This window comes from Plectrocnemia conspersa, unplaced genomic scaffold (genome assembly GCF_051122295.1).
Source record: "Plectrocnemia conspersa isolate PC_06_02 unplaced genomic scaffold, ASM5112229v1 ptg000003l, whole genome shotgun sequence".
NCBI classification, from domain to species: Eukaryota; Metazoa; Arthropoda; class Insecta; order Trichoptera; family Polycentropodidae; genus Plectrocnemia; species Plectrocnemia conspersa.
Window position 1 is genome coordinate 12876515 of NW_028277167.1, and position 144179 is coordinate 13020693.

General features: G+C 33.6%; 1 protein-coding gene and 2 long non-coding RNA genes across 6 annotated transcripts; 1 reads left to right on the forward strand and 2 right to left on the reverse strand.

The window, feature by feature from the left end:
* Positions 1 to 724: 724 nt before the first annotated feature.
* Positions 725 to 96998, forward strand: Smg6 (Smg6 nonsense mediated mRNA decay factor). 4 transcript variants are annotated; one of them, XM_088183697.1, is made up of 22 exons: positions 725 to 813; positions 6339 to 7397; positions 7468 to 7712; positions 7774 to 8069; positions 8206 to 8241; positions 8361 to 8624; positions 8687 to 8864; positions 8929 to 9110; positions 10501 to 11452; positions 11524 to 11634; positions 14545 to 14742; positions 14809 to 14870; positions 19425 to 19573; positions 40616 to 40806; positions 43615 to 43685; positions 52319 to 52416; positions 59297 to 59583; positions 60111 to 60299; positions 84436 to 84592; positions 92172 to 92414; positions 92501 to 92685; positions 95752 to 96998. In XM_088183697.1, the coding sequence occupies exons 2-21, from the start codon at positions 6353 to 6355 to the stop codon at positions 92665 to 92667; spliced, it is 5121 nt and encodes a 1706-aa protein (XP_088039823.1). In that variant the 5' UTR covers positions 725 to 813; positions 6339 to 6352; the 3' UTR covers positions 92668 to 92685; positions 95752 to 96998. The 4 variants fall into 4 exon arrangements, 2 of the variants coding, with proteins under 2 accessions (XP_088039823.1, XP_088039824.1); XM_088183698.1 differs by lacking the exon at positions 8206 to 8241; XR_015809215.1 differs by lacking the exons at positions 8206 to 8241; positions 52319 to 52416; positions 59297 to 59583; ... (3 more) ...; positions 92501 to 92685; positions 95752 to 96998 and adding an exon at positions 43901 to 44901 and having other exon boundaries at positions 43615 to 43772.
* On the reverse strand, positions 47651 to 48082 carry LOC148236636 (uncharacterized). Its single transcript, XR_015809219.1, has 2 exons — positions 48006 to 48082; positions 47651 to 47872 (listed from the first exon to the last, which is right to left on the reverse strand). It is a non-coding gene; the product is annotated as an uncharacterized LOC148236636 (long non-coding RNA).
* On the reverse strand, positions 62438 to 68824 carry LOC148236637 (uncharacterized). The gene is made up of 3 exons (XR_015809217.1): positions 63525 to 68824; positions 62974 to 63489; positions 62438 to 62913 (listed from the first exon to the last, which is right to left on the reverse strand). It is a non-coding gene; the product is annotated as an uncharacterized LOC148236637 (long non-coding RNA).
* Positions 96999 to 144179: the final 47181 nt, after the last annotated feature.

The window sequence follows — 144179 nt, forward strand, 5'->3', positions numbered from 1 at the left end:
AAACAATTAAATGGTTTCTGTTATTTAAGGTTTTCCCAATACATTGAAATCACCTATATTATTAACTATCCAATTCATACATTTTTAGTTAAATCATAATCAAGTTAAACTTAGTCTTAATAAAATATACTGGTTGGAAAACATTGATATATTTGTTTACTAAAATATTTTATAATTTAAACCAAAAGGGTCGCCAACCACCGCTTTAACTTTCATGCGCCCATGCTATACAGCTTTGTCAGAGAATTTCGCAAAAAAGAGAGAGAGAAAGAGATTCGTAGATATCATTTATTTTTTAATATTATTATTTGTAAAGAACAAATGTAAAACATATGTATTGTGTTTTAATGCGAACGTTTGAGAAGCCGCACGTGCTTGACGTCATCGGGACTGAGTAAGAAATGCGTTTGTGTGCGTACATAAACAATGACAAAATGGCAAAGGCATGAGGACTCGTTCTACGCTCAATTAAAAGTGTTTTGGTCTCCCGACAGCTAAATATTGTCTATGTCTCATATAGTCACGTAGCCAAATTGTCCCTGCAAAAAACAAATAAGCTGTGTTTACAATGTTACTATTGACGTTTATTTCCTTTGATTAAAACACTAATCTTATTAGAATACTGGCAATAATATAATATTTATAACATTTTTTTAAATTTAATTAAAACGAGTCGGTAAATTTTGTTATCGCGGCGAATGGTCGAACTTATTGTTGTTATGACACAATTGAGAAAAAAGCGTAGGCCAGAGTTTGGTAGACCTAGTGTTGTGGAAATACGGCGAACGAGTTAAGATATGCCAGGAATTGAAGGTATTTCTCAACTCTCGCAAAAACGGAAGTCCACACCGCGGAGCCCCGGGGCCGCAATCCATTTTTCAAAACATAACCTCAACGCGTTTGTTGCGTTCTTTTTGAATTTAACAAGTTTATTTTGACGCAACGCCAAATTTATATTCGTCCTCCGCGTATAGACGTATTTCTGCGTGAATTCAATCGTATTGCATTATCGTTTCGCCTCTTACGTGTTGCGATGTTTTTCACCAACGAGCGCAATTTTGCGATTTGTTTATTTATCGCGAAATCGAAATCATGCACTTACATCTCGAGTTTGTATTGTGACTCACGTATATTTAATCATCGTTCGACATGTACGTATTAAAACACGAGGAATCTTGAATCTGACACGTTTTTAAAACAAAGAAAACAACGCTCTTATCTGCGTTCCATTGTATAAGCTGTATTATACGCCATCAATTTTATTAAACGCAGACACATATTATATACTTAGTGGTAAATCTCATTACAACTCTCATTAATGGGATGAAAACATTCTTATCAGTTTCGACACTCATCGAGTCCAATAATCCAATTTATGAGAAATCAACAAATAGTAGCTTATAATTAAATACCGATTTTACACGATAGTTGTGTTTGCGGTTAGTATTAAAACCATCTTTTGCCTTTTGGGAGATGTAATAATTTTAATGTCAATTATTTAAATTTTATTAAACTAGTTCATTTTTTGTAATAATAGCTTCAATTACTAAAAGCTCAAATTCCATATTCGCCATGACTTATTTTTTTAGCTAAAATTATATTGTATATATTATATATTATAAGCTAGCAAAAGTATTTTTTTATGTATATTTTTCAACTTATTTTGTTGAGCAGTCTGCAATAATTTTTTTTCTAAAAGACTTATTTGAAATCGTTACGTGAAATCAATTAGAATATCATAAAAATTTTACTTATTTAATTTACAATTTTTCAATGATTCAAACTCACTTGATCAAAAAAATATCAAATATTATAATAGAAACAAAATAACATCGTTTATTCTTTAAAGTTATATTTTTTCTGTTTTTTTGGAAGTAAATTCAATTATTTAATTAAAGTCAATCTGCTTTGTAAAATAACTCAATCGATAAAATTTCCATATTCGATATTTTTTCTAGAACAAGTGACAATCTTAAATAAGTTTTTCGAAATACAGTAGAGGCTACAGTGATCGGTAACATTAAAATTATTCTTAACGTAATATCCAAATTCGAATATGACTATACTAGATTGTATTCATGGATTATTCTAAATATATCTGAACTAGAATTAATGCCATTGCTTGATTTTTTAAACTAATTATTTGTGATAATACTTCATTCAATTTAATATCATTACGATATTTGAAAGCAAAATCCTAAACTGCTTTATGTAAATTTTCTGCATTCATCGACATAAATTTATATCGCCATATAAACTGTGTTATTAAAATATCTATCACTCCTAAAATTATTCTGTAAATTTTATTTTTCATCATAAACAGATTGTTGAGATTGATCATCTGATTTTAAAATTTGTTTTATAATACTGTGGCCAATTCCATTTCTAAACCCACTTTCTCACTTTTAAAAGAAATGTTTTTCCATTTGTAATAAACGTAAAGCTTTAATTATAGTCATCATTTTTGACTGCAAAGTATTGTTTACTCTGTCAAATTCTATAAAGATAGTGTACACAAAACTAAAAAAATTATCTGTTTCAATAGGCTTTTAATTTCCACACGTGTAAGGATTGTTCATGTTCTAAATCCATTAACACGTTATATACTAATGGTATTTGCTGATAAAATTCCTTGATGGCATTTGCTCTTGAGGTTCACCGTGTGTCTGTATGACCTTTCAAAGTTGTTTTTAATACAGACATTAGATTATCCCATCTAGTCATTGAATTCACAAAAAAATATATAGATTCTCAACAATTCTGAAAAGTGTAATCATACTAGCATATTTGCAAACCAATTTAGAGCTGAGAGCCACACGCATATTTTTATTAATTACAGTTTGTACACCATTACAAACATCTTGGCCTCCGATGTTTGATATATCTAGTCTATCTTTTAATAAATTATCGATAATTTCATTGGCTTAACCACTACCTGTTTTTTCTTTAGTCGCTATGAAATCTATAATGATTCTTCAATCGTAATAGACGTCATTGATAACTAAATATCGGATAATTTGGAACATTTATAATTGTTCTAGAAATAATTTCCTTTCGAACATGATTTTCTAAGAGTATGAGACGGAATCCTTCTTATGATTAGTGATGTGTTCCGCAATCGTTGTATTGTACCGGCTTATTAATTCTGACCGGCTTATTAATTAACCAATTTTTTTTGTGTAGCTGTAAGAGGTAAATTATTTTTCGCACAAAATAAAATCACATCTAACAACACAACTAATTTTCTTTTTCCATCTACATTGCTTTTTGCAACGAATCGTCTTTAAAACCAAAGGTTTTCATCTTCTTTTTAAAACATTTCCATTAAAGATATGTGTCACAATGAGATGCAGAATTCTCATGATCAGAAGTTCTGTTTGACACTAGGTTTACGGACATAATCCTGTCAATTTGATGGGTGTCATTAAAAATAGATATATAGTGAACAGATTTTCAAAAATAATAAGTTTCTGAAAATAAAAAAAGAGTTAATATATTTGTATTGTTCAATTTTAAAAAGTCGTAAAAAAACTAAATACTGTCTTGATACAAATCAAATCAGAAACCCGTCAATTAGACGGGTACCGTAAATATACTGTTAAATTCTTCCAACATTTAAATCCTTGATTTTGTATTACATACAGAGAATATGATTTTCCTCCTTTAACAAAAATAAAACACGGAAAACAAGAACGATATAGTTTTTTTTTAAATGAGCCAATTGGGATGAATTCGTTCTCCGTTTGAACATTTTTTCGAAAATTATTCATTCGAAAATTTTCTTCCATCCTTTGATGCAAGTTTATTTAAATCTGCGTCTTCTTGTTCTTCTGGTTAATATTAAATTATAATGTATTTTATATTATCGGTGATCGGTGGCCAGGAAAGAAGATCGTGAAATTAATAGATATCCCGGTTTATTTTGAATTTTCTTGCATTTCCATTTTTTCTTCAACCACCCCTTCTCATTTCGATCTTTAATAGCAGTTGTTTCTCAAATTCTATGTTTTCTCGAGCCTCAATTGATAAAGTGTTTGTATCATGTATAATATTTGAAATACAGTAATACCTCGACTTACGCAAACTCGGAGTTACGAAGTTCTTGATTTTTTTCATTGGCAACACTACCACACACTATTTCAAAGTTTTTCTTGTTGTGATACTTATTGGGCGCGTTTCGTGTGAACTCTACGTGCACGATTACATTTACGATTATTTCAGTCCAGTTCAACCAGAAAAGCACATGACAATTGCAAGCTTGACAGAAGGTCTCAGCTCAATTGAAAATTGCCAAAAAGTTCTAGAAAACATAGACTCCAACGAAAGACGCGTTACAGCTACAAAGCAAGGAATAGAAAAATTATTGGCTTGCTACTAAGAAATTCTTAGTGAAAAAAGAAGACATTGTGCCGTCAGACGAGTTTGTTAGATTTTATGAAGCCATCGAAATATATTTTTTATTAACTCTTTTATTTTAACTAAAATTTTATCAAATATTTTTCTTCTAAACCAGTGTTTTTATTAATCCTTGGGCCCAATTAATCAAAATTTATATGTATTTATATACAAAGTTGTACTCCGACTTACACGACTCTTCGTCAGTCCCACCTATCACATAACTTCGGGGTATTACTGTACTCGTTAGTAAATGTTGTAATTGTACTGTTTTGAGTCATTTCATTCCGCAGTTTTCTTTTTCTTATATATTAAGTACCACTGGATTTTCTCAATACCATTTGTTCCTCTAAAAAAAGAAAATTATATAAATGAATTATATAATTTCATTAAATAATTTTCTTAAAAATTACCTTTTATAGAAACATCAGAAGACAAAACGAAACACGAAAAAATCACTTTAGGTTACTTAATATATGAAGAAATATCGATACTCTTATTATGCGAACATCCATCATTGAGGGTGTAAGAAGAAAGTAAATCAATTAATTCCCTCAAAAATAATATTAATTTCATATAACAATTTTCTAAAAACTTACTTTTTGAGATCGTTATTATGATAATAAATAAATTATTTCGCTCGAAAAAAAATTAATTAATGTTATTTAATAATATTCTGAAAATGAACTTTTATATAAAATTCTGAAATAAAAACGAAACATGAAAAATAGTCTCATATATTTTTCAAGTATATTGTTTACTTAGGTTTAAATAATTCAAGGTGAATGAAAATATTACTTTGTAATATAACGAGTAGGTGAATTTGGAGCTTTTAAGTTTTCTTTTATAATTAACTTGTAGAGGGTTTTACCATTGCGGTGTTAATTAAAATCTCCTGCGTGTTGCGTATTTATTAAGTCAGTGTAGGTCTTCGATTGATTACCTTAGAAAAAATTGCCTGTGTAACAATTCAGCCACTTCCCAATCGCAAGAATGACTTTTTCGGATTTTTGATGCCAAGTTGTTTGACCTCTTCAGTCAGTTTAGACAACCAAGACAAGCAATTATTAATTATATAAATACCAATACAGATAAAATTCTGGTGTCGGTATCGAGCGACGGTGTCGAATGAGGAAGAGCCCAGGTGAATCTGAAAGAATTATAACAGGCGGTCAGGATCAATGTAAAATAGTCCTTAACAAAGCTTAGACGAATGAGAAAAAAGGTTTCTTTAGACCGATAGATATATTATTAAATTTCGCACATAACATACACTCCCTCTAACGAAGCAAGATTATGTCTCATATAAGGCTTTCTATAAGCAAAACTATAGTTGCTTTCTGATGATTGAAAGGATACATATAACATTAATATTTGTCATGCAAGACAAGCATATTGTTTTTTTAGTATAATTGTGTCTAAGCTCGTAATATTTTTTAATTATTCTATAAACTTTTAGTTTTGGTTACTGTAATTAACGCAGAATTAACTTAGAATGATTGATAAATATAGTAATGACTTTAATTTGTTCAAAATATAGATAGGAGTAATGATAAGTATGGATATCCGTATCGTGTGCTTTAAACCCAAACTTGCCATATCTTTCTCAATTATGAATAATAATGAAATGAACAGCTCTCGAACTGACTGTGTTAATGCAAATATAGTATAGGACTTGAAACCTGGAAATGTAGGTGTATGTATAGTTAAATTGAAAAGTATATCTTAGTATGCGATAAGTAAAGTTACTTTTCTCATTATATCTTTCGCACCAGAAAGTCCATTGGTTAAGAGCATTGTAATTTGCTACCTTCCTAAATGCTCTCTGAACTGTAATTAGTACTTTAAAAGTTAAAAAAATGACTTGATATGTGTATGTCTTATTAAAAATAATTGTGAAATAGTTAAAATATTTATTTAATATATCAAATTATTTATTCCAGATACATAATTAATCATGGATGATGATAGCAAAGGAATGAGAAGAGGGAAACCGCAGCAACAGTTCTATCGTCCTGGATGTGGACTATTAAAGAAGAACCAAGAGGAATTGGAACAAGCAAAGACTGAATTTCAAAAGAACAATGGACCGAAGAGAAATCACGGTCGTAATCACGGTAGAGGGAATTACAACAATAAAGAAATCAACCGCGTAGAAGAATTGTCTTTAGATTATACGTCAAACGATGACGATAGCAAAAAGTCTTACAAATCGAGAAAACCTGAACAAAAAATATACATACCTAAAAGAAGCATAAACGATAAAGATGAAAACAGCAGTTCGTCATTATCAGACGTCCATCAGCCCGAGCATGTTCATTTAGATTTGCACAATAACCACGAGAGCAGGACTAGACGGTATTCTGGCCATAGGAAAAATGCTCACGATACGAACAATGATTCGAGACAATGTTCTGAACCGAGAAACATGTCACCTGCTAAAAAAGGATTGGATCATAATTCGGCACCGCGGAATAGAGACACAAGAAGCATGGAATCGTCCGGTCCGAGGCACTCGCAACATTCCAACGTAGGAAAGCCTCCGAGCGGTAGAAGAAATTCGACGACGAATTCGGTAAATGAAAACAAAGGATGTTGGCACAACCTTTATAATATGCCGCCGAGAATGAGGAAGAAGTACTTGGAGGAAAACGCCAGTATACAGCAATCGTGGGATGGTAATTCGGTGGTGTTTCAAGGACACGCTAACTATCATCAGCACGCCTCTCATCCGCCTGAGCATTGGTCGCAAACGTTGCCGGCTAGAGGTAGAGGTCGACTCATTGACGATGAATTTGATAGAGAAAAATTAAAACAACCGATCAATTCCTTAATGCACAATTTCGAATCTGGAAGCGATTCGAGATCCTCGACTCCTCATAATATTTCGCACGCTCCTCAACACGCAAGTAAATCGTCTAACATCACAATAGAAAATGTAGAAAATATTCTCTTGGAAAAACTTACTGAGCACTCGATAAATAAAAATTATAAAGAAGACAGTCAGTACTTATCTTATTACGTTATACATTGAACGATTCAGCTCATTTATGATGGATTATTTATTTTTAGCTCTTACGAAACAAACTAATCAAAATGTTAAGTCACATGATGCCATTAAATTTGACAAAACTGATGGAATACAAATTAAGAAGATCAGTAACGATATAAAAAATACAAATAATCACAAAAACGATAGATCTAATTCTCCAATTGTAAAAGCACCAATTAAAAATACGACTGATGTGATTGAAAATTATAAGGAAGTTATGACTCCTGACCAATTACTTAATTCTAAAATAAATCTTTTAAAAGAGGTTAGTTATCGTTATTTTATGCTGTACATGTTAAAGATTATTTATGTTTAAATGATTTTAGGATTGGACTTTGGAAGATGATAAACCTTTTATAGAAAATGTTCAAAGCGATTTGAGTAAGAGGGTGTCACAGAATAATACAGCGTCTAGCGGTAAAGCTAAACAAGAAAAGTCTGGAGAGCGAAGAGGCAAAGGTGGCAGACAAGGCGGTGGTGGTGGACAAGGCGGCGGGGGTGGACAAGGCGGCGGGGGTGGACAAGGCGGTGGTGGACAAGGCGGTGGTGGTGGCATTGGCGGCGGCGCTGGCTCAGAACCTAAAGTCAGAGAAGGCCGATCAAAGAGCAACAAGAAAAAACGGTAAAACATGCTTAGATTGCTTGTTTTATATATAACTAAAAACCTTAATTGAAATATAATATTACTCGTTTTCTGTTTTTGATATTAATTTTTATCATTTTATTAACATAACTAAAATAATTTATTTTTTATGTAGAAATGCACGTGCCAAAAAAAGTAACGGGGGAAATCGGTAAGATTTTGCTTTACTTATATTACACTAACTGCTTTTTGGTTTTTGTTTTAAGTTATATATTTTTCTGTTCATATTCTTAAGTGATTGAATTGATAAAATGATTTGATGATCAACAGGAGTTCGAGTAGGAGTAGTCAAAAGCGAGAACGTAGCTCTGATCATAATCGGCCACATACTGAAAAATCTCCCCATAATCACGGACAAAATAAAGACTCGAAGGATCATTGCAGAGATAACAAAGAAAATGTCAGAGATCATAGAGATAATAGAGAACATAGAGATCATAGGAATTCAAAGGAACACGATAGAGGGCATCAAAGAGCAGAACCGAACGATAAATGGCCAAAGAGCTCATTTAGTAGAGAAAACAGCCACGATAGGTATGTACTATATTATAAAATGACTTAAAAGGATTTAGATACATTTGAAATTTAAATTGTAGGAGGTGCTATTCTCGCAATAATAGTAAAGATCGCAATGGAAGTCGGAATAATAGTCGAGATAGGATACATCATAATCAACCGATGAGTCATAGAAATGATCCTCCTCGTGTACAATTGGATCCGGAAAAAATCAAACTTCCACCACCACCTCCGCCTAATAGGACATCTAGGAATCAGGTTTGTAGTATTTTTATTCGCTTGATAGAATTGTTTGTGCTTATTAAAAATATATGTCTTACAGAATCGAAGAGATAGTTGGTCAGCAAGAGGCTCCAGACACGCAAGTACTGAAAGCGGCGGTGATTTAGCTTATTCTCCGCCTCGTGGTGGTGGTCGTCGCCGACGTAGAGATTCTGATCAGAGACATTCGACGTCGTCTAATTCAAATAATTGGAGGGAAGAGATGCCAATGACTTCGAGCCGGTAAATATAAGATATTAAAAATAAATAAAAAAAAGATCGTAACTCGCAAACTCAACTTGGCTGGTTTGCGAGTTACGATCCTCGTCCAAAATCTGCGAACACCAACGAATCGACAATTACGAGTATTCGCCACACTTTCACTTACATCAGCAATATTCTTAGCTGAACGGTCGCCACGATGATGCATAGGGCTTACTCTATCTACAACGCTTCCAGTCTTCGAATTTGTTCACTATGTTGCGAATTTTTCGCTCAGTAGAACGATGAAATTGACCATAATCATCCCGTAAATTTCGATACATAGTTATTACAGAATTCTTATTTTTGTAGAAAAATTGAACAACTTTAACAATGTTAAGCGATCCATTTCGTAAATGTATTGTTGCAAACTAACATTTGACACTTTGAACAAATGTGATTATTGACAGTTGTCTGATTTACAATATTTTTATTTTATATGTTTTTACCAGGGCTGTGGAGTCGGAGTCGGAGTCGGAGTTGGAGTCGTGGAGTCGTGGTGTTTTGGCCGGAGTTGGAGTCGGAGTCGGAGTCGTGAAAAATGAGCGACTCCGAGCATTTATTAAATTATGAAATTTATGAATTTTTAATTGCGTAATAATGAATGTGTATAGCGTATGAATATTAAACGTGTAGAAAAACACCAAAAATACCTGATAAAATTAAACTTTTTTGAGTCAGAGTCGAAGTCGGAGTCGGAGTCGGAGTGGAGTCGTGTTGTTGGTAAATATCGGAATCGGAGTCGGAGTCGGAGTCGTGTTTTTTTAACGACTCCACAGCCCTGGTTTTTACTCTATTTTATTTTTTCGATCTTTGGTTGGAGAGTTGACGATTGTATCAACTGCGCGTACGGTGGCTAGATTTTCAATTGCAAATATTTTTACAATATGTATTGCTATCATTACATGGTATTCTTAGTCACTTTGTTTGATCATATATTTGTTTAGAGATTTACTGTATTAGAACGAATGTTCATAAATATACTGTTTTTATTTCATTGCTTTCAAAACACAAATACACACTTTTCTTTTTTAGGTTATGCGATGTCTCAAAAATATTATGAATAAGGATTTTCTTAATTTTAATTTGGGAAAAAATGTTAAATGAAACAAGTACAATAATCTGGCCACCCTATTTGCATATAATATGCACATAAAACCAGATCATCAAAGTTTTCTTAATTGTGCTAGTATCGTTTTGCATACAGTATCAGTTTTATTTAGTGAAATCTAAACCAATTGTATTGTTGTCTATGTCATTAAATTGTCTATAGATTTGCTACAGAAGTAATACATTAAAATGGGTTCTCACATTACATGAGTTTTAGCAGATAGTATAATCAATCTTATATATATTTTTATTTCAATTTTAGAAGAAACACTAAGTCTGAGTGTGTGGGAAATCCTGCATCCGAAAGAAGAACTGATACTATAGGAAGAAATGCACCAGGAATTTTAGTACTGCCCCAGGAAAATAACGATAAAAGAAGTAAAAATTTATCAATATCGTCAAATCAAAACCGAGGAAGCTCAAATAATATTTCCGGTACTAGTCCTCAAGGATCTACAATCAACAAAACACTCTACGACTGGAGAAATCCGAATAAACCGATCGTTGTTACACAGACTGCTTTGTCCTTCAATCGCCTGCATGAATCTGCACCTACCCAATCTGAAACAAACGGCCGACCATCATATTACAATACAGAATCAGACATTTATGTATCATCGCACAATAAAGATTTATTGAAAGAAATTGAACGAGCAGACGCACAGTTACAAGAAATCTTCAGATCATGCATGATAATGGAAAACTGGGATAAGATTAAACTCATCAGACCGTTTCTTCAAAGATCGTTGCAAATATTGTTAACTACGGACATAGAAATATGCGAAGAGGGAAATATAGAGCATCATTTTTGGAAGCTATTGTATTATAACATTATAGAAAATCTGCGCAAGTCCATGTTACACGATGAGACTTTCAAGACAAAGTACGTCGAAATCATCAATGTTATCATAAAAGACGGCAACGTATTCTTTGAAAATTTGTTATATATGCTTGAGACTACGTATAAATTCAAATTGGACGACTACATAAACGCCTATTACATATCACCGCCGAAAGGACTAGGTTTTATCAGCTTGGCTTTAAAATCCGCACAAAAGATTTTTATTTTCCTCGGTGATTTGGCGCGGTACAAAGAGCTAGTGAACGATAGTACAAATTATGCTAAGAGTAAAAACTGGTACACAAAAGCCAATCAGATAAATCCAAAGAACGGCCGGCCTTACAATCAGTTGGCAATATTGGCCATGTACGGGGTATGTTTGAACAAATATCGTTATAATAGTACGTGTAGTTTTTATATTAATCTTTTGGATGATTCTTTCAGAAACGTAAATTTGACGCTGTTTATTTCTATATGCGTAGTTTGATGTCATCTAACGCATTTCCCTCTGCAAAAGAGAGTCTGAATCTGTTCTTTGATGAAAATAGAAAGAAGGTTGGTATTCATGGATTTAATCTGTAAATGTTATATTTTGACTTTGTGTTTATTTTTATGTTGTAGAATTGTCTTTATTGCGCTGAATTGTTTTTTTTTTAAATGTTTTATAGAATAACTTTTGAGAGTTCTACAAAGTAAATATATGATAGGCATTTCTACCTTTTGATTTTGTTTTATATGAATCTGTGGTTGAATATTTATCATGTGTTTTATAATTGTCATGTTTTGTATTTGTATGCTGCAGAACCAGAATTACGACTGTGTAAGTATTTTTATTTTAATATGATAATTAAATGTGTTTCATATTTTTTGATTCCTTATATAGAGATTTTTTACATATATTTTTATATTTAATAAAACATTTCAGCATTTCTAATTAATCGTATAATAAGAAGGTATATGTTTATATTTAATATAAGAAACATTCGCGTAAGTGTAGAATGATCTGAAGTTAGTTGCGAGTGAAACGATATTTTATTACTAATTTTAAAGGTTTTATTTTATTTAATATTTTTTTGTTCCTACGAGGGTAGTCTGAAAAGTTTCAAGCCTCAACATGAAGATGGCGTTATTTGTCAAAAATATTCTGGTAATATAATTGTGCATTTGTTGAACGATACTTTTGAAAATTTCAGCAATGTTGGACACTCAGTTGTTGTTTAACAGTTGTTTGCGTCAGTAAATGTTAGTGTTTCTGTAAAAATATAAAAAATCGAATATCGAACCGTCGTTAAATTCTTGAATTTGAAAGACAATATGTCTATGCAAATTAAAGCCGAGAGGCTGTTTACAGGGACTCTGCACCATCATTTGCCACAGTTAAATTTTGGACAGCTGAATTTAAGCACGGTTGTACCAGATTGGTTGACGATGAATTTTCAGGACGGCCAAAACCTGCAACCACTACCGATAACATCGGAAAAGTTCACTAAATGGTACTAGATGACCGTCGAATCAAGATTAGAAAGGTAGTAGAGGCTGTGGGTATCTCAAAAAACGTGTTTGTCATATATTGACTGAAGATTTGGGCATGGAAAGCTAACCGCGCTTTGGGTGCCGCGTTTGCTCACTCAGGACCAAAAACGCATCCAAATAAACATTTCAAAGCCCTGTTAAAGCAGTTTACGCAAATAAGTGAAATAGTGGACTGCGAAGGGTGAATCAAGGGTGAACAAGGCGAAGATTGTTCTATCGACCGGGAAAGTGATGGCGACTGTTTTTTGGGGTTGTCATTGTGTTAATCGACCAGCTTGAAAAAGAAAAAAAATAATGGGAGCATACTACGCATTATTATTTGACAAGCTGAATGCATAAATTGCGGAAAAACGGCTGCATTTGAAGAAAAATATAGTTTTGTTGCACCAAGACAACGCACCATCTTACACTTCAATGGTCGCCATTAGAAAAATTCACGAATTGGGGTTCGAATTGATTGACCACCCACTGTATTCACCAGATCTGACTCCCAGCGACTTTTTTGTGTTTCCTAGGCTCAAAGTTGTGCTCGGAGGACAAAGATTTTATTAAATGAGGCAGCCATCACATTTTTAAACGGCTATTTTGCAGAACAAGAGTGGCGACTACTATTTAGATGGATTAAAGCACTGTTTCCCACGGTGGGGCATCACGCCTCAGAGGTGGGGCGCCACGCTTCGGAGATGGGACACGTCGGCAATTATCAACTACTGTTTAATTAAAAAAGAGGCCGGTTGGGCATATGACTTTTGAAAAGACTACGGTGGGGCATGGCACAAAAAAGGTTGGGAAACACTGGATTAAAGAGATGGGAGCATAGTGCTGGGAAAAGTGCATAGACTCACAAGGAGACCATGTTGAATAATAAAATTTAATTTGACAAAACAAATACTTGTTTCTGTGTTAGGTTGGAAATTTTTCAGACTGCCCTTGTATATAGAAGTGTATAAAATGTGAGGGTACATAAAATAAATTGGAATTTAGGTTTTTAAAATTTCACCTTCAATGTACTCCCCAGGATTAGATGTATTATTGTACTCTTGTCCTAACATTTTTTATAAAAAGTTACATGGACTAAATCTCATCGGTAATGATATTATAATGAAATTAGTAGTCTTTCAAATCCTAACACATGTTAAGCAGTCTCTGGTTAACTGTGCAAGGAAGGCAAGAATTTTGATGGATCACGTTTCATGTTCAAATTTTGGGTCAAAATTCAAATAGTCTGAAGACGAATGTTGTGGATCCCTTGATCAACACATGCCATGCTCATTTTCGTCTATTCGGTGAGTTGAATCGGCCTGAATGTTGTTGATTTTTAACATCTCACCTCTAATGCAGTTTTTTCCAACATGAAATAGAATTTCACTCACTTTTCATGATCCTTTTTATCCGCTATTATAAAACATTTAAGAGGAAAAAATTGTTACAGGAAAAAACAACCGTTTCACGACAACAGCGCTCCATAAATCGATACATAAAGATATAATAGCTTAGAGTCTGAAGCTGGTACTACAATTGGCCCGCTATTCATAAATATGAATTCCCGTTTTTTTTTATCACTTGTATAACATAGTCTGATTTTATAAAATACAGTATAATTCTCAGTATTATAATCAATTGGGCAAGTTTTATAAGATACAATATTTTGGTGTTGTTTTAGGATTATGTATTGTGAATAAATTTATTATTTTTTGTGTTTATATAATCTATTTATTTTTCTCACCTGTGGAATAATAAATGCTTTTGACCGTCCACATTTTTTGGATAATTTATACCCATTTTACACCATTTATACCAAATCATCCATTTATATTTGTTACTAAAGCATACATATTTATATTTATTTTGTAGAACTCTTGATATTTTTGTCTATTAAAATTAGGTGAGACATTTTTACCAAATATAATTAAATTTGTCATTGTTCTTTAGTACGAAGCAAGTGAACGTAAACGATTGGCTGAACGTCAAAAGGCTGTTGAAGTCGTTGGCGGTACACGGGGACTTAGAAGAGAAGTTTGGATCAAAGCGGGCGGAGGACGTACCACGACTCTATTACAAGCTGATAAACTAGCAGCTCGCGCCGCTTTGAGTGATGATGAAGAATTGGCAAATATGACAAGTATAGAGGTACGTAAGAATTATAAAGCCATTAATTAAATAAAGGCCAGTGTATTAATCTTTTATTTTATTTAGCTCAACAAGAGGTTCATCATGAGTTATCTTCACGTTCATGGCAAACTAATCACTAAAATTGGGTGAGATATTTTTTATAATACGGTATTTAATTAAATCGTTATTTTAAAATATATCTTGAGAGAAATTTTAACCAATTTATTCTCGAAAAGAAAGAAAGATTAAAAGTACTCGAGAGAGGTTGTACAAATGTTGAAATTGCCTTAATTTCCTTTACAATTGTTGTGCGTTTCGAGCTGGGATGATATTATGTAAATGCCACTTTTTAACAGTGTTCGAAATGATCTAAAGATTGCATGCAGTTAAAAAGTGTAATTATAACATAAATATTGAGGCGTATGCAAATTGGATCCTTGTTGCTTATACATATAAAGTGCATGCACGCCAAATTGCCTGAGGAAATTGCCCAAGAAGTGTTTGCCGCGTTCCACAAAAATTGCTCATAAAGTTTAGTGTTTTTCCTCTTCCTGATTCGACGAGGAAAAATTGACAGAATCTGCGACTCTCAAATATTTTAGAGACTAATTAGAATTGCGAATCATAACTTTAGGCGCCCTATTTAAAAAATACATCTTCCTAAGAGGTATAAAAAATTGGAAATAACCTGAATTAAAATAATGATTGACTTGAAAACAACCAAACTCAATAAAGTAATTACCAATAATATCAAACTTTGGAATATTGTGTTTGATTTAATTATTCTTGGGACACGTCTGTATTAAAGTAATGATTTTACAAAAAGAAATTACGAAATATTTCTGATTTATTTGCTCATTTGCTATAGATTTATGCATATGTAGAATAGAACTTTCGAGATCTTATGGGTGATTCGCCGAAAGAGGCATAATTTAGCCTTTTAAATTTCACAAAAATCATTTATTTAGTCAAGTTAGATATACATATGTATATGTATATAAAAAATATAAAACACTGGTTTATATGCTACTGAGGACTCGGTATTCGAGGACATGGTATCTGGGGGTGCAGACCCCCTAGCGACCTGCAGTCAACGAGGCATGCTCTAACGCCGATCAGTGGCAGATCATCCGTAGAATAAAATAAGTGCGTACTTGGGGTCTCGCGAAGGGCCCTGAAAAAAATATGAAAAAATTATATAGCTAGGATATTTGCATTTCTGATAAAGCTATTTGTGCATTTACATTAAAACTCCACTATCATCAATGACTTGATGTAACAATTTTCCCCTCATTTCAACACATAGTTAATTTTAGACATTTTCAATAAATTTTCTGGTGCTTAACTTTAATACAATCTTAAAAATTCGTTTTTCAGATATAATTACATTACAATTTAAGAATAAATGAAACAGATCACAGAATTATAAATTCCGTTACTTGTTTGGCGGACGGATGGTGATGGTGACGGGCTGCTGCCCTAGTATTTTATTGAGAGTATATAGTTGACATGTTATTTAAATATTTATGAATGAATAGTGAACGAAGCAACACCAGCTGTTGTCTTCCGTGAAGGTCCATCAAAAGAACGTCCTGTCCTCTGCTGCCGTCACAACAGTGTCACCCGAGTGCCGCAAAGTTTTGGACATAATAAAATAAATACATATATAAATAGGCTACAAAGGGTAGGGGGTTCTCAGAACCAAATCGTCAAAGATTTTAATGACTTACAGAAATTTCAATCCATGAACCATCCTTATCTCATTTTCTGAGAACCAGTTTTTTTATCTCATTCTGAGAAGCGGTCTGGTGTTACAAAATAGTCGCCAAAAAACTAAAAATATGTATGTCTGATTTTGATTTTAGACATCACGATCACTGCCACTAAAAATCAGATAAATACTATTTGTTTCGTAAGTCATAAAACAATAATATACTTCGTTCATTATAAACCATTACTCTGCTGTTTTATATAATGCTTATTTGCGACGATGGAGTTGACCGTGAGATTGCCATTAGCTAGTAAAATGTTAAAACGCAAAAAGTCTTTATTAGTAATGACCAAATTTTCTGTTTGTTTTCTCTGACTATAAATATATCATTGTTTAAAAGAAAAAAAATCAAGAAATTAAACCATCATACTGGTATATGGATGTATGTCCTTTAGGAAGTCTCTAAACATCGCCCATATTTACAAACATAATTAAACCATCAACTAAATTTAATTAATTTCGCGAAGGAGTATGTTACAGCAGACGGTTCATGTTTCTCAATATATTGTTTAAAGCACTATTCCGGTACATACTCGTAAACAGTGTGACTAAAATAATATCGTTATTCTCGTGTGTTTTGTTTCTGAGAATGAAGTACACAGTATCGGATATTGAAATACATACACATGTATATACTATTGTGTTTATTTATTGAAGTTTGAAGGGAAGTTTATTATTACTTTCAACACTATTATTTTACAACAGCAGCTCAAATAACACCCGAGGAGGTCTGCTTTAAATAATTAAATAGTTGGTGATAGAAAATTATTTATAGTCTAGTCACTTTCAGAGTTAATGGACATATACAAATCGTGAACAATAACAAATCAATGACCAAAAATATATTTTTAGTTGTTATAACAAACTAATACTACCGAGGGAACTGTATGTCTTCCACGTCAATGACGCCGCCAGACCACAATGTGCACCAAACAGTCACTTTTTGTGTCTCGCGTGAAGCACATGAGAATTTTCCTCGCCCCATGTGCGGCAATTTTGCTTATTAACATATCCAGAGAGGTGGATATGTGCTTTATCAGAGAAAAAGATTTTCTTTGAAAAATCAGCATCAACACTTTGCACACAATTTGCGTAAATTCTTCACTGTCCACGATCTCTGGGCTTCAGTTCTTGTGTTATCTGATTTTTATACGGGGGGTAGGTGCAAGTTCAGATACAAAACGCACCAAATGGAGCCATAAGAAAAGCTACGAACGTCGACGAATCGACAATTCCGGGTCTTCGGCCACACTTTCACTTATAACAGAAATATTCTCAGCTCAACGGTCGCCACGATGATGAACAGGCCTTACCCTATCTCCATCGTTTCCACTCTCCTTATTTTTTTTACTACGTTGCGAATTGTTCGCTCAGTAGTACAATTATATTGACCATAATCTTCAGGTAAATTTAGATACACAGTTCATACAGAATTTTTTATTTCTGTAGAACAATTTTTAAGGTTCTTAGGCCCCTAGGGGTGCCAGAAATAGCCGCCGGAAAGTTGGTAACAATTTATTTAGTATTACATATATAGAAACAAACTATTGTAGAAGTTTATGTGCTTTTCTCCGAGCATTAGTGGAGAAGTTGGCGGAGAAATAATGTCTCGGGATGAAGAAATTACCGTTCTTTGAGGTCTCTTGTTGCTCGTCGCCCTTTGTCTTCCGCCGTCTGCAGTGTGTGGTCTTTTATTCGGTGATCGGTCGTCAGCGGCATCTCTCGTCTGCCGCTCTGCAGTCTGTCCCGATCGTCTCCCTGTCAGACCTTATGTACCGTAGGTTGGGGAGGTCTGCAGCGAATCACAAACATACAGAGATATTCAACTAATTGTTGCGCGCACTTGCGATTTGTAATCGCGCGATTGTTTAGTCGTTAAAATGGAACCCATTATTTTGAATTGAAATGCACGTATATGCGACTAAAAATCACGGCGATTTAAAAAACGCAACCAAACCTATATTCATGGTGACGCGATTGTCACTCTTCTTGAATGTGTTACACTGACAAGACATAGACCTGCACGCACTAGCGGCTATTCGATCGCACTTTAGATCTTGTCAGTGTGATTTTGACAATCTATTTGTGTTGTGTCTTCCTTAGCGTTTCTTTTTGATACCGTAAATTACAATGTCTGACAATCCAACTGACGATTCTTGTGACGATGGTGTCATAGACAGTGCAATTGATACGGACAAACTAATTATAGAAATTGAAAAAAGGGCCAGCTATATATTATATAAAGAATTGAAGGAGTATAGTGACCGCCTTTTTACCATTTGCCGTATTTTTCTGATAGCGATTATTAACAGCTGTCTGATTTACAGTAGTGCCAATATAGGAAACTCGAATTGGATCATCATGCGAGAGCTAAATAATACTAATAATTATTTTGCGTACATAAATAGATTCACATTCTTGATTTTATTTGTTTTAATAAAAATGTAATGTATTCATTTAATATTTACGTCCAATATTACTCTCCAGGGTTTAGTAAATGTGATACGTTAGTGAATGTTTATCGTTCGTAATTATTTCATCCACATCGTAAATTTTACACTCGATTGCCCGAAGCGAATACGCTGAACCAAATTAGTGTTTTAATAATTCATCGCGCACCAAAAATAAATTTATACACAATAATACGTAAAGAAGCGTTGCACATCTCGCGTGCGCAGCGTTTTTGTTGTTGTTGAGAATTGATTAATTGCACATCCTCAAGGTTCGAAACGCACCGCAATTACTTTTTGAGATGTTTACGCGCCGTTCGGTTTAACCCTTTCGGCACGGAACGCTCCTTTTGCGCAATTGCTGTGTAATGACGTAATTGGCGCGGTTATGTAATTTTTCGACAACCATCACTTTTGGGGAACTTCCTGGAACGATAACCGTCACGCTGTCTGCGATTAAAGAACCTCGACTGTTTCAGAATGGAGACGCTTTCGGAGAGCGCCAGCATGATGCTGAGGCAGTTCAGAGCTTTGTTGAGGCACTCGCCTCTTCCCATCAACAGCAACAGGCTGCTGCAGCTCACCGCTTTGAACATGTTCGCCATCGAATCTGCACAGCTGAAAGAAGGTAAGAACACTTTTTATTGTATTCGCATCGCTGAGATGCATCTCGGCAATTATCTCAGACTCGAATTTGTATTTGATATACGACGTCGTATATAATGGTGAGGGGCGTTAACATATATAGGGAGGTGTGCGGTCGATGTACGCCAAAAAATTTGCGCTGATAGTATATATTTATTGAATTGAACGTAAAAATAAATAAACTGGATGATTTTTTTAATTATTTGTAGTTTTTCTCATAAGTAAAAGTCGTGATCAAACCTATTTAATATGAGGCTGACAACAGTTTTCCCACCTCTTCTGGTACTTTGCCACAGTATAGTTAAACCAGTTGCTGATTTGATTCGGTCAGTTGATCTGGTCGGGGATATTTCCTCTTCCTCTGTTTGACCACAACTTGACGATATAAATTGTTGTCCTTCTGGCTAGGTTAATAAGTGTCAACTTCAAGTATATTTTATAAAATTTGTTCTCGATATAGAGCTCCTATATTATTGACAAATTGGTACTGTACCCTTATTAAATAGCGTAATTTAAATTTTACGTTTTAGGAGTTATTAATATAAAAAATAATTTTAAGATTATTTTGGTCCCATTGTGAAAATTCCGTGTTATCAATGAAAATATTTATTCGCATAATTTGATTTCTGGATGCCCCTCGCGCGATTCTAATTTTGGCCCTGTCCCTCTTTTTATTTCATTTTTTGAAGGCAATCAACGACGCTCGCCTTCGGTTATTTTTTCGAGTCTCGCGAGCTTTTTACTTCTCGTTTTTCTTATCACCCCTCTCCGTTCGTCGTCGCATCGCTTGAAGCTTTTCACGTTGCGTTCTTCGTCGCGTCGGAGAGCTTTCGTAAACAATTTGTATGGTGCGCAAGTCGTTGAACTGGGAAGCTCATTTCTAAACGCAAACACCGGTTTATATCCATTTATGCTCGCTATGCAAATTGTACATTGTATTGGTGAAAGTGTACAGTCAGTAGGTTGATTGCGGGAGAACTATAATGATACACCAGTTTAGACTAATTATAAAATCGCAGTGAACGAATATTTAAACAAAAGTCAAGTCAATTTGGCTGCGCCTTTTCTTATAAAAGTAACCACTATATGCAAGTATGTTTGAACAGAAGGATTCCAAAAACATGGAATACGTTTCTTTGTAGCTTGTACGAATAGGAGAAAAGTATTATTTAGACTGTTGACCGCATTGTTAAACCATATGCATGCACAGTCGCTATGATGAAGCAAGAGTATGTCTTCCGTGTGGTCCTTTATAGGCGAAAACATTGTGGTCGCTTACTGAACGTTGACAAAATATACGATTAATAGTGCTATTTGTGTTGTTATGAGTATTGTTCGACGCGTGTCTTGAAGGTTATAAATTAATAAGCTACATATTTATATATTCTTCATATATGTTGCAAGATTCGGAGATGCAACCCTGCCGTATCTTGATATAATTAATAAACCTTGATTATGTGATTATGAATAACTCGCACAGCAATCAAATAATGGAGAGCTTTAATCATCGCAGCATTTACGATTACAGCTACGACTGTCAAATTTATTTAAGATCTTAAAAATAATCGTTTTCTCTAGAAGGCCGTCTGTTTTCTACTAAAAAAAAATTTATTTTATTTAAACAGTTTCTTATCTTTCTTGCGAGTTATGTAAGTGTATGTAAATAATGCAAATTCTTAAGCTTTCGCACACCAGCGTAAAGCTCTGCCCAATTTGAATTCGGCAATAACGCGTTATTGCGCGGTGTTACGACCCTCGTCTTGACCCCCATGGGAACGCTTTGCTTTTTGGCTTTCCTCGCGCGTCGCCTTCCTCGCACGCCGAAAAGCGGTCACGTCCACCTTTTCGGCACTGGATACACTTACGTGGCTCCATTAGAGGGGGTCCATTTCCGAAGTTACATAATTGAACACACACGCTGCCTCAAATCGCTTTTGAACTTTCGCAACGCGATATTTTTCGCTTTACGTCGTATTTACAACCACGTGCGACACTTTTCGTTCGCGCATACCTATAGCTGTGAGAACTTGTGTTTGCGTGTGTACCTCTAAAGAAAATCTCTGGAGCAGGATTTCATGCGCTGAAGTATTTATTGTCGAGAGCTATCCTTTTCACTTTGACGGCGCGATGAATCCCGGCGTCGGTTTATTGCGATGGCCATATAAAGAGACGCGGCGCATGAAATAAATATGAAATGGTATTTATAAACAATATGATTTATTCGCAGGGGTTCGTGTCGATAAAAAGATGAACTCGTCGATTGAATGCTGAATGGTATCATTATTCTTGTGCTTATGCGCGTTGAGCCTTATGAAATATGCAAATGTAGTGAATAAAGCTAAAACTCGATGGTCCACTACCTTATTTTAGTTGAATATGTTTTGGTTTGAGTTCTGGTCTTATTATAAAAAACCCTTTAACAATACATAAAAAAATAATTTATACTATAACATAATTCACGATTTAATGTTGTATTCTAAAAATCTAGGTAAACTAATATTATGTAGGTTAATACTTATTTCAATATAAGAATTCGTATAGATTCAGTAACACGTATATTTACGCCAGACAAAGAAAAAGTCTACATTAATTGGAGGTTGAGTGTCAAATACATCTAGAGTCTAAATGTATTTGACGCTCGATTTTAGATTCTTGATTTGAAGCTTGCTGGCATTGTGGCCCTAAGGCCAATATTTAATAGAAGAAGGGATTTATCAGAAATTTTATTTATTATAAATAACTAATTAGACTGATATTAACATACGCTTTTCCCGTGTGGAAAAACACCAGTTATAGACGTCATTTAAAATAATTAACAATATGTATTTCATTTTTTTAATATAGTATATGTATTAATTATTATTACACCTTTCTATAACAACCTTTAGAACTTCATAATATATATTCAATACCATAAAATAAAGGACACTAAGCCAAGAATGCTGTCACACAGCCAATTTTGTTCAAGCAGATTTTGATGATTATCTCCTCTTTATTCAAGAAAGTATTTTTATTTGGCTTTTGTTTATAATGTTTTCGGGTAGCAAATTCGTGAATTCAATTTAGGTTTCTTTAACAAATTCGCTCCCAAAAAATTTGATAACTCGCTAAAGAAGCAATTGTTGCAGCCTTAGATTGCTCTATTGCATAATTCATTTAGATTTTAGTTATTGCAACTACTTTACCCTTATTTTAAAATCAACAGGAAACTCAGATTGAAATTTACCATATAACATGTTGAAATGGCGCTTCAAATTCCTTTTCTAAAGTATAGCGACGAAAACGCTACATATCAAACATCGAAATTATACGGTTGTAAAAGGACGCGCGCTAGACCATACAGTCCACCATGCACATAATAATATTGTTATTCTACCCTATGGTTATCGATCGCTGTGTGATTATCTGAACCGTTTCTCTTTTAAGGCATGAACATATTTTGTGTGTGTCCAAAAAGAGATGCAATTGGCTCACAAACATCTTCATCTGCGATTCCCAAAAGATGTCTAGCCACTAAATATTAAGTTCCTGATTTACCAAATTGCAATGTATTCTTTGTTGTTGTTTATCGTCGATTTATTTTGACCGATATAGCAATCTAGAACAATCTCTTACGATTTGCGCGCTTTGCGATTGAAATTATTAACGTCCGAGCTGCAGTATAAAGTAATGACCGTTTCTGGTCACATTACACGTCCATAGATTGCGACATTACAGTCAGACGCAATCAGATTCAGCTACGTTTGCGCGCTTTATGGCTCTCGGTAGTAGGTATATTCTATTCCCGCTAATTACGCGGTCGCGGTCGGCGGTTCGACTCCCGTCGATAGCTCGCTGCTAACGTAAATATTGTGTGTCGGCCCGAATTTACATAATAGCTGTGTAAATTGTTTACGCGACTTGCGACGCGGGGGCGTGTCATTAAAAGCTACACGTCTGGTGTAGTATGGATGTTTTTATTTTGTGACTTTACAGGTTATCCATGCCGCTTGATGGCTTCATTCGAATCGGACGCATTTGCAGTCTATACTAATATGCTAATATTGGATAGAAGCGGCAATGGTTTAACCATTTGAGCGGTATCGCCGTACATGTACGGTGGTTAATCTTTCACTATTTTGTGGTACTCCAGATAGTTATATATTTATATATGTATGTATATATAACTAAAGAAATAATTATTTTGTTTATTTAATATTTTTTGAATTTGATTTATTGTGAATGATTTTTATAGAAAATAATTTGGTGACGGGAGGGTGATTAGACACAGATTGAGCCGCTGTAGTAGTAATTTATTGCGATATGCAGTTAATATGCCTGCACTACACTCCCTGGAAGTTGGCCAAGGTTGGCCAAGGACGGAGAATATAGTGGGTTACTTCGGTTGAGTTCGGTCTAAATCTCTCGGAAGTTGTCCGAGGTTACCGAGAACGGGAGGTAAAGTGGTGGTAATTCAGTCGACTTGGCCAGCTTCGAGCGCTTCCGAACATTGTCGGCATTATTTCCGAGTCAAAGAGACCGAAGTCGGAGCTGCTCTTTCGAGCGCGAGCGGTGAGATACTTCCCCTTTCGCTCTCTCGCGTGTTAAGTGACGAGAATGAGAGAGATAATGATATGGTGCTTCGCAAACTGAGATAGAACGAGTAACTCGGTTCAATTTCAGTATGCGCGTAGGCGTCCTATGGTTAACACGCATGTCGAGCGCTGCATCGTGGTCACGTGGTCAAGTTATAATACCACATGCTTATCGGGGACTTAAACAGACTCTTACTGACATTTTGAATATTATTTTAGAGCACCAGAAGGGATTAATTATATTTTTGATAGTATATTCTTCTAACAGATATCGTTATTATATTTTTTTTCATATAAAATTACATAATTAAAAAATAATTAATGGTACTTGATTTTGTTAAAAAAAATCGTTTCGAATATCTTTATGTATTTTCCTAGATCGGTTTATATAAATGTCACACCATAACGAATTCTTATTTAGAATCGATGGCGACAAATTCTAGGATACTCACAGATGTGGTGTTCGTATTCTGAAGTATCATTTTTATGCCTTATGACATTTTGCAAAAGCCGACAAAGATTTTGCGTAAATTGAATATTTACGACCGAAATGTTTTCACTGATATTGTATTGGTGAGTGGCCACACAAACTTTTATACTTATCAGTAGCGTAATTTTAATAATATGACAATTTAAAAATTGCGATTATTTGGCACGTTTTTCGATCGCGCGTAAATATGCCGGCTGTACGTGACAGAAGCCGCCGTCCGGACGGCATATGAAATTTGCGACAGTGTGGTCGCTTACTCGAAGTCGTAGGTCTCGGCCGACTACAGTTGTAACTTCGGTTCGGACAACTTCCAGAGAGTGTAGGCATAACATGTTAGTATATTTAGCTTAAGTTTTATGGATGTAATAGTAATTAGACGGTTAAGTGCACCAATAAAAAAAAATTAAGCATTTACTTGCATAATTTTGAAGTGTCTAAATTAAATAAAAAAGCAGTGCTATATGTATCCAATATGATTTATTTAATTATATAAAAAGTATTGCTAATGTCCATGATATTAAAGCGATAAAGGATACGTACAATTAAAAAGGAACAGCTGATGACTCGCAATGAATAAAAATATATAAAAGCAACGTTTCGCTTCATAAATCATAATGGCGCGATTTACCGACCGAGCCGCGTTTATTTTTACGTTTCCAACCTTATATACAACTGGTACACTGGTACTCTCAGATTATCTCGCGTAATTTGAGATTCACAAAGATCAGCAGTTGCTAACGCACGAGGTTCTCTGAAAACGGATGCTGGGCGTATCATCATTTCGGTTCATGGGGATGGATGTTGGGATGCATTTATTACGTTCACACGGGCAGGTGTGTTTTGCGTTTCCACCGTTGGACTGGTTTCGTTGCGTCAAACGATCGTTTCACGATCTAGTGCCCTCGGTTAAGTCATATAATGCTCTTCTCCGAGATCTTTTTATAACTTCTATATCCGCCGCATCCTGTTTTGTGCGTAATGAGAGGTAGGTCTAGAGACACCTTCGCGCGTCCGAGAATGTGTCGCGAAGTTAATACGCGTAGATCGCGGGGGTGGATTGGGTGTTTAAAACAATCAGGTAGATATTTATAGAATCTTTATTTTTTTTGTCTTGTTACGGTGGCAGTATGTGCGTTGGAAGGCCCTGATAAATTTAGCAGAGCTTTCTTAATTAATTTTTCAAAAATATAATACACACAGGACTTTGTTAACTAGTTTTCATTTATTTTTATGTCCAGTATGCAGTATGTTACTTGACTTGAAAATTTGTGTCATTTCGCACCATCTTGAATGTGACTCAAATTCTTGAACATATGAGTTTTCTCGAGTAGAGAAATTAGATGTGATGCCTTTATTTGTATTATGGCGGTTGAATTTCCCCAAAAGTGTCCGGACCATTGCACTTGTAAAGTTGGTCAGCTTTTGAATTTGAAAATAGTTACTGGGGGCCATATTGGTACTTTACGGTGGATAATGAGTTTAAATGAATTGTGGCGTTCTTCAGCACTAATCGTTGGAATTATTTTAGAATAATAAAAATGACTGCGGCAATAATTTTATTTATTGATATCGAGACCTTTGCCTTTATTAAGGGTACTTATCCACTATAAAGACTTGCATGTTTATCTCACTCCACTCTTTTCTCATTCGCAAAGAAATACATAAAAACTATTAAGGTGTTTTGTATCATGCAAGAATATAGTACATAGTCTGTATACTATATTTTTTCTGCTTTCGGATTTTCAGAACGAGGTGTGTCGAATTATATTTGTCGGCTTAGTGGTTGTTGAGTAGCTGGGATTGTCGTCGTGATATTTTCTGGGCGATCCGCTGACGTCTCTCGTGTCTATCAGCCTCTGCTTGTCTGTGCAAGTATCCCTGAGTTTGTCTCGAATGCCGCCTGGTGATCAAGTGTCATATTTTACAATGATCGTTTAAGACAGCTCTGACGAATCGTATACGAGGAATACGTATCGCTTCTTAAACACCCCCCAAAATGTGTTCAAGCAATAAGAGAAAACAAGGCCTAGATGGCTACTTCAGTGATCGTTTGAATCAAGAAGTTCGAAACAAATACGCGGGATTAAATGTATTGTCAAGCACGCGTTCTCTCATAAAAAATATAGTTTTTCGATGGTGATAATGAGTAGTTAACTTCTCTGGATGGATTGCTATTAGGTGGTCCGTGTAATAGTTCTAATTGTTGATGCTCTTCTTTTAAGGTAACTATATCTCTTTCCCGTTGGGTGATGCTATCTTTCGAAACGGATTGATGTAGTGTAGGAGATCTCTATTTTCGTTATTCAAGTGGTCGTTATGATAACTTCTTAATAATAACGCAGGTGGTTGAAAACCTCCCAAACTGTAATTCATTTTATCTTTAAACAACGGTCATTCAGGCGTTATTTTAAAGGCTTGCAGTCCATATCTTATATATTTTAGGCGACCCTTAAATTTCAAGTCCTCTTCGTAGACGACCTTTACAATGTAATTGTACATTAGCCAAGATTAATTTCAATTTCCTTTACAAGTCCAACCAGCAGTACACATATACACACACTGACTTTGGAATTTTGTTTCCGCTGAAGACATGAGCGCGGATGCGGATTATTTTTATTAATCCCGCCAGCATCCGGTGGACCGGTCCGACGGGAAATATCTTTTTGCGCCACTATTAAAATATGTCAATGATAAAGCTCATATTCGATTAATTGATCGATGACGGTCGTAGCGGTGCATAACGAGATGCTGTAATATGTGCATGTAATATTGTTATTATTATAACATTAACATATGAGCGAGCATCTAGGGGAGATGGAGTCGCCAGGACGCATAATGCGATCCTCCGAGTCGCGCACGCAGGCGCCACAGATACATCTTCTCGGTAAAGTCCTGTCACACGCCGCTGCCTGCGCTGCTGCTTCGAGGGGAACAAAAATAAACCCGTATAAGATAATAAGCGAGTCATTAAATCTCCAGCGGTATGAAGCTATGAAGATATCGGCGCAACGGGTCCTCCCGCTCGACTCTTCTCTTCTCTCACCAGCATCAGCCGGCGCAAAGTTTAAAGACCCCGATCGGTGGAGAACTTGAAATGGGTCGCGAGCGGACGAGATAAAAGATCGTGATTTTAGAGCGCCGTGATCGACAAGCGAGCGACGAAAAAATCGCGAGTCTATCTGCCATGTCGGTGGAAAGATGGGAAAGAGGGGTAGCGCTGTGTTCTTCACGACTAAACCGAGTGCCTGTATGTATGAAAACTGAGCAAAAAACCTTGGATGGATTTTTTACTCGTGCTTACCTCGAGAATGGCGATGAACATGGCAATTTGTACTTTGAAAACGGCAGCTCTAAATCAAACAAAACTGCAATCAATTGCATTCGATATAACTTATCTCGTTACACTTGTCTTAATACCTCCTCCTAATAATTTTGCCCAATAATCCATCTATGTGAAACTTTGAAGTTTTCTGTACATTCATACTTCAAATACTATAAACTAGCGAAATCCAAAGTCATTCGGCGGTGCAGCGATACAGTTTCGTTTATTTTAATTGAACGCGTTGAACAGACAAATATGAACACTTGTGTACCGTACCTGATCGGCATAAAATACATTTTTTGATTTATTAAATTATTTTTCAAATTAGCCCGAATCGAAAGCGAAGTGGCAGGTCCGTTGGCATGTTACTTGTGGATTAAGTCAAATATGGCAGTGTTTTGGCTTATATTATATATCATTGACGAATTCAACGATTCAGTGCAAAATCAGAATCTCTGTGTTAGTCTAATTATTAGATGTAGATTTAAAATGCTTCACTATAGAATGTTCAATTTGGGGTTGATATTAGAAACTAACCTTTTATGTTAAATTCCTATCCAACGGTTTTAACGCAAATCGCTTCTACTATTGATAATTCTCAGCGTAGTTTGTAAACCGCAAATATTCCTAGTGAATTATTTAACCCAAAATATGTCATTTATAATTATTGTTCTTTCAACATCTTCAAATGAAAAAAACGCAGTCAATTTTGTGGAGCACCGATGGTATTTTGATTGAACAAAAATCATGATTAGTAAAAGGATGTCGAGGTTAATTTGTTTAGCAGGATATTTTTTAAACTCATTTAAAAAATAATGACAATTTAAATTTTTGTCAAAAAGCATTTATTTAATTCAAATTTATATTATCTACTTCAAAATATTATATATAATACACTTATGATAGCGTTTTTTTTTTACTATCTGTAAAACATTTGTGGAGTGCAGTATTTGGTATATAGTTTTCAGTTCACTCAACGATTTTATCTTTGAATATTCTATGATCGCAAAACGTTGACATTTAAATATCCACTGTATCTGCAAGGATAGGAAACAATTACAGAAGCCATATCTGGAGAATATGGTTGCTGTTGGCATCACGACGGTATTAGCTGGTGCGTTATCGTGGTACAAAATTCATTAGTTTTTTTGTACTCATTTCTAACAATTTTCTTTAGTTTGCCTTACGTAATTGAAACCTCGTGGACAATAAAGTTATAATAAAAAAATAACAGTAATGAGATCGTTGACATTCAATCGAACTTAACGTGCTTTTTTGAGTATTAGGTATTAGTATTATTATTATTATTATTATTATTACTCTTCAGCGTGCTTCCATTAAGACGATTGGACATTTGTTTCGATGTAAGAATCATACATACATCTATGATTCGTCACCTGTTATGAAGCATTAGAGTAATTCTGGGTCGGTCCTTTTTTTGAAAATCAACAATTTTGGAACTAATTTGTCTGTCGTGTCCAAAATCTTAAATCAAAATTATTTCGTATGAATCTTACGAGATATTGACATTTGAAAAATCTCGGTGAATACTTACTTATGTTAGGCATGTGAGACATAAAATAAATATGCGAATAAGTAATACGACGGAAGGTGAGAAATATTATATTATATCAATTATAAGTCAACGGTTAAAGATTTAGGCGATAATGTTGAGATTAAGATAAATGTTAAAATATCTAATACTCACTTATTTGCCAGTTTTTGTATGTTTCTATTTACATATGCTTAAGCTTTTATTATATATGTACATATGTATGTTATAAAATCCTAGACTCATTACTGGATAATGCTATTTAATATAATAAACAAGCAGCTCTTTGTAATATTGGTAAATATTATATTAATTTTCAATTTTGATGATGAATTTGTAAAAATAATAAAATTATTTAATTTTTATTGTCTTTTTTGATAAACTACTTGTTTACGATGATTCAATTAATGAACTTATTAACCTTTCAAATCAAATTTTATAAATAGAATATTTTGCACGATTAATATTATATTATACTATATGTTTGTACAATACATAGGCCATCATGCCGCATTGGAAATATTTCATCAATTTCATGCCATCATGACGCAGATTTGTAATAAATAAATAAATATACGGCTCGATACCCCTATTATTCGATATGACTGCAAAGTGGTTAACTAATTTGTGTTGAGCTTTGAAGAACTACATATAGTACTTGAACATTGATTGGTGCGAAAGGTTTACGATTCCGTAAGTCGAGACATACGTACGTAGTGCCTATAAACATTGATATATTAATCAATAATCGTAAAACAGCTCAAGTTATCGTTGTGTATGGGCTCACTAATAAATTAAATTATAGAAGGCACGTTAATTGAAATGAGAATTTTCGATTGCCGTTAAGACTCTTGGCCCCCGGGCTCCGTTCTTATGAGGGGCGTTATATATTGATCGGGATGTTTTTTTTTGTTTCTGCCTGTTTTATTAATACCTGCAATACTTATTCGTGTACTGTATATATTACGCTCGGGATTAACGAGTCGTTAACGCGTTTTTCGGCGCGGATTTACGACCGCGCAGTGTTTCACGCGTATCGCGCGTGCCACTTTTGTTTTTCGCTGTTGTGGCGCGCCATAAGTTATAAGGGTAGCCATGTGCGCTAAATTTTATTTTGATGACTTTCAAAAGTTCGTCAGTGGAATATGTGTTCACCCCACACTCTTATTCTTACGTGTGCATTTTAAGCTCTGGATTCCCGATAAATTTCGATCTTTATTACTTCCTGTACTTTTTATAATATAGAACTGGCATTAATTAGTGGATAAAAATTTAATCGTTATGGAATGTCGTAATTTGAGATAATTTTTATACAGCGTAGTTTGAGATAATTTTTATGACGATAAAATAAATTATACAGTTAACTAAAGATAATTTGTTTTTTTTTGAAGTACTATTATTTACAATAAACATTGATAACCCATTTTGTTTTGTTATATTGTGATTGAGAATATGATGGATGTATAAGTTTGTTTGAATTCCTTTCTAAGTTGCTCCAAGAGCAAATGGTATCTAATAGTGTATTATATTGGGACCAGTGGCGTAGCTATGGTGGGGCGGAGGGGGCGGGCCGCCCCGGGCGGCACTTGCTTGGGGGCGGCATGTTCGCGATGGAATCGTCTAGTGTGTTTCTTAACCCTCAATAAACTAAAATTTATGTAAATCTACGAATAGCAAGAGCTTAACAATAATCAATTTATTATTATAAGAAATGTTGATTTTATGACCCTGCAAAAAATGTATGGGGGGGGGGCAGCAATTTTAAGGATTGCCCCGGGCGGCATATACCCTAGCTACGTCACTGATTGGGACTTTTTGTTGTAAAGGATTATATATGAGTTTTTACAATAGAATCTCCTGTAATGAAGTATATGTAATGAACGAATCTCTAGAATCTTTTGTAACCAAGTTTCATTTAAATACTGTTTTATTGTATTATTACAGTGTAAGTTATTTTAAAAATTGTTTAAAATGGACACTTCAATTGTCACATATTGATGTACGCTCTCCTTTCTAACCATTTAATATTGTAGTTGTAATTGATAAGTGTGCTTCCTTTTCCATTTACTACAATAAATTGGAAACAATTGTCGTTTTTAGTCGGTTGAGTTCTCAATCTATGTTTTCCATTTTTTTCGCGTTCGGATATTTGTACATATTGTATTTAAATTGTACTTTTAAATTATGACAACCTGTTTTAAGCGGATAGCTTAAAGCAGATTGAGCGGTAGTAGGCAGCATGTTCATGTGCAGAGGTCGCACGAATAGCACTATCTTAAATTCAACTTTAATCTTTCTAAAAAGGTCCATGCGAACGTCTTTTTCTTATGTATTGCTCTTTGCCATACTTCGCGAGAAATCAGGGATTGGTATGCTTTGTAAAGAGTAGAACTTAAATTGACCCGCACAGTCAACACATCTGAATTTAATAAAGCATTTGTGGAATATTTTAAATAATAACTTTGCTCTCAAGTAAAGCTGCTGGAAAAAAAATATTTGCCTTGCTTCGCCATCGCTGTTAGATTTGTCGTTTTTTGCATTTTCTGCACAATTGTTTGATAATTTTCATCTTATCCGTTGTAACCTTTAATAAAATGGAATTAGAACATTGCGCTTGCTTTCTGTGTCGGAACTGGTTCTGCGGAAGTCAGCGCTGCCGACCGATGGGTAAGAGCATCGTTATGCGAGCGTCTCCTGGACCGCAGGAGTTCATGTCGTCGGCATTGTCGCTCGATTACCGTTCGCCACGAGGTATTCCTGCAATGTTGCGTCTTCTGCGCCACCATCACCACCACCACCACCATCATGATTGCAATTATGCGTGCGGGTTTTACATTAATTTTAAACGGCGCCGGCGGGCGGCGGCGGGCGCCGCGCCCTATCCATCTCTTCGGTGTATATATAGCCGGTCAGCTTAACTGTGGAGGATCTTGATTCGCAGCCGCCGCTGATTAATCCGTTTATGTCCGCATAAATCCGAGATCGATCGATCTGAGGCCGACGGACGCGTCATGAATACGGCATTAAGGGTGTTTAGGCGATGGATTGATATTGTCCGGCGGATCTTATGTAGTTTGCATGTTGATGTGAAGGTGCAGCTGGAATGTCCCTGGACCAAGTTCTGTCAATGCAATGATCTGTATAACTATATCTATAACAATACTCACGTGCATGAAAAAAGACACTGCTTCGTCGTCAGTTGCCGCTCCACTACCGAGAAACTGCTGTATGTTTTACCGCGTTCTATATCAGTGTCAACACTTTTAAGGTTGATCCAACTACAGTTTCGGACTTTTTTAATAATCGAACATTCGATGTTTTTATATTAAATATGAAAAATAATATCGATTAAATGGTCGCCTCAGGATCTTTTGCAGCAGCCGATCCTTTAAGCAATCTATTTCGTAAATGTGTTGCTGCGAACTAACAGTTGACACTTTGAACGCGCGTGATTATTGACAGCTGTCTGATTTACAGTGCTGCCAACATAGGAAACTCGATTTGTTTTAAAATATAGTGGGTAAATTAATATTGAGTCTCTTAAGGCGCTGTGGATTACATTGTATTGGTTTTCCATTTGCCTTGTATGAGTATAAAACTAGAATAATTTTGCACGTATTACGTGTCTTGATTTTTATATGAAAAATATTTTTCTTATTGCGAAATAATGTTGATTATATTTACCACATAAAGTTAATTCGCACGTTACTTGGAGTGTTTTTATATAATCTTGCAGCTAATGAATCTATCGATTTATATGACGAATAATTTTAGTGCTTAAGTATTTAATATGAGTTTGGAAATGTTTTCGTATAAAACCCAATTTTCAGGAAGATAATAGGCATATTCGATCTTTATCGTCGATCTCGATAAACGCATGAAATACTTTTTTGAATATAATTTATCAGCCGTCTTTCATCTGGACTTATCTCATTTTTAACATACGTCAATCATCGTTTGAGTATAATCTTGCAATCGTGAATGTTGGGGCGGCACCAGCCCGAGGATACTGCGTTTCTCGACAATTCTCGACACATTACAAAAAAAAACTAAATCGGAATCAATGTATCAAATCTATAATATGTGAATATTGCTTTTAAAGGTCCCTTACACTCGCGCCTTTTTGTTTATGATTCACAAACGTAAAAGGATGCACACCTTCGAGGGTTTCGATTTAAGCGGCCCTCTATATTTATACACCTTCATTAATAACATGTATCCAAAATTAAATCTGCTATTTTTTTTATATTTTTTGTGTAGCGATTTATTTTTATACGTTCATGAACTTTGCGTTTCTTTGGGCGGGCAAACATAAATTATTTACAATTGCACATTTTAAGTTTATTTAGCGATTAGTTCAATGCTTTTTGACACATTATGCAAAAAAAAAAATGTTTGTGTCTCATATTTATCTGAGCTGAGTTTCCTTTCGGAAAGAATAAGAAATGACATTGTTCTAATATTAAATATTAAATTTAATTCTAATATTATAATATTAAATTTAATCATGTTCAGATATATTATTAGTTTTTATTAAAAATATTTTTATAAATTTATGGTTGCACTTTTTAAGGTTTTTCTCCATGAATCTTATTATTCTTCATTTGAGCTTTGTTAAATAACAAAATGGAACTCGATATTATTGCAGCAGGATTTTCTATAACGTAACTAAGAAAGTGTTACTGAAACATAAATATTTTTTTCTCAAATACATTTTTGTGTATAATACAAGTTTCATTTTTAATAATCTATTTCAAATTATTTATCAATATGAGAAACTGGCACAAATAAATCGATAGATTATAAAGATTTTATATTATGTAACCTAGCTTGATCTAGCTTTATTTTAATTAATTTTCTCAATATTCACCCATGAGATTAGGAAAAATTGGAAAATGTGATCGATCAGAGTTATAATTAATAATAGTCATAAACATTTCTCCTTCCAGACATGGCAAATTAAAAATTGTGAGAATTTAACTGGCGACCTTCAATTTACGAGCAACGGCTCTCATCACTGCTTCATCGCGCTGGTCTTTCTTAATGTTCGACTTGAATTTATTACCAATCAATATTTTTTCAACCCAACTCATTAAAATGGCGAGCCGATCAGAAGACGATACTTAATTATCTCTTAGCAATATATTTTTTATTCAGTAGCAATCGAACAGCGGGAGTCCGCGTCGACGCGTTGGACTCGAGAGGCAAAGTATCGCAATTAACGGCGTTTTAGCGTGCAAACGGCGCCGTTAACAACAACGAATCGAACACCCCTAATTCGCGACTAAATTAATTTCAACGTAATGACGCGCGTGCGCATTCGCTATTATTTATCGGCGTTTAATGGAGCGCGCTTGCGCGAGCGACGCTGCCCTCGCGCCAGCATGCGTGCGCGCACGTACGACCACGATTTATGGATGTTTATAAATAGCAGCTTCGGAAGAATGGAGGGCGCTTGTCTATTATAACGACGCGGGATGCCCTCTTGTATTTTTATTAATAGTATTTTTACTTTACAGTGGTATCGGTATGGCTTGGGGGGTACTTAGCGGTGGTAATTGCGCCATTATTCCCCGGGGCAGATGCGTGAGTACGGTCCGCGAAAACGACGGCAATCTTGCATTGTTTGCGTTTATTACGGCGCCATTCCTTCGCGTGCCGCAAATACGTGAAATTCGCACCAGACCTTACTCTCGTAAGAATTCGCTTAAATAGTTTCAGCGCTGAAACGAAGGACGACGCGTCAAAGTTGAACAAACGTGCGTATCACGGGAGAGTGGGGGAAGTGGCTTCTAAACATTAAAAACAATAATCTAAAATAAATCATAATATCTTGATTATCTATTCCAAAGTATGCTCTTGGAAAATCTAGATTGTTTCATTTGATTACACTCTAATTCTGACCAACAGGCTGTAATTCAATCTCTAGTGTGCTTATTGTTTCGAGTGAGTCTTCTACTATATATAAAAAAAATAAAATAAATAAATTCGATTATCTTAGATCACTCTTTGCGTGGCGTGTGATCCTGATTTTTCGTTTATTTTATAATAGAATAATATTTTTAAACTATTCCTATCTATTTTTAGTAGCCTGTACAGTTTAGCTATATGCATTAATTCGCTGTCAATTATTTGATCATAATATATAATAGTAATTGATAAATATAATAATTCCATTATTTGTCTTCATTTAACATTGCAGTTTCTCGTTAGCAGTAATTTCATATTACTAAACATAAGCGGTAAATAGCGTTTTAAAATAGGCGTATAGTTTCACATGTATATAAATCAGGTTATTGGATCACAGGCAATTTTTAATCATAGTAAAATAATGCATAACAAATTACAGCAATAAATATTAATATAAAAAAATTTAGGTAAAATCTCATCATATATATATTGTTGTATAATAAATCACTTAAATTTAATTTAAAACATTTTTGAGTTCTTAATTTTTTTTATATATGTATATAAAAATATACTAATCTGACCTTATTGGAAATAATAGTGAGTACAGTAGAATTATTTAAATCAACGTTTAATTTTACATATGATACATAGGGCTGTTTTATTTCTGTGATAGTGTTGTCATTTTTCAGCTCTATTACTCCATTCATAATTTTTTTCTGAATGTTTTCTTATTCATATATATCTAATTCAAAAGCAAATACGGGGACGACAGATCAACGATCGCATTATGTAATAATATAATATATCGATCAATTATCGAACACAACGAGCAGAGCAATCGGGCTTCCGATCGCACACAACAAACGCGCTCATATATTATGCGGAGCGCAGTTTTGTCAGATAGATCGGTCCACCACTACCACTAGTGCCAATCTGCATCTCTCGCCGCTTCCTACGTAGTTCGTGTCCGTGTCGCCGTTTGCGGTCGAGGGTGGGTGGGTTGTGTGTTCGGCGGGGGGCTAGCGGAGGCTCTCCGGTCTGGGCGCGGGGGGGTCGACGAACCGAAGCCGGCAAGGCTGCCCCAAGGTCGCCAGCGTCCTTCGCCCCCTTCCACTACTATGCCATCTATCGCCGGATGTTGTCGAAGCCACTGGCTGGTTGCTCTGGGTTGTTGTCTAGGCAGGAATTTTTCGCGAATCTGTTCTGACTGCGGTACTGCTTGGTCTATTCCACGTCTTTCAGTGGTGTAGTGGGGCCGGAACGTCGTTCCGGTATATTTTCCATGACCGGCACGCGTTCCGGTACAATTTGTTAGAATATATAGTAAAATTAATATGAGCTTAATTGAATAGTCACTGAAAACCCATTTTTTAACAGCACGCTGAACAGCTCAACTACAAATAAAATAATCAAGATATTGGTTTCTGGGTTCACATAAACTGAACTTCATAGGTTTTAATAGTAAAATGAAGTAGCGTTCCGGTACTTTTTTTAAAACTACTTCACTGGCGCTCCTGCTTCGGCGTGACTCAAAAAGGCACATTGAACCGGCTCGTATTAGTAAATTTGTACATTAGTTTGAAGCGGTGCTTTTTTAGTATTTGCTTCGACGCGACTCTTGAGATTCGTATCCAAGCATAATTTGCATGAATTAAAAAAAAAGAACTTTTTAAATAATTAAAATAATAAATTAATTGTCAGTTTTACGTACTGACTAATGCGACCTGCTCACTCAGTATGCGTCCTTACAAAAAGGCACACTGAACCGGTACGTGTTAATATAATATTTTATTTATCATAAAATCAATTGATCCTAAAATATTGGGACATTTACAATTTTTGGTATTTCAAAAATCATATATAATATATATGCTTAATGAAGAGGGGGAGGGGAGTCAGGTTAAAATTAGCGTTCCGGCACTAAATATTTAATTTAACAATACACCTCTTCAAATTATCGTAGCAATGGTGCGCTTGTAGTATTTTTAGTTCCATACTTTTGTTATATGTAATGCAATTAGGTGAAAAAAAATATGGTGCTTATTTATATTATTTAAATTACATTTGTCATAAAAGCTTCATATATATTACTCCCGCGAGCCCCGCTCTGGACTTCCGGAGCCATTCAATTCATTTTCAATTTCCATCAATTTCCATTTTTCTTATCGCATGTTCGTGACATTGTAAGCTCAATTGATCTCTTGCGAGTTAATGATTCAGGATCTGGAGCACAGAAGCTTTAACCTTAACCTGTTCCTTGGTTTTCATCGACCTTGGCCGTCTTGTGGGCTTCTGATTAAGGATGGAATCTGTAGCCTCCAATTTTCTGATTCATGACTTAATTGCACAATCTCTGGGACACAGATTGAAGTCGTGCAATCCGAACTCAGCTCAAAATAAACGTCTAACAAATGTGCATGAATCGCAATTTTTGTAAAATTGTTTTACACATATCGTTCGTTGTGCTCCCGTGAAACGATCCATCGTGACTGATATTCCGATGACCCACCTATTATCCCCACAATGCGCGTTCCCCTCTCTGCATACCATATATTTCACGTTTTTGACATAATTCAACACAGCACTTTGCTTTTGGAGGGCTTGCGTATCGCGCTTTTCACCTATCATCTCTCTATCCGACGTTTCAACCTCCGATGTTGGGGTCATTCTCCTATTTCGTATCAAATTTATAAGGTCAACGATGACACATTGGTGTAACCTGTTATATTTTTAATAAATCACTGCTCCTGTGGCTGGCGTAGAAAATAAAAATGAATACGCTTATCGTTTTTGCATAAATTACTTAACCCTCAGGTTGTTTATAAATTAAGCAAACAACGTTGTTTTTATTTATTTAAATATTTATGCTTTCCTGATGTTAATCCTAGCTCTTGTTTATATTTTCACGGTTTTGTTGAGGGTATGCGTGAACTTTTCATATTTAAGAAAAGAGTCAATGCTATGCTACTTTTTATTTTTTAAACTTATTTATTTATTATTACTAATCTGATCATCCTGATGCGTTATTATTGACACTATACGAACAATAATTATACAAATAAACAAAAAACACAAAATATATGAGCACCATTCCATCGCCAAAAACATACTTGTGTTTGGCAAACTCGTTAAAAAGCTGGATGGCTCATGCAATAGGAGCGTTCTCAAGCGCTGATGTCATGGCCGCTACGTTCAAGTAGAAGGGACGCGATCGCGGCTCTAGAGCACTAGAGAGCTGAAAGTTGCTTAGCATTGCCGAGTTGTCAACACCGCAACTTTAAAAGTGCTTAATTGAGTAGACACTACGTAGAGAATGCAATGAATTATATTCCGACGCTCCAAGCAAAAAAATACAATTTGAATACGTATTCGACCCGCACTTCATCTTGTAGAGATATCTCAGAAATTTTCTTTGAATTCTCTCCAACAATAAGAGTATTTCGTTTCAGTTGGATTCCAGACAAATGAGCCACATTTAAGGACTATACTTGATTGGTTAATAAAACAACACAGCGAAAGCTTATCTGATTAAAATGGTGATATAGATTGTTCTCTGAATTTCTCCAAACAATTTTCATTCCATCTCCCTACCAAAGTTTGCTATTATAATTGTTCAGTCACTAATTTTGTGGTATTTCTAATCAAGCACAAATATTTAGATGTCTATGTTTTATTGGAATATTAAATCAAATATAATACCAAATAATAGCTGTGCTAAATAAACCATGTTATTATACGCCATTATTCTCCGAACAACTTGATTTAATAGAGACGATAAACTCATCATAACTAGTAAATAATATAGGCTCCTGTTTATATAATAAACAAAATTTATGTCTAAAATTTGATCCTACATTTAATACAATAGTAATGTATGCACGCGATTATAAATTTGTCGACCGCTCGGTTGATATTAATATTATTAATGCTAAAGTAAACATAGTATCATATTATTCAATGTATTTAAATATACAATTTTATGTGAAGCTTACTTTTATATACATATTATTTTAAAATAAGGTAAAGCAAACAAACTTAATTAATCTGAAATATTCACTTTATTTATTCATTAGAATATTTTTATACATTACAATAAATATCAGCTACATTTTATTATGGCTTAACAAATAGTTGAAATGTTAAAAGTTTTGGGGATTAAATGCACCTCGCTTAGGGATGGAAAAAATAGTTAATTGATATTTTAATATTTTATTAGTTAATTTGTACAGAAATTGTATATGTTCATCAATCTTACTTATGTTGATATCAATATCTGTCACTCTTTTTGCATGGATAATCTGCAAACCGGATAATCACGCACGGGATAATCGAGAGTACACTTCAAGCACTGCGAATGAGTTGCATCTCATTTAAAATGCTCATGGGAACTGTTTAATTCTATCGTTCGATCTTAAGCCCTGTCAATTTATAGAGGTATCGTAATCATTTCAACATTAACTTTTGTTTTAATTTCATCCCGTCGCCGGAGGACAAAGTATCCTCGCGGCTCTAAATGGCCGACCCACGCTCCTTGTTTCAATGTTTATTTGAAGTCTTTCATTATATGTCTACGGTCACGACAGTCTCGACGCGAAATGTTTGCCCTGCGAATATTGCCATGAAGACGTAACAACTATCAAGGGCCACGAAAAACAAACACGGCTTAATTGAAAGCGTCTCCACATGAAGAGCTAGAGTGACATCCCGCGAGCTTTAAACACTAATATGTCGATGTAGAATTTCTGAATAGCCTTTAAGACTTCCGTGCCCTTTAGATGTTAAAATATGATATCGCCTGGTTAATTGCATTGAATAAGTATCACAATCATCATCGTTTGAAGTTGCGAGTTTTCGTCTTGTTAAGGGAAGCTTTAGATTTATGAAACGGAAAGTAACCGAAGAACTGATATTTTTGATATGTCTTCGAAATTTATATCGTAGTGAAACTGTGTGTACGTTATACCGGTCGTTTAGCTTATGTGTGTAATAATAACTCGTCTGGTTTGATTTCTGCGCGCAAAAAAATGAAATGCTCGCATAATGTATAGAGACGTCAGCCGTTCGACGGTAATTGTTAGACTAGGCACTGAAAAGGCGCCTAATGAAGATTTATCGTGCTTTATAGCGAGTGCTATTATTATTGTGCGTTTGTTACATATCGCGAATTGTTGTTGCAGAATCCGACAGCACCGCGCTGAGATGTGGATACCGAAGCGAGGTTCAAGAGCGCGCCCTTGCAGTGTCTCTGAGAATGTTCGGCGCTCTTTTGGAAAGATGCTGCACCCTGTTGTCTACGACTACTGAAGAGAACTTGAATTCAGGATTTCCGGTGCACGACGAAGTGATCGAGATACTTCCAGCAATAAAGGTACTTTAGTATACTATAACATAGAGCTATATTGTCGAGTCAGAATCTTAAACTTTATGATAATCTCAACTGTAGCTTCTTCTTTGCACGTGAAAAGCGCTTTCTGTGTCTTAATGTGTTTATTTTTAATTACAAAATCATAATCGTTTAACTTTTTGAATTATATAAATATGCATAACGCAATACTGTGCGAATTACTGATCAGTAAGGGCGGCAGCATTTTTGATCAGAAACGTAATTTCAGTTTTTTTCTAATCTGCGATTGAATTAATTCAGCAAAATTGATGAAACATTTTAAATACACGATTTTATCGAATTTATTGTATTTACTATAGCTAATAATTTATTGAAACGAATTTGATATACATAAAGATCGGATCTGTATCGGCGTTTGTTTAGTATGGATTTGCATATAAATAAAATTAACCGCGATCGAATTATTGAAATGATTGAAATAAAATCTTTGCGCCTTGAAACAACGAATACAAAAACGTAACATGAAATTCACAAAAATTTGCGACGCACACCTGTTTTTGAGATAAGCGTTAAACGACAATAAAGTGTGGCTCTTTCCAACATTTTTTTTGTTCAACGAACGAATTCTACAAATTTCAGTCATAGTAGATACAGCAGATAAAAATTCTATTCACAAATGATTTTCGAAAAGCGTAAAAGAATATTTTTGTTGAGAAAAAGCGTCGCATAAAGGACTATGGATTTTGAAGCAGCACTAGTCACTCGGGTATATTGAAAGAAAGAACGACTATATGTTACTTAAGTATACAAATTGTTTTATTTTACGATTTTTTAATATAAATTTTGAATATTCATATAGTCGAAAATCTGTCAAATAATTTGAATAATCGATTATTCAACTGAGAACCCTATTGCTGATCCATGAAGTAGAGTAATGGAGTGGTGTTGGTAGGGATAATCTTAATGAACTTGGATTCCTCTAGTCGTTCTCAAAGTTTGGAGAATGAGCAGAAGCGTTATCAATAATCAACAAGATTTAGAGTAGCAAAATATTTTTTAAAAGGTATGTCTTCACTGCAAAAAAAATCGAGAAGAATAACTGACTCCGTTAAGGAAAACGTGTCGCAATAGTTACTGCTCGTATTGCAAGACCATCGCTCGTTTATCAAATCAAAGTTGATGAAATATTTTCGCTCGTATTTCTAAATATTTGTAAACCAAGTTACTCGCAATCTGAGGTTTCACTGTTTATTGCAATTTAGGAGAACTGTGCTTGTAATCTGTTAAGGTTTTAGTGGTTGACCATTTTTTGTTAAGGTACGATTTAATAGTTTTGAGAAAATATTTCTTAGTTATTCTGCACTATTGCTTTCATTAATCGTTATATTTGAAAGCCGATAACCGCAATGATTCTTAGAAAATTTAAAGGACACATCTATTAGTTTTGCATAACTATTATGGCTAGTCACGATAGATCTTTGCACTATTTTCCTATTTTTTTTTGCAAAAAAGCTGATTTTACTACTGATAAAAATTATGTATTAAGTTAGGAATATGTATACTTTTGATAAATTCGTGTGGTTGGCTTTTGATAGATTTGGGATTATCAAAACATCTTGAAAAGAATTTGCTGTTTTTTTTTCTATTTTAGTATAGGCAATCCAAATTGCAAGAATTCAAAATATTACACATATAAAGCAAAAATTATGTTAATTCATGATATCAATGCTACTCGCTCAAAACGATTAATTTATCTAACCGTACTCCACCACTAGCAAATTAATAGTGTTGCTAATTAATCGCTGAAGAAAATAATTATATATACTACGCACTTCAATGACATGCAGTTTTTGCTCTTAGTATTTACAGTTACGTAGATTTTAGAGCCGCCATTGCTATCAGCAATACAAATTTCTGCGTATAAAAAATAAAAAAAAATATTAAATACATGAAAAATGGGAACTGAAATCTCGATAAAAATGATTCTGCTCTCATCTATTTATGCATCGAAATAGTACAAAACTCAAAGTGTCAAGACCGAATACTCGTAAATTAAATTGCTAATTTAGTGGTTTTGAGTGGTTTCTACTATTTGCTGAGAAAGTATTGAAGTAAATACGTGCATCATTCAGTTTAAATTTCATTCATAGTAATTGAATGTTGTGTGGCTTATGCAGCTTAGGGACTTATTATATAAACTTACGCAATGATTTCCGTCACGCTCAATAAACACAAAGAGGGTAAAATAACTTGTAGTGCAAATAATGAATTGTAAATAAACTCACGCAGTGAAGAAGTTTATGTATGTGGAAGTATATTCAGTTAAATCATCTTATAGGAATCTGTAAGGGTAAGTGATCTCGACACAAATTTGCTTCATACGTATCTGACGTCGTTTGAGTTATCGCACTATTTAGAAAATGTTAATCCCTGCAAGTATGTTAAGCGTCCGAAACGCAACGTCGAGTTTGACGACCGTAAATGGATTAAGAAAAAACTGAAAAAACGTCTGCGAAGGTTGAGATGGGTTTCGTGATCGCGATTTTCAACGCCTCGGATCAACCTTCACCCCGGCCATCCCTGACACTAAGTTTTCGATATTCGGCAAATCTGGCGTTTAATGGCGTTCGACGTGTTGAAAAAGTGGTTTTCGTTTTTCTGTTGTTGGTGGAGCGGCGAAAAAAATAAACGAACATAGTGAAGAGTCTGCGTTAAACTATATGATGATTGAGTAAAAAATTCCGCGGGTCGCGATCTCGAGATCAATTACGTCGGTTAAAAAATCGAATTCCGAATATATTTTGAACGTGTTTTTTCTTATTTTCGTTCTAGGTGTGGTGTGAATGGATGCTGTGCCACAGTGGGATATGGAATCCGCCACCGAGTGATGATTTTGACGTGGCGTAAGTTTAATTTTATTTAATTGTTTTTATTTTACACTTATTACAATAATTCAACTGTGATGATTATGTTTTATCAACCCTTTGATTGCCGAAATTTGATATATTAGCTTTTGCTACTTTAGTGAAAATTGCTAGATACAACGCCATTATTAAATAAAATATTTGCTAAAAGAAAGAATAACATTTTTTCCGAACATATTTTTTTGTAACCAAAGGGTTGAATGGTTATGTCAATCAGCAAGTCAAATTTTGTGTAGTAACACTGATAATCAAAACATATTGCGTCAAAGCTAATCTATTCGCTGTAGTTTTTGTTAACTAGTGTTAGTATTATTTATTTAAACAAGTTATATGGCGATGACTTAAATCTATAAATTCTAGTGAGCTTGTCTGTTCTTTATATAATACATTTCTAAATACAAACTTAATAAAATTTTGCGTAGTAACTCTTTAGGACCCTATTCAAAACGTGTTTATATTTCAAAATTAAAGATATTTTTTACACAATATATAATATAAAGCTTTTGCTTAAAAATCAACATCCAATCTATATACATTTTAATCACGAACCTACTAGTGCGTTATAGTTATATCCGATTAAGCTATAAATATAACATTTATCCGTCTGCCGTTCTCAGAATCACTATTTGTATTTACTGCTACTGTGTGTGTTTGTGTGAATGGCAAAATTGTCAGTTAGATATCCATCGTAATTGACAAACAAATTACAGAATCCCAGAATAACATCAAAAGGCCGCTTATATTGTATAGATCGCATTATACACAACTTCGATCCAATCACAAAGCTCAGAGTCATCATTTCGCATGTACCACTGTTTATTGTTGAATCGGTTCAAGTACGATTCGAGTATTATTTTATCAAACACAGTTGACACACATACGCTTCGTGTTTACACAAACGTAATAGTTTCGATTGCACAAAATGAAAGGGTTCTGCGTAAACGTGCACATGATGTTTTTTTTTCAATTATAAGCGAGATGACAGAGGAGTAAAAAAATACGTAACGTAATGTAATGGATTCCTTGGTACATCAATCTTCATTACTCGTCAATATCCTCTCGTTGCTTCGTAATTCAATATTTTTTTCACGGTTCGTAAGCGGAAAATTTATAACGAGCAGCGTTGTGCTCCTGATCGGCTTTGATCCTATTGTTGAAGATTTTGGAGCTAACGAATTTGTGTGTCGAGAAAAAATGTGTTAACAGTCGAATTTTGGTTTAGGAGACTTGCAATGGCGTTGATATGACGACAGGTGCCGGTGTCTATTTATAAATTAAAAACGAACAATTAAGGATGTACTCTTGTTAAAAGATCAGCATATTATTTATTTATTTAGCTAATATAGCTAGTTTTTACACTAAACAATTTTTTAACTAAACTTACATAATACATAAACAAAAAATAAAAAAACTTAATAATATAATTTATTTCTTACTGCACGAATGTGTTTCTTTATTCCATTTAGGAAGCCCGTTACATTTTTATTTTTGAGGATTGTCTTAAGAATAATATTCAAATTCATACCTCCGTACTTAATTCCCCTGGCCGTACTCGTTTTCTTATACCTAACTATCCTTAAATTGTCTCTATTTTTAGTATTACATCTATGTACATCTATATTTCTTATTAAATACTCATCAAAATATTCTGGTAACATTATTTTCTAACCTATATATAAATGCCAAAACGTTCATCTTCAATATTTCTTGAACATTTAACCATTCCAATCTATCAATCATACTTCTACAACTAGTAAATCTATTTTTATTTAAAACTACTCTTATTGCTATATTTTGTAATTTTTGCAATCTAATTTATTAAACATATCTAATATTGTTGCATTACAATTAAAATGTGGCAATATAATACCATTATAAATTATTTTTTTGTTTTATATGTAATTACTCCTAAAGATTTTATATTATTATTTAACAAATCTTTATAATTAATAAACATACATTTAGTTTTATTTTCATTTAGTTTAAGTAGATTATTTTTTAACCATATTTCTATTATACTTAATTCATTATTTAAATTATCTACAACTTCCTCAACATTTTTTTATTTTATTAATTGTATCATTAATATATAATATAAACAGCAATGGTCCCAAATTAGACCCCTGTGGTACACCGTGAGATATTATTTTGTCGTTGGAATACGCAAAATTTATTTTAACTTTTTGCTTTATTTTTTTTAATGATTATTAAACCATCTTAAAACTTTTTCACTTACACCGATATTCTCTAATTTCTTTTCTTCTATCTATTGTTTCGCAAGCTCTCTTGAAATCCAAGAAAATGAAGTGGAGCTTTGTTGGTTATACTTAAGAAGGGTACTGATTTATTTTTAGTATTTTAAAACTCAAATAATTTCAATGAAACCATAACTTTTTACGTGAATTTAAAAAAAATGTGAATTACTACAACTTCCAAAGTAAACAACTGAATCATTTTTAAACGTCAAGCGGGTAAGCAAAAAACCTAAGCTTTTAATAGTATTTTCGAATGTAACCACATTTGTTGGATTCACAGTGAAGTGATGTACTCCTTGTTCTTTGAGAAGATTCTGATATTATTTCTCAGATATCCATGGAGAGTGTACGGATAATATCTTAGGGTTTAAAATGGTTGGGAATTGAATCGCAATCGCTTCCTTAATTCTTGACCGTCGCGGGCAGGTGGTCAACGTTCGAAATCGCGTCTCATATAACAAGCTATCTAGCCTTTTAATCAATTTCCAGACTGAATGATCTTTTTAGGATAACCATGTAGGATAGTGCACATATATTTTAGGCGTGTGTTACTATAATGAACTATTTTGTTTAACGCATTGAGGAAAGCTGTAGTCAAAATGGTCAGATTTTTGTAATATTATAAATAAAACTGTTATATTTTTGTGAGAGTAAATCACAAGATTATGAGCGCAAAAGGCGAAAAAGTCAGTAGGCATATATTAATTCATAATACATTTATACATACATATAATTATATAATAATTAACGTCGATAAAATTAAATACGTTGTTATTTTTTTTGCGAGATTTTATTAAAAAATACTTATTTTATGAAAAATCAATATTACTAACTTCTACATGTAGATGTCTCTAGTTTTCTATGTTTTTAGATAAACTTAACTAAAAATATTTATTTAGTCATTTTATATTTTTTTAGTCATTTTATCGATTTTATGGATAAAACTAAAAAATATACGTATACTTTTTATATTTTTAATGTTTAAATTGATTATAAAATAATTTAATTTAATAATAATTCATATCGAAATCATTGCTGTCTATCACTTTGAATTTTTTTGTGGAACCTTAATTAGGAACACATCTACTTTTGCCTCCTTTTGATGATTTAGCGAAAAATGTGACATTGCATTGTCATTGAATAGATTCATGGCTCGTACTGCTACATACAGCCTTTCTCGGGTGGTGCTTTTCTGATGAACTTGAATTCCTCAAAGTCTAGAGGATGAACAGAATCATTATCAATAAACCATCAAGACTGAGTGGAAAAATCTTTTCTAAAATGTATGGCTTCACTGTAAGAAGAATAATTGGCTCAGTTGCGGAGAAAGTGTCGCAATACTTACTGCTCCTATTGCAAGACATTGCTCGTTTATCAAGTCAATTTTGATAAAAGATTTTCTCTCGTATTGCGAAATACTCTTAATTCAAGTTACTCACAATCCGAGGTTCCACTGTATATCGAATGAAATAATCAATTTAAAGTTGAAAAACAAAAATTATCAGAATTATTTGAAATTTTAATTTAAAAATATTTATCCAAAAAAATTACAATAATCTCAGGCAACGTCAAATCTTTAAGACGAAAAAGACAGCCAAGATTCATCTCTTGTGTATTATTTTTTCATCCGTATCGCGCGATTTTCGGACTGGCACCGGCGATCGAGATAAGTCGTCGACCAGCTATCTCGGAGATCTTGACGAGGAGGCGACTCGGAAGTGCGATGACCTTGACTTGAGGAGTAGTAGTGTATATAGGAAACCCCGAGACGCATTCGGAAAAAGGCGAGCGCGTTAATTCGATGGCTGGTCGGTGGTGTGATAGGAAGGAGAAAAAACGCAGAAATTCCATTGACACGATATCAGAGTCGCATCACGAACTCCAAAGCCAGTGGTGGTGACTCGGCGCAATCTATTGTGTCAAAAAATCAATTGATACAATCGTGAGAATTCATTTAACGGCGCGACTTCTGCGCTATAATGCCCTGGAACCGAGACGCTTCCGATCGCTTCATATATACACATAATTTGTATGTAGTACGTACGAGCGTGTCAGTCCGTTGACACATCTAAATTTTATATCCAGAAGACTGAATTGAAAAAATTCGCACTTAGGTTCTAATAATACCACAACTCATTTTTTTCAATATGAGCAAAAAACGAAAAATATAACGTAAAAACTTGAGACATCCCATTGACAATTAAACGGAAAGTTCCTTAATAAAAAGCCTGACTAATAAACGAATGATGTTTGATTTCTTTGTGCACTGTTACTTTTAATATTTGTTTCTATTTACAGTAAAAATTTGATTTAAGGTCGCAATAAACAAAGCCCGACATTGGTCGGTTATTTATTATAATGACTTCTTGTGATATTGTTGGTAAAGCATAATCTAGATTATCTAGTGACTAAATTAATTTGATAGAAAAAAAAACACTAAGGTCCATATAAGATTCGAACCCAAGTCTTTATTTATAGTCAATAGTTAGCAACGTACCACTCGTCTATTGAGCTGGTCTATATGCATTGCACTAAAACGGTTAAACTTCTCTAAAACTAGTGGAAAATTAATCTATATTCCATTGTGACTTTACTTATCGTAATTCAAACAACTTTTCCTTGCGACAGTTATCTAATAACAGCGTGAAATAGCAAAGATGTACGTATGTATTTCACTACCTGTAACACAACATGTAATTTTGAAGTCTTATTTTCTTAAAAATTTTTTTACTGCTTTGACTTATATGTACTTGAAAAATAAGATAATTTTTCGAGAAACAATTATTTGTCTTTAAAACATATATTGCCTACTAGTACATGCTTAGGCGTTATTTTACAGGTCCTTTCGTTTGTTAACTTTGCTCCATAGTTACACATACTCCACTGACACTTTGTCCCGAACTTATTTCAAAATTGTCGATATATTTATCGGTTATACTCTCGAAATTCAGGTGACTGCTCTTTATCAAAGCGATTGCTTTTCTCGGTATTCGAAGGGTCGTTTAGGTCAATACAGATTCACTAGAAGCGAGTTCGGCTGAACTCTATTCCAAATGTAAAGCGAGATGTATCTAGATGAAGTTATTAAGTGTCTTAAGGAAGTCATTCAGTACGGCAGTATTTGGCTTATGAGGTATAATAAAAAAGTATGGTGAATAATTTTATTACGAACAAAGTAATTAGCTTACATCAAATTTGAATTAATCTCCTTCAAAATATTCTCCTTGGCTAGCGATGCACTTATTCCAACGTTGATTCCATTATTGGAAGTATTTCTGGAAGGCTTCTTTCGGAAGGGGCTTTAGTTGCTTCGTCGTGGCCCTCTCAATGTCGGGAATAGTGACAAAATGTTTTCTTTTTAGCACGGTTTATATTTTTGGGAAGAGCCAGAAGTCGCATGATTCTAAATCCGCAGAGAAAGGTGGATATGGACAGACAAGAACCTTTTTTTTGCCAAAAATTCGCACATCAGAAGCGATGTGTGGCAAGGCGCGTTGTCGTGATGAAGGAAGAAGCTATTGGTCCATTTTTCTGGTCTCCTGCGTACATCGTTTCGCAAACGTTACAGAACGATCTTGTATTATTCGGAGTTTACAATCGTTTCCCTTTGATCGCACTCTGCTCTCACTATAAAAAAATCAATTAATATGATTCGACTTTGAGTGACGTGCCTTCTTAGGGCGGGGAGAGTCACTCGTTTAACATTGGGAACCCTGCATTTTCGTCTCAGGATCATAGCCATACATCCAACTTTCATCTCCAGTTATAATTTTGACCATGAAGTCCGGATCTGCATCAAGACGATCCTTCAATTCCGTGCAAACTGACACACGATTTTCCTTCTGTTAGTCAAAAATCTGGGAATAAATTTTGCACTCACTCGTCTCATTTGCAAATTATCGGTTCAAATGCTTTGTACGAACCCGTACGAGATGTTCAGTTCTTCGGTGAGCTCTCGAATAGTCAATTGCCTGTTTGAACGAACCATTTTTGACGACCATTTATCGACCTAACTCTTCCGGCACTGGAAGCCGGCTGACAAGTCACAACTTGTTCAAACTCGACACTGACTATCTCAACGGATCAAGCTATCTTATTACTTCAAATGGATGTAGCGTCAGCAGTTGCTGCTATAAAAATTAATTCACCGTATTTTTTGATCACACCTCGTGTATACATTAAATCATATGACCAATATCGATGATTCGGGGCGGAACCAGACTTTTTATTGTCTAATACAGATCTTATTAGAGTGTAATTTAAAATATGTTGGCGAGGTTTCTCGTCGAACACACAGTGAGCTAACATATTTGTTACTTGGTATTTTAAGGGTTCAAAAAGAGTATTTACTTATTAATTTAAAATATTTAGCTTTACAAATACTAAGAAAAATATATTAATTTGATATCGATCTCATCAATAATACAAATTCTTATTTTTAAAATATAATTATAATTAAACGCACATCTCTTGAAATTTGTGACTAGTGGCTTGCACCATTGGACACAATCGCTATTTTGTTCCGTGTCATTGGTAATTAAATTAATCAATACACCGAATTCGTCACGTGTAAGCCTTATACATATTTCGATTTTTAATGCTCTGCGAGTATATGTATACGTATTATAAAACGATTATAGAATATTCTAACGTTGTTAAATCGTGTGAAAAGTTGAGTAAAAAAACCGACGATAAATTGTACCGTGGACAGAGGTCACGGTCGCCCTGGGTCCATTTCTGTCAGTTAGTTCCGCAGGGTCTTCTTGTTGTTCTTCCTCCGCAATTCCACCGGGTCATTCGATATTTCGTGAAGGTACTACAAGTAGTATTTCGGGACCGTTAGGTGTTTTTATTTTATACCTATAACCGGTGGTTTTCTTTACGAGTGTTTTTTTTTGCGTTTCGTCGACGGTAACGTAATAATGGTAAATTCGAGACGTTCCAGGAAATGACCGCCCGCGAGATGCACCATAGTTTTTACGTTATTTATGTTCTCATTAAACCTTTTTTTCTTCGCCTTGTACTCCGCCGTTGTTGTGCGTATGTATAAAATATCTTTACGCATTCCGCGGCATTGACGATTGCAACACTTTTACCGCTGCCGACATTAGAGTTAACCGATTGGCCAGTTTATTGCATGTGTATGTAAAAAAAACAACAACACAAATGCGTGCACATTTGCACTTCATATGCTGTATTTGTGGTAAAAACTTTGACGAGTTTACATTAACTCTCAGTCATTGCTTGGTGTCATGCAATTTGATTATAATATATAATTTGAAATAGCATTCATTATCATTAACTAATATCATCCACGTTTAACTATTATCATCAATAGTATTCTATATTTATTTAATGAAATATATTTAAAAAATACAAAAGTAAATAAAAATGTTTGACGCATGAAAATAATATTGTTATATATTATTAAATCAAACAGTATGCTATCTTATATGCATATACATTCTATGAATATAATATAAAAATATTTTATCGTTTTCACGTATATTTATGTATGTGGACATAGTAGGACAAAGTAATACTAAATAAATTCAACCAACTTTAAAACCATTAATAAAAAAATTCAGATCATTCTATATTAATATGATTGAATAAAAATAGTCTTGTTCCTATTATCTATTTATTTGATTTTAAATTATAATATTTATATAAACATGGAAATTTTATATTCTAAAGCGAAAGATAGAAGGCAGAAAATATTAAAATTAATTTGCAAGTGAATCAAAATATTTACGATGTACTAAAATTTGAAAATAAATATACTTAATCTAATGTCGACGGTTTGAACTTTATGGTACTGATACTGACCTACTGATAAATAACGACATCACCATTAAATATTTTCTATCGTGTTAAGGTAATAATACCTGTGCACTCCTTACCACTACTATATCAATAATTTGTTGTAGAACTTCAATATTAATTCTTATATTAATAATAATTAATATTGAGCTGCAACATATTAATTCTTTCTTTAAAAAACCACCAGTTTAATAAACATTTTAATCACAGTTATTATTAAGAACATAGGGAAAATTCTCTGAATTTTCATGGAGGAATATCTTTGAAAGTGGAAAAAATTACTGCTTACTTTTACTTACCATCTTTGATAAATGAGTTTAAAATCGTTTTTAAAATACACGTATTCGTATCACAAATTGTACGCTCGGCGTTGCCGATCTTGACATTGATATATTTTTGCATAACACTTACCTTGCGAGATATTATCTCTCGACCGTTATGAGAGTGGTTCACGGCCCGCTGTTGTTGTCGATGTGTACAAAACAACTTTTTTATATAACGCATTTTCATATACTTTTGTTTTATTATTTTCAGCACCGAGACTGACCCCTGGCCGAAATTGGCGAGACTGATGAATCTGCTGGAGCCCCTGGACCTTCAGCGCGACCTTTTGAAATCTGAACCCACCGAAGGTATGCGACGTCCATTATACCCGCGGCTGATCTATCATAGTTAAATCCATCGGCGGAATGTGCACGCATGCGTTTGTGTGAGCATCTCCCTAGGTTTGTTCTTGTCCTGTCGGTCGTCGAATCGCGAAGGCGGCCATTCTCCCGGTGGTCTTTCATCTCTCGCCATATCCGTTGCTTGTTTGTTCCTATGGCAGCACGTGGGCCGCTCCTACCACGTTGGGTGTTTGCCTGTTTGCTCTTCTGGCCTAGGGTTAAGGAAGGCGTGTTATGTGCATTCTATAAATGTTTTGAAGTTTGTATGTAAAAAGTGAAATTTCGATCTTAAGCCAAACAAAAACATGAGTGAAATTGTAATTTTAGGAACACACAAGAACTAAGAAAAAAAATTAAACTTTTAATGCCCACGCAGAATCAAACTACCGTTTTCTAAATATTTATGCTTTACATTAAACCATTAACTCTTGCTTAATTTAGCCGGCGAACGAATCCTTGTCAAATATTTAAAGCTCATTCTCAGGTCTTTCAGGTTTTCTAACCATAAGGGGTGTGACTTCTTAGCCATAAAAGACGTCGTTGTAAGCTGATAATAATTTATTAGTTAAAATTACATATATTGCGAGTTACTATGATGGGCGAGATCGTTTTTTTTCCGAGTGGCGGTAGAGAAGCTGGTGGAGGGTTGATGTCAGTGGAAGACCCTCAGAGGTCTTGTAGTTGTGGCAGCGACAGTGTAGTGGAGGTTAGTTCCTCTGCTGCAGTTATAGTCTGGTGAAATCATGTCTGAGTGCGTCTGAGCGTATCTAATCTCGGGTCGTGTCTCTGCCTTCTCCTTATTGGAGACCAGCATTAAGTATTAAGGGTTGCAAAGCTAATTGATGAACCACAACCATGCAGCGACCATCCAGTCAATTGTTGTACTCGTTTCTTCGAACAAAGAAATATGTATACGCCTCTAAAAAGTGACATTAGCTTGATGGACATCTTCCCGAGGTCGAATTGTGCAACGGGAATATTGTTGTCTTACGGTGCTTTTTGTCTTCCGATGATATATTGTTTCCCGTGACCGTTTCGCAACAAAGTAATATCCTTTCAATACATCGGAGAATAATTGCGTGTTATTTATGTGAAACAATTTTTTTCTAGCTGTAACGAGGGCTTTTGTGTGGCTCTATCCTTTACATTCTATTGTCTAATAATAATAATATTCTCACTGCGTGAGATTTAAGAATACGAACCATTCATTTATGCATTTTTAATATGTCAAAGTCGAGACGAAATGCTTGTTAATCGTAATTCCAGGAGTGGGTCATCAAATTTATATTGTCAAACGATGCTTTCGGAGTGTTATTCGGAAATCCCTGTCCTTATATTTACTACATGATTTGAATGCAGCTGTTAATTTAACGGATTAAAACAGCTGTTTTTTAATTGCAGCAGTTGTAAACCATATAAAAATATTAGTATAAATTATTTTGTATTTTTCTCGAGAAGAAACACTAGTCTTAATTAATATTTCGGGTTTTGAGGCCCAATGGGTGTTACATTGCAGCCAGAAATAGACGCCCAAAAGCTTGTTACAATTTATTTAGTTATGGTACATATACCGCAGCGAAATTTGTATATTCTTGTTTCGAGCGCTGGTGGAGAAGCTGGCGGAGAAATGATGTCCTCGGGATGATGCTCTGAGGTATATTGTTGCTCGTCTTAACCCGCAGTGCTGTCTATGGAGCATCTCTTCGTGGGAGTGTCGTTTCACTAATTCGTCTGTCTTGCCGTCTAGGCTGTCTCTTATGGAGACAAACCTTTTGTACGTCTCCGCGAATCACAACAATGACAGAGTGAAATTAGCATTATGAACTCATTCCGAAGGTTAAATAATGCAAAGGGGTAATATCAATGGTGTATTGTTTGCACAGAAGGGTATGGATTTTTTGGTCATTACGAGGAATAATGACGCGATAAATAAGCGTGCATTGACACATTGTCTATGCATTCTATTATGTTTTTTCTCTAGATATTACGAGGGTTTAACTGTCTGTGATGTTTTTATGTCCCATAAATATTTTTATATTTTATCTGGACTTCTTCTAGAGAGTTACGATATTTATCCATACTTTAGTTTTATTATCTAGTAATTCTAAATGCGATTTCTGTGCTTTTATTTAGTGTTTTCTGCCTTGTATTTATGATTTGTTAGACAATCAAAAACAAAAGTTGTCATATACTTTACACGAATTACATAAAATGTTAAAATAAATATTGTTTTGAAGTTTTTTTAAAATTACATTTACACACTTAACTCAATTTTGCTAAAGTTGGCAGATGACCACATTTTTGAACGACTTGATTAGTGTTACTTTCGTCGTTTTGGTTTTAAACATCCTTTCCAGAATCCTATTCATGGCATATGTAGCTTATTGGTTTAGTAAAGTGTAGGATTACGTTTGGCAAAGCAACCAAAAAATCGGTAGTTGTAGGAAATTGCCAATCCTTTTTTCACCACACATGCTATCCTAACGCTAATAGACGCTCGCTCGCGCCCGTACGTGTCCGATGGTTCGATTTCCCTCTAGTCGCAAATTGGTAACACCTGTTGATCCTAGACGTCGCCACTATCCTGCTTGTAGAGCACGCGGCTCGTGTACCATATTGCATTCTTATCTCGAATAATGCTTTCTCACGTGACGGATCCATTGATTGCGCGCGCCCGTGATCGGAAAGCCAGCCAACTACGAACTAGCTACTGCGAAAGTGTCAACTACCGCTAGCAGCCAGGCCGTCTACGAAACGCACCCTGTAACACTGCGGGCCATTGTAGAGAATTTAAATATCGAAGTCTACGTTAGGTCTCTTTGTTGCGAGAAAATTCACAGGGGAAATGTGCTGCTATAACATATGTATGTTCACAAAATACCTAATCATAATTTAATTTAAAAATTCAACAATGTAAAAACATGACAATGACGTTTAGTGGGATATAATAATTTGCCATTACATGTAAGTAAGTGCTTTAGGTACAACGTGTATAAGCTCACGAGTTTCTTGGGCGTATCGGACAACTCTATCAGTATAACATTTATATTCCAAAATCAAACGTTTATCAATGTTCTCATAATTTTTTAAACATTTAAGTATATATTAATGTTTAGGGTCCTTTGTAAAAATCGAAGTATATGGTGATATAAAATGATAGACTATTATTAGCTATTATTTTTTTAATTCATATTATTTCAATATTTTTATTGAAATTTAATAACCCCTGCACGAATATAGATAATTACTAGATATATTCGGAGCGTTTTCCGATATTACCCTAATCGTCTCTATGAGATAAACGTGTAGTTAAATAGCCTAAGCTGCCGGTAGTTTAATCTTCTGTGCTGTGATTAACCGTGACTTGGGTTTATGTACGGACATACATAATACATACGTACATACACACGTTTTGAGGCATTCGCATCGGTTAGACATAGAGAGAGTGGCGCTGATTAACCGTTGAACTCTCGGTCCAGTCTCCTGGGAAGTGGGTGAAGCAATCCCTGACCTGGCTCTCGGCCAGAGGATGATCAATGGCGTCAATTGTACCTATGATGTGTTGTTGCTGCCCGCTGTTGTTCTCCGTTCACCGTTATATGGCGAAAATGCCATGCGCGGGCTTCAGTTTTCATTTTTTCCTGCCCCATTGTTGCATGTACGTAGTGGATATTGCAGGGAGGCGTTTCGCGGATTCTGCGAAGCTGTTGCCGTTCGAATTTTCAAATCATCTGGGGCATGATCGTAAAAGCATGCGGTCAAGTGCGCGGTGAGTCTCTTCGGCGTTATTAGAGAGCGACGTTTGAACCTGGACGCTATTATCTCGGTAGATGGTTTCAAATGAGGGTAAAAATAGAAGGCGAACGTTTGCCCGCATCCATTGTGTATTCGCTATGCAGGGCAGATGGAAAGTTCAGTACAAGTTTTATAAAAATTGACCTAGTTGCCCGGACTTTTATACAAGTATTCGTCCTAGTCTCTTCAACTGATTTTTCAATATTATAACAAACAATATCGGTAACCATCTCAACACCTGAGTCGCGTTCCAATGCAGCATAGCAGTGAACAACGATATTGAAAATATTTATTGCCAGCGGCGTATTATGAGACAAAAACAGCAAACGGCGCAAAATGCTCATCCTTACGATTCAACCGCATCCATGATGCTTTCTGTATTGGTGTGTATGCACACATAAAGAAGATGCGTGTGCATATCCATAAGACCGCCATGAGAAAACACATTAAGGACGATACTCACCGCATCCTTCGAATTGAAAAAAATATATAGCATATTTATGTATCGAGTATGAGAGTGCTTACAATAATATACGACGAGAGCTTATTATTATGTACACTCTGTTTCTATGAATATATTGTTTGACATCGTTGACACGCGCTAACAATCTAACAGACACAATGCCACGTAACAACTGAACGACGAGCTGTGTGCTTGCTATACTTAGAAAATTTATCATAGGTTATTCGTGAGAGGTGCTGGTTATCGGACGTCTAGTCTAGGTGGACGCGTGATGCTGCTCACCTCACAGTGTCGGCCAAGGGTCACTGGGTATACAATAGCACTATGTGAAAATAATGGCCAGTCACACAGCAATCACTGATCGGGGATAACAACATAAATCAAAATGGAGCTTTAAAATGCGCTATAAAATCAGTAGTATTAATAATTTGAGAAACATTTCGACAAACGCTCATGTTTTTAAACGCTGTATTTAAAGTAAGCTCTAATTACAACTGCAGCTATTTTTAGTATACCATATGTTTTCCAGAGCTCAATTTGAGTCTGATTACTGCAGGTCAAATCAAAATCGCAACCTTTGATTTGTGGCAATTCTTTAGAATGGATTCCGATTAGAGCTATTCATGCGACCTTCGCACACAGACATGATTCCTACTCCTGCTGTCATACGACCCCATGAAAATCAGGACCTTACTTGAATAAAGACACTATTGGTGGCAAATACAAATAAATGCTGTGAATATCTTCGCTGAATAAGCATCATTCTATAAACTGGCGACGTTGATATTTTTTTCGATCTCGAATCTATTGGTCAGAGAACTGAGGATTGAGAGGCACGTTGGAATCGAATCGATCAATATGGATATTAAAAGCACGAGAAAGCAGCCGCTTCCCACTTCGACTCTTCGAATAGGACACGATACGACTCGGAGTTTACGTGACGTAGTACTACGACGATAACAGACAAACGTGCTTATATGCATTATTGCGTAAACTTTAGTTGTGATTCACAAATAATTTGACTCGCACAATGTTCAAGTGTCCAGTCTCGATTCGCCGACCTATAGTCCTATAAGTTACGGACTTGTATTATATTTCGATATAACTACTATACATATTGCAGAGCGTCCCATGTCGTAACAATTCAATGCAGTTTCTTTGACTATCACTTGGAGACATTGAAGACTTCAAAACTACCAACTCCATACCGTTGTTTTAATTAAAATTTCATCTCTTTTCAAAAATTGCCCTCGTGGATTTCTCGGATAACCTGATTCGCCATTTTGTTTCAAAATGGCGGCTATTAAAAAAATAAAGGATCGTAACCCTGTACAAATCATTTCTAGAATAAAAACGAGAATTAGGTTACGATGTTTGAAGTTTTTATAAGGCTATGTTAAATAAAAACACATTTTTTTATTTTTATTATATTTAAATTTTTATTGATAAACGTTTTACACCTTTTTACTTTTTCATTTTTTTAACAGAGCTAAAATTTTCTTATTAGCCACACTTTTTAACCACGATGACGAATCTTAGTCAAAATATTTACATGATAACCCATAGAACAAGTTTCTTGTCGATATGATTGAGGACGGAATAACACATTCCGTAACGTCTCAGATTAGTAACTTTAAGATTGCGGGTTCAAGCCCCGGCAGTAGCACTCGAATTTTTATTTATAAATAAAAAATTCGCTATTATTAAAAATCGGCCCCATCTGCAGTGACATCTATTGATTATAAATTATATTACACCTAATAATTTATAACAGTCATTAGGTTTGATCGAGACTTACCCAGTTGGTACAGATTTAATTGGACCTATCAGTTTACAACGGAGGATTTAAAAAATATATAATAGAGGATTTAAAGCACGGCAGTTATTTTTATATCAGCAATTTATAAACAGTATATTTACGAGATCTATTTTTATGATTAAAACTACGGCATTTATCGTGTTCTCAAAAATGACAAAAAAATAATTTAATTTCTATTTTTTAACGTTTTTTTACCTATTTAAGATTTTTTTACGGATTTACGATTTTCTCTGAAATATGTATGTTTATTTTGAAATCTGCCTAATTGAGTTTAATAATGTTTTATAGCAGTTTTAAAAAGAAAAATATCAATACGCGTCTTGCTATTTTTCTTAATGATGCTGCTTTTTAATCTTTGCATTTTTATAAGTAAGTAAAAAAAAAATATATCTATTAATGGCAAATGCCGATCAATTGAGCAAACAGAACCATCGTTTTATTTTAAGTAAAGAATATGTTATTCTTTTTAGTTAATAAATAAATTAAAAGGACAAATTAGTGAGTGATAAAAATATTATGATTGGATAAAATTTAAAATGTGTCCCATTATAATTTAAAATACTATTTTAAAAAGCTTAAATGTAACATTAAATGAACACTTACATTTTATTATTTGGGTTTGCTGTGCGCTCACCCGTTGACGTCTCTCGCATTTCTTTATTCGATATTCGCTGAAGCAAATTGGATACTATTTATAGTATTTCAATTTATTTATGGCACTCATATTTATAAAAAAATTATATTCACAAAGTATTTTTTAAATTTTTTAGACGATGACGTCGTCAGACTACCTGAAGAATCGCAGTTTGCCGGATTTACTCCGCTGATGCTGTGCGCCCCTGAGACCGTCTACGCTCCTAGGACGATGGACCCCGAATCCGCTAAGCTGGCCGTTCGCACGAGACGTTTGCTCTTCTTCGGCACGGAGTACTTGTGCGGCTTGGATCCTCCTGCTTTAGAGCGTCGTTTGGCTGCTCCAGACGTTGCGGAATACGTTTCGGTTGTTGGGAGACGTCAACCAGATTACGAACGAGGCATACGCAGAGATCGACGTGATGTAAGTGTTTATTCTATTGTGAATTCCTCTTAAACAACATTTTACTTCAACGATTAATACGCCTTCAATATCGTCTTTGCCTTACAGGTTGATTCATTGCCTCTATTTAATGGTTCATAAATAAATATTAAAAAAAATGTTTTCGTTGCGTGAATGTGAAATATGGTTAAACATATTTTTATGGCTCATTATAATAACAAAACTCAAGTTCAAGGGTCTTTGAAGTTTATAACCATTGGGAGCACTACATCACAGACCTTATTGCACGTCATTCTGTGCTTAACAATCTCCTCAATTTTATATACACTATTAATTCGATTTTCAACATGAATAACTGTAGTCTTTCTCACCCAAGAGGGCAACGAACGAGCGTGTCGCATTTTCGCGAAATGAATTTGCGCCTTTTATGTCGCGCTGGATGCATTGAGATTACACAGTGTACCGCTTTTCCTTATCGACGTCCGCTCTTTTATCGTATCTCGCTTCTCCATCTAAAGATTACTTTTTAAATATACGGTTTTTTGCAGTCGAGCGACTCGGACATAATGGAGGCGAGTATGAGCGAGGACGAAGATAACGCGCCGAAAGCTCAAGAGACCAAAGTGAACTGGGCGTCGGAGGACAGCGGAGATGAGGCCACCAAGAAGCTGCTGCGCCGCAGAGACCAACTGGAGCACAGGAGGAGAGACTTGGAGAAGCGCAGGCTCAGAATGCAGGTGAATAATTTTGTCGTACAAAAAATAGCGTTAACCGTTTGAATGATCGAATTCGTTTGGTATGAATCGATGCGTTTCGCTCAGTTCCGCCGATCGGACATGGTCGAAAGCTACGATTTTTGGGCGTGGGCGGTCAGTGGTGCGACTGTCTGTCGGGAGCCTTACTAATAATTCGAACGTCGCCTTTACAGTTACGATAATCACTTTGTAAATCAAATTCCTTACGCGGAACTCGAGTCATGATTGAGTATTGTGACTGCACGAATTGTGGAAACGAGTCGCAATTAACAATGCCGCACCGTGTGTTAGGATAGTGGGTCAAAGTTGTTGTCGGGCGGTTTAATTGTTGACGGTTCAATCAGTTGTGCAATGTATGAAAATATACGCACTTGTCAAAAACATATTAATTGGTTATGCTATCATAAAACTAAGTATATTATTATTGCGGTCATTACAGCGTTTATAGTAGATTTAAATAAATACATATACATTAGGGTGTCCCTTAAAAATAAATAAAGGCCAAAAATATTTTTTTTACTTAATTCGATACGCATACGATTTAAATTTATTATATTTGACACTACACACTCATTAGTTAAATATTAGCTCCCTAGGATAACGTTAACCCGTGCCAAATTGACGACAAAGAAAAAAAATTGGCGCTTCACACTTCTCTGTGAACCTCCGCCTTCTTGGACTTCTGGGTGACATTCATTTACTTAGTGACGTATGAAACTGAGGAACATAAAACAAGCTTTTACAAATTTCCGATTGATAAATCACGTGTTTGTAATAAATCAGATACTTATTCCATATGTTTTTTAGTGTCGCTTTTTCCTGGCGGATTTTCGTGTCGTTTCTAATGTGGTAGGTGAAAACAAAAGTATGTACCATGTTTCAAAAAATTAAAATTAGTACTGAGTTGATAAGGTAAAATTTCAAATTTCTCTATTTGTGTTCTCGTACACAATAAAGCAAATATTGTTTTTGTTCCTCTTCTACTGTAATCAGAGCATGAAAGTCTTGCATCAAATTTATAGCTCTTTCAGCCGTATCGCTCACTGCTTTAATCAAGGATTTTTGGCTTCCAAAAACGTAGCGTTGGTTTCCCATGAAGATGGAAATAATATATTTATAAATACTTACTCTTGATGAATATTAAATCATCGTCTTAATATATTTTTTTTAAAATCAATAGAAATTTGGTAAATAATAAGGATGAGTAAATATTTACAACTTCAAATTTATTAATAATAATAAACTCATCGTACAAGGGGCCTCTAAGTTATTTATTTGCCGGTATGTATCGATGCAGCTGTTTTTGCTTTTCTTTCTTGATCAACCTCCTCGTCAAATAGTGACAAGACAGCTATTTAGTCAGTTAAATTTGATTAAATTTCTTTAATACTGTTTTTAAGATGAATATTTTCATATGGCTTCATCGAATTTAGAAAAAAACGAGCACTGACTGTCCTCCCTTGAAAATAGAATGTCCCTAAATATGTTAAAAAAAAAATATTTTGAAAATATGTAATTTTAGTAAAGTCATATTAGAATACATTTTTACCGGTATATATATATTTTTACTAGTGAAAATATAATCTATCTGGCAAGTGTTATGATCGTAATAATATATACAGTTACATATTTATCATTATTTATTTACATGCGATGTGTATATGTTACAGTGAATGTGTATTTTTCGTGAAGTTATATTTTCCCCAGTGAAGTCCAAAAATATTTTCCCCAATAGATATATATCACTTCTAGAGAAAATATTATTTAACGGATAGGCGCCAGTGAAATTATATGCTGCACTTAGATGTCTGAAACTCAATTTGACAGTTGCAAAACGCCCATTTGCTGTTCAAACCCAAACCTAACCTATTGATAGTTCTAAAACTTATTCCATTAGCTAAGCGAACTCAACTGTCAGGGGAAAATAAGCAGAAGAAAAAGTATAGACACGTCAAATTTCGCATATTGCTCCATAGTTTTCTGTTTTAAAAATATTATTTCTGATATGGGAGTATTGGTCAAAGTGTATTCAAACCGAATTTTGGTCAATAGGAGGGCGCAAAAACAATTATCACTTCTCAGAAGTCAAAAATTTCCGTCAAAAGCAATAAAATCGTGTCGGCGCTGGTGCAATGGGAACGCTCGGTAACGAGCGTACTCACTGCAACACGATTTTATTGCTTTTGACGTGGATTTTTGACTTCTGAGAAGTGATAATTGTTTTTTTTGCTCTCCTATTGGTCAAAATTCAGTTTAGATATGCTTCCTATATTCGTTTCTCACTTATTGTGAGTCGTAATATTGTTACAAAATATTTTTAATATGAACAGTAGATTACCGAGCGTTACCACTGCGACGGCTACGGCACGATTTTATTGCTTTTGCCGTGGATTCTAAACATCGTTCCTTTCGTTTTTTGTACGGATTCGTTGGATAGATGATTTACTTATTAGAAAATCGTCTATATTATATCCAATCGATTGTTGCCTGCAGAATGAAAATTGCGTTTCTTATACTCAACTTACACTATCTAAATCTGATGCTAATTTTAGAGTAATAAAATCTTTCCTATCTCGTTCTCTGTCGTAGTAGATATCTTGTGGATTTGCAGTATCCTCATATGTTCTAGATGTAAAATCGTCTTGTTAATGGGAACTGTAAAATCATATGCTGCCGATGAAGTTGATGCAGTAGAAAAATGTTTTATTCTTCGAATTTACTCTTTTAACGCCCATTGTCTCATCCGCTCCTGTTTTTCAGCAAGTTTTCAATAAACTTCAGCTGTCTCTCTGTCGCTGCAAAAATGTCTTATCTTCTTCTAATTTTATCAGCTGAAGTGCATATGCGCGTGCAATATCAAATAGGTTCTCTAAAAACTTCTACGGCGCTCGTAGACATCTTGGATTTTTTAGGAATATTTTTGCAGGGCCTCCAAAGTTAATTTTTTTTTACGCAATTAGATAAAAATTTTGTGGGCATTCTTGCCTTTTCACAACATACAGTACATTCACGAATGCTGAGATTTGGGCTTTCACTGACCACGAATATTAAAGAATGCCACTTTGCGATTTGACGAAAGTTTGTATTCCGATATTTGATGACATAAGTCTCCTACTAAAAATATATATTTCCTTGAACTTCGTAATTCCACGGGCATGATGCTTGTTACGAACTACTACAATACTGAACGAACAAACGCCACAATACGACTGGAAAAAATGCGTCCTCAAACAATCAAGAACCAACATGCACAGCTTGTCTTGACATGTTTCCATGCGATTCGGCATGGGTTAACGTAGAAACTTTATTTGCGAGTGTTTTAATATAAAACGAAAAAAATGAGAGGATATGCGTAAAATTTTTTTTCGTAAAATAAGCTTGTACAAATCTTATTAAGCACTGATGCCATCAGTTTTTACATATCTCTTATTTCATGGTAATTCTGGTTAATTTTATGGTCATTCCAATACACCTCTTAGTGATCTTTGAATTGTAACGGAATCAGTTTCGCCTAAAAAATAGCTATATTTTTTGCTGTTCACTATGCCTTCAATGCAGAGAGATGCCGGGACCGAAAGTACCACTAAACAAGATATGTTTGAAACAAATTTGTAAGGAGCTTTTATATCTATTTTTGAGTTTTAGTTCAGAATGTATTTATATCAATATATGATCTTAAAACATAGCATTTATTTATTGTCTTAAAAAACAGCCATTTCATCGAACACCCTTCCTAAATCGATTTGGTACGATCTGCCCGTCAGACCTTGTAATTCTCTCGACTTTCACTATCGCGCTTACGTCCACTATTCGTCTCGGGATTGCGCAAAGGCAAACAAAACGAATTTGTTTAATCTAAAAACCGTTCTGTTCGGTTCGATTCACCGTCTGCCTATGTATGTATGTGTGTTTATACACACTTGTGCCGATTCGTCCGGTTAATATTTGAACTCCCCTCGAACGCGCGCGGATGTGTATTGATCGAATTCAGCTTATTTTTGGAGCGTTTCATTTATTCATGACGGCGCATTTCGTCCGGTCCGGTCTGGTCTGGGCGTTTTAAATATTTCAGCCTCGTTCGGCCGAAAAGATTTTATTGCAGAGTCGTCAAAGGGGAATTCTGCGAAAATGCCTTTAATCGCTCGTATGTGTTTGTTTTTTTTTGTCGTGCCCCCTCCCATTCGTTTTAATTTGCGTTCGCTTTCTCTGTCGGGTTCAAAGCGAAAATTTATATCAATTTGGAAAAAATAACGATGATTAAAAAACAGTCATTAGTATCAATTTGTGACAATCGGATCATTTGACGATTTGAAATATTCATCGTGACAGATGGTGCGATTTTATGCCATTGATAAATTATATGCGTGTGGTTTTCAGTCAGGTAATAATTATTAGCACTGACTAATTAAAATTTATAATAAAAACCGTTTACTTGTATAAGAAATTGCCATTTCTGTGGGTCACATAGAGTTTTATTTTTTGAGATTAGGGTTTCTGACGATATCTCTGGAAGTTTTTACCCCGATAATCGGAAGATCCGGGTATTTCACTTTTTAATTCATAAACACATTATTGAATACATTTAACAGTTAAGACTACGACAATAGCAGGCATGTATTTGCTTTAACTTTATTATTATTTTCACTTTTTTATTTATTTATTTTTCTGGTCGCACCATTAAAATACTTATGAAACGCTATTTACTTTTGCAACGTTAGTTAAATACGTTTAAATAAGGTAAACACGATCAACAATTACTAAATAAGTAGTGAAACAATAAACTGTTATCATAGTCTGATAATTAGTGACATCTATTTTATTAATTATAAATTAATATTATAGCTTACAATATATGTCAGTATGCACGACCTAGCTCAATGTAAATTTAATCATTAATAACAATTAAGAAAATCTAGGAAACCCTAATCTCTGATGGATCGATCGAAGATGATTTATATATAAAAAAAACCGCTGGGTTTATGTGTATATCGAACTCAGGTCTTTCAGGTATTAGTAATTGACTTACACCACTTGTCTATCGTGGTGGTATATAAAACGTTAAGGCTAGCTTGATTTTTGCATTATACACAAATGTACATGTAAACTTATTATGTGAATATCTTTATAAAAATATTAGTATTTCAGGTATACCTCCGCGATACCTTATATATATTAAATTAGATGACTACAATATAAAAATGACAAAAATAAATATTTTGTCACCAAAATCGTATATTACGTAAAAACGGGATACAATATAATAATGATATTCGCGTACATAGCTTTTTAAATACGTTAAATTTCTGCATTTGTACATCAGCAGCGTCTAATGTATTTACTCGTTTTCAGTACTTATATTGAAATAATTGTTACGTTTTTGAATTTGAATTTTATTGTAATGCCTGCACTACACTCTCTGGAAGTTGGCCAATGTTGGCCAAGGACGGAGAATATAGTGGGTTGCTTCGGTCGAGTTCGGTTTTGCCCGCTCTAAAATCTCTCGGAAGTTGTCCGAGATTACCGAGAACCGGGAGGTAAAGAGGGGGTAATTTAGGTCGACATGGCCAGCTTCGAGCGCTACATTGAGCGAACATTGTCGGCAAAAGGACCGAAGTCAGAGCTGCTCTTTCTGTTGAGATACTTCCCCTTTCGCTCTCTCGCGTGTTAAGTGACGAGAGTGAGAGAGATAATGATATGGTTTTTCGCAAACTGAGATAGAACGAGTAACTTGGTTCAATTTCAGTATGCGCGTAGGCGCCCTATGGTCTTACTGACATCTTTGAATATTTTAGGGCACCAAAAGGGATTAATTCTATTTTTCATAGTATATTCTTCTAACAGATATTTTTTTTCATATAAAATTAAATAATTAAAAAATAATTATTAGTACATACTTGATTTTGTTAAAAAAAATCGTTTCGAATATCCTTATGTATTTTCCTAGATCGGTTTATATAAATGTTACACCATAACGAATTCTTATTTAGAATCGATGGCGACAAATTCTAGGATAGTTACAGATGTGGTGTTGGTATTGTGAAGTATCATTTTTATGCCTTATGGCATTTTACAAAAACCGACAAAGATTTTGCGTAAATTGAATGTTTATGACCGAAAAGTTTTCACTGATATTGTATTGGTGAGTGCCCACACAAACTTTTATAATTATCAGTAGCGTAATTTTAATAATATAACAATTTAAAAATTGCGATTATTTGGCACATTTTTCGATAGCGCGCAAATATGCCAGCTATATGTGACAGCAGCCGCCGTGCAGACGTCATTCACGGCCGCCATCCGGACGGCATATGACATTTGTGGCAGTGTGGCCCCTACTCGGCGACCTCGGCCGACTTCAGTTGCACTTCGGTTCGGACAACTTTCAGAGAGTGTAGTTCAAGCATTAAGATTATTTCGTAATAATATTCGCGTTTTTATAATTTTAAATGACAATTAAATACATTTTTACATGTGAACTGAGTGTACATCTCAAGAGCATGCGATTTTTGCAACTTAAGTCAGAACGCACTTAATTAACCAATCTTTATAGTAAGTTGTTACAATTAACACAAATACGCATCCAAACACACAATTTAATATTTCTATAAATTATGAAGATATTTGTAAAATAATAAAAGCTTCTTTGTAAAATAATTAAAACCATGAATATTATAATTGGTAAATGTGCATTGAACGACGAATATAATAACTATTTCGATTAATTATTAATATATTAATTTTAATCTCCGCTAATAAACGTAAACATAAAATCAAATAATGTATTTCCTACATTCCTATATAATTACTCTAAACGGAAACTCAAAATCAACGGGAAATCAAAAACTACTTCATTTTAATTCGTTTAAATATGTAGACGCTTATTTTACTATTGTAAAATATTTATTACCCAATGTATTTGAAATGGTATAGACGTATACCGTAAAGTTGTTTCACATAAAAAGTATGTGCCTAGAACAAATTAAATACAGTTGTTAAAATATCTATATTATGCATTTGTAAGTAGCTCGCAAACATTGTGATTTGAATTATATTAACAACCCCACTTTAAACGGTTTTATCAAATACGTTTTTTTTCTTTCGACTATCTGAAGCCGACTCACCAAGGGCATTGAAGTATGTTATAAGCATTTTTTCACAAACATCGTAGAGAATCGCTTCTTGCTCAAGATGCATCTCGATTCATGGGGAAGGTGGTGGTGCTCTTGATGCCGCGGATGCGAAGCTATCGGGCGGCTTTTATGGTGGTGGAATCGGCCGTGGGATAATTGTTAACGATCTCCGCCATAAGGTCCACATCACGCGGAAATAACAATGTATGGCATAACTTAATTGGGCTTAACATACAAATCGTGCCTAGCAGATAGCGCTACGTACGGAAGATTGCCTTCGTCGGGTCCTTGCAATCTGCCCGCCTGCCGTATTCAGATAACGTCCACCACAAGAACGTTTCCATTTTTATGGATTATGTGTATGTACGGCGAGCGTACCTCGGCTTTTGTGGTTAATTGGAACCATAAAACCGATATGTAAATGGGGATATAATTGAAAAATCAGAAGATTCTTTAACTTGCTTTTATTATTATTAATGTTCCATTAACTGACATTGAAAACTAGATGTATGCTATACATTTATATATGTAAATAAGATTAAATATATTAACATATACAGGCGGCCCTCTACTTTCGCACATAATTGGTTCCTGAAAATGTGTGCGAATGTTGAATGTACGAAAGTAGAGGGAAGTAAAAAAAATTTGAAATTTTGTGTATTTTATAATATTTATTTATCAAATAAATATAAAATGTTTAAGAGGCGCTTAAGATACGTGTTTAAGTGGGGGTTGCGGGTGTTTCCTTTAAAAAGTTATCAAGAGTTAACTGTTTTCCACTATACTTTTTCTTTCTTCATGTAGTATTTTATAACATGCTATGTTTTTATTGATCGCCCTACGCACTTGAGATATGCGTTCTCCATTGGGATCACAATCTTCCATAATATTTAAAAATTTGTCAAGGTGCGTGAAGGCTTCATTCATATTTTTTATTGTTAAAGAGTTTTCCAAAATAAACCTGTCTCATCTACATTAAATATTTGGCTAGAGGAATATTCTACATCTTTAATAATTTTGGATAATTAGGAAATAAATTCTTTTGCAGCATCTTTATCCGCATCAGCCGATTCTCCAGTAAATTTAATATTATGAAAAGAATACCTCATTTTAAAATTGTAAAACCAACCGTGATAAAATCTTTTTTTAAATCTATCCTTCAAATCTTTGTGCAAACTAAGAGTTTTTGCTTGAATAATTGAAATACTCAGAGGGACATCTTTTTGATGTTGGTCAAAACGTCTAATAATTTCCATCTTTGTCTCGAATCGTGTGAAGCTTATGAGTCTTTGAATCTATTTGTTTGTATCAACACCGAAGTTTTTCCGTTTCTCAGTCATGTTTATAATTAAAAAAAAAAAAAAAAATAAAAAAAAATGCTTTTTTTTTAAATGTGCGAAATAGCGAATTGTGCGAAAGTCGAACGTTCGAAAGTCGAGGGCCGCCTGTATACTTAATTTTAAAGGTAAATACAATTAGGTAATTGCTAATCTGATTTATATTATTATTTGACTTCTAATGATATTATATAATCTATACGTATTATACTCCACGAATTTACTACCAATAATTATTAATGGAAGGTTTTATGTACTTAAGTATTTAAATTAAACATACCCTTATTAAAAACTTATTTAGCACGAGTAATAAAATAGTATATTTTAATTAAAACGCGTCGCATACGTGGGTTCAAATTGTTAACCGTCTTTCAACATTACTATATTTGAGAGGTTTATATGGAGGTTTATTATGGTGGTATGTAATGAAACACATTATAATTTATTTGTAATAGTTAAAACATGTTTATAAAAGGTATGTATTTCGAGTAAATAAGCAACGGCGAGTATTATGAACATTAGTATATGGACGATTTATTAATACGGGGCGAACTTTTATAACTCGCTCATAAATAATCGTTATAAAAGCTGCACAAAGTCATTAAAGCAGCCATTTTTCGTTACACAGCGAATACAGCTTACAGCCCTTTCCAGGGTGAAACTAAATAAGGGATTAATTAAGGCTCTCAGTTGGGTTGCATTATATTTATATGACGTACAAAAACTACTAGCTTTAAAAAGTACTAGATGCTGCAACAAAACTTTTAATAAAATAATAATACTTGTATAATCGTTTTCTCATTCGAGTATTTTTTATTCTTCTGACGAATAATACTCGGGATCGAACTCTTGACACTCGTACCTGCGTGATGCATAAGTAACAAATTTAATGTATCCAGACCTCTCATATGATCCTATTTTATAGTTCAACATAAATATTCATATGGCGATAAGCTGTCGTAAGTAATTGTAGCATCCACTAAAATCAGATATACATAGGTAGCCTTCGTATCAATCTCATATGTCGATCACTGGTTTCGACGTAAATCACAATTTAACGGCGGATTGTTGGGAATTAGTTTTTGCGCGGGGCACGAACGCGCCGGGTCATGATTTAGCGTCATATAAAACAGTTGGGTCATCGCTGCGGATATCTCTCTCTCTCTCCCCGTCGGCCGCAGTTCGTTATAAAGGATTTATATCCTCGGCCGCGCAATAAATATGTGCGCAGATGTAAATCCTGCGATTGGAGATAAACGCTCCTCATTGTTGCGCGCGCTAGACCAGACCTAGAGTACTAGAGATGGTGTGTGTGTGTTGTGTGACCCTTGGGCGGCATTAGCACATTGACCGTGTTCAAAACTGTGCCGCGGCAGTCTCCTAGTTTGGGCTGTAACCGCAGCTGTACCGTTATTCCCTTCGCCGCGATGATATTGTGTGCAGTCTCAGACAATGCACCTACTCTGTCCATTCTGCACATTCATATTTCACCCCGAGCGCACGTCCGCAACACGCGGCAGATTCGCGATAAGGACGTTGTGCGTTTTCCGAAATGACCTCGGTACTGGTCTCTTCCCCTGCTGATCGAGTGATAAATCAGCCGTTCGGCTGACCCAGCTCCAACAGCCGTTAGTCGACAATATGAGATCCTGAACGTTTTAAACACCTTTATAATCAGCAGCTAATTTGACCCTTGTATGCCGTCAATCATTAGCTAAGTATATTCAATCAATTAATAATTAGTGGATGGCATTGTTTTTGCTGTGGGCTAATCTCTATTGATCATCTCCTATGGCAGCTTGAAGATACCAATAATCTGCGTCAATGACGTTGTTACGGTCTGCTCTACTACCTAACGTGACGGGACATCTACTACTTTTTAGGTTTATTTATTCAAGAAAACGCACATTTATTTATTAACGAAAATAACAGAAATGTTTAGGTGAAAATAAATAATTAATATGGTCTTATATTTTTCTGAAGCACTGCTTGGTGTTGATTTAAACTTATAACAAAATTCCTGGTTCGATTTCTTAATTTTTTTTGGTTTAAAATCACATCACTTTCTGATGTCTGATTGTGGGATGCTATGGGTTCTCGGGTTTTCGGTTGTTTCTAGTCGCACGACTGTCTCTGGAGCGTCTGGAACGTCATCTCCCTGATTTGTCTCGTCTGTCATTTGTGTTAAGCTCTTCTAGAGTCAGACCCTTTGTACCGACGATTAGGAACGTCTCCATCGAATCACAACAATGCCAGTCAATCAATTGTTGCGCTTGTATATTCAACCAACAAAATATGTCCACGCCTTGAAACAACGAAATTTTCCAGATGAACACATTTCGACGGTCAAATAATGCAAGGGTTGAATATCAATAATCCTTTTTCTGTCGCCCGATGACGTATTGTTTGCGCATATCATAATGCACAAAAGGGTATGGATTTTCTGTATTTACAAGGTCTTGTATTTTCTGTATTTTCAAGGTTTGTCGTTATCTCTCTTGCAAAGGGTTGCAAAAGAGCCGATAAGTAAGGGCTTATACACAACCTGAGGATGCGGGTGGGAGCACCCGGGAACCCGTCGTACCCTTTGTTTGTAATACGCAATTGTCAATTTATATTATTATAATTGTGGTTAGGTTAACATTGGCTTTAACTGCACGAGTGTATGAAGACCCCCCATACTTTACTTTGGTAATTAAGATTGCTTTAAGAACTGCAAATTGTTACTGTGTTTTTACGCTCGTCCACAACTTATTCATAAGAGAACATACCCTTATTACGGGTGCATTAGTTCCGGGTAGACACAAAATAAGTTCGTATGAAGTATTTGAACAATTCCACCCAACGACTTACTTTCTGTCACTGTAGTTAGAAATAAGTAAATACTCATAAAATACTTCTGTATCTTGGATACAATAAACACATCTCTTTTCAATCAGTACATCCCCATTATATTTTAAATTTATTCCCACGTTGGTAAATTCACCAATTTAAATATTTTTGATAGTCCACTGCTCCAAATATTCTTTGCTTATACTCAGCAGCTATAGTTTTCATATATTATTTGTCAATACCACTGCAGCCTTTAAATTACGAACGGAGTAGGGTACTTTGTTTCAAGGCCAAATTGTCTCTTAAGTTGATTTATTTTCTTCGTGGCTTCAATTGCAGAAATACGCTGACCCTCGATCTTTAACACAGTTTGATAGAACGTTGCTGACTATGCTTGCATAAAAAAGTTAGGGTTTTCAAAAAAATTCTATATATGTTTGTTCATTTATCGATATTCAAAAAGTATTTTTTTTAATGGTTTGTACAATTTCAAAACTCTTTCAATAGCGGGCATAAGCGCAAACTACCTAGTTTTTACTATAGCCTAGCAATTTCTGATATTCTGTGTCAACTTCATTACATAATTTTCACAATATTCAAAATTCAAAGTTTGCGGCAGTTTTAATGGCGTTGTGAATTATGTGAGCTCCACATCCAATTCCTATCAATGTTCTTTCGAAAGTTAAATTTAGTTGTTGTTGTAATGGTTGATGCCTCTTCTTGTCAATCTGCCAAAATTGCAGTTAGTATTATCTTTACAAAATGCCACGATTTTTGAAGTCAAATTATTTTCTGGCAATACTTTCATTAGATAATTGACAGTAACGTTCGATGTTTCTTGGTCTTGAGATTCTAAAAGTTTGACTTGTGTGCTTTCGTATGATAAAAATAATTGTTACCGTGGGTTGCTCTCTTTCTAAAAACGGGACATTTTTGCGTCCCAAATTGGTGGTTGGGGACAACGGGGTAGGCTATCTAAAAATAAGATGGTCCCGTTCAAAACTATATATACCGTGATCTCTCTTAAAACATTGTTCTACACTTTGCTTTGTAATATGATATATTATAGATATTTATGCTATGAAAATTTTACATTTTTAAAATACAAGTTATCATAAACAAGATTATATTTTATATTGTTACTGAAAGAAACACTAGCATGAAAAAACATGAGATAAAAACAAAGCAGCTATTAGGACAGTTTGAAATGTAGCAGTAGTCTTCAAGTCGTATCGAAGATTGAGTTTAACTTTATCGATTCATGTAAATGCTTAGTTGGACCAGATGGGAAGGTTGACAGCGCCTTCTTTGCTCGGGCTTCTAAGGGTCGTCTCGGTCAATTCAGCGCAGCTACTTTTGTTTTTCCATGTCGGAAGCGAAGTTGTAGTTCTGTGCTAAAATTTCGGTGGAAGTGTTCTGGCTAACATTACTTTGAGGAATCGGTGGAAGTCCATCGTTTTCATTCATACAATGAGCTTTATTCTATTCTCCGCTTCTGCTTTCAAGCAATATAAGCATCTAAGCCACGGAGATATCGTTTTCAACAAATAAAATGTACTGATTTAAAAAAATAGAACTTTTGTAATACCGGTAGTTCTCGAATGTCGATTTTTGGCCTAATATCGGTATTGAAATTCCTAGTTCCGACTGAGTTTATCAATTTACACACAATTGATATTTATAAGACTTACTATTACACTGATTTTCGAATGGACTCATCCATTGATTCATTAGTCTGATGGATATCGATTTATGTTCTATATTTTTAGATGAGACTATTTGATGAAGTCATTAAAAAATTGTGTACTACGTTCGATTGGAGTAAATTATAAATTTATCAATATAACGAATCTACATATAACGTTTATTGATTGCGTTTTATATAGCATTTAACATATATTTAGAACTCTTGATTTAACCACCATGTCGGTCTATACATTTGAAGATCGTTTCCTAGCAATAAAACAGTAACATGACCAATAATAATTTCTTTTGAGGATGTACTTTATCTCTTATTAATTATAATACTTAAGTAAGTGGCAACGTCTCCTTTCTATTAAAATATAATTGCATAAATAGGATTATATCCAATTAACTAGATAATGATTGCTTTCATTACAAATGAAGAGGCTTAGAGTATATTAACATTATATATACAGGTTTATTTCATAATTATCTATGTATTCGCTGTTTTTTAGTATAAATCTTAGTTTAATCGATATTTATTATTTTTTATAATTGTATTTCAGTTATTATATATTATTTTAATTGTTTTATCTATGATCATCTATCCACCTCGTTAAGAAGCAAACCAGGTACTCAAAATATTTACGTATATATAGCTGTTTATTAGTATTGTATAATTGGCTTAATGCAAAGCCATATCTCTATATCATTGAAAGCTTAGTCTATGATTTCATTTTTATTATGAATCCTAACAACATCTATCGTAAAAGCTATATAGGGCGAAGGCTTCAGCTCTCCTCCTAACCTTTATTTATACTTCGCACCTTCGATATTTACGGCCGATCGGCTTCCATTTGGCGTAAGCTCGGAAGGCTTTGCGCTCGCGTAATGACGGAAGCTTCGAGGCCGCCGGCCATCGGGGGCATTGATTGGTGTGTGATTGGCGTGATGATACACGGGCGAGATGCTCGGTGGCAGATAGGCGCCGCCGCCGCCGCTGCCGCTGGGCGGTGCGGCTGCCCACGTAGACGCCCCAGCGAAAGGCGAGCCGATCGAACGGCGACGATATGCCTCTACGACGCCGGCATCGAGAGCGATTCGCGAATGATTTATGTTCACGGCCAGGGATAATCTGCCATCTCGCTGTGGGCCATGCGACCGTTTTCACTTTTTGCGTCCCGGCCCTATCTATCTATTGTTAGAAAACTGTATTGACTAAAAGCAAAAGCGATATGACATTTTTGTGCCAAAAAACTTTGGACACCGTGTTGTATTATATTAGGTTTATGCATAAGTAACGTCGTATTTTTTTAAGAAAATAGTTCATATTTTCAGATAAACTTAATTAAATCAATCAATTACATAATTTCCATAATTGCTAATGACTGTCTCTTTCTGTCAACTTTTTGATCCAGTAAGAATAAAAACTTTCAGGTTTCGATGCAAAGAACGTATCTAGTGCTGTTTTCACCTCATCTGTTGTATTAAAAAAATTTCCATTTCAATAATTTTGTAGAGATAAAAATAAGTGAAAATCAGCAGGAGCTAAGTCAGGAGAATAATGTGGATGCTTTAAAACATCCCAATTGAGCTCCTTTAATTTATGCTGTGTCATCATTGCAGAATGAGGCCGCGCATTGTCACGATGAAAGACGACACCCTTGCGATTGCTAAGTTCAGGTCGTTTTTTTACGAGTGCCGAGTTTAATTTTTGCAGTTGTTCACTATATCTATCAGCATTAATTGTTTGGTTAGGTTGCAATAGCTCGTGATAAGTAATGCCCTTCATATCCCACCAAACACAAAGCATTATTTTTTTTAATGATGTTCTGCCTTTGTCCTGGCTTGGCCCAGTGTCGCTTCCTAATTTTATTGTTATAGACAACCAATTTTTCATCTCCAGTCTCCAGTCGATGCAAAAAAGGTTCATGCTTTAGTCTCGCACACAAAGAAACACATGTGACAACTTGGTCTAGCAGGTTTGCGGGTGACACGTTGTGCGGGACCCAAATGTCGTATTTGGAAACCATTCCAATGCGATTCAGATGCCTCACCACCGTAGATTGATTAATACCATCTTCGTTGCGATGTCCCTGGTATTTTGACGGGGATTAGCTTCAAGTATGGCATTCAGAACACCATTATCGGTGGTTGAAGAGCGCCCCACTCTTTATTCATCAGCTGTTGATGAATTCCCAAATCTGAATTTAGCAAACCATCGTTGTTTCAAACATCGATAGCGCCTCTGCCGTACACATCACAGTTGTTTTTGGTTGCCAATGTTGCATTATGGCCTTTATCGAATTCAAAAAGTAAAAAATGCCGAATATGCTCTTTTCTCTGACATTTTATAAAAATCACAAGGGCTCTGTATAACTCAACCGCTGACGACAGACTAAAAAAATGTTAGAAGAAACCCTCCTTTATATAATACAAATACAACATTAAGCACAGCTATTAAAACAGCTAGTTAAAAAAATATATGATAGTCAATGTAAAAATACTGATGGTATTTCTAATAATACGACACTGACAACAGATTTGAGTTTAAATCTGTATTTGATATTTCAAATGATCTGCTCCAGAATTTATACCTGATTATGTTTCAACATCTGGTTAAAGTAGCCTTTTTTAACCTTTGCTAAATGCAAAACAGTAGGTCTCATTTACTAAAATATTATTTAAATAACTACAGCCCTATATAACACCGATTAAGACCCACGTGCTTTATAGTTAATTAAATAATTGTAATATATGATAAAGTGGGTCATTCAATCCTAATCGACAGGTTGATCAATCTACGATTATCTAACTAGGTTCTATCATAAACTAAACATTTTTATGATTCGCAATACTCAAAATCTGTATTATATTTTTTCAATGCTTTTTTTTAATCAAACTTGAAGTGAGGTAAAAATGACATTTTAAATCATCATTTTCATCTTTAGATCTTTAGGGAGCGTAACCCTAGGGGCGGTTGACCTCGCGGCCAATGAGACTCCTGGTCGAATCCTATTAGACAGTTTATTATTTTATAATTACAAGTTTGTTATGGACGAATACGGCGTGGCGTTTCTCGTGATGTCGGAGTTCGTGCAGTTGATGATGCTCAGGATGGCTCAAGCTGCATGCGACAGGTGTCAGGAGTGTCAGGTGGGGGCGCGTAGCTGGTTCCTCAGGAAGGCTGCTGGCCGTCGTTTGCCGCTGATTCCGCTCTCTGGCTTCTGGCCTCTGTCTCGTGCCTCAGCGTCTCGCTTAATTGCCTCGGGCTCTCTGCCAAGGTCTTGTGTCCACTGCGGATCAACTCGGATCAACTGCCGTCTCCTCGTCGGAGTCCGGGCTTATATTCTTTTAGGGGATGCACCCTTGCTGGCCAATCACGCTTGTGCGTCGATCTCCTAGCCAATCGCTGGAGTCGCTTCGTAGAATTCGAGAAATCGGATGTTGCATATTTGGAAGCGAGTTTTTGCTTGCTCCGACTTTCGAATTCTACGGAAAGGGTTTGTTGTTGTGATGATTAATTGCATCCGCACCGTTTAGTCACAAAAGGGATACTCTTAACGACCCGTGTTGTGTGGTCAAAAGAAATCCCTCTTGTGCCATGATGTTTGTCTCATTATTAACAGTGAACATTCTTGGTTACGGGCATTAACAATGAGACAATTGCCATTTTTTGTGCGTTACTATTCATGGTGGTCGACAGTCGCCACAGATCAAATGGATTTATTGTAAATATGGGTTCGGTAAATCGTTTACAATAGTCCAATAGCAAAGAAGGAATTGTTCTCAATAGGGATAAAAATACAAATCATGACAATGTGAGAAACCTGGCAATACATGCGTTTATTTTTTATATCCACAAAGATTGAAACAGGGTCGTAAAATTTGCGCAATACTGATATATGTACATACGTGCTCGCTCATTTTTTGCTGTAGCGGCTAATTATATCTGTATGTTTTCTTACTGTGTTTCTCCACAATAAAGGTTTGAACTAGTTGTGATGTTGCAATAAAGCAACTTGTCTCTCAAATCCTAATGTGCTGTCATTTACATATTTATATATATTTTGTTACATATTTTTATTAAATTATCAGTTGCAACCTTACAATCAGATGTAATGAATACTTACGAGTAAGTATTAATCACCAGACTGAAAGTCTGTAAATCAGTGACATCTATATTAATAAATTATTAAATGTCACTACAGCTGGGACCCGTTTTTTTAATAATAGTACATTTTTTATAAAAAAATTAGAGTGCCGCTGCCGGGGCTCGAACTCGCAACTTCAGAGTTACTAGTCTGAGACGTTACGGATTATGCTATTCCGTCTTTCAATTTATTAATATGTACAACAGAAGTTCCCGAACGGTATATGCTTAATGACCGATAATCCTAAGATGCACATAAGTGCTTGACGGACTTAGCAATTAAACTACCGTGTTGCAAAATTTATGGATTGGTTTATGGCGTTTTTAACGCATAAGAAGTGTTTCTTACGGACCAATTCAATAAATGCTGTGTACATACCGTCGGTTGCCTTGTACCTGAAATAATATTACATGAAATATTCAGTTCTTAATAACGATTATAATATATAGCTTTCAACGAAACAGCATTGTAATTTAAAACTCTTTTATAATTACGAATGTTATAATCGTGATGATCTTGTGGCTTTTGACCATAAACAATTGCTTTATGACCGAGTCACCACACGTTTGCCGTGTCGAATTTCGGTGTTAAAATTTATATATTTGGTGTTATAAATATTTTGCTGCAATCCGAGATGAACGAACTCGACCGCCGTGCTTTCATTGTAAAGACAACCATCTTCGTTGTGCGCCGAAACGTGCGCGATTGCATAATAATACGGTGTTAAATTATTCGCGCGACGGCCGACGGGCTAACATTGAATTTCCACATTTGTGCGAGTTCGCACGGGCATTATTATTGCACATGCGCTAATTTCCCGGATAGCGAGGACCCGAGGCAATAAATTACCGGAGGTGGCGCGCGAGCCGATTACCAAACGCTGTTGGATTTGGACGACGAACTCCGACCGTGACACACTTGGACGTCTAAACCCCAGTATCTCACAGCCTGATTCGTGACGGATTCTGGAATTTGCACTATGCGACTCGGACGTGGGTTATCTTTAGGCGAAATATTATTTACATTTATGACCTTTATTTTAGGCAAATTAGGCACAATAAATAAACAAATGCACTGTGCTGTACACATATTGTATATCTAGCTATATCGCTTAACACTTGAATAGATTGAATTATCTGCCAGGGAATTATCGCTTCTTGACATTGCGACATAAAATAAACCATAAAAGAAGCATTTGTATAATTTAAATTCCTCTTACATTGTGATCTTAATACGCTTAAAGTGAAAAGGCAGATCGCTAAGAATAAATGACATTATGAAAATGACGTGCTCGAAAAGTGACTGTTTGGTGCGCATTGTGGACAGGCGGCGTCATTGGGCCTTACTTTTTTGAAAACGATGAAGGTCGGACTGTAACAGTCAATTGTGAGCGCTGTAGGTGCATGATAACCGATTATATTTGAAGATGTTGACGTGAAAGACGTATGGTTCAGAAGACATCGGGTACAACGTTAGAATTTTTGCGTGTGAAGTTCTTAGGTAGCATTATTTCACGTTTTGGTGACGTTAACTGGCCGCCAAGATCATGCGATTTAATGCCTGAACTACACTCTCTGGAAGTTGGCCAATGTTGGTCAAGGACGGAGAATATAGCGGGTTACTTCAGTCGAGTTTGGTTCTGCCCGCTCTAAAATTCTCTCGGAAGTTGTCCGAGGTTTCCGAGAACGGGAGGTAAAGTGGGAGTAATTCAGTCGACTTGGCCAGCTTCGAGCGCTTCCGAACGTTGTCGACATATTTCAGAGTCAAAGGGACCGAAGTCGGAGCTGCTCTTTCGAGCGCGAGCGGTGAGATACTTCCCCTTTCGCTCTCTCGCGTGTTAAGTGACGAGAGTGAGAGAGATACTGATATGGTGGTTCGCAAACTGAGATAGAACGAGTAGCTCGCTTCAATTTCAGTATGCGCGTAGGCGTTCTATGGTTAACACGCATGTCGAGCGCTGCATCGTGGTCACGTGGTCAAGTTATAATACCACATGCTTATCGGGGACTTCAACAGACTCTTACTGACATATTTGAACATTTTAGGCCACCAAAAGGGATTAATTATGTTTTTGATAATATATTCTTCTAACAGATATCGTTTTTATATTTTTTTTTCATATAAAATTAAATAATTAAAAAGTAATTAGTGGTACTTAAAAAATCTTTTCCAATATCGTTATGTATTTTCCTAGATCGGTTTATATAAATGTTACACTATAATGAATTCTTATTTAGAATCGATGGCGACAAATTCTAGGATAGTCACACATGTGGTGTTCGTATTCTGAAGTATCATTTTTATGCCTTATGGCATTTTGCAAAAGCCGACAAAGATTTTGCGTAAATTGAATATTTACGACCGAAAAGTTTTCACTGATATTGTATTGGTGAGTGCCCACACAAACTTTTATAATAATCAGTAGCGTAATTTTAATATGACAATTTAAAAATTGCGATTATTTGGCACATTTTTCGAACGCGTGCAAATATGCCGGCTGTACGTGACAGAAGCCGCCGTCCGAACGGCATATGAAATTTGCGACAGTGTGGTCGCTTACTCGAAGTCGTAGGTATCGGCCGACTTCAGTTGTAACTTCGGTTCGGACAACTTCCAGAGAGTGTAGTGCAGGCATAACGCCGTTGAATTTTTTTGTGGGGTTAAAATAGTTCGGAAATTGAAATAGGATCAGCTTTTATTTGTATTTAAAGTATCAATAGTTGTTTTTTGTATTTATTTTCTGTTATCATTAGTGAAATGTTGCCATGAACACAATTTAGATTATCGTTCCAGTCAGACAGTCCCTCAAAACTAATTACGCTTTATTGCACAGTTTTGCTGGAACAAAATTCATGAACAGCATAATAGAGCTACCAATATTTAGGTTTAATTTGTTCTGTGGTAATCTTGTTGGAATTCATAAATTCAACTAAAGAATAATAAAATAAATTTGAACTTCTCAATTCCATACATTTTTCTTATCTTTTTGAACCCATAGGTTTGTGTAAACACGGTCGTACACTTACATGCGTCAGTGTCTCTTTAAGTATTCGCCACTTACAATTTATTGCCGTGTGAACGATCGTTAAAGTATTCAATTATTATTTAATTTTGTAAATAAACATGATACCGATTTCAGAATTAATAATATTAATATTAGTTTGCCAGTTCGATTTAACAGCATTCCATTTTTTATATTATATGGTTGTAGTATGGATTGATGGTTTACGACTTAGTTATGAAATACATAGAATAATAACGATGCACTGGGGTTTATATTGTTTGTAATAAAATTGATGGGATAATCGTCAGATTCGATTAAGTCAGCATGTGTACAGCGCAATAAGGATAACGAGAAAATCTCGATTTGCTTCATCGGGAGATGATTAACAATTTATGTGATTTAGCGGTTAAATTAAAATTGTTGGCGTGTCTGTTCGAATGATCGCGTTTAAGTACTGTATATTATGCTGTTTTCCTCCAATACTATGCTAATAAGGATCTATATGTAGTTGAATTTAAGAGAATTAATGGAATGTTATAAAATAATATACCAAAATATCATCAGGGCGCGGAAGACGTTAGTCATTCATAAAATGTTATATTCTTCACATATTTTATTATCCCATAAATTTATATGCAAATATTTATCTGAAAAATGGATACGCAAATAGCGTTCTAACGTCACCGCAATATAATGCGCTTTATAAGACAAATATACGTGCGCTTGTCGCATTTCTTTTAATAATGCACATAGCGTACCGAGGCGGTTGCGTCATTTTAACCTTTCTCCGTGGCTCACATGTCATTTCACCAATTTGAGTCACTCGATGCATTCCTTAGAATTTCCGCTTAAGGATCGTGCCAACATCGCTTTGATATGCAATCAATTAATCCGTACTATTCTTTCGCTGGAAGTCGGGTCTTGGTTATCGGGAAGCTCTCGCGTCAAAGCTCGTCGTCGCCAATTAGCGCTTTCGGATTGACGCGCTCGTTCCGTTAGTTATGTTAGAAGACTTTACGTATATTTGCGCGCATAGTCAAGTGCGCCAAAACAGTTAAGCGGATCCGCATTTTTGGAATTTTTCGCCGCTTGAATTATCGTATGCTCGTTCAAATTGTATGAATAATTGGGTCGATTAGGTAACGATACGAATGCGCGGCCCGTGTTTCGTATGCAGATTTTTTTTCTCCGAACGCGTGCTTTGGATATTTAGGCAATTGAGCGTTAGAAGTCGCGTAGACGGTTTTATCCCTGACGTATGTGTGTTAGAATATTTATTTTATTTTGACAAAAAAATCCTACGGTAATACATTCGTAAGTTCTTTTAATTAATTATTTTTCTTTGCTTTTCTACAAATCATTTATATGACGTTTAAATTGACGTTAAAATTAACTCTCACATAGCTTGGATTACAGGAAGCGAATTGGGGTAAAACTAAATTATTATACAAAGACCAGAAAGTTTTTAAAAATCTAACTAACTGATTTAAACAAAGGATTTTCTCTCTCATAATGAACACCGAGCGTTTGCGATGTTGGAGAGAAAATCAGGATTTCATGTTTGTGTAAAAGAGCGAGCTCCAAAAGCAAAGGGCGTTCATTGTATGGTCATTGTATGATTCAAAAAGGTTTAGAATCGAATAATCCGTGTTGCGAATGTTGTAAAAGAAAAAGCTCGTAACTCAAGCAGTTATGTATTGACATGGATGCCGTGCATCATTTGTTTGATGGCTTTCAAAAGGAAACGTAATTGAGCTTAGGAATAAGCTCAAATTTTAAAGTTTAGCGTTAGATAGCATTTGTAGCTTGCCTTTTAGACCAGGAATAGGTCATGTATGATAGACATTTGTGTGCAGCTCAATCAACTGAATCTTAAGATGTAAAGAAGTATTACAAACAAATAAAATTCAAGGATCCCTTGAAAAATTTTACGAAGAATTTGTTAATTTATTTATAAATATGTGAAAATTATTTATTCACTTACGTTTTCAAACATTGCAAATATAACAATATACGCGTAAGAAATATAGGGATTGCGCTGAAACACTTCAGAGCAGTTGTGAAATATGGCGGGAGTTAAAAAACATTTTTCCTATATAATTAATTAAATACATTGCATTTTTAACCCCTTAAGTGTATATGTCGTATATATCCGTCATGACAAAAGTACTTGCAAAGTGGGTATGACGGATATATCCGCATGTTGAAAATTTTAGCAAAACTCAATGGAAACGACGGATATGTCTAATAATCTAAATACTGGTGTAAAGACTGCAGCAGATCACGACTTTGCGCAGCTCCATGTCTTAAAATATATCACACCAAAAAATTATTTTTTGGTGTGTATATATCCGCTAGCGGCAAAAAGTTCGTGTCACTGCGGATCACACTTTCAACAGTGAAGCATAACGTTGAAGGGGCTAAACGATAAACTATTATATAATTATGTTTATATCTATCTTTGTTCATTGCTATTGTGGGGACCACACGGGACCTTATTTTATATATTTTTCCTTATTAATGAATGATATCGCACTATTGTCTAGTTACTAGACAATAGTGCGATAACACAAACGTTCTCGTTATGACTAGAAAAAATAAGGGTTTCTCATAAATAACACGCAAGGATTCTCCGGTGCATTGAATGAATATTTCATTGTCACGCAACGGTCACGGTAAACAATATATCACTGGAAGACAAAAAGCACTGTAAGGCCACAATATTCCCGTTACGCAATTCACCTCGGAGATATCCATCAAGCAAACGTCACTTTCTAAAGGCGTATACTTATTTCGTTGTTCTAAGTGCCACGGTTGGTTGGATGATGTTGATTGAGATTGATGAGCAAGCCCTGAATACTTAAGCCTGGACAACGAGGAGAGGACAGTCACACATCTGGCAGACTTCGGCAGACATTCGGAAGAGACTAGTAGACACCCGCCCGACTGCGGACAACATACTGTCATGGACGTTCACATCCTGAAAGGGACTTCATCTTACAAGCACCGTAGCAGAGGGATCAACCTCCTAAAAAACTATAACTTAAACTATATTTAGTTTAACAAATCCAATTCAAAATTCCGGGTATGCTTTATAAGCGAAACCATTGTGGTCTCTTCCGGTTGACGATATAAGATTCGGGGTATATAGGGTTGTGTCGAATATCATAAATAAATAAAGGTACTTAGTGCGGTTATGTAGTTTCTGTTACGGTAATTAACGCTAATGGTTTTCGAAAGTTTGTATGGTTATTTTAGTTTTTCCCGTATTTTTGATTGATTATTGCTTCCTACTAAATAACTATATAGGATGTCGAATTAAAAAAAATATGATGTGATATCCATTTGAAATGGTTGATGTATTTTGCATCTCTGCAAGTTTATTTTAGCAAAGTTTTGTTGCATCAAACATCTCTTGTATTGTATCTACTCATCTTTACGAAATCAAACACCTTTTATTTTAGAGTTCGCGGTTTTCTTCAACTATGATTTTATTGTTTCGTTTTAATATTAACGTTTAATTTTTCTTAAAATTATCTTATTATGAATTTTAAATGTACAACAATATTGTTGAGTGCGTCCAGCGCTATTACTATGATACTATACACCCATAAAATTTACTGAAAAGGGTTTACATTACGTCGTAAACAAGGAACGACATTCGAGCGGAGCTCGCCGTTTACAATTATACTTATTTATACGTTGCGATGTTTTCGAAGCTTATTTATGCGCGCGTCCATTATATGTATTTGATTATTCAGACTGAGCTCCTGACAATTTGTGGGTGGGGTTCCACCAGAGTTCCGAGTATTATCTTGTCCCCGTGAGGTGCTTAATGAGGAGGGTGACCTCCGCGCCGATCGGTGGCGCGCGTGGGACGGAATGCGATTTGCACGCGACACTTACGCAACTCGCGTCGTTTTTCTTTTGTCGCCGGATGAGTTTATAATTTGATAACGACGATGATTTTTCTTTCAGACACTGCTGCGACAGGGCCAGGTGTGCGTGGAGCTCGAGGTGCGCCCTAGGTATCTAGTTCCGGACACCAACTGCTTCATAGACCATCTTCCAAGGCTGCAGAGGATTCTGGCGCCGGAGTCAAATACGCCGTACACGTTGGTCGTGCCCCTAGTCGGTAAGCAGATTAAAATATATCCGACGTCTTTAAATTCATTTTTATCAACTAGAAAAATGACTTGTTCACGCTACTAATCAATTTTTAATTATAACTTTTTTCAAGACTTATATTTTAATAGTATCCACATTATTTAAACGTAAGTCAAATATTTATTGATATTGTTGGTGACTTCTGTGGGGGTGCCTGCATCGATGGGTTCCGAAGAAGTCACTGAAATGAATCATTTGTATCACAAGTCCAGGCTTGATGTCGATATTCTTGTGAAAATTTCTGCTGCTGTTATATTGGTTTGAAACGAATGAACACTTTACATGTTTCAATGCGCCGACTGAGCATAACTCATATATGGTGGGTATATGTAGAAGTTGCCATATTAAACATCTGTTTTACCCGGAAAGCAACATCTCAGTAATTTAGAGTACTTGTCCAAAAGTCGGTCCTCTGTGCGTCAAATAGTCTATCGCGGATGATCACAACCTGCCTCAACCTACGCACATTTGACGTGTGCACATTCTGAAAAGAATCAATTACGCCGCGGCTGTCTAATATTTCTCACGACAAACTGGCCAATTGGACACGCTCCTTTGCACACTAATGGAGGCGCGACGACGTTTTAGAATTGTGGCCGCTCGTTTGCATACAACGTCGGCTGTGTGTACTCAGTCATCCTAATCTCTCGGCGGGTCTCGGGCGTGCGCGGTATCCAGGATGCGCTCGCACAATATGACCGTGTCGTGTAGTGTACGACCGAGTCCCTCTTGAATCTTTCAAACAATGTCCCCTCGCGATGTTAATGCCTTTCGCCGATCCAGCGGCGGAAAACCGCCCGCCGTGTCGCGCGCTTTCGTTTAGATTCCAATAGCGCGCGAGACATGTTTAGATCCGATGTCGCATCTAAACTTATCTTAATGCACTCTGGGACCTGAGAGCCGGCGACGTTACATTATCCTTCTGCGCCTCTTGAACTACATCACATCTTCATGTCGCCCAGGTCGTTTCGACGACACCGGCTGTGTTAGCAGCAGTCCCCATTTTACCGTTGTCTATGCGCTGTTTGCGCGTGTACTTTATTGAAATTTGCGTACATACGTGCGTGCCGTTATCCTTATGGCTCCTAAGACGTCCGGGTACCACTATCAGATTAATTTGATGGACTAATGTACATTGCAGCTTACTCATGGGAACATTGTTTTATATTGTAGTGTGACCTTTACAAATGACTCGTTTATTATTCAATTTTAGCACACAATACCACAATACGAGAAGAATATAGTAGAATTCGAACTCAGGATCCCAAACAATTTTCAATCCCTATGAATCATTGAAGTCAAAAGCGAAGTGGTAGTTCTGACTGAAGTGTGAATGAAGTATATTCATGATTGAAATACAGTCGTGTTCTAACTTATATACACTTCAGAATTGGGCGAGGTCCAACGTTCCATACAGTTCTTTGGCTCCAGCTAAATTTCGCAGGCACTTACACGATACACGCTGATCACAAAGGAAAAGACGTGCATTTTTTTTTTTTGAGAGCGTACTAAAATGATTACAATTGCTAAAACAGATGCATATTATCGCGTAAGTTACCCCATTGCACTCAATGGGAAGAGACACTCATTATCGATACTCAACCTGTGGCTCGCGGGCCGCATGCGGCCCGGCAAGCTTTTATGTGTTTATGTGTCTAAATATTTTCAAACCTCTGGAATTGTTTCCAAGTCATTGCAACTACAACAATATAAAGGGTGTTTGTTTTTCGAATTGGCACCAGTTTTTCCAGCGACAGCAAATTTTACAGGTGGCAGCTGATTTGTGCTCAGTATGGTTTGCCATTTCACCATGAATAGACTTACGCCAGAATAACGCTTGCAAATTGTGCATATTTTTTTCGAAATCGTGGTTCAGTTCGCGAAACGTACCGTACGTTACGTTCATTTTACGGTCGATATAAACGTCCATCCGAGCGAATTATTTAAATAATCATGGATCGCTTTCTCACCAATTGATAATACGTATCCGCAAAGACGTCGTACAGTGAGCATCGAAGAAATTGTTTCTGCTGTGGAGCGTAATATTGAGATGACAGAATTTAATTTATTAAAATGTTTTGAAATTTCTTTCTATGAAGAATCAAATCAAAAGCACAGATTATCTCGATATTGTAATTTTTCTGGAAAATTGTGTATGCACCGATGGATTTCCTTTCATGATTGGATCTAAAAAGAGATTTATTTCGTTATTAAAGAATAAATACAATTTACCAAACTTTTTATCATTTCACTGCATATTACACCAAGAAAATTTGTCAGCACGTATTTATATCGGCGAAGTAGACGCTGTGATGAAAACCGTCATAAATATAGTGAATTATATCCGAACACAAGAACTGAACCAGAGGAAATTCAAAAATCTTTTGGAAGAAATGGACAGTAATTATAACGATGTTCTTTTACATACTTCGGTGCGATTGCTAAGCAGAGGAAAATGGCTGGAATGATTTTTTTATGGCAAGAAATTATTTTGTTTTTACAAGTGAACAATAAAATTTACAGAGAACTGAAGATTATGGATGGTGGTGTCTCTGTGCGACTTACAGAAAAATTAGCGATCTCAATCGTAGTTTACAGGCTGAAAATAAAATCATTTCGCAAATGGTAAATAAATTATTGGCTTTTGAAGACAAAATAAACATTTATCGTGAAGAAATACAAAATAAAAGTAAAAAATGTCGTTCACTATTTCAGTGTTTTGATTTGGTAAAATAAATGTATTAATTTATAAATAAAATAGGGAATTTACCATTTTAATACATCATAATTATTACAAATATTGTTTTGATTATTTAAAAATAACTTGTGAAGAAACTTAAAATAATATTAAATATTGTAACGTCTTATTGTGGGTTACTTTTGACTTGAGACAAAATATTTAGCTACATAAACATCGCTTTATGGCTGAAAGTGACCATGTTTGGAAATATATGATGAATATACTTTTATTTCTTTGTGTAATAGAGCATTACTATTACTTTCTCTAAATTCATTATAAGTTTGAACATATTTCTAATTAAATTATTTAGACATACTTATCTATTGATCCTGTTAAAACAAATGTTATTTTGTTTGAAATCTTTCCTATATTTTACCACCCTATGTAAGCAGCCGCCAATGGGCAATTACATTACTTACATCTTAGGTAGAATCGCCCATAGGTTATACTCCCTAATAGCCATTGAATGATAGTGCAGTAGCCGTAATGGGCAGTCGTAATTTCTGTACCACGGTAGATAGTCAGCCTTTAATTTAATTGCCTCGATTGATACTATATAATTTATTGATATTATTCAGATTGCTTGATAATTTTTGCCCATTTCATTACTATCCAATTAGCGGCATATTCGTTTGCAGGATCGCGAAATTCGATACTAGTCCTCGGGGGAAACGCAACTTTTCTCTGTCTCGAATTAAGCACAAAACGCTTTAAGTTCATGTGTATTTGCCATATTAATTTGTGAGTGTAACCTTTGTCTCGAACGCCCGCAGCCGCCCGGGGAAGTGTTTGCTTTCTCACACTTTGTTTGCGCCTCGTACCGACCGCAAATAGCACTTTGGTAATAATGCTCCACAGAGGATAAGCTTATTGAGTGCGCATTTGTGTAAACACATGCATACACAGGTATGTAGGTTTACTGACGCTCGAAAGTAAAAATCGCGAGTCGATCGCGTAATGAAGGAGCGATTTGCTCTTTCTCTCGAAGGGCCCCCTCTCAGGTCCTTGTGCTGGGAAATTTATGGAGGCCATCCATTGGAAGTGGCGTCAACGGTTTTCGCCCGTGGGCGTCTAGCGCGAGGAATAGAAGTGTTTCCCGTCGGACTTTTGTTCCTGTTGCCATTCTCTCATATGTTTCGCAGCTGGGTATCGCATGTCATCGCCACATCGCCTGTCAGATGCCCTGGCATCGCTTTGTGCTGCACTGTCTTATGCGCACATTATTCGACGAAGATTGAACGCTGCCACTTTGACGAAGTCACTTGAAATTGTTTGTGGTCTTTTGATGTAAATATCGACAGTATATATTTTCATGTAAACCATTATTCTAAGGCTTCAAAAAGCCATTCAAGTTTGTTGAATTCGACTTCTTATGGATACAGAGTCAGACATACTAAATTCACTCATGAAAATAATCAATTGGGAAGATAATCAAAGTATCTTATATACATTTTAACTTAATCTACATTAGGATTTAAAAAGTATTTAATTTTTATTTTATTTGTTAAATTTCTGAAGATTATTATATTAGTGATTATTATATAGTCGTAACTTCGATCGATCATAATGGATTAGGTTTTCCTAGATTTTCCTAATCTCACGTACGAATATCGTAATAATTGATTCAAATAAATCTTGGTCGTACATATAAGGTATAAAAATCGAATAATGAACTATATCAGCTGAGCAAAATATATGTGTAAAATAATAAGTTTCAGTGCATTTTTAAAAATTTAATTTTTGTTTCAGTTATATTATTTAACCATTTTGTAGCCAAACCTTTTGGGATTATTATCTAAACATCGGCGTATTACATAATAAAAAATGTCGTTTTTCTTTGAAGCAAATACACATTGAAAAGTATTAATTTTTATTCAATGATCGGATTAGACAATTCTCTCTGAAGTATCAAAATCCGATGTATCGGATTTTGGCAACTTTATGTTTCTCTTCAACTCAACTATATCGACTAATAATGAAAGTTGTAAATAAAACCTTATTTTTTTTTTGTAAATCTTCTACTGCAACAAGGCAGGCATCCGGACGTCGTGAATGACGTCCGGACGGCGGCTTCTGTCACGTACAGTTGGCATATTTGCGCGCGATCGAAAAATGTGCCAAATGTGCAGCTCCGATTTCGGTTCCTTTGACTTCGGTCCGTTTGCCGACAATGTTTGGAAGCTCTCGAAGCTGGCCAAGTCGACTGAATTACCCCCACTTTACCCACTGTTCTCGGTAACCTCGGACAACTTCCGAAAGATTTTAGAGCGGGCAGGACCGAATTCGACGAAGTAACCCCGAAGTAACACACTATATTCTCCTTCCGTTGGCCAACCTTGGCCAACTTCCAGAGAGTGTAGTGCAGGCATTACAATTTGAAACATTAAAATTATATTAAAAAAAATATAATAAGTACACTTAAAATATTTATTAGTAAATTTAAGAAGAAACAAATAAGATAAATAAGAAGCACGGTAAATGAAAGTCAAAATAACAATTATATAGTAATATGATATATGTATTATTTATTAACTTAAATTTATTTGATTAAAGTTGCATGACTTCATTAAAAAAATATTTTTTAATTTCTTTGCTATTATTCCTAGTTGATTTTGGGAAATTATTAATGGTTTTAAATGCAATATATTTCAAAGAATTTGTGCTAAACTTCACAGAAAATGATTGAGGGATGTGTAAATCATAAGTGATCCAATTTAATAATTATGTAGCTGCTTTCTAAATTTAAATTTAGTATTTATAATAATTTTTTTCACTAGCATTTTTTTGGTTACCGTTATTAATTAATATTTTACTAGAATTGTTATAGGCTTTTTTTAGTTTTCATATATATCTTTCGTGTGAGCATCAAAAGGCAAATTTAACACTTTTTTTACAGCACAGTCCCCAAACGCAAGACATATATAGTAGACTCCCCAATAACACGCTATTTGGGTGCGTATAATTGGGGGACTAGAAAATACTCACATTTTTTTGCAATATGTACGTTCGAATCAGGAGTGTGTGGTGAGATATCATCTTTTTGGCTCGCTTACACATAGAGTAACGTGCATCTAATTTACCGTGTTATTGGGGGGTCTACTGTATGTTAGATGACTATGAATATGTGCATAGTAAATGCTTATTCTAGTTTTATACTTAAATATATATTGAAACCTGTATAATTTTTTTAACATTGACATTGGTAATATTGGTTTTATTATATGGTAATAAAAAAAAAAAAATATTAGTCACTATATTGATGATTTTGATTCCAAATTATATATAATTAAATTTAAATGTCAGATCATTGTTCGAATAACCACAAGACTTTCTACTCTGATTTATTTGTCCCTGTAGCATCACATTTTTTCGAAACAGGAGCAGCTAGACAGTGCTTGTTTATCAACAATATTATCAGATATTTTTGATAAATTTTTAAAAAATATTTTCTGAAAAATTTATATTGAAAAATCTTGAGACAATCTTTAGTTTTTGTATTCTACTCTTTCATCAACTTTTCTGTGGTTTTTATTTTGGTCTTTTGAAAAAAGACTCGATCCAATACCAGTATATCCAATATCTGGCATATGTTATTTACCTTATTATTAAAGAAAATAGTCTAATATATACAGTTAATCGTGACTGTTTGTGCGAAAATATGAAATGAACCAGATTCCGGTTGGAATTCGAGACTGGAACCATTTGGTTGAGAGTTTATGCATTCATTGTCGTAAAACGGACGCGGTCGTTATTGTTCCAGCGGTGATATCGATCTGCCGCCGCCGCACTCTGATATATTCGAACGTCTTGATCGTAGAATATCTTACTGGTTTTTGTAGTCGTTATGCCCTCTCGACGGGACCGAGAACGCCACATAATATAAAGTGATAACGATCACTGCCTACACTACGGCATAGTTCACACTGGAAGAGCGAATAGCGTGCGCGTGCAATATTTAACGCAAACATAATTTTCGGCATCGGCGGTAATGGAAGACTTCTCTGATTCGGCACGGACGCATCATTATCTTCAATGAAACTTCGACCATCTACCTTTAGGGTCGTACCAATTATAGATCGGCGTATTCTGAAGAACCTTTGTCTATATATATATTCATTTAGGTGCCACGGTAATTACATCGATTCAGAATCATGGCAATTCTTTTTTGCGCAACAAAACCCTTCAACCGTTTTTCAACAAAACCCACAACACAAAACATACGAGGAGATGCCAGACCAAAGGAGCATTTTGCAATGTTTGTAAGGGAAGAAAATTATTAATGACGTACTTAGAAAGTCTTGAGAATGCTGACACAGTTTCAGAAGCAATATAGTAAAATATCAGTTGAGTCAAGCAGATCTGGACGACTTTCTTATATATTTTTTATTGGTGATGCACATGAACGACAAGAGTCAACAATATTGGCACCATAATGATTCGTCGCTAAGGACAAGAACGATTTTTGAACTTACCGATAATAAAATCGCTAACGCGCGTTAATCATATAATAATTAAATATAACAATATATTTTGTATGCCATTTTAATTTTGCGACCGAATCGCATCAAATCCAATGTTTATTTCTGTTTGTGTGCCACTTTTTCACTGCCTTTGATTCAAATTCGATACACATCGCGATCGCTGAAGCGTGTCATCATCAAAGGGCGGCAATGTGTTTTAACTCGAAGCGGATCGCTCTCTTGCCCTAGTAGTAATAACATCGTAATATTTCGAATATCACTGACACGTTTTCTTCTGCATGAGTATCCAATACGCTGTTTAATGTTTATTTATTTCTTTTTCGCAGTTGTGTCCGAGCTGGAGGGTCTGACACGTGCCGCGCGCGTAGGCGAAGCCGCTCAGAAGGCACTGGATGTGCTACACGTGAGGAGACCCACCTTGAAGTTCGCCACGACACGTGGAAACCTCCTGGGCGGAGCGACTTTCACCGCCGAGCAGGATAACGACGCCACCCTCACAAACGACGACAGGATTCTGGCTGCGTCGTTGAGCTTGTGCAAAATGGGCGGCCAACAGCAAGACGCCGATGGTTAGTATTTTTTTTATAGGAAAATTCATTTTCACCTATGTATTGTGTATCAAGACACGTTTTTAATATGCATGTTGTATTTTTAGGTTCTACTGGAAACGATCAAGCGGAAGTCGGCGCCGATGGAGTCAAGAGACTTGTCAGAGAAGTTGTTTTGCTGACAGACGATAGAAACTTGCGCGTAAAGGCACTGGCTAGAGATCTTCCTGTCAGAGATTTACTCGCGTTCATGCATTGGGCAGCCATAGAGTGAACGACCATAATTGCCCAGGTGAGTTTGTCTTTTCTTGAAAAAATGTATCACTGCATCAAATAATGCTACTTTAATTTGTTACAAATGATAAATAAATCTCTTATAACCATCAAAGTAGCATAAACATTTATGTATTAAAATTATTCAATTGACTATTGGGTTTATATAGATTAATTTCTTATACTAATAAGTTGTATTGTAACCGTTAACACTTTACCATAGACGATGTTTGTTGTTGAATTATCATATTTTCATCTGCCAGTACATTTTAGTTTTTAGGATTTTTCATCTCAAATCACTTCTTATCAAAGACAGCCTGAATTGAGATTTGAAGCCGCTCTAATCAATATGATTCGCTTCTCAATTGTTCTTAACTCAAAAATAGACAAAATGAGATTTGATGACTTGATGTTTAATCGTCGAACATGAAAAAACAAATGTAATGTATTGCTGCATAATTTATGATTAAATTGTTAATCGCGGAAGCAGTTGTAGTTGGTTGCTACTTCTCGCGATAGTTTCGTTATTGTATTTGTCCATTTTGCAAAAGTCTGATTTGCTGACTGAGGTCGGTTGACAAGAAGATTATTCTTTCGCCGATGAGTTGTGGGCCTTCGAATATTCTATTTTTTACAAAACCAGTTTCGTTTTATTTTATATTATTCACTGCGGTTTGTGATAATTTTATTTTACTAAATTATTACTGACTTATTGTTATACAGACGATTAAATAACTGATTTTTAAAGCTAAACGCGATGCTTAGGGCGGTCTTTTAACTCATATTTGGCGATTTAACATGCGGATTGGAGCTTCTAAATAATCGTTATTTACTACTAATGACAAAATAATCAAATATATTTCTTATAAAGAATCACAAAATAATGAATACAGATTCATACACACATAATAATAGGTTATAATAAAAAAATACAATAAAAAGTATCAATACCATTTATTTTGATTCAAAAAAAGTGTTATGCCTGCACTACACTCTCTGGAAGTTGTCCGAACCGAAGTTACAACTGAAGTCGGCCGAGACCTACGACTTCGAGTAAACGACCACACTGTCGCAAATTTCATATGCCGTCCAGACGGAATCGAAATTTTTAAATTGTCATATTATTAAAATTACGCTACTGATAATTATAAAAGTTTGTGTGGGCACTCAACAATATAATATCAGTGGAAACTTTTCGGTCGTAAATATTCAATTTACGCAAAATCTTTGTCGGATTTTGTAAAATGCCATAAGGGATAAAAATGATACTTCAGAATACGAACACCACATCTGTGACTATCCTAGAATTTGTCGCCATCGATTCTAAATAAGAATTCGTTATGGTATGACATTTATATAAACCGATCTAGAAAAATACATAATAAATAGGATATTCGATTTTTTATAACAAAATCAAGTATCACTGATTATTTTTTAATTATTTAATTTTATATGAAAAAAATATAATAACGATATCTGTTAGAAAAATATACTATCAAAAATAGAATTAATCCCTTTTGGTGCCCTAAAATATTCAAAGATGTCAGTAAGAGTCTGTTGAAGTCTCCGATAAGCATGTGGTATTATAACTTGACCACGTGACTACGATGCAGCGCTCGATATGCGTGTTAACCATAGGACGCCTACGCGCATACTGAAATTGAACCGAGTTACTCGTTCTATCTCAGTTTGCGAAACACCATATCATTATCTCTCTCACTCTCGTCACTTAACACGCGGGAGAGCGAAAGGGAAAGTATCTCACCGCTCGCGCTCGAAAGAGCAGCTCTGACTTCGGTCCGTTTGCCGACAATGTTCGGAAGCGCTCGAAGTTGGCCAAGTCGACTGAATTACCTCCACTTTACCTCCCGTTCTCGGTAACTTCGGACAACTTCCAAGAGATTTTAGAGCGGGCATAACCGAACCCGACCGAAGTAACCCACTATATTCTCCATCCTTGGCCAACCTTGGCCAACTTCCAGAGAATGTAGTATAGGCATTATACTTTAAATCAGTTCGAAGTTTTATTTATAACCGTTGCAAAAAAACTACAACTCAGTATGCTAAAAAATTATATTAAATTACCTTAGACAGACTTAAAATATAAAAATTGTATTGATTTAAAAGTGATAAAAAGTAATACCAGCCACTGTGAAATTCCACAGTTGCACAATATTAAATCGTAAATATGAATAATTTCTGGAATTTCGGCCATTAGTGTTTTTTCTTTTTTTATTATTTAGTTTGTCTGCTATTATGTTGTAAGGCTTTGGCTGTTAATATATAATACATAGTATTTGAATAAGAAAATAAATTTTGCAAAAAAAGGGCACAAATCGGGCTGTAGCTATACATAAAAATAAGAAATAATTCTTAACTGTGTTTTTAGGGTTGGTTGGTTTTAGAGTTTTTATTGTTTTTATTTGGGATTATACATATAATACATTTTATACGGTTTTTGTTGTTGTTCAGACAGAAGAAATATCTTAAAAAAGAGTAGTTTAAATTTTTACACATTATTTTATTTGGTTAACGCCTTTACAATCAACCGCTGGATTGTAATTCTATAGCAGCATACTAGTGCTACTAACTTTGAGTGTTAGTTTGCGCTGTGGAGCCAATATTTGTATAAAAAAAATTGAACGAGTTATTTAATCATCAATAATCTCATTAAACGATAAATTGATTTCATCGACTTTTACATTTTATATTTATTGGTTTAAGTGTTGCCTTAATAATGCGATGATCTAAAAATTTGTAGCATACTGGGGACATACAAACTAAGTTTAGCTAGATTAAATTTATAATTTATTTAGTTAAGAAATACTTAAAAGTTTATTCATTTTAATTATTTATTTGTACTTTCCTTTACATACAAGGTAGTGTTTTATTAATAAGTTTAAACTTGTTTGCACCGGAACGCATGCTTTCAATCGAAATAATATATTGATTTTGTGTATTTATATCTTGACTCTCAATTATCTAGCGGAACGTCTGACTGCCTACAAATTTAAATTACGCGACATAAAATATGTTTGCCGATTATTATAACAATTTATTGAGCAGCTTCTCGCTTTTATTGCAGATGATTGACACTGAAGAATTCGAGTCATCACGAGACATCGCTTCCGTAATATGGACATCAGCAAAGGAGACCGGTTCTCCACACCAGCAAGCTCCCGCGAGCGTTCGATTTTTTATTAGCGAAAGGGTTAACATCGGGCCCTTACACACAATATAAAATATACCACAGTAACCTCAATCTTAGTAAATACACGCATGCCGCCGAAGCTCTCTATTTTTCCCACTATCATCCCGTTATTTTGATTTGATTTGGCGTAAAATGCATATCTGCTTATACTATATATTTTTTACAATTTCTACGCGAATAAACTCGTGATGTATCATCTTGCAACCACTTTTGCGATTTTTTATATTACATTGTTGTTGTTATTATTAAATCACATGGTTTTCGCAAAAATGGCGCAATGGGTAAAACGACTTACATATTTCGAAGCAGACGACTTATTGACTATTGTGAATTAATCTTAATATTAAATGTATACATATATAAAATATTATTATGAACTTTCCAAGAAGAATATATTTTTCAATTAAATATTGTGCGTTTTTTTAAGATTTATCAAAGTTCATCTATATTTTATGATTTATTTTTTATGTTGTATTTCAAAGATTTTTGATAATGTATTAAACTCTAGATCGAGCTAGTATTGTGATATGTTAGTTATTCGTCGATTATTTTTTTTTTAATCAGTAATGTACATTTTTTAAACAAATCAAACGACGAATGTGTTGCAGTAGTTTTTTCCATTCTAGTGTTAAAGCAGCGTGATTTATAATTATTTGTGTGGCAATCAGTGTCTTGGAATACATACGATTTTTAAAACAATTTATATATAAAAAAATAAAAAAAATGTAATGATTAACTATATCTAGTGTCTGTGATTTTTCGCTTTTCTATGAAGTAAATGAATATGTATATATTGAACGTAAATCAAGCAGATTACTAAATATGTTACGTATTTCCCATTTTCGTTAAACCTTTGCCTTAGTTGATGGGAGTTTTTTTAAATTTTATTATATAGATTAACGTGTTTGTAAATATGATTGTTACTTTGATAATCAATTTTGTAGTTTCATCATTGATAATGTGTAGTAATGAATTTGGTGATATGAAGAATGAGATAAACCTGATATCCAATCCTACATAATGATATCCAATCTATTGGAAAATTGTAATACTTAAAATTGATTATATACGAATCATACACTCTTAAATATTAATATTATAATAAATGTAATTGGAAATTATGCTTCGTTTTATTTATTAGAGATCATTTTCCTCTCCGATCGCGTCAGCGATATCCAAACTTTTTTATCTTGTAATTATATATTTTAGCGATTCTATCGCGCCTGTGTAAACATTTTTGTTAATTATTCCATTCAAAGAGTTACAGTTATACGCGTTGGAAATTAACAGCGTCATGGGAATTTCGCCTTAAACTTGTTTGTTATATACACGAATTTTTAATTATGTTGAATAATTTTTATGGTTGAAGGTTAGCGTCCCGCGAAATCTGATAATTGGGGTAACTGACCATCGGCCATTGGTTCTATTGGGGTAACGAACTTGTCTTGAGGAAGTTGTGCATTATAAAAAGTATGCATAAATAACCCGAAAAAATCCATATTGATTTTGTATTCGTAATAAAAAAAAGTAAGGAAATGGCACTGGAGTCGCGAAATTATTCAACGTATCTTTACGCGTCTTTTCTCGTGGTTCTCGTTGTAAGATGTACGTGCGTTATCGACCATCAGGTGTATTACAGGTTACTCGTTCTAATTACTTGTTCTTAGTCCGTTGCTGTTAACCAACCGCGGGGGACTGAGGTGCTACAGTGTGGATCGAAAATATTACAAATAATAAATCTTTAAATTTAATTTTAGCGAAATATTCTTGCAGTTCAGTAGACTTCGTGTTATAGCTGTAGATAACTATTGAACCATTTTTGATTCCATCTTTGGCAAGAAAGCATGTGATCCGAATTGCATGTATTCATCATTGTATGTTGCTTTGTTTGTCGTATTATCTTATACAAATCAGGATGTTCATAGGATTTTGAAGAAATTATAGCAGAATATGTATGATTTTACTGATACGCAAGCGTGGCGACCACACATATAGGCACATTTAAAATGGCGATTATCTCATTGTTAATGAGGCACACAGACAGCAGAGCCAGCGATGCAGAAGACCAGAGAGCCAAGAGGAACCAGCCACGCGCCCTCACCGCACTGACACTCGCCGCACGCAGCCACAGAGTCCTGAGACATCATCACCTGCACACCTTCATCGCGAGAAACGTCACGCCGTAATCGTCCATAGTCAAAAATGTAATTGTAAAAGAAATATACAAGAGTAAAAGGTGTATAGGATCACAAGTGCGTACTTTGCCGCACTTGATAAAAATCAAAGTTAAATTTTTGCTTAGTTTAACGATACTGGAGGATCAATCAGAAGATTTGGAAAGATACAGACAGCTGCAAGTCAAACTATAATTCATTTGCGAAGTATAGGTTAATGTTAGGTTTTAGTGCGAGTTCATAGCTTCTGGGCCATGGTGTAAGCATAGACTGGAGATTACACGGACTGGCGCCATGCTAGGGTCAGGCACCCTCGCAGCCGCTAATGAACGCTATACGAACGTACGGGGTCAAACGCAGCGCAATTATGGCCATGTGCTTGCTTGCCATGGCCAAGGCGAAACTGCAATATATGCCACTAACGCAGGTGTAATGTCTACTTTATTTGCGCTAATTGTTCAATATCCCACTCGTTTATTGCCATGGGAAGATTGCATTGCAAAATTCTTGCACTTCTTGTTGGTTGCGGCGTAAAATCGAAAATGTGATAACTTGCCGGCGCAACCTATTATAGAGGTAAAGTATGAATTATTATAGCGTAGGATTAAATTGCATCATTATCGGGTGAATATTCTTTGCAATGATTTTAAAGCTAGCAATTATTTTTAGAATATCCTCTTCAGCTAACATTGCTTTGGAGAATTATGCATAGCTGTAACCAAAATATTGCAGTATATGATTTCTTCTCTTTATTCTGCAGGTGTATATCATAAGTTATTATTATGTGGTTGTATTGTCCATATTTTTTAGATTAAATTAAGACGATCGTGGCCTAATAGGTTACCCCAATGCGCCACGATGGTCGAAAACAAATTAAAAAATTTTAAAACATAAAAAAACGTATATATATATACATAAATATAACAATACTTAAACATAACAAAAAATACCAAAATTAAATGATACAAACTGGATCAGATCCTCGTAGCTAACATTAAATAAGTCAATATGTAATGCCAGCGTATTAAGGAGCCGGATGGCCACAGCTATAGGTGAGTCGGCAAGTGCGGATGTCCTAGCCCTAACGGCCATCAAAAGAGGTCTCGATCGTGATTCTCGAAAATGTTCCGGAACCCAAAACTGGAATTCCTCGAGAATAGCTGAATTGTCGACAGCACCTTTTAGTAATTTAAAAAAAATGCTTAGCGACATACAGCTTTCTGCGAGAACTCAGCGAATCATATCCCAACGCTCCTAAAAGAAAGGCGCTGGGATATAAGTATGGATAATAACCAAATGTCCTTTTGTAAAGGTATCTTAAATACCTTTTTTGAATTTTTTCCACTGAAAGGGAATATTTGGCTATTCGGGGATTCCAAATTATAGATCCCGATTCAAGAATGCTACGAGCTAAGGTGTCATAGAGGATGCGAATAACTGACGGATCGTCAAAGTGAAAGGTATTCCTCATAACAAAGCCGAGCATCTTGGAAGATTTATCACGGACGTCGTGTATGTGTAGAGAGAACCTCCATTTGCTCTCGAAAGTGATTCCGAGATCTTTAGTGGAAGTTTCTCTAGTCAAAATGTTACCACCGAGATGGTAGAAATAAGCTGATGGCGAACGGGATCGAGAAAATGACACAGTATGGCACTTACCGACACTAAAGGGCAGACGGTTAATGGAAGCCCATCTCCACAGAGAGTCTAAATCACTTTGTAGAGAGAAGGAGTCCACAACAGATCGAATGCATTTATATAATTTTAAATCATCTGTGTACAGAAGAAAACTTGAATTTTTAATTGCTGTATTTATGTCATTAATAAATAAAACAAAAAGCAGAGGTCCCAGATTGGATCCTTGAGGAACCCCCGAAGGGGTAAAATATTCTTTTGACAATCGTCCACCATAGGTTACAAACTGTCTATGATTGCTTAAATACCTCGAGAATAACCGAATTAAATTATCTGAGCAACCGAGGTTCGGCAATTTTTTTAATAATAACCTATGACAAACTTTGTCAAAGGCTTTCTCAAAATCTGTATACACGACGTCTATTTGAATTCCCACATCGAGAGAAGTTGTCACCGTTTTGGTGAACGACAGAAGGTTAGTAACAGTGGAACGGGTAGGACGAAACCTGTGCTGTTGGTCTAACAAAACTTGCCGAAAGTGATTATAGAGATATTTATGAATAATTATTTCAAATAATTTAGCAGGAGCTGACAACACTGCAACTGGTCTATAATTCTTTATATATAATTTGTCACCCATTTTATGAACAGGACTTTTGTGCATTTCCATAGATCAGGAAATGATGATGTTTTGAGAATCATATCATAAACACATTTTAGAGGAGCAGCGAGACTAACTTCGCAACACTTCAAAATAAAATCGGGAATTAAATCAGGTCCAGAAGAACGCGCCCTGTCTTTAATTTATTAAATCCGTATTTAAGATCTGAGTGCTCAGTTTCTTTGATAGTCAGTACTGAAGACCAAGAATATGAAGAAGGAAGCGACTGAGCAGAAGGCGAAAAAGATTCCTCGAAAACAGAACGAAAATATTGCGTAAAACCGTCAGCAATATTTTCTGAACCGTCCAATGTTTTATCGTCGAGGTTTATCACTTTCTTATAAATGATTCTTTATTATACCTCCTCAAACTTGAATTTTTTCTTTTCTTAGAAAAATTATTTTATTTTTTAGTAAGTATAGTAAACCCCCAATAACACGGTCAATTGGATGCCCGTTACTTTATGTGTGAGTAAGCCAAAGGGTGAATATGTACGTACGTATTGTAAAGAAATAAACAAATACCGACTATACATAGTAGTGCAACATTTTCAGATTGAGCTACAAGACAAGCGACAACTGTATTTATCATGTTTGTTTTTATGATATTATGTATTTAACCGCAAAATGACCCTATTGCTTAGTCGATTTGTAGTTAATGAATAAATATAATTTGTATAATAGTTATTTGTAGTAGTTTTGCATTTATATTGATCATTACTTTTAATTAAATAATGAAGAGCTTTACGAGACAGTAAATTTAAATTAAACTGTAACTGTACTATCTTATCACATTAATAAATTCCTTTAACGATAATATACACCTTAATGATCTAATAAGGCAATTTTTATTTTTCCAAATATATAAATATAAATTTTAAATCTGGTATTCAACGATTACTGCTACTATTATATTATTTTCGGCATTATATTTTAAGTTGCGATACATAATTAAAAAAATATTTCTTAGATTGTCTTTTTAAATATCTTATTAATTAATGTATTTTGTGAGCCGGGTTTTTGATTATATTTTCATAATTTTATAGATGATTATAGGAATAAAAGGATATGGAATTATTTTTGTTGCAATTAATGTTTTTTTCAGGTATGCGGAGAGCATTCATTATTCCTGATATTCCATATCCGTATTTTTTAATTGATTAGTGGTGTTGAATTGCATGAATAGTTTTGTGTCGGTTTAAGGGACTGTGACAATCACTCGCAACAGCCCAGGTAGGAGGTCAAGTCTAGTTTTAATCCGCACAGTGAAATGAAACGAGCGAGGTTTAACTGCCTTACTTATTATAAGCACACATTGAAACAGATTTTCACTATACTTTCTAAATATTTTGTGTACTTATCTTTTCAAGGATATAAAGAAATTATATAAGACATGATCGTCGTAAAGCATATAGGAAATCGTGCACATTTCCCCGACGCCAGATCGATCGTAAGCATATTCACGATCCAAATTGAAACAAACAACCGCGCAATGATTAATGGCAACAGGTTTTGCATAATCCGTGGAAGGTGTTACCTGTCGGGACATGACACGCGGGTAGTAAGGTACGACCGTTGATCATTATTTAATTGAAACGGACGACCGCGACGCGTCGGTGTCGGAAGTCGCTCTCCAGGAGTCAGGGTCAGGGTCCAGGGTCGCTTCGAAGAGCGCAGACTCTTGAGCGATTTCCTCGTTAACAGTTCCCACTAATCTTGTGGTTCCGGCAGTTTTGCATTTGTCAGAAAGAAAATATATTACGCCCTTTCTGGCGCTGGGTGATTAATGTGATTTTTATTTGTTAAATTTTTTAAAAATGTTATAAATTAAATATTTTCTAAAATTAAAGCCACTAAACTGAAATATAAAATGACGTTTGTGTATAACTTTAAATACGATTTTACACACAAGCCTTTTAAATTTAAAAGTAATTATTTAGTTTCGTGAAAAACGTCAGAAATAAAACACAGAAGTCGTTCAATTCTTTGCTATGAAAATCGTATCGCTTTCTATGAACAAAGGAAATATATTTAATTATAATAATAAATAAAAATAAAAAATGAATTTGCTTCATTGCTTTCTATTGTTTCGACCAATGAAAAATAAGCATTCAAATATAAAACAAGATGGCTGACAGTACCGTGACAACAGTTTTAAATAATTATTATTTAATAATAAAATTTTGCTACGCGACAATAATTTTCATTAATTCGTCATTTGACTGAATAGAAATAATCGGATTGCAAATTAACTAGGTGTGTTATAACTATGAAAATTAAATATGTACATAATGTGTTTAGGTTAAGAAGAATACATTGATTAAATTAGATAAACAATCTTCGTAATGAAATCTTCAAATTTTGAATTCCCGTCGCCGGGCTCCGAGGCCGAAAAGTGAGTTTTTCCTTTTATATTACATAAACATTATCATTGCTTCCGATTTAATGCACATATACGTTAGATTTTAAAAATTGCAAATAAACCAGGTACGTTTTAAACGTGAACGTGTAATATATCCTTAGTATATACGAGGATTGAAAGTTAATATCGATCAAATCGGCTCTGTCGTAGTGGGAACGCTATATATATCAGCCAACGGACAGCTTATAAATGTGTAGTTTCTTGGATTGTATCTAATAAACGACATTTTACAATGATTATAAATATGTGATTGCATACCTAAAATAATCGATAGCAAAAATATCTAAGAGTGGGTTATTTTTAATTCCGATGTGGCAAAATATGTAAACGTCATGGTTTTTATTCAATTTTTGTTCTGTGTAATCATTCCTCTTTTGAAATAGCCAAATTCAATTATGTAGTATGTTCTTTATAAAAAGATAATACTTGTTGACAGTGACTTCAATATGAGAAGATTCACTTTTTGTTTATATATATACCAATTCTACGTTGTAGCCATATAGTTCATTAAATTGATCTAGCATTGTTTCTGAAAAATAATTAAAAACAATAAGACCTTATCAAGAGTAAACATTGAACACATTAGTACTACTAATATAATCCATAAATTAAATTTAAACGACAACCGAAGAAAAAAATTGACGGAAGCTATCAATAAATATCTAAATTTCAAATATAACGTTAAATAATATAAAATGTTTTCTTCTGGAAATATTTAGTCAAGTTGTAAACCTATTTTCAAATGAATTAAAAATGTTGAGTAGTTTTTTATATATTGAACCATTTTGACTATCATTGAAAATCCTAAATAATAATGTCTAATTTGAACCATTAAATTTAAAAACATATTTAAAAAAATCAGAACGAAGCAAAAATAATATTTAAAACCCAAAAAGTTGAGGCTCCGGTATCCGCACACTCGCTAGCTTCACTTCACTATTGTGAGGTACCGACAGCTAAGTTAAAAAACAAGTCTTATGTATGATTAAGCCTTCGATCTTTCAATTGATAAATATTGCTCCGCTTAAACAACACTCAAGAGCTAGATAAGTTTTGCATAAATCAACAATAGGTTCAATACCACAGGTATTATGTGTGAGATTACGTCCACTGATGCAGGTATGCGCAATCCGAGCACACGTAATCTGCATCTGCCCTGATCGTTACTCACTCCCGAGAGACTGGCTGTGACTGTAATTTTAACAGAGGGTCTCAGCCCCGGGTCGCTACTGTTTTTTTCCGTCCAGATGTTATCGCCGCTAAATACGCGCACGTGACCTGGATGCGTTTTTCGCAATTTGTATGCATTGACGCGCTGATGCACCGCAACTACGGTCCTGCACAATAAACGTATTTTCTTCTATCGCGAGACGTTTATCTCAACGACGCTATAAAACGTTTAGCATGATGCGTATGGTGTAATCTCGATTATCCGATCGTAAATTGACAACGATGGCGGCGAGGATAAGAATTTCAATATGTGATGAAAGTTACAATTTGTATTCCTAAAAGATATTTATATTATATATTTTCACAATATATGGTCGGATAGCTGGTAGTAGAAAGCGGTTGCTTTCACGGGATTTTAAGGGTCGTCTCGGTAGATTAAGCGTAGCTCCGCTTGGTGCAAATTTAATTTAACTCTCGTTTATTCCAAGTCGGAAAGTGTCTGAATGAAGCGATTCGGTAGTGTTCTGACTTAATTTGAGAAAATGGAGCAAGTCTTGACGTCGTTTCTAGTCTTTAGTCATCTGACAATATGATTAATATATTTTTTCACGTTTATGAAATACTGACGCTACAAATTATTTTTGGGTCACCTGTATCTCACAGTCGTTCGCAGAAAATCCCGTCATCTTGCGTAGTCACAATTTCAGACTTTAAACTCACATGCAATGATAATTTAAATTTAATGCTTATCACTTGATGACGCTGCTTTCATGGTACTCATTTGCATGTTTCCTCATTGGTAAAGATTGTGACCTCAGTTTTTATCTCAAGTTTTATTTACAATGTTGATCTATAGCATTTTTTTGTAGTCCTCATCTTATAATATTATTGTCCTTTCGACATTTTTAGTGACCACAAATGTTATCATTCCAAGATTACTGTGCAGTCGAAAAATTTACGAATTACCGACAGTCGTTTATGGTTGAGACTTTTTTAAATATAAATTGACTGAATTCAAGCAAATATATAGTAACTGAATTATTGCGAGTGTTTATTATTATTTAACAGTATAGTTAGCTTATTAAATATTCAGATAAAAGTTGGTTTTCGTGGTGAGAGGCGCACCAGGAGAAACACTCTCCTGATGCGCCTCTTACCGTGTCTCTGAAGCGTCTTTCTCCGCCTGCTTTTTTGTAATGTCACATATTTTATATTATTGGTTCGAGAAAGTTTTGGCGAATCGCAGATGAGAATGTTGGAGGGCCAATTGCATCGTTTCTTAGACACACCCACGAAACGTGTTGTCGCTTTAAAGTCTAACCGGCCACTCCTGCTATTGTTAACAAGGAAGTAGAAGAACAAAATTGTTTTTGGGCAGGGTAGAATGCATTGTAATTGTATTAAAAGTGCATAATTTATTGGGATGACCTAAAAATATAAATAATCTTTTAAATCCTCAACAATAGCATAGTCATTTGGTATGCTGAATATTTATTTTATAAGATCTTAACATTTTATTAAAAACTATTTAGTTTTGTTTCTTCTCAAAAAATTTTCGAGAAAAATGAGTTTTTTATATTGTCAATTAAATTTTACAGAATATTTTAAAATGTTTTACGGTTGCATAAAAAAGAGTTACCCCGTGGCAGATGTTTAAAAATACACATGCTTTCTTGAAAGCTTTTGAGGTCGGAAGTATTTTAATGGCAAAAAATTGTTAACGATTTTCTCAACTATTACAATCGACCTTATATTTGCTTAGAAGTTACGCCATAAAATTTGCTAGTTAGCAAATTTAAATCTCATTTTCTCAATATTCCATCATTTTTTTCTCTTTATCTTGTTCGAAATATGGAAAAAATAAAATTAGCATCAGCTGTTATTGACAATTTTCTCTACAGAGAGCATAAAATCCATTGTAACTCGATGCTCTATAATCAAAGTAGATCGACCAATTCTGGTTTTTCTGTGTTCATCAATAATATAAAGATATTTACACTTATATACTTATATGTATTATTATAATCACATACTAATAATTTATTACATATATTTTTTTATTTATTAAAAATTCCTTAAAATTCTTAGGAAAATTGTGAAGTGAAAGAGAAAATTCTCATTTCTCGGGAAATACAAATTTTTAATTTAAAAAATCTTTGAAATTTTCAATAATTCTACAATTTTCTGAATACTTGTAACTGTTTCTTAATTGTATTATATTTGCTATTGAGACAAAAATAAAATACAAAATAAATTTATTAAAAAGATTGGTATACATATATTTTGAAATTTCTTGAATAATGGAAAACTATATTTTTTAATCTATTTAGAAACTTTGAAGAGGTCGTTATAATATATAGTTGTAGGAAATATAATATTTAATGGCGAAAAATTTAGAGACAAAAACAAATAGATATTATACATAATAATTTAATACATATTATTTTTAATAAATTATATTGTAAACCTATGTAAAAATACGAGTTTGAATAATTGCTTAAATTTAAATTTATATCTCCAACATTAGGTTTTTCCATATCATTGACCCGATCCTAATTAATTACCAATTGAAAGAATACGACTGGCTTATTGATGTTATTGCTATGCTCAACAATCACAGCTATAAATGTTAACAGATTTATGGTGGTTGTTATTTTACATTGTTGTTAAAGGCTTTGTGGACAGCCTACAATGTGTTGTGAATCAAAATAAATTATTTATTCTTACGACACCGACATAAGAGACGACTCTGACAATATAAATCAAACATTTTTTTAAAGCAAGACAATAATTAACAGACCCTTTTACCTGGAACATTAATTTGGCATTGGACACCTAAATTATCACCGCTGAAAATAAGTCATCGAATACTAAAATGAGACAAGGAATATGATTAATAGGTAATTTCATAAATCACTATAAAGCATACAGCACCTTTTTTAAAGAATACATTAAATTATGTTTGTCGTTTTTAAGGTATCAACTTACATTTAAATTTACATAGGTATGTTAATTTTTATTGCTAACATCTTCAATAATATTTTAGAAAATATGTATATTTATTGAATATTAATAACTTTATTACTTTAAAAATCAAATCGGAAATCCGTCATAAAGTTTATTACATGTAATAAATTTACAGAAAACATGGTTAACGCGTAAAAATGTCATAGCTGATTTTTTTTATGAAAATTGAATTTAAAACGATTAATATTTTGTAAAATAGCTATACCAAAAATAATATTTTAGTATAGAATAAGAAGTTTTAGTTTAAGGACAATTAAAAAAAATTGTACCTTAGCTCATTAAATGATCCATTAAATCGAATACATACTAATATAAATCAAATCAAAAATATTTTTGGGTCCAAAATTTCAAAAATTGTTCTAAAAAAGTAGAAGAATTCCAATGTGAATATTCAATGACTATGAGAGCAACAAATAATATTTATTAATCATAAAGTAAATTCTATATACAGTTGAATATAACAGTAAGTCCAGTAAAATAATGAGGAAGTCTTTCCTTGGTAAGGTCGTCTCTGTGTGACATAACAGCGGCTCTGGAGGTCGCAAATTAAGCTCGCGTAATAAACGTGTTTGGTTTTCGGCTTGGCCAAGGGCAATTTGCTGGCTGGTCACGTGCTCAAAATGCATTTTCGATCAGATGAAATTGCACGTTCCGGGCTGAAAGCTCTTAACAACGCCAAAGTGGGACGTCCGGATTTGCATTCGTTCGGCCTGGACCAAAGGCCGAATTTAATATTAATATGCGCATGCGAAAACACTTCCTCAATGCCCGGGGTCCATTCTGATATGGGGTGACTTTTGTAATTTATTATCAACGGCGAGCACAAAGAGATCTGTCTGAAAATGTCGCCGATGCCTAAGATAAGCATCTGAAATTAAGGCACATAGAAACTGGAGATTTTTAATCGGAAGCCAGTGCGACAGTTGCGGTTCATTACATCTGAAATAATAAATTTATAACAAAGAATCTTTATTTTATAATATTTAAAAAAATATTATTTTATATCTCGACATTAATCTTGATACATCTGGCAAATACACTTTTTATTGCGTTTTCTTTACAAAGCATTTTTTAATTAGTTTTTATATAAAAAAAATGTATGATATTAAAATATTTGTATTTAATATTTTACAAAATTTACTGTGAATTTTTATTATTATGTTTTCGATTTAATATTTTAATTTTTTAGACGTAAAAACCCTTTTTACGTCTAGAAAAAAAACCACTAACAATCTACATCGAATAAGCGTTGTTTAAACTATCCTTTGTAATTATCGGACGGCCAGCTTTAAACTTAAATTTTCATAGAAGTTTAGCTAATCACTAATGCGATTCGCTCTAAAGCCTTATTTTTTCCTATTCCTATAAGCTTCATTGAGTAACCATTATGAAATATTTGACACTACGTTTATTCACTTATCGCCAATCAAATACAAATCACTACCGATATTTTTCTGTACATATTTTGTACAATAATCTATTATCAAACAGCTCTTTCAGCGTATAACTGGATACAAAAAGCACACATCAATACTGAAAAAATAGTAAAGTAAACGAAAATCATAAAATAAACTGTATTATATTCATAATAAACTAGCTGTCGGTACCTCACTATCGTGAGGTACCGAAGCTAGCGAGTGTGCGAATACCGGACCCTCAACTTTTTGGGTTTTAAATTTAAATACTATTTTTGCTTCGTTCTGATTTTTAAAAATATATTTTAAAATTTATTGGTTCAAATGAAGCATTATTATTTAGGATTTTCAATGATAGTCAAAATGGTTCAATCTATAAAAAACTACTTAACCTTTTCAATTCATTTGAAAATAGGTGTACAACTTGACTAAAAATTAAATATTATTTAACGTTACATTTGAAACTTAGATATTTAATGATAAATCTAAATATTGTATATCATTTATGAATAGGTTTAAAACTTAGCTAGATGATAATAAATTGTACAGTGAAATTTAAATATAGCGAAGGCCACAGAACCAATGAATAAATTCGTTATATTGAATGTAAGGAAGATGATATATTTTTATTTTATTTATAATTTCCATATTACTACAGCATCAAAATAACCTCTTATAAGGTTGACAGATCGTTTTTGTCCATTTTTAAGGATACTGTATGAAACACAATAAATTTATAAATAATAATTATTTAAAACTGTCGTCACGTTTTTATTAGCCATCTTGTTTTATATTTGAATGCTTATTTTGCATTGGTCAAAACAACAGAACGCATTACCGGTGGCTTGAAAATCAATCGGAGCAAATTCAATTTTACTATTTGCAGAAGCCTAGAGAAATAAGTATTTACTGTATATGCTATTTTGAAATTGCATTTGCTGTAATTTAACATGGAGACGCTTTGGAAAAATCTAGATTCTGCAATGGTATCGAGAGTCAAAAAAGTTTGGGAACCACTGGATCTTACACAAAATAATACTTGCTATTAAATTGGCTATTGATGTTACTCACAATGTGCTCAACTTTTCTAGAAACTGTTCTCGCCGAAAAATTAATTAAAATAAATATTTTTTCCCAGGCACCTTTTTTCGGCTGCAACAATCAAACATAACTCGATTAATTCCCCATTGGTATATAGCTTTCCTTTATTAATTTATAAATTCAAACAAAGGCTTCTGATACTGATGTGTAAAATATTAATGTGTGCTATAGATTCTAAATTTTGCTTAGTTGTACTAATAACAGAGTCTAAGCAAAAATAAACAATCAGGAGGAAACGTAATAGGTTTTTTATTTTTATATCCTTGTTATAAGTATATTTGCGTATCTTTGCTAAAGAACCACCTTACGATCGATGTAGTATGTATGTAAATATATCATAAATGGCTCTGTCAAATAATCATTGTTTTTTGCGTAACGCCAGATATATAAAAAATATATATATTATGTTATTTTTTACTGACTTTTCTTCTAAGAATATATTATATTTCCTAGATTCTATCTACGTCACAGTTACATATGTCGATGAACCGAAAAATTTCTTTGTTCTAAAATTTACAAAAGCAAAACGTCAATCGCAACGACAATTTTTTGCCAGTTTTTATTTTTCAAACAAACTACAACACAGCCTGTCAGACGTTATAAATCATGAATTTCGACTCTCGTCTTTTTCACCGGACCCTTTAGTCAAACATCGATCAATAAATCGTACCCTTTCGCATTATGCGTACCATTATAAATTTTGAAGATTATAATTAAAATTCATTACGGACCTCTAATGTACATGCGACGGCGCCTCCTTTATAATTTCAATTATTAAAAAAGTCGATAGCAAATCAAATTTTTTTGGCCATGAGCATCGACGCGAAGAACGCTCTGCTAATTGCTGTAATTATTCGTAAGTGCGTGCAACGAAAATTGCCAAATTGCATATAACAGGCTTCGCCGCTTGTATATTATGCTTTTGTGCACGTGAAAAAAACGAGCATAAATCTTACTTTGTAAAATGTAAATACGCGAAAAGCATTCGGCAAATTTTTAACATCGATTGGACACTGTATTTACTAGGGCTGTGAATAAATACATATATTTTATTGAATACAATTTATTTAAGAATATGTGCCATTTACTTTGTAACATGTATTTTACAAACATTTTTCAATAGTTTGAATAACTTACTTCAGCAATCATTGTTTAATAACTGAGTGTTATTCAACGTCATAATTCTACCAATCAAATTTTTATAATTTATTTAGTAAGAGACGATACTCAATAATATGCAGTTACCTTATAAATACAGCTAAATTGTACCGATTTATTTTGTAGTTTTCTTTGGATTTAAGTAAAATAAAAAATATTCCAGTTTAGGGAAATTGCTTTTTCAAATATTGTTTTATATTATTGTAGTATAATATTATTGAATTATAATGTTTTTTATATATTTTGCTTAATAATAATATTGATTGTATTTTATTACATTAAAACTATATCTAATTGTCATCATGTGTTAAGTTTCTTTAAATATTGCTCAGCCGGTAAATCTGATTCATATCAATTTATCTAGTCTAACTGAATGCTTTATTGATAAGTTAATGTTATTGAATGTCGATACATAGAACATTTTCTTTAGAGATATTGAAATAAAATGTCATAACGTTATATAACTATTGTCGTCTCGTGGTGTTTTTTTTGGGAAAATATAATTAACAAGCAGGTCAAATTTTTACTTGAGTTGCTGACATTTTATTAGACAATCATTTATCCGTCTGTTTATTTATGCATATTTTGTGTTTCGAACAATCAAAAGCTATTGTATTAAATAATCTTCCTTACATTCAGGCACTTTTAAAAATACTTTATACGCTGGCCATTTATTGTGTTGTCTATGAGTAATAATAAAATTATTAAGACTACTGTGTTTAAAATATTTTTATCTCATTTATTTCTTCACTTTTTAATTTATTACATTGTCAGAAAAAATATTAATTAAATATATTTTTAACAATAAATATAGGAAAACATAATTTTTGACAAATTATTTTTGCTGAACCGCTTCTGGATGCCTTCTATATTTTTATACCAGGGTCTAGATTACCACTCGCTAATTTATTCTAATAAAATATGTTTTATATTACTCATTATTTTTCATTATAGTCAGTAACGATTATTTTTATGAAAAAGAAGTGCATAGAAAATTATGAATCTGTTTGTTTGAAATACGACATATATTATTCTAAAATCATATTTTTGTAATTGACGATTTTATTATTTATGTGATTAACTTATATAATATTATTTTAATCATTTAACATTTAATATTAATTTTAGAATATCTTAATAATATTTATTTTTGAAAGATTATTGATTTCTACTCATGTTAAAAGTAACATAAATTATGTTATAAATGTTATAAACTTATGTTATAAATGTTTATATAAATATTAAAGAATTAATAAATATTTAGTGTTACATATAACATATTTATGCGATTTATTTATATAATCTTATTATAATTATTGCACATTTGATATTTATTTTAGAATATCTCAATAATTCCTATTTTTTAAGGATAAATCTCACATATACTTATTTCTACTCATGTTAAAAGTAACAATAACAAAAGTAACTCATGTTGAAAGTATAAAATTTTAGCTATAAATATTGATATCATATTTTAATATTGATATCATACGCCGATAACACTACTTAGGTTAACCCAGAGGTAGGAAACTTTTCACGTTAGAAGGCCGCATTTACTTAGTTCCGAACAAAAAAGGCCGCATTCAAGAAATTTCAATTGATGACTTCAAAATCAATACCAGAAATTTTGGGAACATATCATGGGCTGATTACGTTCTTTTTCCAAAAGCTTGTGTATAATTTTTTGATCAAAGAAAATATATTGAAATATATTTTTATTTATAAAAAAAAACAAATAAATAAATTTTGGCGTCAGTCAAAAGGCCGCACCAAAAGAGCCAAGAGGCCACAGGTTCCCCACCCCTGGGTTAACCCATACAATGAGCATTATTTTATTCTCCGCTTCTGCTTCCAACCAATATAAGCATTGTCATTTTCGTAGTTATAATCCATTGATTTAACATTTTCAACAAATAAAATATATGGATTTAAAAAAAAGAAAATGGAAAAAATCAGTACTACCGGTATTATCAATTTTTGCCCTCAAAACTGGTATTATCGGTATCGGTACTACCGGTATTGCATTGCTACCTGTTTATATAACAAAAGGGTACGGTTTATTAGGATATTTCTACTATGCAGATTTTATTAAAAATAATTTTACAAATATTTATTTTAAGGTTAATTTTTTTGAAATTCATGAGACAACGAAAAATCCAAAAATTCTTGGGTTGACTCGATACGGAATCTTTAATTAAGATACGATTCACTGAGTCCTTGCAGTTCTTTAAACTACTGAACAATTTTGTTGACAATGAGGAATTGGTTTCGGAACGACTTCGAGATTCACGATTGCGTTCTCTTCTAGTGTCGACTTGTTTATGGCTGTTAGCATTACATAAAAAATATATAATTTATTTTAACTAAATTAAATAAGGTAAAATTATATTATAGATTCATCTATTTGTTTGCTATATGCTGTTTTTTATATAAACAAAAGTACATTAAGATGGTGGAGTTATTTTCAAACATATTGCAGTGTAGATTTGAGTGGCTAGTTTTAGATTGAAGTATAGTAATGCCCTTTGATAAAAGTAAAATAAATTAATACGTTCGTCAATAAGGTGGCAAAAGATACAGCGAAATATGTCTCAAGTTAACTGCGAAATACAGAGAGACGAACGGTCTGGGGGTGCTTCTTATATTTCATAATGGAAGGTATCCACTTATACAGGATTATAAATTTTCCTTTGAAAATCTTTCATCCCTTCGATGGGGAAGCAGTTGGACTCAAATTTAGTAATGAAAATTTCAAAAATACTCAGTCATGAATTTTTCGTTCCATTTGAAAACACATAAAATAATATTTTATTGATAATTAATTAATCGCAGAATATTTTCTTGAAACGCTTTTAATTATTATTTTTAAAATCAGAATCATATCAACATTTAGTTATTTTTATATATGGTCATCGATTTTATATTATTATTTTTAGCATGTGTGAAATCATAAATCGATCCGTGAGAGAAGGAAAGTCATTGAGAAAATTATTTAGCAGGAAGTGACAGGGCTCGCGTATCTTTCCAGCAATATGCTGACTAGGCATTAGATGCTTAGTACATTTGAAATTAAAGTTCTCTCACGACAGCAGAACACAACCGACAGCCCTGTCTATCTATCGGACGCGCCGTGAATAAATTGGCTGAGTTTTCTCGTTTGGCGAACGGTCCGTCCATTGACAACCCTGTTCTAATGGTGTCCCACGCAGTTCGCCAGCGGTCCAGGGACGAGATGATTCATAAATAATTTATAACGTGGACCGCGTCGTAAAGCCGGGGAATGCACTCCGCCCGGGGAAAAAAGTGGACGAGTGCATTGTCGCCCGAAATGCATAATGCAACCGGTCGTGGTGGACACAGGTGGACCGACGATGCTGCCTCTAGCGGCTCATTGTCATGCTATTTTGCTCTAAATTCATCCCAGAAATGGCGAATAATTTTATCTGTCTCAAAACGAATTTAAGGATGTTGATGCTGTTTTGAGTGAACCATTCCAGTAATACATAGTTAAAAGTAACTCACATCTCTTTTAATATATATATATATATATATATATATATATATATATATATATATATATATATATATATATATATATATATATATATATATATATATATATATATATATATATTTTAAAAGAGATGTGAGTTACTTTTAACTATGTATTAATATATCCTGATTTGTATTATATAAGATACGTAAAAAAAAGTACAGTGATGCGTACATGCGATTCGTATTAACGTGCTTTCTTGACAAAGATAGAGTCAAAAATCCTTCAAAGGTTATCTATAGCTATTAGGGATTGTAATAACAATAGTACCGGTATTAGGGAATCACCAGTAGAATAATAATATCACTTATAATTTAAAAGGTCCGAAATATCGGCCCACTATATCTATGCAAAAATCCCACCGGCCGATATTTCGGCGTAAAATATTTTTTTTTTAAACATGTAACAGAAATGACCGCGCAGCTGCGATCTGTAGGCCTCTTTTTATGATAGGGATGGCTGGCGAAATGAAAATAAAAGTATTGCATACACAAAATTATTTTTATTATTTGTACATATTGCATCATTAAAAAAAAGTATCAAATTTTTGATTTTTCGAAAGTCTGCGTCGCTATGATACAATATTCTTGGGTGTTTCGAAATACCGATTTAACTTGGGTTTTGCTCAGTTAAATTTGTACTGATATATATATTTTGCAACTGAATAGATTACTTATTAAAAAAATATTTAATTTGAATATGAATGTGCGTCTATATATAAACCAACGGTGCATTTACCATGCTGGGAAGAAAATATAAAGAGTTATAAAAGGGGCGATACTTCACTGTTTTTTTACCTCGTTATGCATTGATTTAAAAATATTTCCACTATCTGTGTAAATTGCTGTTTAAGTTGTCTCGAGCATTGTTATTAAGAAGTTTTGTTGTATTTCATAGAAGTGAGCTTGCTCTCGAAACTTTTAACTCGAGCTATATTTCTTAAAGAAAAAAATATGGTCTAGAGTTTACAACTGGCAACTTAACTAAAGTTTAGGTAGGAATGAAGGGAGACATGGGTTGTACTTTTCTCAAGAGAGGCGCGACAGTAAAAATAACCTGATGAATTGCTTTACACTGCTCTGAAAGAGACGACGGAATATCTGGTTGATATATGACTGTATTTTTATTGCGCAAGTTATTATTTATATTATTATATAGATGTCAGTATTGAGGTTAATCAAAAAGGTATATAGCAAGGGTTCCGATCGGAGTAGTCCCTGCAGTGTTTTTTTAATCTTTTATATGTTTTCTTACAATAGCTTTTTTGATCCGTAAAATACGTATTTATACCAATAAATGTATCGTAAAGTTCTGCTTTAAAAGTTCACCATATTAAATGAAGCATGAGTGTGTCTCCCGGGTGAATTTTTATAAACGAAACCACTGTGGTTGCTTATCGATGACGACAAAAAATCTTAATATAAAATATAGCTGAGAAAAACAACACATATTGTACAATATTTAGTGCTTAGTGGTAACAAACTGTCATTATTAATTTACTTTTGAATATTCAAAATAGGAAGATTTCGCTCGAGAGTTTTATGTAAATAATGTGTGTTTAATTAACATTTTCTACCTGCATTAACAGATATATTATCAGTAATCAGACAGATACTAATTTAAACATTCAACGTTTTGGAATCAGAAAAACGAATCATACAAATAAATAAGTATATATGTATTTGAGTTTCTTGATGATATTATATTTATCTTACTCTATTAAACAGAATTTTAATTTTATTAAAAAAATATAAAATTTAGATTATTTTATGCTATTTAATATTTTATATATTGACAAATTATATGTTTAATCTCTTTGCATGCAGAAAATTATTATAAGCAGACAGTAAAATGATTACACTGTTGTGAAATTGAGATGAAATTTTGTTTTATATTTAATATAGAGACGAATTACATAGAAAAACTTTTTCCGTATATGTTTGAAAGTAATTTAGTAATTGCAATGCAATGCAATTTATTTTCACTCTAAATTGTGTTTAGAGTTTTTCATTTAGCAAATTTCGAAGCATTTTTAATTTGACATGAAAGCTATTTCTAGTTTGAAAATTTTCACATAGGAAATGATGTCAGATTGTAAATTAAATTACGTATTTACTTTTATATCAAGAGCTTCGTATTTAATACAGGGATTTTATCCCGATACTTAAAATACATTTTAAATACGGAAGGAAAATTTTAATATAATTAATTCATGTAATTCGTTTATAATAGAATTAAAAGTTCAAGAGGGACGTTGCTCAAGCTGAAAGTTAGACGGTAGCGTCACTCACGATGAGCAATTAGCAGTCTGAGGGATGACAAAATTGTCTAGGGCAGAGCTTCTCAAGTTTGAGAGCCGGAAAATATAATTTTATTAAGTAAAATGTAGGATTAAGCACAAATATAGCATTGTTAATACAACACTTTTCGCAATAACGCGAAGTATAGTTTTGTTTAAATAACAATTATGATAAAAATATGGGGGTTACAATGACTTAACAACCAATTCAAACAGACGAAAAGAGAAATCAACACGTCTCAAAAATAAGGACAACAATGAAAGAGAGATCTCGGAGGGATTTGGAAATATTTCACGGACCACTTTTAACACATCCGTCCCGAGACGTAAATCATTCGTAAGCAACCCCCAAAAAATACTCTTTGTTTGGAAAGGATGCGCGATTGATAATGCGTTTTAACATACAAAAGTATTGTTTTTAATAGAGTTTCAGAAACAAATGTTTGCCGCGTATTGCTGTGAGGCGGTGGTAAGCTTCACAAGCCTTGCTCTCGACCGCATACAAAATTAGTAAGTAATATTTGATGTACATTTTAATATGTATATTATTAGAAAATGTATTAATTTAATATGCCCAATTTTTTTTTTATATATTTATTATTTTAATCAAATATGTAAGCTGTGACAATCACTATGTTATATCTCAGATTATGTTTTAACTTGATGTCATTAGTATTTATTGAAATAATAAACTATATAATATTCATAATAAAATGGTCATTTAAATTCCAGGCATAATTCTAACCTTTGACATCGCCGCACACAGGATATTCACGCGACTTTACAATTATTATTGTCGACGATAAGATTGCAGGTGAGAATTAACAGGAATTCTTCAGATAATTGCACAAATTGTCTGCTGAAACCGAAACATAAATTAGTCAGTTTATATGGCCATATTGTAGGAATGCAAAGGGAATAAAATGAGAGAGCCGTGGGCCGATTAAGACACACACACGATAGTTCAGTATCGAAAATGAAAATATTCATATAATTAAACGCTGTCTTATGTGTAAATTTCCGACCAGATAATTGTATAGGGGATCGTTGATTTATGACCGATCGAAATTTGGCTATTTTTCGAGACGACTCAATAACGATACGACGAAGAGTTGTACCATGCCCTCGCTGCAAGTTGTTCTGTAATTAGAGTATGGGTTTCGACATTCGTCTACCGTCATAAATATGAAGTTATGCTTTAAAATTTGAACGTTCGAATTGCGGAACAAATCGACGGACCCAACTGCTTATATATTATATAATATAACGCCACGGTAAAGTGGGTCTTGAAAAATTTTAGGTCGTAAATTTGTGTAGCCATATTTCTATTTTTCAAGTTGCACTTTAATTTATGGCTAAAGGCTCTTAAGAAAATTAGTATTTTTAAAATGTAATTAATGTAATCGGATTCATTGCCCTCTTGTTATAAATGTCTAAAAAAACGCATTTTTTTTACTTTTGTATAACTAAATTCCAACGAATGATACATTTTAATGATGTAGAGAGTGGTAGGAATGATGAGAATGAGAGACAAAAAATATGTACAATCGCATATGTGCAAAGTCCTTATATTGAGTTTTATTCAAAGACTTAATTAATTATTAAATACCACATAAAGGCAGTACTATCCAGTTTATATCATTATTATTTATGTATTACATTGAATTGCATTATCAATATAAAATGCTTCATTTTAATAATAAGTATAAGCTTATTACGTAATGTTAAGAATAATTAGATTTACTGTTTTATACGTTGCATGAGTATTATTCACGACATAATATATATTTAAATTATTTATATATAAGGCGATGACTGACATTATGCCTGCACTACACTCTCTGGAAGTTGACCGAACCGAAGATACAACTGAAGTCGGCCGAGATCTACGACTTCAAGTAAGAGACCACACTGTCGCAAATTTCATATGCCGTCCGGACGGCGGCTTCTGTCACGTACAGCCGGCATATTTGCGCGCGGTCGAAAAATGTGCCAAATAATTTTTAAATTATCATATTTTTAAAATTATGTTCTTGATAATTATAAAAGTTTGTGTTCACCAATACAATATCAGTGATAACTTTTCGGTCGTAAATATTCAATGTACGCAAAATCTTTGTCGGCTTTTGCAAAATGCCATAAGGCATAAAAATGATACTTTAGAATACGAACACCACATCTGTGACTATCCTAGAATTAGTCGCCATCGATTCTAAATAAGAATTCGTTATGGTGTGACATTTATATAAACCGATCTAGGAAAATACATAAGGATATTGGAAAAGATTTTTTTAACAAAATCAAGTACCACTAATTATTTAATTTTATATGGAAAGAATATAATAACGATATCTGCTAGAAGAATATACCATCAAAAATATAATTAATCCCTTTTGGTGCCCTAAAATATTCAAAGATGTCAGTAAGAGTCTGTTGAAGTCCCCGATAAGCATGTGGTATTATAACTTGACCACGTGACTACGATGCAGCACTCGACATGCGTGTTGACCATAGGACGCCTACGTGCATACTGAAATTGAACCGAGTTACTCGTTCTATCTCAGTTTGCGAAACACCACATCATTATCTCTCTCCCTCTCGTCACTTAACACGCAGGAGAGCGAAAGGGGAAGTATCTCACCGCTCGCGCTCGAAAGAGCAGCTCCGACTTCGCTCTCTTTGACTCGGAAAATAATGCCGACAATGTTCGGAAGCGCTCGAAGCTGGTCAAGTCGACTGAATTACCCCCACTTTACCTCCCGTTTTCGGTAACATCGGACATCGGATTTTAGAGCGGGTAGAACTGAACTCAACCGAAGTAACCTACTATATTCTTCGTCTTAGGCCAACCTTGACCAAATTCCAGAGAGTGTAGTGCAGACATTAGCTTTGTCGAATGTTTTTTTACACGAGAAACCAAGATAACATTAACGCTGTTCTAGATTTTGGTTACCAATACGACATAATTAAATTCATAATAAAAATATTATAAACCTATATGTGATTCTCGTAAACGTAGAAGAAAAACAGAATATCACAACAAGTAACATTTAGACATCAATGAAAATATGAATCAATAAAAATTAATTATATTTACATAATTTTGTCTTATTAGTCAATATTAAATATAATATTCATTCATAAATTGCATTATAAAAATTTACGAAATGTTATTTTATTTTTAAGCTTATATTCTATGTAAGTGTGTCAGAGTAAATAATTTACTATACATTTATTACTTATTTTGACAGGCCAGAAACGAATAGTTGTTCCATAGAATTTTGGTGTCTCAGATTTTTATTATATTACCGTTATTATCTGCCTGTGTTTATTATATTTTTTTTGTGGCGTATCTGCATTTGAGTAAAGTGATGTTTAAAAAAAGTAAAGATGAAATTTAAATCTAAAAAGTATATGCTTAGATTAATATAAAAAATATGCTTTTTTCAATAAGAATATAGATTTTTTAATAGCAATATGACACCCGTTGTTTAATTAATGTTTTTATATACGAGCACCTTCTTAGTAATAATGACTTTGATCTTAAAACTAGATTAAAGCTTAATGTAAGACTTACATATGATTCCAGATGTGTTCGATTAGACTAGAATTCTCAAATCAATCACGTAACTAATCAGGACCTGAGATCTCATGGAAAGTATTAAATGAAACTTCCTTTCAATATTATACAAGATGCTTGTAATTTATTATGCGCATAAAACATGAATTATACGCACATCATTAGATGCAACTTTTTGATTTAATTTATTTTTATAATTTAATATATTATTTTTACTGTTAAAAGCGTTACGCAAAAAGCAGGTCGGCGTTGATCGTTGAACCATATTTTTTCCGGCCAAATCTCGATCTTTATCTGGTGACATTGTGGCTGTTGTGCGTGTGTGTGTCGCTGCAAGGAAAATAGTTGAAGTTGTTGTTCGGTCTCAGCGGTCAAGTTATTTCTGTCCCTGGTCAAGCTGGTCGCTATCCTTGAACTTGGACCAAAGCTGTGCGCCGATAATTGTTTCAGCAATGCTTGGCGCCGATAACTGTCGTGGCGTCTATGCTGCTTCCACAGTAACTACTCTCCAAGGTATATTAATAATTTGCTAGGAATGCAGTGATTAATCTATTCAATTTTATCAAACTCGCCAGGCGAATAGTTGAGATTCTGCGGGCGCGCTCGATTGAGATGTGCGATCTGGTAAGAAAAAATCGGCTGACTTTGTTGAATTCGTGAAAAAAATCGAAGGATCGATTTCTTGTCAAGTTAGTAGGCAGCCTAAGACATTGCTCACATTCTTTAATATGATCAAATCACACGATTAGTTTTAAAACACAGGATGTCCTGAATTCTAAAATAAACTTGTTTCCCTAGAAAACGGCTAATAAAGGTCAAGCTTTTGAAGACTGAGGTCTATTCAATGTAGTAGTAGATGCATATAGTTAAACTTTAACTACAGAAATTATTAAAAAACTTAAACTTCTCCCTCAGCTAAAGAATGAAGTCGCGTTAGAGATTTATGTTACTAATTTGTGATGAAGCAATACATATATTAAGCAGCGATCTGTGAAGTAAAAATTTAATAAATTGCCGCAAGATGGCTATGATTATTTAATAGTTCAATACATGTATAAACAGATAATATTAATATTTAATTAATTAAATTTCGCTAGCTACATAATTTATCTGTGCGCTATTTTATTGACGGCAAACCATCTACAATATACAAATTTAACTGATAAATAAATGTTCTGTCACTTTGTATTGATGAAATTCTATCTTGAAATTTATCCAAATATTCTTTCACTTTCATAAGGAAAAAGTGAAATTGTTGCGCTGTAGCTCATTTTAAATAAAAATTAGAGTATCTTTTAAAAACATATACTATAAAAAGCGCGTCTATGTTTTGCTTTATATTTTTTTAATAATATAGTCAACAATTACAAATCATAGAAAACACATTTTTTCAGTTTCTTTCTTTTCTTTTTGTTTATTAATTTACATATTTAAAAAAAACATCAACATCAACTGAAACACAAATTATCTTTTGCTGGGAATTAAGATTTCCAAACCTTGTAACATTAAAAATAGGGATATGTATGGAAAATATTTAAAAAAATCGCTACTTACAATTAGTTATACACTGTAGTTTACGATCTACTTTTGGATGCATTCTGAATTTAAAAAAAAATGTGATTTTTAAAATATTTTTAAAATTAATTGTTTTTTTCATACATATAATAATATCAAGATTGTGTAATATTGATCAATAAGGATTGTGAATAGAATATCAATTAAGTGAAAATGGATTGAAATATTTTGGAGATACTTAATCAATAATGCTACTTTTGTTTCATTATTCTGTTTTATGTAATATTGAAATATATATAAAAATACTGAAATATGTCTAAAAAAAATCCTGTTTTTTCGCGATATTTATTTGAGCAATAAGCAAAAGTCTTCAGTGTAATTGAACTGCGATTTTTTTATAATGATTATTTTGAAGATGTGAGATTTTTATATTATATTTTAAAATTATGGAAGCAAAGTGGCATTATTGTTTCAATTTCTGAAACTGAAATTAGTCTATTTACGATATTGAATTAGTTAATTACCCCAAAATATATAAAAATTAACAAATTTATTTGTATTTTATTATTTTTTTTATTAAATCTTTCGCTGTAACCTGACAAGCGTAAGCCTAATGCGTTACAACGGGCAAATCTGTACCAGCTGAGTAATTGTTTATTTTTAAGTAATTGACATCCTTAAAAATGGACAATTAAGTGTTGATACAAATATTGATTGTTCCTTTATTTTATTTTTTATTAAATCTGTACCAACTGAGTAAGGCAATCGACATAATGAATACCTACAAGTAAGTATTAACCGCCAGATTGAAAGTCTGGGAATTGGTGACATGTATGTATATTATTAATTATGAATTATTATGTGCTATACAATTTATATTCAATAGGTGTCATTTTTTTTTAAATAGCGCGTTTTTATAACTGAGAATTCGAGTGCAGTTCTCGGGGCTCGAACCCGCAACCTCAGAGTTACTAGTCTGAAACGTTACGGTCTACGCTATACCGTCCATATTTAATTATAATTGTTTATGCTTATTTTATATTTGGTTAATTTATGTTGATGTACTAGAAAAGCCTGAAAGATTGGCATGATCCCTAACTTTGCTCTAACGATTAAAGCACACATTGAGGATCTTGCAGATTGTCCATCTTTTTGTATATGAAGAGTAAGGCGCTTAAAACTGTGCATGAGGAAGCTATAAAAAAGCCACTCAATTTTAACAACTTATCTATGTAAATAACAACTTTCTACTTTTATGAGCATTAAACGCAAAGTAAACGAGAGGTATTGATTGAACCTTTGACATTAAAAAAAATAAATAATTGATGTTATTATCAAAAATGAATAAATATAATTTCTCAAAAGCTCAAAGAGAAATATACATTATTACAGTGAAATTTATTATTTATATAAAAATCATGTTATATTATAGTTTAATTAAATTTGAAGTAAATTATTAATTATTTTACGAACCTAGATAATTAATGTAGTACACATGTTTTCAATTATGTACTGAAACGGTGTTTTTAATAAAATCTCGTCAAAACAACATGAAAGCTCTCTGATGTTATAATTAATTTATTATTAACTAAAACTGGGAAAGCAAATTCCCGTTTTCCGGGAACGTCTTTGTCGAAGCGATCCCGTTTTCGATACCCCGAATACCAGGAACGTGACTAACGAGCTTATCGCGAATTAATTAACGATCATTTTTACCCACACCTATGTATCGGAAAATTCGCGCGACGTGACTAGATCTCCCATGCAAACACATAAAGCCGGTGTTTCTTCGAAGTCCCCAGAAGCAAATACTCTATGCTCAATTCGTCGAACAAATCAATCTTTATATTCGACGAGCACGTAATGGCATTTATATAGGCGTGTTTGCATTGTGCATACACACACATACATACTACAAAGACGATCCTTGGATAAGTATACCAGTTTTCGTTGCGTGCCCGCTTCCTATTAGCGAGCGCATAGAAAGCTCGCCAAAGAGTTCTGCGGTGTGACAGCGATCGAGAAATCCGCCCTAGGCGCTGACCGCTACTCCAGGCCCTGGTGTGTTGATCGAGACGATCCCGGGGCTGGACTCGGTGAAGACTTCTTCTCGTGCAAAACGAATAAGTGAGATTAAACCGACGGCGCTAATGAGCCGACCGAGCCGTGATCGAGCGATGACAATGTTGACGACTGAAGAGAATATTCTGTATGCAGATCTAGGGTTTAATGATCTGACGATGAATAGCAACAAAATAAAGATCTTACAATGTATTTACGGCCATATTCGAATAAGATAGTGGAGCGCTTTAATAAATGTGTTATATATAAATTGCAAGAAAAAAAAAACAATCCTGTACTTTAATAATTAAAATGTTTGGTACTAGATTTACACTTAGCTTTAAAATACGATTTCAACCCTTTTTGCCATATTATCATCTAGCGAATTACAAATAAATGGGTGAACATGCCTTAAGGGACGAAGGATAGAATTTGATGGGGTGTGACTTAGGGGTAAAGTATTTTGATTTAGTCGTTTGAAATTTTCTATTCAGATAAATGAAGCAATTAATAGTTTTTTTTTAGATTTACCGTTGTGTAAAGATCTAAAAACAATAACAATGGCAAATTATGTGATTATATAAAAAGACTTCTTCGCCAAATAAAATTTAGATATAAAAAATGTGTGTATTGAAATGCTTACATTTGGATTTCAGAACTCTTTCAGCGTGAATGTGATTCGGTTGAGAAATTAAACTACGGTAATAAGGCAAAATACCAGATTTTCACTCTAATAGATGATTCAGGGGTTTTTATGTAAAAAAGAGGACTTGAATTCATTCGATAACAAGGTTGATATTTTTAAGCGTTAACATATTGAAAAATACTTTTTTATTTACTTTTTTTCATAATACTCTTGTTGTGATACATACATTTAAAAAAAAAAGTTTTGTTTCTAACCATGGTTACCTATGTAGTGTTATTTAGTGTGAAAATAACAATGATCTTTAATCGTAAGTTCCTTTTGCTTATTATGAAGATTAGTATCAAATGTGTTTTATGGGGCGAAGCCCTAGGGGTGTTTGACCTCGCGACCAATGAGACTCTTCGGTGAATCCTATTAGATTGTTTATTAAGTTATAATTACATATGACACATGGACTATTAACGGCGTGACGTTTCTCGCGATGAAGGTGAAGGTGGCCGTAGATGATGTTCTGGGCTCTTGTGGCTGCGTGCGGCGATTATCGGGTGTGATATTCAAATTTGTCCTCCTCCGGATGGTTGCTGGTAGATCTTGGCTCTCTGGTTGTCTGCGTCGCTGGCTCTGCTGTCTCTGTGCCTCCGTCTCTTGTGGTGTCATGGACCGTCTGCCTTCTCCTCGGTCCATAAATTACAGTCCGGGCTTATATCCTTAAGAAGGATGCACGCTAGCTGGCCAATCACGATTGTGCATCGATCTCCTAGCCAATCGCTGCAGTGACTTCTTATAATTTGAAAAATCGGATGTGTATTTCGAAAGCCAGTTTTTGCTTGGCTCCAGACTTTCGAATTCTTCGGAAAGGGTTTGCATTGTGGTGATTGATTGCGTCCGTAGTTTTGTCACAAAAGAGTGTTGTGTGTAGTCAAAAGAAATCCCTCTTGTGCCATGATGTTTGTCTCATTGTTAATGAATGTACGTTTTTGGTCACGGTCATTAACAATAAGACAATCGCCTTTCTAAGTGTGCCTATATGTGTGGTCGCCACAGTGTAATATTGATTATTTGTATTTATTTATTTTTTGTATTTTTTTTTATTGCTAATTGCATTACAGCAGAGTACAAATACAATTATTAAATTTTTCAGAACCTGCAAAATTATTTGAAATTGTATTGCGTAAATACATTTTGAATCAGCATCAACATGGTTGCTATTAATTCAATCCACTGCCACTAATCTTATGGTTTTGTCTAACTTTGTTTCAAGATCATTGGACTCTGGTGTACAAGTGGACGTTATATACATAGATTTTGAAAAGGCATTCGATAAAGTATCATGCTTTAGTTGTGAAAAAATTATCTAATTTCAGGGTTTCTAAGCGTCTTATAAACCTATTCTCAAATTACTTGACCAATATATATCAGTGCAAGTATAAAAACTCTTTTTTAGAACGATATAAGACCTCTACTGGAGTACCTCAAAGATCTAACTTGTGTCCATTGCTGTTTCTATTCTTCATTAATGACATAGAAACAGCAATGCATCATTAAAATATTTTATTATATGCAGATGACTTTAAATTTTCATGAAAGTGCAGTCAATTTCGGATTCCCTCGACTTGCAGGAGGATCTCAATTCTTTATGGAAGTGGGCTTTGAGTGTAAAGAAGTGTCACATAATTTAATTTTCAAGATCGTTGATGCCGGCAAAATATTTCTATCATTTCGGCGGATATATCAAAGACAAGTCTTCTTTTACTAAGGATTTAGGTGTGACTTCCGAAGAACGTTGGAAATTTAACAAGTACATAGCATTTAAAATGCGCGCTACTTCAGGAATACTTTAGTATTGCGCACTCTTTATGATGATCTAGTCCGCAGCATACTAAAAACTAGCTCTATTATTTTGATTCCAGGCGTAATGAGTCAAATTTAATGTTCTATATTTATATTAAAAAATATTTATATAAAGAAGTGTTTAAGGAATTGATTTTGAGGAGTAATTGAATCATTTAAATTTTAAAGAAATATGTAAGAAGTTTGAGTATTAAACATTTTAATATTTTTACGAATGAAAAAGTATTTCATGTCTATACAATATTTATAATGATTTAATCGTATAATTCATTTTTAGCAATATTAACATTTTTATTTACGATTCGGGTATAAAAACGGAAGAGAAAATATGTAAAATGAGAAAAAAAAAATCGCAATTTATAATTAGCTTAACAATTAAAAAATAAGTAATTTACTTTCAGTCCTAAAAATAATGCTGTAAATAAACCAACTTCTTACAGATTATTGTAAAAATAATTAAAAATATGTATTTCAACATATTTTAAGGATAGAACAGAAGGACTGGAGAACAAACAATTTGCAGTGCTATGACTTGATTGAAGCAAAATGGACACAAAACGAAACAAATATTTTTACGACCGAAAATTTCAAGAAAAGATGACCGATTCCACTTTCGAAGGTATGTGCCTATTAAAGGTTTTTTTAATTGCACCAAGCATTTGATAATATGTACATACATTTTATTACTTTTCAATAACAATTTGATAGTATGGACTTTGTACACACAAACATAAATATTAATACTTTGCAATAAGTATTTGATTGTATGCACTTTGTACACCCAAACATAAATTTTAATACACTGCACTAAAAGTTTGATAGTATGCATTTTGTACACTCAAACTTGAATTTACTATTTTGCCCTTTAACAGATCTTTTTGACATAGTATCTACATTTTTATACGTTATCTAAGGTTTTAGTTTTTAAGTACAATCAGAGGTTTTCAAGGATGTGTTTAATTACGAAATATATACAATTTAAATTTGTTTTCATTCGATCGTTATCCATTCAGTGAGAGTAAGAAGAATAGGTTAGGTTTCATTTATATCATGCCACATTTTATTTATAACATATTTAATTACATTGCACATTGGTCGGCTAAGAATTCATAGCAAAGCCAATTGATTTTAGAATATGAGTTGTTTTTAAATAAGTTTACATTAAAGTATTGTTTTTTTCTGTGTTAGTGGGATAGTAGAGACAGAGTGGCCTGCCAGAGAGGACCTTATACCTGACGCAAAAAATGTTCACCATCTTCCTCTAGTCAAATCTGGAGATATCCTTTTCCACACTTACACATTAAGTTGTGCTTAATGAAAGGCTTGTTTAAAGATGGAGATGGGATAAGGTACTCGAAGAAAAAGTTTCCCAGGATCAGCGATGCAAAATAAAAGAAGAAATCCTTATGGAAGGTTTTGACTGACCTGAATTTAAATTTAGTGTTTGGTCAGCCTTCAAAAACTTTCTCGGAAGGCATTAAAGCGAAGACTATCAGAATTGTGTCCAAAATGCTCACGGCCTACAAATATAAGGGTTGTAATCTGTCTTTGAAAATCCACTTTCTACTGCAGTGACATTTAATAAATATAAATTGTATTACACATAATAATTAAAAATGTAGATGTCACTGATTCCCAGACTTTCAGCCTGGTGTTTAATAACTTGTAGGTTAGGTATATTCATTATATCTGATTAACTGACTCAATTGGTACAGATTTATCCCGTTGTAACGCATTAGGCTTACGTCTGTCAAGTTACAATGGAAGATTTATTATTAAAAAAAAATAAAAAAAACATGATTCTTACCCTACGATAGCGAAATATTCCTTATTCAAATATATGTCAAATATTTTTTTTTAAATTAATATTTTTTGGAACATTGTGTATATCACAGTTGTGTAAGACTTAACGCCCAGTTTTTTTTGTATCTTTATAAAGGATATATGCACATGTGTACATTACACACACACTCCAGAAAACTTTTCTTTGTTTATATCCCCCGCTTTGAATACGAAACGCTTTCCCCATTTTCACGAAGAGCGTGCGCTCTCCCAAAAACGATGATTTTTAAACATAGGCGACCTCCGGGAATCACAATGGGCACCCTCGTCAACCCGGCCAAGGGAAAGGGTCGGCTCCACTACAATAATGCGACATATTTTGCGAAAATCTCTTCCGCACTCTATAACATGGCACAACGAGACGCCCTTCCGGAACGCCGACTCCCAACGACCTGACGATGATTAGCAAAAAGCCGATGATGACTCACTTCCTTGACAAAAGCGGCGACATGTCACGGGTACCTACCATCTTCAAGAATATTTTCATGTTATTAAGATATTTAATTGTAGCTAATTAAAAAATGCTCAACATATTTCTTAGAATATTTTTTCGCAGAAAAGTGTTTTATAATTCATATAAGAAATGCTTTTAAATATTAAATATTAAAAAAAATTGTATGGGATGTTGTGGGATCACAGTCGCATATCTATGCGCTTGTTTTTTAGAGTAATATATACAATACGTTGCAGATGCATGATCACATCTTTGTAATACATATCTTATCGATATAATCTCAACTAATTTGTGTTGTCGCAAACGCTCGATTCAAATAAGTGATAAGACGAGCAGACGAGCAAAAGTCGTAAAGCGCTCACTTCCTTCAATTAACCTATCAGGCTAAACAATCGGGCATTCGACGAACTGGCGGATTCCTCAGGTTCAAAAGCATTGTTTCAGCCGCACAGGGTGTCGTAAGTTCGACCAAGTTCATGTTCCTTATCCGAAGGAATTTCGCACGCGATTGTCGCGGCGCAAGTGCACATCGCAATAACCAGTTATGCAAGAATTTTATTCTTGTTTCATTACTCCCTCCCGCCCGGTGCTTTCGTTTAATGAGAGAGGAGCTTTTAATACGTTGCATAAGCTGCCGTCGCCTTGTGTGTTTTGTTTTTGCTTTTTCTTCTATTTTTCGTCTCGATGAAACAATTAAATTTTTATTGTAATGTCGGCGTCGGCGGTAATCGTCATTCGATTAACGGCAGAGTGCGCGTGTCTGACGATTAGTTTTCTATTAAGGTAAACTTGAAGATACTGCGGTGAACGTGCTAATGTAATTATATCAAAAAAATCATGTCAGTGGTAAACCATGATCCCTATTTGGGGATCGCTATTTTCTGTACTTGGTATAATTGAGAAAATCTGGGAAACAATATACCTCTTCAATATTATTAAGATATAAATCTTATATTTTCTCAGCAATAATTTATTTAGCTCATATTGCGCATTTTAAGGGAGATGTTCAACAAAGTAAATATTTTTTGTTATAATATTAGTGTTAAAAATAGTATCGAATATCTGATTTTTTTAATACATGTACGATATTCTCTACATGCTAATATAGTTTAACAGGCAACGTCACAAATGAGCGCGGACAAATGAGCGTGCGTCAAAAGAGCGCTGCGTCATAAGAGCGTTTACCAAAGTAGTGAGCGTCAAATGCGCAGACAGTCATTTGAGCGTTTGACAAAAGAGTAAAAATACTTGGAGAAAATCAAGTAATGAATATTTTAGGAATTAAGTATATAAAATATAAGTAAATTGTGAGAAATTTACAAAGATAAAAAATTCACGAGATATAAGCAGTAAAATTAGTATTTTATGTGCCAGAGCGTAATGATTATTAAAATGATTAGCCAATGAAAACATTATTATTTATTAATTATTACGTACATACGAAAGTATGGCTCCCCATCCCCATACGTACGATATATTTTCACTAAAATGAAACGCTGATTTTTAATTTATCATTAGATTTTTTCTGTAATGTTTCATTAAATTGACAAATAATTATCGACTCGACTTGCAATAAATGCGTACAGATATAGGGCAGGTATATGGCTCGTCAGACCTTTTTTTTCATTTATTTTAGACAACTACACTTTATCGCGAATGTCGGCTGAGTACGAATATTATATAATATATTATTGTTAATTAAACGATTAATATTTTAATCGTTTAATCTGTAAGAAAATTCATATACATAATAATAAACCTACATATACATGATATATGTTTGCACATCGAAAATTTCCATATCTATGGTCAAAAATGAGCCAAAGCGTTGGGTTAATTTAGTATTTTAATTAATTGTTGTGTTTGGTATATATCTTCTCCTGCAGATGGTCAAGCATTTTTACTTGAATTTTACAGCTTCGGTGAAAGGCACATTATTGCAGATAAGCAAATAGCAAATAAAAATATTTTTTTAAATTATATGCGATAAATAAAACATAATATTCAATTTTTACAGCATCGCAGTTGGTTTTTGGGTTCTCTTGCTCAAGAAATTTTTGGAATTTTTGGAATGATGAAAAAAATCTATTTTATATACTTAATTTAATAACACGTTTATTTGATTATTAAATTTACCCATTTAAACCCTTTTATTGTTCATATAAAATACCACTAATGACTTACAACTATCTATAAGGATTAATCTAACAATTTAATCTATAACAGTTTTTCAATGTGCGTACCGCCGAATAGTTTTTGGAGCTTAGCAAATATGTAAGATAAGGGGAAAATAGTATGCTATCGATAACCAGGTGAATAGGCCATACCAAAGAACTATATAAAATATTAGAATATTAGACAGATTACTATTTATTTCTAACTGTTTAATTGTACCCTTTATGGAATGGACAAAGCGCGAAATTCACAAAAAAATACTTTTATCGTAATCGCAAAAAATTTAGGTCTCTAGTAATAACGCATTAAAACTAAATAGCAGACAAATAAAAAAAGTATTAAAAAAAATCATACAGATTCACCAATTACTACTTTAAGTCTTAATATCGTAAAAATAATTTTAAACAAGTGCGTATCGTCAGTGTCGTTCACCAATGTCATGCATTGGTATGTACCTGGACAGCGGGGAATTTTTATGTAAAGAGTTACAATTAGGTATTTAAAAAATCATAGGAACTCCCTTTTTGATAATTATACAATATGATTAAAATTAATTCGGCAAAATTAATGTTTTAACCTTTTGCAATCACATTTATTTTCAGATGATTTAATTTATCTTACACTTTGCGCTTAAAATGTATATTTTGCTTGTTTTCGCCATTCACGATAAAGTGTAGTAGTCTACAATAAAGGAAGAAAAGGTCTGGCTGGCTATATACCTGCCCTATAACTGTACGCATTCATTGCAAGTCGAGTCGATAATTATTTGTCATTTTAATGAAACATTACAGAAGAAATCTAATGATATATTCAAAATCAGCGTTTCATTTTATGTCAAAAGATATGTGCGAAATATTGAAGAAAAAACAAATCTGATTAAACCATATGAACTTCATTTAAAAGATACTGAACTAGCTAGAAAAGCCTTACAAGAAGATAAAGCGACCTCAAGAAACCCAGGAAACTATTTTACTTCTACATTTGATTTGCAAAAAGAACTACCATACCCTAAACTGACAGTTTCTAGTTCATACTAGGTATAAACGAAACATGTGTTTTAAATCAAGGTTTCCACAATTTACATGATGATGAAATTCACATTGGGATAAACTAGCTGCATCCAGAGGATCAAAAGAAGTAGCTTCTTGTTGTTTAAAACATCTGCAAAATGTGACAACTCAAAAACATATTATCGCTTATAGCGATATATGCACTGGCCAAAATATAAATATAAAGTTGGGCTTAATGTGGATGTAAATTGTTCGGTTTAGCGATAACAATAAAGATCTTATTGACCATAAATTCTTATTATCTGGAAATTCATTCTTGTCAAATCATAATTTTGGTGTTATAGAAATGGCTATACAAAAAAACAATTTTCTGTACATTCCCGACAAATTAATAAAAACATGTCGCAAACAAAATCAATTTTTACTACACGAAATGAAAAGTGAAGAGTTTTATTCAACCAAACCTCTGAAGGAGGCAATTTTGAAAAGTACCAAAAATATTGAAAATCTTCTGGAAACGAGTTTTAAGAAATGTGCCGTATAAAGTGAATTAAAAACATCAATCAATTTAAAACTATTGATTTATATTCAAAACGGGGTAGGCCAAAGATTTTCGACAAAATAACATTGCCATCTTTAAATGAAAAAATAGGCCTATTACTGAAGAGAAATTTTAAGATATGATGGATTTATTGCCTTATATACCACCCATAACATCATAGGTACTTACAACATTTGCACCGTCAAATTTAATAGTAATATTACTTTTTGGTGTTCTCTCTTTTCTATAAAATAATATTAAGCCTTTTGTTTAATACACCTATTCGAAAAAAGTATGAAGTGTTGAAATAAAATAGAAAAGTAAAGAAATAAATTATTATATTTTTTCTTATTACAATTAAACTGATTTAAATAACGCAAATATAATTATTGCATATGAATTTTTTTATATAAAAAACCGTAAAAAATACTAAATAAGTCTATTATTAGTGTCTTATGGAGTACCACAAGGGTCTAAATTGGGACCATTGTTATTTGTTTTATATATTAATGATATAGTTAATAACGTGAAAAAATGTAAAATTCATCTATTTGCGGATGACACATTAATGTATTGCATATGTGATAACATTAAAGAAATTGTAAATAATTTAAATAATGAATTAAGTATATTAGAAATATGGTTAAAGAATAATGTACTTAAATTAAATGAGAATAAAACTAAATGTATGTTTATTAATTATAAAAATGTGTTAGATAATAGTACCAAAATAGTAATAAATAACTCTAGTATAGAAATAGTGGATAATATAAAATATTTAGCAGTAATTGTTGATACAAAATTAAATTTTAAAGAACATTGTAATTACATATTAAAAAAAATTAGTAGAAAAATAGGTTTATTATCTAGATTAAGAAATATATTAAGTATAAATACAAAAAAAAAAAATTTATAATAGTATAATATTGCCCCATTTTAATTATTGTGCAACACTATTAAATATGTTAAATAAATTAGATAAACAAATGTTGCAAAAATTACAAAATAGGGCAATAAGAGTAATTTTAAATAAAAATAGATTAACTAATTGTAAAAGTATGATTGATAGATTAGAATGGTTGAATGTTCAAGAAATATTGAGTATGAATGTTTTAGTATTTATATATAAGTTAGAAAATAATATATTACCAAAATATTTTAATAAGTATTTAATAAGAAATAAAGATGTTCATAAATATAATACTAGAAATAGAGAAAATTTAAAGAAAATTAAGTATAAGAAAACGAGTACGGCTAGGGGAATTATGTACGGAGGTTTTGATTTATATAATAGTCTTCCAAGAGAAATCCGAAACAGCAAAAATATAACGGGTTTCATAAATGGAATAAAAAAACACCTTCGTACATATAGAAATAAATTATAATATTAAGACTTTATTATTGTATATTTTCATTTTTTTCTTTCTGTTATGTATTTTTTATATATTTTAATGTATGTTTACTAAATTTGTTAGATGTAAAGATTAGCTATTAAGCTAAATAAATTAATAAAATAAATAATAATATTATTGCTTACTCATATTTTTAAATCAGTTCAAACGCAAACCATTAATTATCCAACAATAACTTAAAATGGACTTGCACCACTTTCAAAATCAACGGCTCATATTTTACAGGTTTGTCTACCTTTGACTTTTGGTGTAACTTACAATGAATAAATACGTCCAAACTGGCACATATAAATATACCCAAAAATATAATTTCTTTTAAGTTTATCATAATATACAAATCTTAAATTAAACAAATTCTTATTACGAATTAAGTTTTCTTAACATTTTTTTGTTATTAATCGTAAATTTTTTCTGAAGAAAATCTTCTGTTACATTAGATTTTTTTTTAAAAAACAACATTGTTTTTCTCAGATGATAATAGGTAGCTGGTCTAATGACTGAACTCTGACTATTCTAAGGTAACGGGGAATACTATTATCATAAAAGAATAGTAAATAAATTAAATAATTTAATTAGGACTAAAATAGCAACAAATATTTATAGCATATCGTTAAGTTGGCAATAAACTAAGTCAGTACCAATAACGCAGTGTCGTAATGTGTTTATTATAGTCATAAAGTAACATATCATTATCCGACTATTTAAAAATTTACTGGTAACCGTTTTTCATATAGCGCAATTCACTAGTAAACGTTAATTCATTGAGACAGGTCATATATCTTTATTTACCGGTGTATAGAAAATGGCGAACAGAGTAGATGTAACATGGTGATATTATCTAGTGTACTGCCACTCGTCGTCGTCGGACGACTCCGGATATTATTACTAGTATTGATATTCATTTAATATAACACAGTAATACTTTATTATTAAATAAACTTTTGCACACATTTTTCATTATTACAGTCGCTTAATAATATAAACAAATGTTTCATTTTATCTTCGCTTCCACCGCGCGTTAATCTCCATTCCGATCTCAGACTTGATATGTAATTATTTCAAATTATCACAAATCGCTTGTCAGTCGCGCTTTTATCGCTCGTGACATTTAACATTTAACGCATCTCAAACAACCATCGCCACGTGCTATGAGAGTGTTTATGCAACGTTATTATGTCAATGCGGTCGGATGATGCATGAGCCCTATCTGCCGATCTGTATAATAATAAATAGTCCCCAGCTTTGACAATGATCTCTACGTTCATATATTTATATCCAAGTATGCGTATATTATACATTGTACTATTATTATTATTATTTATAACGGCAAACGATTATCTCGTCAGGCGCCAATAGCTGATGATGATGAATGACCAGGTAGTGGAGGAGACGATCTGGCTATTACCATAAAGGACAACCATTATCCGACAGTCGGTTGTTATTACTCTGTGTTGTGACGGATAGATGCAATTTGCTCATTAATCGAGACAATACTTGATGCATAATAATCACGAAAGTTTAATGTAAGTGGGAAAAAGCTCGTCGAAAAGCGTCAGTTTTCATTTTTTTATTACACATTTGACCATCATAATTTGACTTTGAATTACTCCAATGTGTCAATAAGCATTTTAACAGTTATGCATACATAAAATAGATGAGCACTGTCATACATATTTTTTGTAGCTCCTCATAGATATCGCTGAAAACATCTTTAGGCCTGGCAAGCTTGTTGAGAAGCTTGGCACTCTTAAGCTCGCAGCCAAAATGTCACCGAGCATTGCCGGATTGTCGACACCACCCCTTAGTAACTTTAAAAAAATGTCTCATTAAGTAGACGCTACGCTGCGTCGAGAATGCAATGAATTATTTCTCAACGCTCCTAGCAAAAAGGCACTAGGATACAAATTTGAATACGAGCCATACTATTTTTTATAAAGGTATCTCAGAATTATCTCAAAAGATAATGGAGCCATATCCGAGGATGCTACGAACTAGCGTATCGTACAGACCGCGAACCGAGAATAAATTATTGAAGTGACACGCGCTCCGCACAACAAAGTCGAGCATCCTCGGCAGCAAATCGCAAACTTTGTCGAATTGCGTAGAAAATTTTTAAAACATGTTTTTTTTAATAATATTAATAATTTTACACTATTAATTCATTTTCGGTCGACCACCTCCACATCGATTCCATGTATTTATGTGAGTAGAGCTAATCCGAATTTGTGCGAATAATCGTAAACGCTCTCAGTTGATCAGTATTTAATAAATATTCTAATAGCAAAAAGAGCAGAGGACTCAGATTGGATCTCTGTGGTACTTCAGAATGAGCGAAATACGCATCGGAGCGATGATTGCCATAATTATATAAGTAAATAACATGACCGTTCGAAAAATCGAAGTTGCTTAACTTTCGAAAAAGTAGCTCATGACAAACTTTTGAAAATCGGTATAAACTACAACGACCTAGATTTTACATAAAATCAGAAGATTTTGTCACCGCTTATAAAAGGCACAAGAGGTTAGTAATTGGAACGACGCGGACAAAACTCGTGTTGATGGTTTTCTAGCGTTTTTTGACGGTGATTGTGGATATACAATATTTGTAAAAAATTATATCAAACAACTTTGCAGGTGCCGAAGGAACAGCGAATAGTCTAAAGTTTTCGATACACAATTTATCACCCTTATCGCACATATCGAAAAATCAGGAAACATGAAGTTTTAAGCGACAAATCGAAAGAGAGCAAGGAGATTAACCCAACAGACGTTCAATATAAAGCCAGGAATGAAGCCCGGTTCTGTGGAGCTACACGATTTTAAATTTTCAAAACCGTACTTCATGTATTGAATTACTATTTCGATTATGGCTGAAACGGATAACCAGCTAGATCGTGAGATCAGATTGTCTACATTGTGATCGGAAGCTGAATATGATTCGTCATAGGCGGAATGAAAATACTTCGTGAAAGGATCAGAGATATCAACTTTTTTGCCATCTTGGTGCATCATTATGTATGTGTTTTTTTTATTAAAAATTATGCAAAATGTGCAATTGAACACACGAGCGGTTAGATACTTTATTTTGAGATTGTATTAAAAATGTATATTAAACTCAAAAATAACTTTATATAAATATATTAGTTTTTTTTTGCCTCTTGATTAGTTTGTTTAATTTAGTTTTGTGAAAATCCAGCTTAAAAATACCACTTTAAATGTCAAAATTTTCTGTAAAAATACAAGAAATACACAAATCTTCAATTGTCAGAAAGACGTAATAAATTGAGCACCAGGCATAACGCAAATAACTAATTAGCAGTGAAGCAAAGCGCAAATATATTTTGTAAACAATGAGTCTGTGAGAAATGGAAAGACGTTTACAAAAAATAAACAACCCTTTACTTAAAAACAACTGCGTTGCAATTTTGAGTCCTTTTCTTCGATTAGTATATATGCTAAGAGGAACGCATTAATCGATATATCTTCATTGTCAAAAATGTATAATTTAAACACTAACATCAAATAAAGACATTAGATAGTATTAAAATGACAAGACCGATCATACAAGAACTCTGGAAAGCTAGGGTTAAATATATATGTGTAATATTATGTAAACATATAAAGTTATATTTGATTTAAAAAACATATTCTAAAATATTTGCTTGTAGATATTCTCTCATCCACATTGAATTAGCCGAATTCCATCAAATCAGAAAAAAATACATCCGTTCACGTCTGTCGAAATCTAAATACGCTTTTTTAAATTAATATAACAATGCTGATTTCATCAAGGCTATCTTGGATAAACGTATTCTAAGATCAAATATTGAGAAGCACTTTAACTGTTTGTCGTCCTTGCTCACGCATATACTAAAATATTTATATAATGTTTATTTAAAACGAATAAAATATAGTAATGCATTTATGCACGATGAACAAATATTTATTATAAAATCAATATTTACCGTAATATAAAAAAAACTTATATGTGATTTAATTTCACTAGGCGCCACTATTTTTAATGCGTAGCGTGTACCTGCATGATAAATAATAAAAAAACCTAAATAGAATTTATACAGTATTTAATGCTGGTACTGATAACATATATATTAAATATAATTAATCTAATAATGTTTTTTTTTTATTTCTTTGATGACAGCATCTCATACAGATAGGTGACATACCTGTTTAGCTAATTAATTACCAACAACCGATGGAAACCAGATCTGATGTTTACCGCGTAACTTGTAAGACGATATGCTTGAAGAACTCTGAGTGTACTTGCTATTCTATATAAAAAGTATGCAATAAAAAAATATTGATTCCAAAATAATCAAACATTTATAGCAGTAGTTGAATATTACAAGGCCTTGGAATATTTTCCTTAAAAAATTCTACAGAATCTGCATTTTTTTCTTTAAAATAATAATATCTGAACAATTCATATTATAATTATATATACAAAAATTATGGTAATTAAAAACGCTTTTTATCTAAATAAACATAATTGAACTTATCACTATGCAATGACAGTATACTCGAATAATTTTATTTAAAAAACTTTACTAAAGTTATTGAAATAGGTTGTAATTTTACTGTTAAATTATTTTTTTTGTGATTATTAAGTCACCATCCTTATTAAACATTGTATCATATATTTGTAATTAATTGTTTCAAAGAAGAAATTCTAATGTTGACTTATATTAACATAAATAACAAAAACACCGTTGTAACATGATCGTAACTATTATGAAAGATAAATAATAATTTGCTATGAATTACGGACGTATTGTGTATGCATCGCGTTGACTTCATGGATATTAACAGTAGTTAACATAAAATTTTGATTTATGCCAAGCCCTGACGTTGAGCACTGTCATTATGATTGTTCTTCTTATATAGTGTTTTATGTTAACATACATACACATAAAAAAATAAAACCATTGTTAAAGTGCGAGCGGTGGCGCATTTAGATAATACAAATAACAACACGTAAATAAACTGACGAAAAAAACATTACATAATGAAGAACATCTAGCTGATGAATATGACTCGTCGTCGTATGATTGGAGAACAAACAGATCCGGTTACGGACAAGCAGATTTACTTATAATCTTGTATAAATGATAATCATATATTGAAAATTATAATTAATACAGGCGACTTTTAATATACATATTTACTAGTCTAATAACTATCGTTGAATATAAGTTGTTGATTTTTTTTAATATCCATTTATAAACTAAGCATAGTATTATTAATAATTCAAGTATAGTAAATATTAGATAGTTGACTATATAGATGCGTCAGATCGTTAGGATGAGATCAACATCCTTCGGAGGCGGTTCGGAAGGGAACAAAGTTACTCTCTTGAATTTTTAATCTTGAAGGATTGTAAAATATGAGTTTCCATTATGAAACAATATGCATGTCGGTCGGTGATTGTGGCGATCCACACAAGACATATTTCACGCAAAGACGGCAAAGTTTAAAACGTTAAGATCTTCGGAGGCGTTCGGTTCACACCTCAGACGAGGAAGTAATTACGGTTCGCCAAACAACGGGAGATGTGACCGTGAAAGGACCAATCTTGGTTACCCGCAGAAGGAAAACTGTAAAATTTTAACGTGCCATTTTTATAGCAATGTAATAATAATAATAAAAATGCATACAATACAAAGAAATAGTTTTCAGATCTTTAAAGCAATAACTTCAGTGTGTTTTTATGCACGCATATAAGAAAATAAATCTATTTGAACAATCGATCATATCTATGGTTTTAGTTGTTAATTTTTGATATTATAACTGAAATATTGCAATGAGTTTCATGAAATTTTAGTATACTATTTATAATTTTGTATTTCTTAATTAAATTAAAAATTCATACTTTAAAATGCGGATTAAGTTAAATACATTAGTTTAAAAAAATTCACAGTCATTTAATTGCGACTGTGTTGTGACAATCCGGAGATTTATTCCCGAGAATTCCTGGCTTTTGTGCCTTATTGTGTCTCAAGACTTATTCAAAATACTTAACCCGAGAATCGACACTTTCTAATTTGCTATTGAAAAAGTTGTCTGAAAGTAACACAACTTTTTCAATAGACATGTTTGAAGCGCTGAAATAAAAATAAATAAATAATAAATAAGTAGCTCATTGCTTTATTACATTTTTACAAAGCCAAACTATGCTGCCAATGACAAGAATTTTCGAAAGCGCTAATGAAAATATATTTAAATAATATAAGAGAATTATAAGATCGACTTTTTTATTATAAATAGTTCGGAATCTGATACAAAATATATTACTGTAAATAATACTGATGACGATTTTATTAATATGACAAAATACTGACTAAATCTTCAATTTAAATTTTTGCTCCTAACTATGCCAACATCAACGGAAAGTAATTAAGTATTATTAACGACAAGAATATTCACTACAAAAATTAAAAATTACCTTATTGTCCCTAAATGCATCTTCCTATAATCTTATTTTGCCTAGCCAAAATATAATTTTTGTTTTGTATATATAATTAAAATTGTTTTTTTTGTGTTGTTACCAGTAATACATAAATATATTATGTATGATTTTTCACACACATATACACATACAAATATTTATCAAAAATATTTTTTGCCATGATTTTATTAATAAGCAAACATAAATGTTGATTCTTGTGAATTCTTTAGACTTCACAAAAATCGGAACTTCAGAATCAGTACTGGCAATGCATTATCGTTTAATGTTTAAATGCCAGCATTTGCTCAAAATATCAATTACTGACAATTCAAAATATTCAATTTAACAATTATTAAAATCAATTATTAAAGTTACTGCTTATTAATTAAGACTACTGCAGTTTATATTAACCATTAACTAAAATAAAGTAAATTATTTTCGATATGAAAACTTTTACTGTTCGATGTTTTAATTGACAATGTATATAATATTATTGTTTATGTCTTAAAAAAATAAATAAATAAACTATTTAGACTAAATTGTATTATTGCTAATGATGCACTAGTATTAGGAACTTTTTACATTAATACAATAAAACAGTGTTTTCTAAGTTTCCATTAAAAGAGTTTCGTATGATTTTAATGAAAAGCTCTGGTGTTTCAAGTAAAGTGAATACGTGTTTCGTAAAAAGACTGAGCCTAGAATGTGTGTCTTATTTACGACAAATATGAATTATTAATAACTTACAAGTCTTTTACAATTCAAAATAAAATAAACTTTTTACTAAACAATAAGAATATTATTATTTTTATGGCAAGAGAGTTGCAATTATGGATTTATAAAGTGGAATTAATTGCCTTGCACAAATGCTTGACTGAACTACATTTTAAAGTAGGTTAGGAGGTTTAACGTATTTTTAGAACACTTAAAACTTAGGTTCAGTTGTCACTGTAGTTAAAATTGCAAACTCAGAAATTGTTCTTATTAGATCTTGGAAAAGGATTGTTTGTAAGTCTTATATTAATACGTCAGAAAATTATTTGTAGTAAGCAAAAATGATTATGACTTATTTATGAACTAATTTAACAGTAGAGTATGTTAAAATTCATTGTGTATAAGCAAGTAGATCTCGTTTTACTTCTTTTTAACCTACAACGACATACATATATATGTATGCAAGTCAGGATCTTTATAGAAATTAAGAACGGACTCGAAAATTTACATTTATACTAGTTGCTTTCGCTACATGCTATGTGTATTGTTAATTACTATTTGAGAATACATGTATGTTTCCATTTTTAACGCTTAGATTTCACTAATTATTTTATTTATTATTTATGGTAATCTAACTTAAGAAATAATTAAGAAGTATTCTGGCAAAATTTCAGATTTTCTGAAATTTTGTAAGAGCAAAATATCCTTCTGAAAACATAACTCATTGCAGTAGTACACTTAAATCTGGTTTCACGTATTGTTTATATTATTTTAGAATTGGCTTTTAAACCCTTTCGGATTATCACCTCTCGATTAATATCATTCACGGTTGGCAGAATAATAATTATTGTATATATATATGTATTACTTATATATGGCACTCAGATCGTCGTGCACAGTGTGGCTTTTAATTAGCAATAAATAAATATTTCGATTGGAAAACGGTTTCGTTTAAAAGGACGATATCCAACAATAAATTTATACGGTTATTAAATGAGAATCGATGAAGATATAACGTCGAACCTATGTAACTGGTCGAGCGACCTCTCATCGGATAAAAGGTTGGGTCAGTTAAATTTATCGGTGACTCGATAAACCCTTTTTCCGATTTTCGTTCGAACCTTTTTCGCCTTCCAAAATAAAACAGTGCCGTTGGTAGTTTATCGCGAGATTTAATATTCATGAACGAATCGGAAATTAATTAATAAATGCTTGATATCGAACGAATTGTTAACGCTGATATGGAAAAACGCAATTCCATACTTTCATTGCGATTTGACAACCGTTTCAAATAAATTATTTTATGAAGCAGTAAATATTTATAATGTTTGATGATCGTTTCAATTAGGTTCAAGGAACTACGATTATAATTATGACTGGAGATGCACTTGTATTTGCAGGACATATTATAATTGAAAAAAAAGTTTTTCATATATTTATCATACGTAATATAGCATATTACTGCTTGTACAATTGTTTTTTCGAAATTGCAGTTTTTTTATTTAAATAAAATATTTTCAACTAAAAAAATACATATATCATTAATATCAATATATAAATACAACAAAAAAATTTAAACAAACTTTTTGCAAAACGCTCGATTACTTAATAAAGTGTATTTATTCATTTTAACCATACAAAAAAACACTTAGAGCAAATTAAGGACATCAATAATTAAAACATATATAACCATAACAATAACTGCGTTATTATCTAACTTATGATATATTATCGTAACGTTATAATATTATTCGCTAATTTAATATGTATATTATAAAACAATTATTATTAATAAAAAAAACAAAATTTCTAAAAATTTTCAAATAATGTAAGTAACAAATTAAATAAAAAAAACTTTAACTAAACTTTTTTAACAGTGTGTTTTTACATTTAGAAAAGTAGACAATTAAAGTTTTGAAATTAAAAAAAAAATATATTTTTTTAAGATAGATATAGCATAGATTTAATTAAGAATACATTTTTTGTAGCTATAGTCATCTTGTATAAGTTAATTTATTCGTAGAAATTAGCATCATTTAAAAATACTTATACCTGCACTACACTCTCTGGAAGTTGTCCGAACCGAAGTTACAACTGAAATCGACCAAGATCTACGACTTCGAGTAAGCGACCACACTGTTGCAAATTTCATATGCCGTCCGGACGGCGGCTTCTGTCACGTACAGCCGGCATATTTGCGCGCGATCGAAAAACGTGCCAAATAATCGCAATTTTAAATTGTCATATTATTAAAATTACGCTACTGATAATTATAAAAGTTGTGTGGTCGTAAATATTCAATTCACGCAAAATCTTTGTCGGCTTTTGCAAAATTCCATAAGGCATAAAAATGATACTTCAGAATACGAACACCACATATGTATGTGACTATCCTGTAATTTGTCGCCATCGATTCTAAATAAAAATTCGTTATGGTGTGACATTTATATAAACCGATCTAGGAAAATACATAAAGATATTCGAAACGATTTTTTTTTACCAAAATCAAGTACCACTAATTATTTTCTAATTATTTAATTTTATATGAAAAAAATAAAATAACGATATCTGTTAAAAGAATATACTGTCAAAAATATAATTAAACCCTTTTGCTGCCCTAAAATATTCCAAAATGTCGTAAGAGTCTGTTGAAGTCCCCGATAAGCATGTGGTATTATAACTTGACCACGTGACCACAATGCAGCGCTCGACGTGCGTGTTGACCATAGGACGCCTACGCGCATACTGAAACTGTACCGAGCTACTCGTTCTATCTCATTTTGCCAAAAACCATATCATTATCTCTCTCACTCTCGTCACTTAACACGCGAGAAAGCGAAAGGGGAAGTATCTCACCGCTCGCGCTCGAAAGAGCAGCTCCGACTTCGGTCTCTTTGACTCGGAAATAATGCCGACAATGTTCGGAAGCGCTCAAAGCTGGCCAAGTCAACTGAATTATACCCACTTTACCTCCCTTTCTCGGTAACCTCGGACAACTTCCGAGAGATTTTAGAGCGGGCAGAACCGAACTCGACTGAAGTAACCCACTATAGCATACAGTTTATAAGCTTAAGCATATTTTTAAACTACTATAAAGAAATATTAATGCTATAAAATTTATAATGTTTTAAAGATTTGTCTAATTTTTTGCAAATTAAAAAAAATTATACAAATTTTCAGTTCTTAACTAAAATTTTGTCTAACTTTTTTCGCAAGATTTTCGATATATTAAGATATTTTTAGACATTCTTTTACCTTGGTCTTTTACCTTGAAATTTATTCAAGTTACATAATATAATTGTTTATTATTTTTAATTTTTAAAAATAATTTTTTTCATTTATGTTTTTTAATTTTATTATAAATAGTAAATATTTTAAGTATGTTTTATTGTATATTTTAAGTCAATCGACTTATATATTAAAT

What these genes read in the sequence shown, in the direction of transcription:
- Smg6 (XM_088183697.1), top strand. Translation starts at nt 6,353, where the DNA reads ATGGATGATGATAGCAAAGGAATGAGAAGAGGGAAACCGCAGCAACAG. An exon ending in ATGCCAATGACTTCGAGCCG is followed by an intron (nt 9,111 to 10,500) that starts GTAAATATAAGA and finishes TTTCAATTTTAG; the next exon opens with AAGAAACACTAAGTCTGAGT. An exon ending in TACGCAGAGATCGACGTGAT is followed by an intron (nt 59,584 to 60,110) that starts GTAAGTGTTTAT and finishes GGTTTTTTGCAG; the next exon opens with TCGAGCGACTCGGACATAAT.